Here is a 142,642-nt window from a genome sequence, read left to right on the forward strand (position 1 = left end):
GCTAATCGATGCCATAATTCATGGCTATGTGGTTCCACTTCTATTGTGAAAGTCTCTAATAGGTATAATTGTATAAGGTTGCCAAAGTGGCACCTTCACGTGTTAACACGTTAAACATCCTTCTACGAATGATGCCATCTCTCGCTTCTTATTCTCATATCAAAGCGTCGTTTCAGTCTTGGCACGTATTCATACTTTCCGCCTGTGCGGTGTAAAAGGTATCATGAGCTTTGCTCGAAATTTCGTTTTTCAGCTCTTCTTTATCAGGCACACACAGTCGCACTCTTAAAACTAAAATGGCATTATCTGCCGCCTCTTGATAATTCTCTATTTTCTCGATTCGAATCTTCATTCGCAATCTTTCCATCTTCTCATCCTCTCTTTGAGCTGTGACTATTCTCGATCGTAAGTCAGGTGTAATGCTCAGTGCAGAAATTATTATTTCTGTCGTTGGTGGTGGTATCTCTACCTCCTAATTCATCTTCTCGAATTCCTTGATTGGGTTCACTTCTCGTGTAAGGAGAAATCCTAACTCTCCCTGATTCTTTCTGCTCAATGCGTCGGTTACAACGTTAGCTTTTTCCAGGGTGATAATTTGCTCCTCGATCGTAATCCTGCACTAACTTTCATCATCTTCTTTATCGCATGTTCAGATCTTTTTGCTCAAGAATTATTTGAGACTTTTATGATCGGTGTATATCTCACACAGTGCTATGTAGAGACGGTGTCTCCAGATCTTCAAAGCAAGCACTACGGCTGCTAATTCTAAATCATGCGTTAGATAACTCATCTCGTGTGGTCTATGTTGTCGCGAAGCATACGCTATAACTTTTCCCTCTCGCATCAGTATAACTGCATACTCTCTATCCGCTTTCGGAACAGCTAAGCTGGGGTAATAGTAAGTCTCTTCTTTAACTCTGAAAACTTCGCTCGCATTTGTTCGTTCAAACGAACTTGACTTCTTTCTTCAGCAGGTACGTCAATGGCTTAGCGATTTTTGAAAAGCCCTCAATAAAACGTCGATAGTATCCTGCTAATCCCAGGAAAAAAAAAAAAAAAAACTGCGAATCTCGTGCGGTGTGGTTAGCGGTCTCCGCTCCTATACCGCTTGAACTTTCGCTGGGTCTACTTCAATTTCTTTTGCAAAACAATATGGCTGAGAAAATTGACTTCTTCAAGTCAAAACTTACATTTGCTAACTTCGCATAAAGCTTTTCAGCTCGAAATCTCTCTAACGCGATCCTTAATGCTCTTCGTGTTCTCGTTTATTCTTCGAGTAAATCAGGATATGGTCTATGAAGACTAACACGAACTTGTCTAGGTATTCGCGAAAAATACGGTTCATGTGATCCATGAATACTGTCGGGACGTTCGTCAATCTGAAAGGCATTTCTTCCAAACATCTTTGAGTTTATAGTAATGCTATATTGCATATGCGATACCGTCTTCGAAAATATCTTCCGATCGTATTTTCAGCTGATGGTATCCCGTTCTCATGTCAAACTTTGAAAAAGTGCTCGCTCCTTGTAGTTGATCGAACAGATCATCGATCCGTGGTAACGGATATTTATTCTTTAACGTCACTTTGTTCAACTTTCGATAAACGAAACACAACCTCAAGCTTCCATCCTTCTTTTAACAAAAAGAACTGGTGCTCTCCACGGGAAAACACTGGGTCGAATGAAACCCATATCTAGAAGTTCTTGTACTATTACTTTAAACTGTAATATCCTGATCTCAATGCTTAGACAATTTCATAAAAAAATATATATCGAATCACTTTTTATAATATCGAAAAGTTGATTTGGTATGTCGTTAAGAAGGAAGTGATAGGTGAAATGAGATTATCTATCTCAATGTGATCAATTTGTTTCTTGAGATAGGTTACAAGATTATTAGAGACCAAACAATACAACTCGATACATTTTTGTAACATTATCCAAATGTTGAGATCAAACTATTACTGTTTAAATGTATGTATTATTATTATTATTATTATTATTATTATTATTATTATTATTATTATTATTATTATTATTATTATTATTATCATACTATGTTGGAGCAATATCATATTTTCTTGATTTTGTGTACCAAATGAAAGGTGTGACATCATTCACATTTTATTGAGTTTTAGTGTACAACTTTGTTCACTGTAGTATTAAATTTGATATTTCAGTTATGTGTGACGAATATATTTTTTTTCTTTTTTCTTTTTGAGTAGGGGAAATAAGACGAATGGTGGAGATTGAACCATTCACCTTACTCATTGCATAGATGAGTCTATTCTCACATATTATTGGATGTGCTAGCTAATTGATACTATCATGTACTATTTTTATTGCATTATATATAATGAATTATTAATTAATCATTAAGTCTTAATACTCGTTTGTTTTTGTTTCAATTGAGATATTTATGATCTCATTAAATTTGTCATTGAACTATTATTTAGCTTACATAGTTAATAATGCTCTACCCCATAATGATACTATTAATTTTAAATGTTGTGTCGTACCAGTTCGTGTACAAACATTAACATTAGATGCGTTTGATGTAATTATTGGATCATGCCCTCACATGTGAAGCAGAGATGCGTAATCATGCGACAGTTGAAAAGTATACGGAAAATGTAATAAAACTTAAAAACCAAAAATAATTTGTGCATGCGTAAATTAATTTAATTGATAAAGAGCTCTAATCATTTTTTATGTATATATTTTTCTCCTTCTAGAAACAGAAATGAATACGATTTCAAAGAGAACAAATACTACTATACTAGAGCTCTAATAATTCTTTAACATGGCGCTTTATGGTACATTGAACATCATTTTTTAAGCTAGAGTAAAAAGTCTTATTACTAGTGTTGCTTTTGCCTAATTTATACGTAATTGTGTTAGTGATATGGACGGGCACAATAAATTGCACAATTAAAAATTAATAGTAGTTTCATTTATTGACAAATTAAAAAGTATACAAAATTTGTCAACTTGTTTAGGCTAAAAGTATATTACTATTTTGACCTAAGCCTACCATGTGTCCATGAGTGAGAATGTGCCTCAATGTAGCTAATGTGGTTTCTCATGAACAAAAAATTATTTATAATGGGTGCATGTGTTGGTTAAGCGGTAAAATAGTCAATGTTTAAGGTCAAAGGTTTTAAGTTCGAGTTCATCATAATATGATTTTTAATTTTTTTAATTTATTCTGTTAAGTTCTAAAAAAAATATTCTTGTAGTAATATTTTCTCTACTAGTTGTAAAAATTTGAATTTCGAATTGTTGTGGTGGATATTGGACATTTAATTTTATATGAATTTATACGTAATTAGTATGTTGGTATAACTATCCTTAATGAATTTGTGTTTTTATTGTTAAACCTCTTGGCCGTTATATTCAATTTCATTATGGGGTGGTTTCCTGTGAAATTGGTTTTATGGTGAAACCGACTTGAAAATGACACTACCTCAACATGCAAATGATGCTTTAAAATGTTAAAGTATTATTCGTGATATGATCCTTGCCGATCAATCAATCGAACACGCAAAACGAAAGACTGTTGAAAACGAACGAACGGATGGAAAATCCCAAAACCTCTTAATCTAACCCACGGAATGATATAGGCGAATGAATTCCCTATACCCCAACGTGTTGTTGACGCAGCAACTCGGGGATGATGAATGACACCCGACGAGGATTGGTTGACTCGCCGTTACGTCGATAAATTGAATTCGTCTTGAAAAAGTCAAGAAGAATTCGAAAACTCTCAAAAGAGAATAAAACTCACAATTTGATTAATGAATAAGCTGAGAAATTCGGCCAACACATAAGCCTTATATATAGGCAAAGACTAAACATAATCTAATAAGGAAACAACTTAAGTAAAACCCAAAGTAGCCAAATAAGCCCCTTATAAATTCGAAAATAACAAAAGCCCTTAAACTAATGAGATGTGAAAATTAACAAGGCTGAAATAAATAAATGAAGTCTTCAAAATAAATAAAAATCTTCAAGCTTCGGTCCACTCGCTCGTAATGAGATTAATTAAGCTTGGGCCGACTCCACCATCTCCGATGGGCCTCTTCATCAACTCTTGAGCCCACACTTCTTGGACTAAGCTCATCAAGCTCTCCTTGAACTTCTTGGCTCGTACTCTTGTAATCGGACCAGTAGGAACATGTACCGGGTCAGGAACCAACGAACATTGGACTGCATCAATTTGTATGTTGAAGTAGTGTTATTATGAAACCGATTTCATCATAAAACCAGTTTCAAAGGAGTTTTTGTGTTCCATTATTATTCATGCCATAAGAAGCATGCAAGTGGTTTCTATGCAAAACCTTAAAACAAAAGGTGATGGTTGTTTAAGTGATCTTTTTGAATTTGTGGTGCCTCGTTTACTACTTTCCTAAAAGTCATTATACAATCTTGAAACTTCATACCTAATAAATCATACGTGGATTGCTACTACTTGATGCTCTCATAATTTATTTTGATAGTGCACGGACTCCCAATCGATACTGCGTATAATGATGACAATATGTTACGTAATTTACATTTTCTTTTATACAATCTACTTCAACATATAATTTTTTGCATCACCACAATTTAACATTACCTTTCAAGTTTCAATTTGGATGCAAATTAAACATGTCTAATGTTTTTAGACGACCATGCACATTCTTATGTGTTCCGTTCTATCCTCTCATTCATGTGTTTTTTTTTTTTTTTTTTTTTTTTTTTTTTTTTGTAAATGAAAATTTTATTTCATTCATGTTTTCTCCTCTCATTCATCTAACACATTCTTTTTGTAAAGAATTCCAAAAGTGTGATCGATCATATATAATATATACCAACAAGTTGTTACATATTAAAATTTATTGAAAAGAAATAGGTATACCGTATACAATTGGGTGAAACAAGCTAAGAGATTATCATTAGAATTGAGAAGTCTAACATCTATACTATCTCAAAAGGTCAATGTTTAATTTTAAATTAACTCAGTATTAATTTTTGTGATCATAATCGATGTAATATTCAAAATCAATTTCAATTTTAAAATACATGATATCAAATTAACGTCCACTAAAATACATGATATCAAATATTCATATCTTATGGTTGATATTAATTTATTCAAATTTATTGTATAAGAGATATATCTACGAATAAGCTAATATATATATATATATATATATATATATATATGAATAAACTGTTTGTAATGCATTAATAGTCGTTCAAACCTAAGTTCGAATCCTAGATAAATCGAAAATTTCACCATATTAACTGAATACGTTAGTCATGCATTAAAAACAACTTATTCGTTATTATCATTTCTCACGAAAATAGTCATTCTCATTGTGTGTATATATATATATATATATATATATATATATATATATATATATATATATATATATATATATATATATATATATATTATATGTGTGTGGGGGGGAGGGGGGTTTATAGCGAGAACTATTTTTTTCGTGAGAACAATGCATTAATTCACTGTTAAATGTAATGCATTAACTGTTAAAATAAATGCACTAAAAAATATTCGCTTGCTCCCTTCCTAATGATGAATCCACCATAGATCTTGATGATCGAATGACTAAAAATGATTCCGTTCTTATTTTATTTAGTAATTTTAATAAAAATTATATTTTTTTTGTAAGACATTCTTATTGGATCGTCTATCTCTCTGTGTATATAAATATAGGGAGTGATTTTAATGAAAACTGCAAAAAAAAATTTGTAAAAACATGAGAATAATACGTTTTCCTATAAAATTAATCAATTCCTATATATGTATAAAGATAAAGATTTGAGTTTGAATTTTATTAACCACTACGCTCCAAAACCTATCGCTTTCTTGCAATCGTTTGCAAACATTTGAAGCTACTCTATATTTAATGTACAACGCATACATTAGGAAAGTTGTTATGTACGTTTCCCTCATCATTGGCCTCTTGAATTTTTCTTTAGATTCTACAATAATCATTATTCTACATATCTATTATATGCACAATATTTTTACGTCACACCAATATATCCCATGCATCTGTTCACCTAAAAGTTTATTTGAGATGATTATATGTTGTCCACGTATTTGAAAGGAAATATTATTTTTTTATCCACATTTTAAAAAACACATACCTATTTAAATGGATTTTTTATTTATGCGATTCAATTTGATTTAAATTAACATAATGGAGTAACATAGATGCATGTTAAATTTTCCCACTTTGCAATTCCTTTCTATTATGAGTCATGACGATGCTACAATTATCGCTTATTTTGTGAATTCGGTAAATCATATGAAGTAACAAAAACTCATTAAAAATACTTAGAACAACGAATTCGACTTAGAGATAATATATAGCAAATCTGAAAACTTCTCCATTTGACTACAAATTTATTCACCCCACAATTAAGGGTGACATAATAAAATATCCAAACAGAGATAACAAATATATATAAAAAAATTACTAATATAAAAAAGTAACCTAAGTTCCTATTTTATCCATATTGCATACACAATTGGCGATAATTCACAATTTAATTTTAGATAACTACTGAATGAAAGTTAAAACCATATCATACACAGTTTAACCGTTGCAAGTTGTAAATAAAATAAGAATAATGCATAATTTACGGTGATATGGTTGCGAATTTGCCTTATTTTATCACAATTTACAACCAATCAATAACTATGTCGTCGTGAATGATACAAATACGATTCTAGTTCTTCATTCACGAATGACCTAGATTTGAATTGTGAATTAGTTACGAATTTACAACTAATTGTGTATATATATAAGAATATTACAACACAGAACTCATCATCGTGGTGAATATTACAACTTTGTTTACTCCTCGTGAGTCGCGACTCTTCTATTTTTGCTATATCAGAATTGACATTTTCATATATTAGCTCCCCAACTAACATTCATCCTATGAGAATCGACATTTTCATACATTTAAATTATAGCGTATAGAGACCCTACCAACATATATAGTTTAACTCAAAAGAACAATCTATATACTTATTATATTTGTATACGCGCGTAGAATGTTATTCTATTTCAAATCACTGTATTTGAATACAATTATAATCTTCACATTCGACGTATTGTTTTTACATGTTGCGATTTGTAATTACCCTCAAACCTTAAGCTCAACTTTCTTTTTCTATCATTTATTCCACCAAGATTTTCATCCATCATAATATATACTCCCTCCGTCCCACTAGATTTGGCACTTTTGAGTTGAGCACGAAGAATAAGAATAAAGGGTTAAGAATGTAAAGTAGGTAGCGTCCACTTATTTTATGTGAGTAAAGAAAGTAGAGACCACATACTATTTTAGGAAAGTGTCAATTCTAGTGGGACAAACAAAAAAGACAAGTGTGTCAATTCTAGTGGGACGGAGAGAGTACTATTCATAGACTTGGTTACGTAAGAATCATTTAATTATGAAAATTCAAAATCTATATAAAAAATGATATACTCCCTCCGTCTACGAAATGAGTACCCATATTTTTTTTTTTCGTTCGTCAATTAAATGAATACCCATTTATCTTTTTGCCAAGTGTACCCCACACATCTCTTTAATTAATACACTCAAAAAGTGGGGTCCTTAAACTATTCACGCTACACTCCATATATTTCTTAAAATCCGTGCCGTCCACAAATGGGTACTCTTTTCGTAGACGAAGGGAGTATATAATTTCAAAATATTTTATAATATTTTGAATTTGAACCATAACCCATCGATAGATTTCGACACGTAAAATAATCTGTGGTAAAACTCCCTGAATATCACTATCTGGAATCCGGACTATTATATTTATTGGTTTTGTATTTTGTTGTACAGAATGAAGCAACGATGAACTATATAGCATGTATTCCATATAATCACGAGAGAGAGAGAGAGAGAGAGAGGAGTGTGAATGGGCCAACTTTATCCCAAAAAACAAGAAACGTGTCACTATCGTCACGCGATGTTGCCTAAAGTCGCCCCCACCTTGAAAGCACTACCTAAGTTTATTTAAACGCAAAGATTGCCCCAATTTGCTGCCTCGCTCAAAAATAACTGTCTCATTCCAATTTCAAACTGCCCGCTGATTTTTGTTTTTTTTGTTTTATAAAAACATAATTTTTACGTTTACAATACTAAAAGTCTAAAACTTACAAACATCAATATATATTTGCTGTACATGAGCTGTGGAGGAACAAGAATACGGCCCCACACGGTAGTTTGGCATATGTTTGGCACTAAAAAAGTTCAAGTGTATTGGATATAATAGTTTTTCTATCCACCCTAAACACAAACTAACAAAATAGTAGTATTTCACGATTTGATAGTGTTGCATGAGTGTTCAAAGATTTACTTAGAGCATCAGCATACAGCAATGGAGATGACCTGATAGGTGACCTGATCTTTTTAGTTTTGATTTTTGTATTTTTCACTTAATTTTAATTGCATAAATTTAAATAACACAATTTACTTCAACTTTAAATTGCATTAATTTTAAAATCTTAAAAATTACATAAAACTTAGAGATAATTTTTTTGTGTGATTGAAGAAGTGAATGAGAGGTATTTATAGAAGGGAAATTATAAAAAAAAAATGAAGAAAAACGGTTTGGAGAGAGAGAGCAGTTGATTTCATTTTTTTTTTTTTTTAATTAGGCACGTGCACCGCACACGCCTCAAATTTTGTCTATCGAGACTCACTTGAGTCACAGGACACTGCAGTGGGTGACCCGATAGGGTGGGTGACTCGAGACCCCCCTATCGGGGCACCACTGCGGGTGCTCTTATTGTTCAACCTTTACTATTTACTACTTCTTTCGTCTCAATTAAGTTGATCAACTTCTTTTCAGCACAAGATTTAAAATTTAAAAAACTCGTGTTTTAAATGTATTTAGTAATAAAGTGAATAAGTGATTAGATGTTTACTTGTTTATATTTATTCCATATAAAAAAATTGATCAATTTAATTGGGATGGTCCAAAAAGAAATATTGATCAAGTTAATTATGACGAATGGAGTAATAATTTAGGATGTGGAATTTAGAACTTAAGCTTTTGTACTTACACTTTAATCTTTTAGGTGACTCGAACCTCTAACCTATTAATTCGAGGGGAAGCATTGTACCTTTGTCATTTGACGATATCACATTACTCGTGGATAGATTAATCAGATTTATAGATTAATTTAGAATTTGGAATTGAAAGCTACGGGCCTATTTTTCGACACCTGACCTCTATTCAAATTCAAGATTCAAGACAAGGTATACCAAATTTCAAACTTAGAATTTATTTGTTTAACATAAAAAAAATATTGGACTTGTACTTGTGTACCGATATTATTATTGAGTCGCTCATGTAACAATATTATAAAGTCAAAAAAGCTACAAATTAGTGGGTAGTAGAGAGCATGATAGACCGTTGGGATTGATATAGGTATGGGTCCATGGAATTCAGCCCAACCCAGCCTTATTAGGATCCATGTGGGTCGGGTATATGGGCCATTATTATTGGGCTGCGGTTCAAAACTGTATCTTGCCTAAACCCAAAAGCATACTTTTCGGAGGCCATTGTTGTTTATTTGGATCATAATGTAAACCCAAGCTCATTGCAGTTTATTATTTTAGGCGGAAAGCTGGAAAGTTTATTGTTGTAACATGTATTATTATTATTTTGCTAGAATATTGCAGTTTTTAGCAACTTCGTGAACTTAAAAATAAAAATAGAGGTGATTTTACTCCTCTAAAGATAATTAAATAAAAAGATAAAAAAGAGTTGTGATCTTTTGTGGTTGAACTTATCCTCGGACCAAGCTCAACTAATCTTTGCTAATTGAACGATTATCCAGTTAAGTATAAGGAAGAGCTTCATATAATATAGATAAAATAAAAAATACAAATAAATTGTAAATAGATAAATCCCCCAACATTTAATACTAAAATGATGGGCATTTCTTGGAAAATGAAGCAGCAGTATAAAATAGTAGAAGAAAGGCAATGTAGTAAGCAAATCAGCATGGGCTGAACCTAAAGTGGGCCCTACCCAACTCATCACAACTACATGTCTATTGCTTTTAATATATCTAGACGCAAAATCTAACTCATGACTCAAATTCAGTTTAGATTAGACTCAAACTCTAACTCATGACTTATATTTAATGCTTAATCTAAATTTGATTCATGATTTATTTGGATTGAGTCGGCCTCGACCCGAATTTTATACAATTTCTAATTTAAATTTATATTAGAATTAAGTTGAATTGAAATTTGAATTGAATCCGATCCAGACGTATGTATATGAAAGGAGAGTGCAGCTCATACTATTTTCTTATATCGAAAGCTAAATTTTGAGACTTTGTAATGCCACTATAAATATATATAATTTTTTTTATTATTTTAACATGGGTAAATATTTACCTTTTTAAACTTATTAAAAGGGTAAATATTTACACTTTTAATATTGCCGCGTGTATCTTAATCTTTTTTTCTTCTGTAAAAGTTCTATAAAAAAGGTGCAGCATCTGCAAAGTTGAGGTGGTAATATGTTACCAACAATAAAAGATCATACGGCAAAGTGCAAAGGACTTATAGAATTTGGATGGATTATCACATTTACCCTTATTCTCAGAGTTAAATTTTGATTTCTTTTTTCTTGAAGTACTAGTTCAATTCTTAATGATCACCTTTACGAATAATGATATAAGACGGCACGATAATCATGCATGTTCTCTTTTTATTTGAATTATAATAATTTAGTGAAACAAGAGTAGTGATATTTGTTTAAGAGAAATCTCCATCAATGAGCTCATTATGCGGTATATAAAGAAGTCAATTACCCATAAAAATAAAATTCTATGTTTCTTTTAAGTCAAAGGAACAATTTTATTTAATACAAACACATGAAATATGAAGAAGACCTTCTACATGAAACAAAGATTCATCTCAAATATACATATTTAAAAAAATATATGAAATTTTAGCTAATCCAGGAGCCCCACCAATGAAACTAAGCCTAACATATTAATACAATATATATATATATAGGGGCGCGCTCCAGTGAGACCCCCTATTTTTCGTGTAACATGAGTACAATGAATAAGACATATAATACTAATGAACAAAACGTATATCTAATGAACAAGATGTATATACTGATGAAAAATAAAATTTAAAAAATTCGTGATGAATAAGACATATATACTGATGAACAGGGCCGTATATACTGATGAACAATGCAGTACATATTGATGAATAACAAAATTTAAAATATTCTGCTCCCTCAAGGATTCGAACCCTGCGAAAAAAAATCACCCTCCAGATACAATATCAGCCATAGGATTGATAAAATAAACGCACCAGATCGTGCCCTAGATCTCACTAAAATTAGGGGGTCTCATTGGAGCGGCCCCCTATATATATATATATATATATATATATATATATATATATATATATATATATATATATATATATATATATATATAGGGAAGCGCTCCAATGAGACCCTCTATTTTTAGTGAGACCTGAGATACGATCTCGTGCGTTTATTTCATCAATTTTATGGTTGATATTGTATTTAGATGGAGAATTTTTTTTCTCAGGGTTCGAATCCTGGAGGGAGCGAAATATTTTAAATTTCGTTATTCATCAGTATATACTATATTGTTCATCGGTATATACTGCCTTGTTCATCAGTTTATACGTCTTATTTATTATCAATTTTTTAAATTTCGTTATTTATCAATATATACTGCCTTATGGCCCTTGTTCATCAGTATATACGTTTTATTCATTGTACTTAGTGTCTCATGAAAAATAGGGAGTCTCATTGGAGCGCGCCCCTATATATATATAATATAAATAAATTGTATGCAAAGTATGTATTGTTCGTATTAATTAGTAATGGATTTGTACCCGACTAGTGACTCATAATGCGTTGATTACTGAAGCACATGCCTAAGATTCTTAATGCTGATGTGCTGATAATTAGTGCTAAGAAATTTCGAGGCAAATATTCAAACTTTGTCACTTTTTAATGTGCCCAAAAAGAATTTGTCACGGTTTCAATAGTCGAACCTAATTATTGAAGCATGACACCATTATTTAATACATTTAAGTGCAATTAATGTGGACGACAAATTCATACCTTTGTCTCAGGGGGCGTGTACGTACCACCAGCTGCACATATACTTGTATCTATAAATTATAGATTTATGGAGTATTTTTATAATTTCGTAAATTATAATTTTAGCTCAAAATAAATTATTAATTTATAGAATATTTAAATTAAATAAATTCATGCATGTTTAATTCAATAAAATCATGTTTGATAAAAAAAAATCAATAAAATCATGTACTATCTATCAATTCATTGGAACTAATTAATTAAATATCTCCATTACTCCATCCATATACTAATTCATGGTATCTAATTAAATATTTGCATGCGTCTATAGATTCAATGTAACTAATCAAATATATACTCTTGTATCAACTAATACATTATATATATATATATATATATATATATATGGAGAAGATCAAATGAGAATGGTCAAATATGATGAGAATGGAGAATGATTGCATAAGTCATTATATATATTGCATAAAATGCTTGTAATTTGCATAAGCGGCTTATAATGACTGCATAACGAAATTCAATTAATTAGATAAAATTTCAGCTCTCTCCAAGATTCGAACCCAGGTAAAACTTTTATGCAGTATTATACTACAGTTTATGCAACACTCAATACTGATTTATGCAATCATTTTCATTTCTCGCTAAAGATAACATTCTCTCTCTCTATATATAATGGAATTACTATATAAGACTCAATATAAAAAAAAAAAGTTAAAGATCGCACAAAAGTTGGAGTTGAAATTCATCTAAATTTTAAAGCGTTAATACTTTTTCGTGGAGGATGAGAGTTTATTTTATCTATATTGCTCCATTTATTTACTATCTTGAAATTACATATTATAGGAATACTAACTTTCACTTTTTTGGATCTAAAAAACTACTTATTTGTAATTTTAACATGATATTTTGAATGTTGTAAAAACATTACAATTTCTCAAATTTTTGCCAAATAATAAATTCCAAAATATTTTTATGATAGCTGGATAACTGACGTGTCATGAATTTATTAGAATATGCATCACTAATCGATATTTTTCAATTCGATAAAAAAATTTTGAAGGCATTAATTTTGCAACAAATGAGAAGATGATGGCTTTATTGCAACGTTTTAAATAGTGTTAAAATTATAGAATAAGTAAAAATTCGTGCATTAATTGATAATTAACTGTATTTTTTTGATAAATTGACAATTAACTTTTTGTATATATTTGGAGGGTGTATGGCTGAGCTTATTTTAAAAAGTTTATAAGCTCTAAAAGCTTTATAACATGTACTCCCTCCGTCTATGAAAAAGAGTCTCATTTGAGGTTCACTCGGGTTTTAAGAAAATTGTTAAAGTAGGTGTAAGTGAGATAAATGTATAATTTGTAGGGGTATTATTAGTACAAAAAAGTAAAATAAAAGTATACTTTTAGTTAAAAAGTGGAATAAAAGTACAATTTATAGTTACACATGTAAGAGAAAAAGTATAATGTGATGGTTCAAAAAGTTAAATGAGACTCTTTTTCATAGACAAAAAAATGGGGTAAGTATGACTCTTTTTCATGGACGGAGGGAGTAACTTTTAAGAGCTTATAAGTTGTCAAAGTGTTTGGATAATTGAGCTTATAAGCTAGGGAGAGAATTTTTTTGATAGAGAGAGAAAATATTTTTTTAGAGAGAAAATCGAAAAAAATGAACTTAAATTATATATGATGAAAATAATAAATTATAGTTGAAAAATATTTGTAAAATGATTGTTGCATATGAGATTATAAAAAAATAAGCTAGGGTAGATGAACTTATTTTTTGAGGAGCTTATTTTTTTAAGCTTATAAGCTGTTTAGGAGTTTATTTTATCAAATACATTGAAGGAGCTTATAAACTCCTAAATAGCTTATAAGGTGTTTTGAGAAGCTTATAAGCTCAGCCAAACACCTTCTTGGTCTTCGATTTAAGATCAAATATTAGGCGCGTCGATCATATAATTCGAAAGAACGTTTTATAGATTTACAAAATGAAGGAAAAAATCAATTTGACGATATGTAAAATTGATTATGCGTATCAAATAATGTGAACTTCAATGTAAATATTTCAAACTAACTAGTATAAGACAATTATAACTTGTTAGATTTCGCTAATATATATTGTTAGCATCCTAAACTTGGATTAACCTTAATTAAACAGTTATGATCAACGTCCACTTAAATGTGCCTAACTGATGTTCCCACCACATACTAAATTAATATAATTATAGAAATGTGTTTTTTTGAACTCTACTAAGAAATTCATCTAATATTCAATCGGCCACAGATTCACAAGGTAGCACGATAGTGAAATATTAAAAAAAATGAAATTCCAAACTCTACGAAGAAGCATAAAAGGAAAATCAATCCAGAAAATTATGATTCCCACCAACATCTTTATCGCAGCGTGGATGTTTATTAATTATTATTACAGCCAGTTACATATACTTGTAGTATCAGTTACTGCAAAACAATTTTACAATTAAAAATAAAATTTTAGGAATATTTGAAATGAAGAAAACTGTAGAAAAAGTAACCGTAATATATATGATCCGGCATCCGGAAAAGCCGTAAAAAGTTAAAACCCTCTCCCTTCCACCATTGTCGCCGAGCTAAAAAGTGAGCAAATCTCCATTTTCTCTCTCCTCCAACACACTCTCTCTCTCATGGAGAATTCCTCTAACCAGACCATGACCCGGACCAGCTATTCCAACCACGCGCCAGCTCAAATTTAGCTCTCGCTCCGTTGACTCCAACCTCACAATTTCTTCTCAATTTCAGCGATTCTTTTTCGCGAATTCGTCCCCCATTTTTCGGCTCAGATCTCCCGGCGGCGGCGATGGACGAGGACGACAAGGCCGCGCTGTCTCGGAAATTGATCGATCTGATTGGCGAAATCTCGGCGTTTTCTGACTACAGAACTACCGTGAAGAGGCAGTACACCAATCTAGCTCGGCGGCTGAAGCTGTTGACCCCAATGTTCGAAGAGATTCGCGATAGCAAAGAGCCGCTGCCCGAGGACTCCATCAGAGGGCTGGAGGCGCTCGCGAGCGCGCTGGAGTCGGCCAAGGAGTTGCTCCGCTTCGGCAGCGAGGGCAGCAAGATTTATCTGGTCGGTATGGCGTGGTTTTCGGTTTGCTCTTTTTATGTTGGTTTTGAGGCATTTTCTTGTTCCTTATTTATATTTGGTTTTGGGTCAGTGAGTGATTGTTTCAGGTGATTCTTTGTTTTATTTTTTGCTTGATCTGCTTGATTTTGTGCTTGAGCTACAATTGTTCATAGGGTTTATCTGAAGTTGATTGCCTGAGTTTTTAGAAACAATTATTTCGTTAATAAGTACACATAAGGATTGATTGGTAACAGCTCTTAGGATCCGATGAGGAGTTTTTCTAGGTACAGATTTTGGATCTCATACATGCTAGTTTCAGTGGCCGGGGAAGCTGTTGCGCAACTTGTTTATGTACAGGATTGCCTGGCATTAGTTGGAGAATATGAAGAAAGCAAATTGATAAAAGTTAATTTCATATTGGAGATTGGAGTTCATGCAAGATTTGTTTCCATTGGTGGTATCTTCTTTGCATTAAAAGCTTTAAAGCGTAGTTACTACCGCAATTTCTGGGATTGACTTGAAGGTCTGGTGAAGAATTAGGAATATGCTTTGGCCGGATTATTTGGTCCGAAACATTGAATGCCCCTATGTTTTCAGCTTCATTGTCATGATCTTTTTGCAGCTAGTTTTCCAATCCTTTTTTACTCTTGTTTTTCAGTTTGATCTTTTAAACTTAAATCTGTAGCCCAAAATGACAATACCATGGTGAAGGAAATGATGCTGGATTCTCTATGATGAAACACTAATTGCAATAGAAATCCAGACTGCAGTAGTCTGAATCTGAAAGGTTGAAAGTCGGTCGAAATTCTACAGTCAGATGTGAAGTGCTAATGGTGCTTCTTCATTTGTTGTGAAGACAGCCACAATTTGTTTCTGGAATAATGGAAGACGTCACATTTTTTGGAATATTCTCTTTTCCAGATTAAAATTCTTCATCCAATGTAGAAATCCTGAGGGCTTTACTTGCTTTTTATTAACCCTATTCTCGTTGTTTTGTACTGAATCAGCTTTCAGAATCCGCCATCAGGCTCTCGATATACTAGATTTAATGGGCTATGCTCCAATTCTCAAGTCAAAAAGTTGAGGAAAATCTGTTGAACTATTTTGCAAGAGAGATTAGGGTGGTTACAGACTTACAGTCTTACGCAACCTTGGAGCTTGAATGCAAGGCGGAATGAGTCAACATGAGAGATCATGCTAATTATTAATATTTTTCACATGGGAAGTTCACACTAGTTGATTCTTAGTCAACATTAGAGTCCAAATCTGTATTACTTAACAAAAAGCCCTTGAAGCGGAGAAGGAAACATAATTGGAATCAAGAATATTTTGACGTGTCCTTTTTCATTGATTGACAACTTTAGCTGCAGTTATTATGTTATGTGGAAAAGGAAATTATTTCGTTTGTCCTGAAGTAAAGTCGTGCTGTTCACACGATCCCTATATGATTTCATGTATTGTATTTACACGATTCCCATAAAATTTCATGTATCTACATAATAATGCCTCTTGGGGTCAGTTATACGCGATCTATTTAATCTTTTCCTCTTCTAGATCCATGCCCCATGGTGCTAGGCATGATTAAGAATTCCAAAATCTCTCTATCTATATATGTATAATTTATTGCACATAAGCCTATTTATTATTTCATACGTTACGTAGATTAAGTAAACTTTGGGATCCAGTAGGGACATCTGTTCAGTCTGCCTGTTCCCCCTAAGATTCAGGGAGATTATATGCTTAAGAATGTCATACTTTCCTGCTCCATTTTTCATCTACTTTTCTTGGAGTAGTTGATATAAAAGCATAACATTCCTTTCCCAGGAATGTAACTTTCATTTGGAGTTCTTGATACTTGTTAAGCAATAAATTCTTTGTACTTAGCATAAACCAAATCACTTCTTCATCGAAGTATGGTTCTAAATAATTGTATTTAACATCAACTTTTTGTCTGTTGTTCGTTTTTTCTTGCGGAAAGGCTGATTGAAAAACGATTTCATTTAACCATTTCAACCATGAATTTACTGCCCCCACTCCAGCTGTTTAAAAAGTGTCACTAAACGCCAAGCTTTACGACAATTAGATAAAATTCGCAAATTAGTGACAAAAACATTGGTTTTGTTTGTTTGCTTGTTGGTTCTTTTTTACCAAGTTTTATCCACTTATTATTGCTCATAAGAGGACCTTAGGAGAATTCCAATGGATCAGGAGAAAGTTATTCTCGGTGCATGAGATGGGAGATAATAAGGGGAAGAAACTGGTGAATACTTGAAGGACTTGATGCACCCCTTGATCCAGGGCAATAATTCAATTGCTAGTGATGAAACTTACCTATTTTTTTTAATGTTAATTTAGCTCGATAAATTTTGCTGCATGTTTTCCTCCAGAAGGCTGTGCCTAGTGTTCTTTATTTGATTTCCTTCCTCAAAACTTCAATACGGGTGCCGTTTGGTACAAACAAGATCTTTGGTTCATCCAGATGCAATCAAATCTCAAGTGTATCTCTGCATGCAGGTCTTAGAGAGAGATCAAATCATGAATAGATTTCAAGAAGTGACAGCTGAGTTGGAGCAAGCTCTGAGTGGCATTTCCTTTGAGAAACTCGACATATCAGATGAAGTGAAGGAACAGGTAAGATATTATCCTTCAGATAATTGCTTGCCATTTTTTTTATTTACTGCAAACTCCGTATTCTGTTTTTTCAGCTCCGATGCCCAATTATGGGATGATTTTATGACTTCACTCTTGTTGTCTAAAGTGTGATGTTACTTTGACTTACAAAACTATCTCAAATCACTTAGTGTATCTTTAAATATTTCCAGGTTGAGCTTGTTCTTGCTCAGTTCAGAAGAGCCAAGGGGAGGATAGATGCACCGGATGTTGAACTGTATGAGGATCTTATGTGTATTTACAACAAGAATAATGATGCTGAAGAAGATATAGATGTATTAAGGAGATTGGTTGATAGGCTACAGCTTAGTGGTATTGCTGACTTAACTCAAGAATCATTAGCTTTGCATGAGATGGTAGGAGCCACTGGTGGAGACCCAGAGGAGAGCATAGAGAAGATGTCAATGCTGTTAAAGAAAGTTAAGGAATTTGTGCAGACAACAAATCCAAATATTGATTCTGCCGCAGCCGAGAATTCTTCCCCTACAAGTAGTGGTGGAAAAGCACTGACTGAAGCAAATCAGAAAAACCTTGTTATACCGGATGACTTTCGATGTCCTATCTCCTTAGAGCTGATGAAGGATCCTGTCATTGTCTCAACAGGACAGGTACCTTCTTAGATTCTCTTCCTTCGCGAACAAAGCTGTGCCCTAACTTCAGCAAGTTTCTTGCTATTTTGTAATGCTCACTGTTTAATTCCTGAATGATGCCTGGTAATATCATTTATCTCTCTGCTGCTAATTACTTTCAATGCATTAGGGCTACAGGCAATGTTGACTGCCTTGCACCCAGAGTATCATATTCCTTGATTTTTGAATCGATAAATCTAAATAATGGAATTGTATTACGATGCTTAACTTCTTAGATAAGCTTTGCTTTTGAGTAACAGCAAGATGACAGCGTCTTGGAGTCAGCTCCTATAGTGGTTTTAGTGGCAATTGGCTATAAGGAAAACTGGTCTATAAGGGTCCTTTTTTGTTTCAATCGAAGTCATGCGTCTGTTAATGTTTTGTGGCCTCTCTCTACTTCAAATCCCCATCCCTCCAATTTCCTGTCTAATTTTTCGTGTGCTTATAGCCACTGCAGTATTCCATGTTGATTTTTTTATGCTTCACTGTCACACACGAAACACCAAGACACATCCTCTATTAAAACTTATCTCTGGAAAAACTCTGAGCTGCAAACTCAGAGTAGTTTTCCCCATCTTCTACTGATGGTCTATCATTTATTTCTACTTCCCCCATCTTCTACTGATGGTGTAAGTTTTCCTATTTCCCCCCTTCTTCCACTGATGGTATAAGTTTTCCTATTTTCGCCTATGTGGAAGTAGTTTTCTTCCGACATCTTGAGTGGAAGTATCTTCCAGTAAATTTAGAGATTATGGCGTGCCCTTCTGAAGTTTACGTTTAGATCCTCATCAGATTTGCGAATCTATAAGGAAGTTGTATAATGTATTTATGATCAATTGCTCACTTTTGGAAGTGTGACCAGTCGCTTATAGGATGTAGACATATAAAGATTTTATAGAATTTCTTTTGTTTTCTTTTAGTATTTTTTCCCTCTTTGTGTTGGTATGTTCTAATTGAGAAGATTGCATGCACGAAAATCTTTGCATTGCTCTGCATTTCATTATGAAAGATACACTTTCTTCAGATAACATGCTCACGCTCACACACGTGCACTTGCTTTCCCTCATACACGAACATATGCACTGCTTTAAGTGTCTGTGTAACTAACATGCTTCATGAACCGTCAACTTTGTAAAATCTGCTGAAGTTGTATAATGATTGAATGACTAGATTTTTACTCGTGTATTCCCTCTTCTGCAGACTTACGAAAGGTTGTGTATCGAGAAATGGCTGGAAGCAGGGCATAGTACCTGTCCTAAGACACAGCAAGCTCTCACTAGCACTGCTCTAACACCAAATTACGTTCTTCGAAGTCTCATAGCACAATGGTGCGAGGCAAATGGCATCGAACCACCCAAGAGACCAGGCAGCTCTCGCCCCTCTAAGCCTGGATCTGCATGCTCCCCAGCGGAGCGATCCAAGATAGGAGCCCTTCTCTGTAAGCTTACATCCGGCAACCCTGAAGATCAACGGTCGGCAGCAGGTGAAATCCGCCTCCTTGCAAAGCGTAATGCTGACAACCGTGTGGCTATAGCTGAAGCCGGCGCCATCCCTCTGCTCGTCCAGCTTTTATCGACTCCTGATTTTCGCACACAGGAGCATGCCGTTACTGCGCTTCTCAACCTTTCCATATGCGAAGATAACAAGGGAAGCATAATATCTTCTGGTGCAGTGCCTGGTATAGTTCACGTGCTCAAGAAAGGGAGCATGGAAGCACGGGAAAATGCTGCAGCCACGCTGTTCAGCCTCTCGGTAATAGACGAGAACAAGGTAACCATCGGCTCTTCAGGGGCGATTCCGCCATTGGTGACACTTCTGAGCGAGGGCACCCAACGGGGAAAGAAAGATGCCGCGACGGCGCTCTTCAACTTGTGCATATACCAAGGAAACAAGGGTAAGGCTGTGAGGGCGCGCGTCATTCCAACGCTGATGCGATTGCTCACCGAACCTCAAGGCACCATGGTGGACGAAGCGCTCGCGATTCTGGCAATACTGTCCAGCCATCCCGAAGGAAAGGCAGCCATAGGAGCTGCCGACGCAGTACCCGTTTTGGTGGACGTAATCGGCAACGGCTCACCTAGGAACAAAGAAAACGCGGCAGCCGTGCTGGTGCACCTCTGCTCCGGCGATCAGCACCACCTTGCCGATGCACAGGAGCTAGGCGTGATGGGGCCGCTGCTCGATTTGGCGCAGCACGGCACGGATAGGGGCAAGCGGAAAGCTGCCCAGCTGCTGGAGCGGATGAACAGATTTGTGGAGACGCAGAAGGCAGCGCGGGCGGCGCAGGCGGAAAATCAGATGGCGTCGCAAGCGCCGTCGGCAGGCAATGCTGAGAATAGTTGATGATTCTTGTTTTTGTGTTGATTGCTATTTGGGGTTTGTTGGTTTGAGTTATAGCTTGGTTAGAAGGGCGAAGGTGGAAGATCACCTGCCCCATCCTAATTAAAGTAATTTATTGGTTTTAAGTAGAGAGCAGGGAGCAGAAAGTAAAAGTGGCCAAGCTATGACATTGTGAATGCTAATTGAACCATGTATAATACAAGTGTAATCATCCCAACCTTTTATTTTACAACATTGCTGTCTTCATACCTTCCTCAACTATATAAATCCTTGCAATTGCAACAACCACCTTTATCTTTTTTTCTTCTTATCTTTGATGGAAAAACGTAGAAAATATATATTTTTACTATTCTTTTACTTTCGTTACATATTTTGTAGGCTAGAAATTTTTCCTCATACAGAATGGAAAAAAAATTATAGCAGAATCTTTTTCCAATTTTTCACTTCTAATATATTCATGATAATATATAAAATGGGGATAATATATTTTTTTTTCACGTGGTGTAATAACTTTTTTTTTTTTCATATTTTTTAGTCATTTTTTTCTCATAGTTAATTTACAACCAAAGAGAACGAAATCGTTGACTCTCAAAAAAAAAAAGAGAGAGAACGAAACCGTTATGAAATGCTTGATTCATCATAATAAATCGCGATCAATCGACTCAGGACTGGAAGAGCTCCAAATTATAGATAATTTATGGATTCAATTTTATATTTTTATTTTTTGCTTGAAATTGTAGACACTATTTTAATTACTTGAGATTTAGTGTACCATATTTGATGTTTCATTTTCTTTTTCTATCTCTTTTTATCAATTTTAATTTTGTGTGATTTAGTTTAATTTATTATTATTAACTAGGGTTAAATTATTTTTATCATTTATTTTCACTTTTATTAGTTAACTATTCATTGATAAATCCAAAGTTAGGGTATAATTCATAATATTATACTTCATCTGTCCACAAATTCGTGTCATAATTTGTCATTTTGGTCCGACCATCAATTTGTGTTTTATCCATTTTTAATAATTATTTTCTTAACAAATAAATCATTTTTTCTTAAAAGTCGTGTCCATATTCCATTCAACAAATAAATAATACACTTATTCTTAAAACTCGTCCCCCTTCTCCTAGGACACGAATTGATGGACGGAGGGAGTAATAAAATTTATTTTAATAAAAATATTATTAAAATAATAAATATAATAGTGGGATATGATGGCACACACAAAATTATGGGACATCATACGTATTTTAATACTATATATGGTTAGCTAATTATCATAAATAGGGTCGTGTGACTAGTATGCTAAAATTGTTTAGATTATGAACCGTTTGTATATGGACGATGAAACCCTACGCCGCAGCCACCCCCAAGGTTTCCTGCCGTTGACCTCTTTCGCCGGGATCTGTGGTCGCTCGGTAGCCTCTCTTCATGGAGTTTTCAAAGAATCGTGATTTCCCTGTTGTCTCGAATAATTTCTCCCGACCATCGCCGAGTTCTGAAGCTCTGATAGACCCCCTGCCCATTAACGGAAAATCGGGAAATCGTTCTTCAGCCATCTCCTCGGAAAAGATCGCCATGACTGATAAATTGGTGACTGATAACAAACGTCCTACTCCGCCAACAAATCCTATCACGCCTAGGGTTTCCTACTCCTCCAAACTCAAGGATGATACTGCCAAACCCTCGGATGTTTTGGCACAAGACTTTTGTTCTCTCCATCCGGTAAAGAAAAATAATGTTCTCATGTTTGACATTCCAGATGATCTATATCAAGAACAATTACAGAGCTTTAAATTTGCTCTTCATGCAAGAATCATTCTGCAAAAAGGAGATACTCCAAGAGTTGCTAAAGATATTCAAACAGAACTACAATCCATCTGGTCCATCGCTGAATCTTGGCAGGTGATACCTATTGGAAAAGGGTACTTTACCCTCCGATTCTCTGGCGAACGTGATTTGGCCCTGGCTAAATCCAAAGCGTTCTGGAAGTTAAAGACCGGAATTCTAAAAATTAGAGAATGGACACCTCTCTTCAATCCATACAAGGAATCGTCTTCTTTATCTCAAGTATGGATGAGGATTTATTATCTTCCCCACGAAATATGGCATCCGGAGGTTATCTCGGGCATAGCACGATCGGTTGGATCACCGATCAAAATTGACGGCTCTACTTTTTTGGGATCGGTGGGTCACTTTGCTAGGGTTCTCATGGAGATTGACATGACGAAAGAAATCATCTACTCTCTGAGGGTGAATAGGGGATCAGCTTCGTTTGATATTGAATTTGTTTATGAAAATTTGCCATATTTTTGCGGTGTGTGCAGAAAGGTGGGACACTCTTCTGATAAATGCAGAAATAATAAGGATCATAAAGAGACTCAAGGCTCGGAAGAGAAGTAGAAAGATCTTCCGAGGAAGGAGGGCAACAACACGGGCGAAAAGGAGAAGCACAAAGAGAATAAAGCAAATGGAAATACTTGGCAGCGTGCTAAGGATAAGGAGGTGATGACACAAAATTCCTTCGAGGCGCTCAATGTGATAGAAACAGAGAACCCTTTGCAGGAAGACCTGCCGAAGAAACACGCTCAAGACAAAGAGCGGGTGCAAGAAGTGAACACTATGGATGCTGATATGTCTTCTAGGAACGTTAAGGATGTCGATACATCCCCAGGTGTGGATAACGAAAAACAAGACTTGGTTGAGGGTCTGGTGACGAGTGACGAAGAGGAGGAAGAGCAACCACAACCAGTTTTGGAGACAGGAAAGAACATGACAGAAGCTCAGTTTATTGAAAATGTCACTAATATTGTTAATGAGGAAATGGAATGGGTCAAGGAGAAAGAAAAACTTTCTGCAGCAAAAAAAATGGAAGCCGCAAAGTTTCAAACTAAGATGGACACGGTGATTGGTAAGAATACGGAGCAGGTCCCGATGAAACGAATCTTGCGTTCGAATGCAAAACCTCCTGCCTTAAGCAAGGATTGTAACAAGGCTAAGAAGACTCGAGCTGTGGACTCTAGTAAAGGACGATCCAAACAAGACTCGAAGAATGGTATTGAGATAGTAAATGAACAGTTGAGTATCGCCCATGCTGCCGGAAGGCAACCTCGAGATTTTGTGATAGATTCTTCTAATAGCTCGCACATGCGCACTATGTCTAACGTTGCTAGTCAAAGTTGGGCAGATGAAGTCGAGAATGAGGATATTTCCTCAGCAACGGACTTCAATAATCAATGAATATCATATCTTGGAATGTTAGGGGCTTCAATGATGAAACTCGTCGAGCCCTGCACGACCATTGTAAGAGATTCTCTCCTATTCTTATGGGTATTTATGAACCTAAGAATGACTTTATAAAAATTCCAACTGCTTTCTGGAATTCTATCGGTCTTTTTCCGGCTTTCCAGAATTTCAGGCACGGACGGAGTCCGAATATTTGGGTTTGCGCGGCTCCGCATGTTACCGTTTCTTTGGTCTTCTCTTCCAACCAAACTATTATTGTTGATTGCACTTGGAAGAACTTCTCGTTCCGGGCTGCGTTTATTCATGGAGATAATTCTCCTTCAGAGCGTCGACGGCTGTGGATCGATCTGCTGACCTTTATTGTGGGGAAAGTGGTTTGCATCGGGGACTTTAATGCGGTGAAAGGAGCACATGAAAGAAAGAGCACTTGTCTCCCCAATGCTACGTCTTGTACAGAGTTTGGCGATTTTATCTCGGCCTCGGGAATGATTGAATCGAACACTACGGGCCTTTTCTTCACATGGTACGGAAGACGTAATATGCCTTCTCATGTTGAGTCTGTCCTGGATCGCTGTTTGTTTTCCAATGATTTTGCGGATTTGTGGGACTCCCTTAACACTCATGTTCTGCCAAGATTTACTTCGGACCATTCGCCTCTTATTTTTCAGTGTTTTGAGAGAGCTGCGATAAAACATCGGCCGTTCAAATTTCTTAATATGTGGCTGGTGCATCAGGATTTTCGGGATTTTGTGAAAAACTCTTGGAAGGAGCCTATTGGCGTGAGCTGCCCTTTACTGAAGATTATGGTGAAGCTGAAAAGGCTGAGAACGAGTCTCAAACGTTGGAACAAAGAAGTTTTTGGCCATGTGGATGTGGGTATTAACCAATTTCAGGCTGCGTTAGAGAGGGTTCAACAGCGTATTGCGGTGGAAGGTTACTCGGCCCCGCTTTTTGATAAAGAAGTGGAGATCCAGGCTCGTTTGGGCACGATGCTCTTACGGAAAGATCTGTTGCTTAAGCAGAAAAGTCGAATTCGTTGGCTAAATGATGGGGATAGAAACACTAATTTCTTCCACAATTCGATTAAAGTTCGTAGAAAGCAACTGCACCTCCCGCAATTAAATATTGATGGGACAGACTCCTTTGATCAAGATGAGATTGCTGCGCATATTGTTAGTTATTTCTCCACCTTATTCTCTGATTCGGTTGCTACGCATGTCACGACTGATGATGTGAGAAATCTGGTGAATAATTCTGTTTCTCAGACACATAATTCCCTCCTTACTAGCACTCCGCTGGATGAAGAGATAAAAGCTGCGGTTTTTGATTTAGGGGGTGATAGTGCGGCTGGCCCTGATGGTTTCACTGGGATTTTCTTTCAACACTGCTGGGAAATCATTAAAGCCGATATTTGTCTGGCTGTCAGGACGTTCTTCATCAAGAACTATCTGCCTCAAGGTCTTAATTCAAACACGTTGATTCTTATTCCGAAAAAGGAAGTGGTTACCACGGTGGCGGACTTACGTCCTATTGTTCTTTCAAACTTCTTTTTTAAAATTCTCTCGAAGATTCTGGCCTCTAGACTCAGCTCTGTGGCTGCGGATTGCGTCTCGCAGAATCAATTTGGGTTTATACGTGGTCGCTTGATTCACGATTGCATTATGATCGGCTCCGAAGGTGTTAACTGCATGAATCGTTCTTGCAATGGCAAGAACATGGCTTGTAAAGTGGATATAAAAAAGGCTTTTGATACGTTGAGCTGGCGTTTTATCTTGTGTGCTATGGAGGCAATGGGTTTTGATCAACGGTTCTTGAATTGGATTTCTACTATCTTTGGTTCGGCCCGTATTTCTATCTTGTACAACGGCCAACTTTGTGGTTACTTCTCTTGCTCTCGTGGGGTAAGACAAGGTGACCCGCTTTCGCCTATTATTTTTGGTATTGCTGAGGACGTGCTTAGTTGTATGTTTATGAAGGCGGTCAAAGATGGTTGTCTGACGCCTATGAGTATGAGTCGTGCTAATAACTTTCCTACTCACCTGTTATATGCCGACGACATTCTCTTGTTCTGTAAGGCTTCTACCAAGAATGCTCGTACTATTCGCAACATATTACAGCGATATGGGGAACTCTCGGGTCAAATTTGCAGCAGAGAAAAATCGCACATTTATTTTGCCAAAGGTGTTTCTTTAAGTTATCAAAGGCAAATTGGCAGGATCCTCCATTTTCGTGTGGGGCTGATGCCTATGACTTATCTGGGAGCCCCTCTCTTTGTCGGAAGACCCAAAGCTATTCACCTTGCCGCGATAAAAGATAGAATTATCCACAAGTTCTCTCGTTGGAATGGCTCTCAACTCTCTATTGCGGGACGTATTTGTCTCATTCGCTCTGTCATTCAGAGCTCCTTAGTTCACACGATGATGGTCTATAAATGGCCTAATTCTCTTCTTAAGGAGTTGGATAGATCTTGTAGAAACTTCATTTGGACAGGGAATGTTAATAAAAGGCCGACTTGTGCTGTGAGCTGGGACCGTGCCTGTGCAATCAAGGAGGAAGGAGGTTTAGGGATTAGATCGTTTGAAACGATGAACGATTCCTTTCTGATGAAGCTTGCTTGGAAAGTGATTGGGAGGCGTCAGTTTGGATTTGATATGATGAGATGCAGATACTTGAATGAGGCGAGTAGGCCTCGATCGGCGCTTCTAACTTCCTCGATCTGGATTGGCATTAGAAAGTTGATTCCTGATCTGCTTGAGGATTCTTATTGCCTTTTAGGGAAAGGAGCTTCGGTGTACTTTTGGCATGATGATTGGTTAGGCTACTCTATTGCTGATAAGATTAATCTGCCAAATTTCATGCGCTCTAGATTAAATCAAACGGTGTCTAACTACTTCTACGATGGGGTTTGGCATTTTTCTCAAGAGTTTATTGATGAATTTCCTTACATTATTTGTGACATTTTGCTGTTGCCGATTGGTGAGGAGGAAGATGTGAGATTATGGAAACCGTCTGTTCATGGGGAGGTTACGTCCGCCCTTGCCTTTGCCTCGAAATGCCACCGTTTTCCAACTGTTAATTGGGGTCGTTGGCTGTGGGAAAATTACATTCCTGTTCGTCGTTCCATTACTTGTTGGAGAGTTATTCTAAATCGACTGCCAACACGTGATAAACTTATTAGACAGGGTCTGATTTCTCCCAACTATTGCTCTCTTTGCTTTCACGAGGCTGAGGATCTAAATCATATCTTTTGGTCGTGTGATAAAATCCAACCTGTCTGGACGGAATTTTTGGGGTGGTTCAATCAGATGGATGGAAGACTTTGTGCTGACATCCACAGCTTTCTTATTTTTTCTTGGTCGATAAAGGTGAGCTCTCAAATTAATGCTCTTTGGAAACTTGGGGTGATTTCTGTGATTTGGGCGATTTGGAATGCACGTAATAAAAGTCATTTCGATGGTGTTGCTTTTCATGGCCGTGCTATTCTTTGCTTCATCAAGTCGACGTTCATGGAGGTGGATATTTCTTTTCCCAAGTTGGGATGTATTGACAATACTTGGACGGATTACTTAACGGTCAGGCAATTAGGTGTCAGTGTACATCAACGACCTCCACCGGATTTCACTTCGGTCTATTGGTCGCCACCTGCTTATTCTTGGATTAAAGCCAATACTGACGGTTCGGCGGTAGGGGCGCCAGGTCGGATATGTGCGGGAGGCGTCTTCAGAGATTGGAGAGGCTTTGTTAGAGGTTGCTTTCATGTGGAAGGAGGAACGGGTTTTGCTTTTGAGGCGGAACTGTTAGGCATCATTACGGCTATTGATTTTGCTCACCAATGCGGTTGGTTTAAGATTTGGATTGAAGCGGATTCTACTTATGTTGTTTCCATTCTGTCGACTAAATCAGATAGAGTACCATGGCGGTTTAAAGCTCTGTGGAGAAGAACTCTTTCGCTGCTTGATAATATGGAGTTTAGGATTACGCATATTTTTAGAGAAGGAAATGTTCCTGCTGACATTATGGCCAGTCCACATACTCCTGAGGGACGTTGGAACCATAACATTCAGCTGATCCATGACGCGGTCATTCGCGATTTGTCGGTGCATAGTTATGTACGTCAAAAATAATTTCTTGGTTAGGGTTTTTTCTCAAACACTTGGCGGATCCTTTGCCGATCTGCCTTGGCGTTGGTTTCACGTTTGGTTCATGCATGGTTGGTGCTATCTGGTTTCGTGCATGGTTGGTGCTTTCTGGTTTGGCGTGGTCTCTTGCAGTCGGCTCGGTTTTTTGCTTGGGACCGTTAGTTTTGATTTTATTCGAACACTTGGCGGTCGTTCTGTAGCGGCTTTGGAAGAACTGCTGCGTTTGGATGCTGGAGACGGTCGAACGTGGGAACAAATAGCGGTGAACTTCTGGCTCTGTTTTTTGGATGGTGGCGCTTGGGAGCTGCGAGCTCCGGACTGGTGTGCAGCGATAACCAGTTTTTTTTTTTTTTTTTTCGATGAATAGTTTGTTTCGGTCCTTGGGTTTTTTTGCGGTGTTTTGGTGGTTGACGTGCAGCGCTTTTTGCTCTTTCTGTGCTTTGCTTTCTGTGGTCAGTTGGTGTCGGCGTCTTACCGGCCTCCTGTCTGCGACTTCTTTTCGGTTTCGGTTTGGTTTGTCTGAGCCGGGTTGGTTTGGGGGCGATGGTTAGGCTGGAGCTCCTGAAACCTTCCCTTCCGCTCTTTTTTCTTCTCTTTTCTTTTCTTAGACGGGTACTCTTTTTCCTTCTTACAGTTTTTCCCTTGGGGTTTTCTGTAGGAAGGTTTTAATGAGGCTCGGCCCTTAGTCTGCTTGTCTGTGCTTTCAAGGGTTTAGGTTTTTCTTGTTTGTTTTTCGTTTTTTTTCTCCTTCTTTTATAAAATCGCATTTTAATAATGAACCGTTTGTATATTAAAACTCACTTAGTTATTAACTGAAACTTCCCAAAATAGAAAAAAGGGGAAAAAAAGAAAGAAAACAAAAAAGAGACATGAGTCACATGACTATCAGAAACATGCACCTTGTAAGATAGAGATGTGATGAAAGTCCAAATTTAAATGATTTTTTTTTTTTTTTGAGAATCCAAATTTAAATGAATTAAAAGATAAAACTAACAAGATCTGAAATATAGGATATATGCCGGGTATCCCATCAAAACATTCTTGAAACTAATTACAAGCCCAAGAATTAAAATGCAACAGGTCTCAAATTTAACTCTAGCCTGAGCATCCCACTCTTTCACCCATTCAAGAATATTCAAATGAATACATGGCTAGATATATATATAGTCTATATATATATATATATGTATGTTGGTAACAATGAAAATAGATCGTGAAACACTACTTAAAATTGAGAAATTAAGCTGTCACGTCTCCATCCAACTCTTTCTAATAACAACTAACAAATATTTTTTCTTACTTCACACGCGCATATATATCATATACGTACAGACATGAATAAAATTTGCAATTTCCATTGAGATTTATATTAATAATTAGCAATTCACAGGAATATAAATAATATTATGAAGGGAAAAAATAATACGTAATAACATCATGCATGAATATAAGTAACTTGCATTTTCTCAACACAGTATATATAATTCTTAATTTCTACTAAAATCTGCTTCCGCCAAGAAAGAAAGAAAGAAAAAAAAACATCTCATCCTCTCCTAATTTTCTTGATCTTACCACACATAAAATCCCTGAGAATATTGGAAGGAAACATGGCGTCAATTTCATTTGAGAAATCTAGCAAAACCCTCTGCGCCTTTCTCTTGTGCAACGCCACTGATTTAGGTTTTCTCGGCGGCGGAGGGCATTTCAGTAAAACCACCTCTCCGCGATCCTCTGCTTTCGGCGTAGTGCATCCTCCATCTTCATCAACTCCTCTCGTCGTCGAAACCGAGCTTTTCTCGACAAGGGTTTCTTCTGTATAGACTTCCCGTTTTGTCGTTACATGCAAATCTTTGTCGGAAGAGGCCGTCTTGTTGGGCAGTCCCATTAGGGAAAATGGCTTCAAATTTGCGTGCATGAAGAAGATTTAAATGATGAAGTAATCTTTTAATATGTAGAGTTTTTGTGGTAGTATGTGTGTGTGTGTTTTGTACGTAGTGATTTCTTGGGAGCAAGAGATAGCAAATGGGAAGGAATTGAAGAAATATGTGTTTGATATTTGGTGATTGAGTTTGAAAATGTGGATGCTTTAATATAATGAGGGGTGAGGGATTTTCAACAAATATAATCATCGATTTTCATGACACCCTCTCTTGATTATTTTAGTTGACTTCTTTTTCTGATATTGCCTTTGTTCCAATGTTTTTTTGTTTAAGTGAGTGTGTGTGTGTGTGAGAGAGAGAGAGAGAAAGATAGAGAGGGTATGGATATATAATTGAATAAGAAAAGGTCCTTTTTGGTGAGGAATCCAATGCAATGAAACCCTTCCAAGTTCCAAATTCCCTAAATCACATTAAAAAGTAGTGTGATTTTTCGCAATCCCTTTTGTGATTCTCTACTAACTTTGATGGTTGCTAGTTGCTATGGAGAAGATGCCTATCAATATAGCCATATCTGTATATACCTATTTTTGTTTTTTCTGCATGTAAGTATCATAAGTTTGAAAATTTTCTTTTCTTTAAATTTAATTTGGCCATTGTCAACATATTCTATTGATCAACGAAATGTGTGCGTCATCATTTACATTATGCACTAATTAATATAGTAATAGAAGTTGCGAAATAGAAATGAAATATTAATATAACTTTGTACATTTTTCATCTTGTGTGTGAGGAAAAAATAAAAGAATATTCAAGTGAACACACATCTCTGACTCTCATTACATTGACATATTAATTCATTATAGTCAGAACTAAACGAATTAAACGAATCAAAGAAATCTCATAGGATACTCCTCAACCAACGAAAAGGAATAATTAAAGCTGAAATAGTATATATGTATGTGTATGCATAAAAACTAAGATGCCTTATCTTAGTTATCTACAAACAAAAAAAAGTTGGTTATTTCCCATGTGAAATTGGGATAATACACCAAACCTAATGGATTAGTTGCCACCCCAATCCCTTGACACCCCATCACTTCCTGGCCCCTTGCATTTATCTTCCAACTCCCAACTCTATGTTAGAAGACCATCGCAATATTTTTCAACGCTTACATTTTTCTATTTCCATAGCAAATAAATTGACCAAAACAATTATTCTACTCCCATGGGAATATTATTCCTCTATGTGCCTTAAATATCAATCCCACTTATAATATTCATTCCTCTAGAAGCTAACAATCTCAGTACTCCACCTAACATTTTAATTTTTTTTCAGAACACAACTCGTACCTTTAATTACTTTTAATTTTAAACCTATTTGTGTTCTTGTATGTTGGATTTCATTAATTAATTTTCTTGTCATAACAAAATTAATATAGTTATCGAATCCTAAATCTTTGTATTAACCTAGCTAGCTAGAATTAATGTAGAATTTGATGATGCATGTGGCTTGTTGAGATGGGCCCACGAGGAAGAAGCATGCTGTGTTGTTGTTCAAGTGTACATTATATTGAGTGGCAACATGCATTATTTCTTAGCACGGCTCACCTTTCATATCATCTTAGGATTCCCACTTGGAATTTGGGCTAATCAGTTTTCTTTTTTTCTTTTTTGCCCCCAATTTTAGTGGAGGGGACATTAATTTTTTTCTGAATTCATAATGTTGGAGCAGGAAAGGAAGGGGTCATGATGCCAATCATCATGAAAAAGGAAGATAAAATGATGAAATTATGGAAATGGAAATAATATATAGAGTAAGAAAAAATCGTAAAAAAACATATGTCGTCGCAAATTGTTAACTCCGCTTGTTTGAAACGATTTTTTCCTACTTAAGATCTAGTGTACTATATTTAGTGTCCCATTTTATATCTTAATTTTAATTTGTTTTATTATACTATTTTGTTGCATTTTGTGTAATAGTACATTGTTTCCCTGCCATGTGGCTGTAAAAGATTGCTATTTTAAATTTCCCATGATTTTATAAAAATAATCTTTTCTCAAGACAAACAAACATATATCACCGCACATAAAACTCTACTATTTATATGAAAATTTAAAGACTACTACTATCACTACAAAAAAACGCGCATTTACCGGCGAAAACTACCGGCGGCTATTTTGCCGTCGGTAGCTAACGGCGGCACGGCGGCGGCAGTCTAAGCGACCCGTACTTTCGAAATTACCGGCCAGCTACCGACGGCAAATTCGCCGCCGTTAGCTAGCGGCGGCGACGCCGCCGTTAATGTTAAAATACGCATAAATTAATTTATTTTATAGAATTAACGGCGGCAAAATTGCCGCCGCTAGCTAGCGGCGGCATTTGCCGTCGGTAACCGATAAAATATAGGGCAACGGTTCTCCTTCTTTTTTCAGTTTCTGCGCCGCACACACACGCGAACAGAACATAAAATCCACCCCCCCCCCCCTCCCCTGCTGCTGCTTCGCCGCCGCCGCCCTAGCAGGTAACTCTCTCTCTCTCTCTCTCTAGATCTATATATATATATATCTCTCATTAATTTTAATTATATATATATAATTATATAATTTTCATTTATATTATTTATTGTAGTTCGACGACCTCGTTTCACCGCCTTCTTCACGACACCCACCGAAAACCACCACCGTACGCTCTCTTATTTATTTATTTAATTATTTAATTATGAATTTATTTATGTATTTAATTATATATTAATTAAATAGATTTATTTGTTATATATAGTTAATTAATTTATAATTGATTTTGTTTATAACTAAATTATTATGAAGCATGATTAATTTTAAATTATATTAATCCATTTAATATATGTTGTTAGTTTAATTTTAAATTATGAAGCATGATTAATTTTAAATTATATTAATTTTAATCAATTAGTTTAAGTTGTTTGTTAGAATAATTTATATATGTTGGATAATTTTGTTAAATTAAATGTTATGTGCTATGTGTTTATGAAATGTTATATTATTATTATTATATATATATATATATATATATATATATTGTGGGGTAGATTTAATCAATTTCTTAAGGATCTTCTCCCTTTGGGATAGAAATTGATTATTTCTTAAGGATCTTCTCCCAACAAATGATTGTTTTTAATTTAATTACCATGATTTTTATTGCTTTTATTTGTATTGTATTATTGCTTCGACATTGGGGGGCCGGGTAGACCTAGTATAGGCTTAGTAAATTAGGACTACTATGGTCACTATAGTTGCTGGTAGAGTCGAGCACTTGGTAGTTAGGATAGTGGGGTTATGCTGTCGAAATTTTGTTAGATTTCAAGTAATTTATTACTCCCTCCGTCCATGAAAGAACTTCCTAGGAGGGAGTGGCACGGGTTTTAATAAAATGTTGTATAGTGTATTGAGAGTGGAGAAAAGATTGTAAAGTGTATTGGGAATTGTGAAAAAGTATTAATAATTTATTGTGTTGTTTTAATTAATGTTAACATTAATTAAAACAACACAGAGTGGTGGGAATTGTCTTTGGTGGGGTATTGTCCCAAAATAGGAAAAAGTAGGAAGTTCTTTCGTGGACGTCCCGAAATAGAAAAATAGGAAGTTCTTTCGTGGACGGAGGGAGTATATTTTATTTGTTTTTTTCAATTAGAATTTGCAAGAATGAGTGATAATCGTATGTGGATGTACGCGAGATACAATGATCGTACTGCATTTGAAACGGGGCTTGAGGTTTTCCTTGAGTGGGCGTTCAATCAAACGACGTACACAGATGGACAAGGTAACATTAGGTGCCCGTGTAAGAAGTGCAAGAATCAAGCGTATTTAGATGTACCTACGGTCAGAAAACATGCTAGTAGGCATGGATTTGTCCTGAATTACAAAGTTTGGGTTTGTCACAGGGAAGCACCGCTGTATATGCCGAGAGAACATGCTATAATGAATGAGGATGATGGATTATACAATAAATAAATAAATAAATAAAATAAAATAAAATAAAAAAAATAAAATTAAAAACATTACCGTGGGCAAAACGCCGTCGGTAGTTACCGACGGCGTTTTGCCCTCGGTAAATACCCGGCCCTCCTCCGGCAAAGACCCACCGGACGGCGGTAGCCTGTTACCGACGGCGTTTTGCCGCCGCTACGTAGCGGCGGTAATAGTCGTCGCTAGTTTTCCGGCAGGGTCTGCCGGACTCCGGTGGCTCTCTACCGACGGCAAAATCGTCCTCGGTAACTAGCGGCGGTGGCTGCCGCCGCTAATTCTCCGGCTAGGCTCCGCCGTTTAACGGCGACAATTCCGGCGGCATCGCCGCCGTTAACTGCCGACGGCGGATGTTCGTCGCCGACGAACCGTTTAGCGGCGGGATCTTGCCGCCGTTATCGCCGCCGGTAACACTATTTACCGGCGGCCGTCTTTTGTTACCGACGGCATTTCGCCGTCGGTAATCAACGATTTTTTTGTAGTGTATCAAATACTTACACATTTGCACCTCCATAGGCGGCGGTTTATAATTTATTTCGATCGCCATTATGCCTAAAACCACTTTGTATTTTTTCTTTTCTTTTTTTTAAAAAAGATAATAATGATTCTTAATTTTTCCTTTCGTGCGACACAAACCTTCAATTTATTGGTTGGAGGGGAAACGTCTTATCAATTGAGCTGCGCTTCATAGTCAAAACTATTTTGTATATGTAGAGTACTTTATCATTTTCTTCAAGATTACTTGTGATAGAATGATAAGGTTGATGGCAAATACAGCATTCCCCAACAAGAAAAAGATATATATACATGTATCGAACTATTTATGCAATAAATCCAAAATTTGTAACGTCTAACCTTTACAACCTCCAAAAGCAAAGCTAGTTTAATTAATGCATTTCCTAAGGAAATATTGATAACTTGATAATCGATAATGTCATGATAATGTGGGGCATTAGGGTTACAAAGCAAAGTGCACACACTCTCATGCCACATAATTACAATCATGAACTATTTCCCATGTCCCCATCATCAAATTCATCTCTCCCTCTCCCTCTCCCTCTCCCTCTCTACACTTTTCTTTATACACCTAATTAAAATTACCATATTTTATATATTATCATATACCTATATTTAAATATACATTTACCCATCGAGTTTTTATTAAAAAGATTTTAGTGAGACCTGGTCCTTAAATTGCAACTTATTCTTTCAAAAGTTCTTTGTAAGGTTTCTTCTTCCTCTTTCTTCTTTGTTCTCTTTTTTTTCTCCTTCAATATATCTGCATTTTAATAATATATTTAAATGTAGATTCGAATATTATATATATATATATATATATATATAATAATTACATATTTAAATATCAGTACTCTGCACTGCATAGTTGAAGAATTAATTAAGAAAGATCCTCAGTCTCTCAGTCTTCATAATTATCAAGGATTCTTATTTAAACCCTTTTCCTATATATACACATATGTAATGATGTAAAATAGATTTTGTGGTTCAGCCATTTACTCTACGTACATGCTCCTAATTATTTAGTTTTAAATTAGTGCATCTAATATCCACTCTTAATAAAATAAAACTAATTTTATTCATAATGGTCTAAATTTGGGGATCCTCGAGTGACAAATTAAATTAATTACTTTCTCCGTTCACAAAATAACGTCTTATTTTTGTTTTTTGGGACGTCCACAAAAGAACTTCCTACTTATTTTTGGATTATATCTCACCACTTACTTTTCATCTTTTCACTACTTCTAATATTAATTAAAATATTTTTTCACCATTTTCAATACACCCAACAACCTTTTCTCCACTTTTAATACACCTAATAATATTTTTCTTAAAACTCGTGTCACTCCATCTTAGGAAGTTTTTTTGTAGACGGATGGAGTATATTATAAAAAAAATATATAATGAATTAGAATATACACAAAAAATCGTGTAAATTTAGCGAACAATTGCGTGCTTAAGTATTTGTAAATAATTAATTTATCCTCTTGGAAATATTCCTGTTTGCATAGTTTCGCATTACCGAAGAACTCGTTAATTTGGGGTTTCTACTTCTAGCGAGCACCATCAATCGGTATTCTCATTGAAAATTAATTCATAAAATGGTCCTTTCTTCTTCTTCTTCTTCTACATTTCCATTCTTCATACAAATTATAACTGCAATTGTCACTCGTTTAATTAGCATTCAAATTCAGATATATGAAATGAATTTGTGGGGGGTTTTGGATGATTATATTAATTTGAATTTTTTATAGAATGACATCGTGGCGGCGGTTTGTAGGTGGAGCAATGCATGGTAGAAGAAAAGAAAGAAGAAGTAAGAAGCAAAGTGTTTGAAAAAAAAAGATTTAATAAAGTAATTTTGAGAAAATGACTTCTTGTTCTAACACAAAATCTTCTGTACACCCGGATGTATTGTACCCGATCCAGATCTTGACCTGAATCTGACTCAATTGGACTATCCTACCCGAATGTCAAGTGTTAGTGTTATTTATATGTAGTGTTAGTGTCATTTTACACGTAGTGTTAATGTCATTTGTAAAACAAAATAATTTTAGTGTTATCTTCGAAATAGTGTCATTTGTAAAACAAAATAGTGTTAGTGTTAGTGTCAGTGTCATTTCAAAAAAAAAATGAGTCAGGATAATTCAACTAGATCAGGATCGATCCGGGTCGGGTAGTACACCCGAATGTACATGAGACCACCTATTGTTCTAAAAAGTTAGAAATGATGACATTAGTATTTAATCAAAAAATGATGACATTAGTATAATTCATATTGTTTAACTGTAAATGCTCGAAGGCTAATTCTATTCATAGTTTCCGTTTATTTAGTATAGCCTTCATCTAAAATAATAATAATAAATAATTATAAATTTATTAATTTACTTTATAGTTTATAGTCCTCAAATGAAATACTCTTTTCACACGCACTATTAACTTAAAATGTTCAAATCCTCGTTCGTAGATTCTGCTCTCCGAAATTGCTTCTAAAATTAATATGCATGCGCAACTCTGTCTTCGATTGTCAATCGATTTTTGATGTGAATATGAAGTTAATTGATCCTCCTATTTTTAATTTATGTCTTGACTATTCGTAACTGCATAGATGATGTTGGCTTTTTACAATTGTAGAAAATCGAATTCAATACATGATCCGATTTGAGAGAGAGAGAGAGAGAGCCTTCATTAAGCTCCACTATTTCGATGTTGATCTGATTTTTCAACTTTGTAAACATTCAATTCTTTTTTAGTTTATCGAGTCGTGATGTGGCTATACCTTTCTGTCAATAACTATATTAGCCTTTATTTGTTTGCGAGTTTAGCTCCATGGAGCAGGAACTGTAAACTATAGAAAATCATAATTACTCCATGGAGCAGGAGTATTTATTATTATTATTTTAAATGGGGACTATATGGAGATTATGAATAGTTATCTATACTCAAGATATACTCAAATTCCAGTTTTTTATATTTTTTAAGGGAATTCCATTTTTTATATAGTTATGCGCGCATATGTATATCATAATTTGAAATATATATATATATATATATATATATATATATATATATATATATATATATATAAGTTCAACCACTTATATAAATAGTAAGTTATGTTTTTCCGCCAAAAATCACTTTACTATGTTTAGAAATTTTTTTTATTTGTTCTTTAATTTCGTATACTTCAGATTATATGAATATTTTTTTGTTGTAATTTTTCATATTGCCCCAATTAAAGTATTAGTTAATTTTTATCTTTTAAATATTTTATATTTGTTATCATACAGATAAAATGTAAACAAACTGTTCAATAAAAAAATGATCACGCATGTTCACTAAATGTAAATAATTTTTTTAGTAAATATAGGTATTAGAGATGTAACAAATGGTGGTGATAATAATGATGATTATGCATCTATCATTCTCCTTGATGATATACTATTACTTAAATCATCTGATGTTCCAATACAAGACATCATTTCAAACACTTGCTCGTCCTCTAACAACATCAATGATATATAATTTTTATTTGAAAGAACGAGCAATATTTATTCCTACTCATATATTATGTGCATTCATAATTTTTTAACATTAATAAATAATTAAATTTTAAATATACAAAATATATTAAAATAATATTTTATTATTAAAAAAATAATGTTTCTCGTGCATCGCAATGGAGCCAAACTAGTTTAGTGTTATGACCGTGTATCGGATTTAAAAATTTATTGAACATAATAATATGCAATGGAATGATGGAGCAAAGTCCGTTTGGGCAGCTATTGGACCACTCCATTTGGGCCCGTAATAGTAATAAATTATTGGGCTACTGTTTTTATTTGATAATTGATTAGGCAGGCCTTTGGGCTCAGAATTTTAAGTTTATTCCCAATGTTTGGATAACAAAAACTCTTATAACTAAAATATTTCAAAAGGATATATACTAGTACTATTTTCTAACTAGGATTCCCAAAATTTGGATACTGGCCCAGTTCATATTTTTTGTTTTACAAGAAAAAAGACTACAGCACGAATATTTATTAGGCTATAATAGAATAATTAAACAATTATTAATTTCGGCAGTTTCGAATAGGTGCACGAATCATACTTATTCGTGGAATACTCTTCTGATTCCTTCTTGATGTTTTCTTTAATTAATTGCCTTTTTCACTGAAGAGAGTATTCAACACAATCATTTTTACTATCCATGACTTGATATATTGGAAAAGCACGATTCTATTTGTTCAAACTTTTTCCTATGATATTTCAATGAAGTGAACTATTGAATATTGATGCTATTTTACATCCATAGCAGAGGATTGCGTGTTCCATTTTTTTGTAGAGTAATTAATCTTCATCGTAGGATTGTATTATTGAATTTTCAAGATTTGTCAAATGATTGTCCATTCTTATCATCTTTATACCCATTCCAAATTTGTATTTATCTAATTTTTGTTACATAAATTGACTACTTTAGAATCTTGATGCGTGAAACCACCGTTGATTGACAAATTGCTTATTGCTTCCGTGATTAAGCAAAGACAAATTCGATTGTGATATATACAAATTCGATCCCCACGTATATAAATATGTTTATATTGTATAATATTAAAAAAAAAAATATTAGAGATTGCTTTTAAGGATTCTTATCGGCATGCATAAATTGATATTGTTATGATTGTATAACTGAAAATAAGTCAAAATCACGTCGTTGAGTGTGAACCGACATCATATTATTACACTAAATTCCTATTAACACTATATATTACTCCAAGTATGCGATTTGTATGAAAGTTAAGGAATATTCAATTATTTATTTCTAATGATTCATCGAATTATATAGTAAAAAATATTGAACCCTATATTTGATCAAAGAGATTGATATCTAAATTCTGTCACCATCCGAAATCGATCACTACCTTATGATGTCGGAGAATTTTGATTGGATCCCCTTTGTTTATCATGTCGGCGAAAGAGCTTTAATAAGGCAAATACTTTTGTATTTTGATAATTACAATTTACACCAACTCTAATTATAAGCATTATTAAGCCATATAGCCAAGTAGTATTGGTCGTTTTCGTTTGGTATCATATCAAATTAAGACAGGTGATCAAGTGGGAGTCAACTTAATACTGCTTTATGTATATAATTGCCTTCACCATAATCAAATGTGTCTTTAATTTCTTAGTTACCTATCTACTTATTGACCTATCTATATACCTTGACTTGGTCTAAGTCTTGGTTGATTTTAGTTGGATATTGCTGTGGATTCATTTTAATTTTTCTCTTCAATTTAGTTTTGCTTACCTATTTTTAATCGTACTTCCCTAACATTTAAAAGTATAATTCATTAAAATAACTTTATATCCAAACACTTTTATATAGCTAATTTAAAGTCCTTATTATGAGATATGCCAAGCGGGCTAGCTTAAAATTTGTACCCCCGATTAAATTGGTCAAATTTACGTATGTATTTTTTATTCATTTTACTTCATCCGTGGTGGAATAGATGTCCTATTTAAATAAAATGTATCTTCAAATGAATGTTCTAATATGTCTTTTTATAGAAAAATGATGTCACGCTTTGAACTTTGCCCTTGTGTAAGCCATATAATAGCTCGTTTCTTTCATGTAATAATAGGGGTAAAAAAATAATATATTTGCCCCTTTAAATAATAAATAATTTTACCTAATTTCTTAATGAGGATGTATCATGTGCAGATGTCCGCATGGTGTGGACCACTCACATACTCTAATAAAATACTTACAAGTGTCATATATTTGCAATATGTGAATGATCAATACAAGTATTATATTGAAATCTGTGAGTGGTCCGCACCGTGTGAACGTTAAAATAAGAGAATTTGTATTTCTTTATATTTGATTTACAATAAGGGATACTCCGGGGCGAAGATCGTGTGATGGATCAAGAACAAGACCCAAATCTATATATTTTAATGGCATATATATTTATTTGAGTGCAAAACTTGATCCATCTAATAATGAGACAATCTCAACTCTAGACAATCTCTAATGCAAAATATCTCAAAAACATCATGAAAATAATGCTAACAACATTGTAAAATGAAAATGAATAATGAAAAAGAGTAGTTAATTGTAAACTTAATGCAAAATTTCTCTTTTTGACCAATGCCAGGCACTTATTCTTTATGATCCCATAATCCTTTAAATAAGTAAAATTAACCCCATGAGCAAGATTGCACATTACATACTTTGAGAATTTTATCGTGGGCCCCCACTTAACATCTTTTTTGAATAACTTGGCCCAATTAACATACTTTGCGTGCATATATTTGGTGATTGTTTGAATATTAATACCATGAAATGTATCTTGTTCATTGCATATAGTTTGCAGCATAATTAACTTCTTTCTAGTTAGTTGCGACACAAATTAGGTATTTCCGATTCGATTATCGCTTTCATTTAATTGGCGTTCAACAACCGCAATCAACTCATTTCAACTCTAACATTCTTGTAACTAATCATATTAAAATGAAAATTTGACACAATTACTTTAAATTATTCATTTTTTGGGTTATTAATCTGCTGGGTTTGGTTGGAACTAATTGATAGCCGTTTGATATTTTCTTTTATATTTTTCATTTGTTGGCTATTTTGCGAATAAGTAGGATTGACGCAGAAAATTATTTTGATATGGGCTGTATTTTTTAAATTTTCAGTGCAAGAGGCTTTTGCATAAAAATTTCACGCAAAAATTCGATCATTTATAGATTTTATAAGAAAAGAAATAAAAAGTAAATAAAAATTACTTGGTGCAAGCTGAAGCCCCTCACTTGTGTCTGCCATTGCAAATAAGAAAACGTATTGCTATTTTAATAAAAATGGGAAATTGATTTTAAACTTCGTTGTAAATATATACAATCTACATAAACATATAATTTTTGAGTAAACACACTTGATACTCTCAATCCTTATTAGAAAATTTAGAAAATGAGATGAAAAATAAAACAAAACAAATTGCAAAATACTTCCCCCCAAAAAAGAACACACACACGCACTAAGAGTTGTTGCTTCAAGAAACAATCAAATCAAACGTATTAAAATATGAGGTGGTCTCATGTACACCCGGGTGTATCATACACTCAGATGTAAATGATACTAACACTAACACTATTTTAGAATGATATTAACACTATTTTGTTTTACAAATGACATTATTATGTTATATAAATAACACTATATTGAAATAACACTAATACTAAATGACATTATCACTATATCGAAATGGCACTAATACCCCGTGTGTACTGTACATTCGAGTGTACAAGAGATTTTGTGTTAAAATTTAAAAGAGTTATGTGAAGTAGCTACATTGTAGTTGCCCACATACTAGTTAAATAGAAAAAAAAATTATTTAATTTTTTTAATTAAAAAAATTAGTTATTTTACTTTATTGTTTTTAATATAGTTTTTTTTTGTATTTTTTTTTAAAAATTAAAAATTACATAAAAATATAAAAACATATCTATAATATAAACAATATAGTTACATAATTGAATTCCTTTTTTATTTAAAAAATATTTTTTTAAAAAAAGACATACAAGTAGCCACTTTACTAAATCCAAAATTGCGATGCCAAAGTTGTTATACAGGAATTAATAAAGTACACCAAGTTGGGCAAAGAAAACCAAGAAACCCAATGTTGAAAAAAGTGATGTCAATTTTCAAAAAATGATGTGAAAACTTACCATAAAACATTGACGCTTAAACTTTTAGATTTGAAAAATCTTCCAAAAAAGAACTGTACACTATTTCAGTAGTATATATTAGTATTATGATTAAATAATGCATCTGCCCGCAAAATATCTGAGTGCTGCCCGTTCTCACACGCCCCTCTCTCTCCGACACGGTCAGCTTTTCTCTCTCTCTCCTGAGTTCTGCCTTCCCGGGCAGCTCCATACAAATAAATATGTGAGACGCGCTTTATTTCCTCTCTTCAGCCACCACCACCAACTTTCCCGGTGGTGCAGGAGATGCGCCGCCGCAGCCGCTGCTCCAACTTCTGCATATCTATCTTGAGAGAGAGAGGGAGAAATGGGTCAGGGGATGAGCTGCAGTAGTAGTGAGGAGCAGGGGCTGTTCGGTGCAGTGCAGTTCGGGGATTTGGAGATGTTTGAAGCCATTTTGAAAAGGGATTCATCTCTCATTTATCATTCTACTGTTTATGATCGTAACTCTCCTCTGCATATCGCTGCCGCTAACGGCCAGATCGAGGTGGGAATCTTGAAAAAATGTCTTACTTTATTTTGCTCAATTTTAGTTTTAGTTGTTCTGTTTTCCCTCCCTTTTTGGGTTCTTGGTGTCTGTTTTGTGAATTTGGGATTCTTGATTTGTGGGTTTCAGATTCTCTCATTGCTTCTCGACCGATCCGTGAAGCCGGATGTGTTGAATCGGCATAAACAGGTCTGCTTCTGCTTCTTCATCTCCCTTTCGTGTGTGGAGAGATTGATTTTTTTGGATAGTTCATTTTGATGAAAAATGTTTGATCTTGACTGTTGATTATTTGTAGAATTGTGTGATTGTTTGATCTTGACCGCTCATTAATTGAAAAATGTGTGTAGACTCCATTGATGCTGGCTGCAATGCATGGAAAGATCTCTTGTGTTAAGAAGCTAATTGAGTCCGGTGCCAATGTGTGTATTCCTCGCAAATGTCTCTTTATTTACTGAATCAATCAAAAATAGGCATCTTTGCTCATACCTAATCTTGATTCTATCTTGTTAGATTTTGATGTTTGATACGCTTAATGGAAGAACCTGCTTGCACTATTCGGCTTACTATGGCCATTTCGATTGCCTCGAAGCCATTCTATCCGCTGCTCGAACCTCCCACGTCTCAGCTTCATGGTAGCTTCTTGTTCACAAGTGACCTTTTTGTTGTAGGAAAAAAGTGACACGTCTCTTAAGTTTGAATGATCTGTGAACAATTTTGTAGGGGGTACTCTCGTTTCGTGAACATTAGAGATAGCAAAGGGGCAACACCGTTGCACTTGGCAGCGCGTCAAAGACGCCCTCAATGTGTTCATATATTGTTGGATAATGGAGCCCTTGTCTGTGCTTCGACTGGTGGATATAGGTATATGTTTCATAGGCAGCGCGTTTATGCTTTTGGTTCATGTTTATGTGATTGTTTTGTGCTTGATGATTTTTACTCTGCAGCTTTCCTGGTAGTACTCCTCTTCATTTGGCTGCAAGAGGTGGTTCTCTTGATTGCATCAGAGAATTGCTGGCTTGGGGCGCTGATCGACTCCAAAGAGACGCCTCAGGGTATGTGATCTTGTGCTTCACTTAAATATGCTATGATGGATATGATATTTCATGACTAGTTTTGCTATTATGCAAGAATTCAGAATCTTTTTTCTTTCCCTTTATGTCTTATTGTAATATATAGTAAGTTTAGTTGTTTCTACATAATGCGTAGTTGAGGAGTAGGGTTTAGAGGATATCTTTTTGAGTCCTTGTTTATATTAGTGAAGTGTGAAGTCTCGCTCATCTCTTGCTGCGTAATAGCTTAAACGTGTGATATTTTGGGTATGACTCAGGCGAATACCATATGTGGTAGCTTCAAGGCATCGCCATGGTGCATGTGCCGCCCTTCTGAACCCTTCGTCAGCAGAGCCTCTTGTTTGGCCGTCGCCTTTGAAATTCATCAGTGAACTCAATCAGGAAGCAAAAGCTCTATTAGAACAAGCCTTGATGGAGGCCAACAGAGAAAGAGAAAAAACTATCTTGAAGGGAACTGTTTACTATCTCCCGTCTCCATCAGCATCCGACTCTGGAATTGATGACAATATATCTGAGGTAATCTATCTATCTATTCTTTTTCCAAAAATGACTCTATAATCATGAAGAGAATTCAATAGAAATATGGATCTTGACTATGTCAATTGTGTAGGCAAGCGATACAGATCTCTGCTGCATATGCTTCGATCAAGTTTGCACGATTGAGGTTCAAGAATGTGGCCACCAAATGTGTGCACAATGCACGCTTGCCTTGTGCTGCCACAATAAGCCCAAACCAACAACTTCTTGCCCTACTGTGCCGGTTTGCCCCTTCTGCAGGAGCAACATAGTCAAGCTTGTCGTGATTAAGCTCAGAGTCGAGAATGATATTGAGCGTGACCTCAACTCCTCAAAGCCACGCAAGTCTTGGAGGTCGCGCAATTTGAGTGAGGGAAGCAGCAGCTTCAAGAGCCTATCAGCAGCTGGCTCGTTTGGCAAGATGAGCCGTGGATCAGGCAGGTTTGCTGCTGAGGACGAGCTTCTTGATAAGCCATTGAGCCTTGAGACGTAGATACGGGGATCAAGAACTTCGACTGGGCAAAACAAGCTTCGAATCCGAGGGCCAGGGGTTCCAAAACTGCCATGAAGGCAGGTATACATAGCTTTCTCTGCATCTGCTTTGTAGATTTCAAGAAAATAAGCAAATGCAAGTTTGCAACTTTGCATGTTTTTGAGTTTGGGGTTTATTTGTTGCTGCTTTGCTACTGTAGTCATTGGCTTTACTTCCAAATTCAGTTTTAGGAAGATATTCTTTTAAAATCTTGATGATAATATTCAAGAATTGTGATTCATTTTGCTGCTGCTATCCTCTGTAAAATTCCTTGTTATTATAGAATGCAAGACTTTGTAATGAGCTGATGCTGTATATGTTGATGTTTGTAGGAAGTCAATGGGAAACCAAAAAGAAAAAAAATGAAATTGAATTTTGGGATATTAATAATTGTGATGGTTGTCTTGTGATGAATTGTCCCAGCTTTGGTAAATTATTTTTGTACTTGCATCACTCTGTAATATTCTGGTTATGCTTATTTTGAGAGATGAGACATCGAGATAAGGTTATTTATCATGGGACCCAACTAAAATTATTATCTTCTTTGAATGCTGATGCTTTTGCCTATTTCTTTATTTTGATCTATTTTTATTTTATTTTTTGGGGGGTAGTAAATTATTCCTTGGAGACAGCCTCACGTGGTGCATGGCATCGCACACGATAGTTTAAATCTTTTGGTAGCAATACATGTAATTTGTAGTGATTTATGATAAATTGATTTATAATTTCATTATGATTCGTAACCCTTTAATACTACATTTTTCTTTATTTAATATTGTAAATTTATCAAAAAAAAACCCCTACATTTTTCTACTTTTTATTTATCCACAACGAATAATATTTTGACCGCACACAAAGAAACTGTGATATACTCCCTCCGTCCCACTAAAAGTGGCCACATTTTCATTTTGGTTTGTCCCACTAAAAGTGGCCACTTTCCTAAAATGGAAATATTTAGTATTTAATTAAATTTAATTAATCAATTTAATTAAATTTCTAATTAAACTTAAACCCTCATTAACTTAACAAACACACACACAAAACACACACATTCATCTTCTCTCTCTCTACTCCCCCCCCACACACAGCCCCTTCCCTCGCCCATCTCTCTTCTTCTCCAGCGAGAAGCGGACGACACCAACGCCGGCGTCGGTCGCCGCCCCCGACCTCCCTCTCCCTGGCCTCTGCTCTCTCTCCCTCGCCCGTCGGTCGCCGCCCCCGACCTCCCTCTCCCTGGCCTCTGCTCTCCCCCCTCGCCCCACCCCTGAACTCCCTGTCCCTCGCCTCTACTCCCTCCCTCTCGCCACCCCCATGGCCGCCGCCGCCTAGAACACACACACCGCCGCTCGTTTCCCCAGGCGCCGCCCTTCTCTCACAAACCCTAGATCTACCGCATCAGCTTCGATTTCCGGCGACCATAGCAGCAGCTTCAATTTTGGGGGCTAGGGCTCCGGTTGGCGATTTTGGGGGTTAGGGCTCCGACGACGTTCCCTACAATCTCTGATTTGGGTGTCTGATTTTGGGGGCTAGGCCACTCCGTCCGTCCGTCCGGCTATGCCACGGCTCTGCTCCGGTAATTTCTGAATTTGAAGCAAATCATTTTTTAAACACATATGGGAGAATTTGAAGGTAATTTCTGGATTTGAAGATTTTTGGATTATGCGATTGATGGGTTTGAAGAATTTTTGGAATGGAAGAATTTCTTGGAGAATTGGTTTTGAGTTTGAAGAATTTCTGGCTATGCGATTTGATGAATCTGGTTTGGGTGTTGGATTTGCGGTTTGATAGAGGGGCATGGGGCCACCGTCGCCGGCGCGGCGCCGGCGATCGGCATCGCCGTCGTCGGAACAGATGCAGTGAGAATGTGACCAAACTTAATTAGTCATTTGATTTTGGTGAACCATATTAATTAAAACATAATAACTATTTTCTTAATCTCCGTGCCGAAAAGAACGTGGCCGCTTTTAGCGGGACGGAGGGAGTATATACTTTGATCGGAACAATTGATTTCTTATTTTATCTTACTATATAAAAATTGATTTTTTTTTTCTTTTTGACTTGGGGGAATTGGGGAGGGGGAGCAGTGGGGTTTGAACCCACAATCTCACTGTTCACACACATGAGGTCGCAGCGCTTGGTGTCCCGACACTATATAAAAATTGGTTATACACATAATATGTGTATTTATATTATAGACGTGAACAATAAAATATGAATAAAGGTGTATGGGTTAGGGTTACACCATATATAAAAATCACTATTGCTTTGGAGTGTGGAGAAAGTGATAAATGAATTAATATTCCTTCGATTCAAATGTACTACTGTGACAGATTTGAATTAGGTGTGAAATAAGTGGCAGTTCATGGTCAAGAATTGCGTGCATAATAATAATAATAATAAAGATCCAAATTAATAATAATAATAATAATAATAATAATAATAATAATAAAGATCCAAATTAACTTTAGCTCTCTTCAAATTAACTTTTTGTGTCCGCTCCTACCTATATATATGGTGGATCGTGAGTCGGACTAGGATTTTTTTCACAGTGAAATATATATATATTTCACCATGAAGAAAAAAATAAATTATCATTATTAAACACAATATATATTATCAAGTGTTTGGTCTTTCTTGTCCTTTTGCACACCGCGCACTTAATATTTCAAAAAAATATAGTAATATTAATTGTATGATAGGTGGTGGTGGTTTGATTTCGTCAATTATGTCCTACCCAAACAGTAGATCTTAGGGTGGTTTTATAATTATTAAATTGATGACTTCACATGTTAACTATTTATGTTCATATTTCACTAGTCAACCGCCTACTTAGATTTGTTTCTTTTTTAATTTTGACAAAAATTTCTATGTGTTCATCTTATGAGTGTAGATTCTAATCCAACTTCCAACCTGGCGTATATGTATAAATGACTTGTGTTTTGAGTAAAAGTATAGTTTTTATAAATAAATAAAAGTATTATTTATATGAATCAAAGTGTCATTTTTAACAAAAATCTCAAGTTTGAATCCATCGTCCCACTATCTTTTAAATTATTTATTTATTTTTTAAAAAGTAATAACAATTCAAATAAAAGTGATAATTATTTTAAATTTATTTAGTATGTGGTGCTTATAAATAAAAATAAATGAATCAAATTACAGTCTTAGAAAAGATCTGTGTATGTGAGTGCACCTCTTTATTTTAACTATTCATCTATAACTCGATAGTGTTCATTCCCTTTATAAGGGTGAATGAGCACAATTACAAAATATACCCAACCTGCACCTCAATAGCAACTACTCCCTCCGTCCACAAAATGAATACTCATTTATGGATGATACGAATTTTAAGAAATACTATATTGAGTGTAGTGTGAATTGAATAAAAGTTCCATCTTTTTTAGTGTATTGATTAAAAGATTTTGTGAGATACACTTGTCAAAAAAGGAAATGAGTACTCATTTCGTGGACGGACGAAAAAGAAAATATGAGTACTCATTTCGTAAACGAAGGGAGTATGAATTTTCCTCGCCATCAAAAAAGGGGAAAATAAGGAGTATGAATTTTGTGAGAGCATTTCCAGCGGGGCTTGAACCGCGCCCACTGTTGCGCCCTCGGCTCGATAGGAGGCTTGTGAGAATGAGACGAGCTCAAATGTTATTATGTGACACGCGCTAGCTTTTAAAAAAAAATACTACTCCCTCCATCTCACGAATCTTGACACGTTTTCCTTTTTGGGCCGTCCCACTAATCTTGACATGTTTCCATTTTGGGTAATAATTATTACCTTCTCTCTCCTACTTTATCACTTTTATTACCTTTTCTCTCATATTTTATCACTTTTATATTTTATTAACTACCCACTTAAAACACTAATCTACAATTCCTTAATTCCCGTGCCGAATCCAAACGTGTCAAAACTCGTGGGACGGAGGGAGTATTAGATTAACGTCTAATTATTTATTTATTTTTTTATAAAAAGATTATCCAAATCCTCCTATAGAAATATCTTACTTTCACTTATTTTTTACACCAAATCTATATCTATATTTCTACTTTTCTTCTTCTTCTCCAATTTTAAATTATGTGCTTGTATTTGCCATTAAAAAAAATTGATCATAATTTTCAAAATTGGTATGCCGATCAAACGAGGCAATCGTCATCGACCCCAAATTTCATTTTTAATGTGTTTTTTTTAAGATTATTGTGATTTCTAAATTTAAATTTAATAAAAGTTTCTAATTTTAAATTTTATTTAAAATTCATTTTTAAAAAAAAATAAGATGAAAAATCTATAAAGCCACACCATATAGAAGGGTGGCTCTTACTATGCTGAAAATCAACGATATCGAAACAAAGTCACAAAAGACAATAAAATCAGAAGTGGTGAAAAACTGAAATATCTAGAGCGCTATGAGTATTTCTCGTAAATAGCTTGTGATAGTTTACAATGATTACATGTGTGTATTCATAAGCTAAAAAACTAGTAATTCTAATAGGAATAAAACTACTTCAAGCTAATTCGTTGGGGACAAGATTCTTCAATTCAATCTCCTCCCCGAACTAATCTTCTTATTCTCATATAACACCCAAACCTTGGGCAACCGATTCAATCAAATCCCGAACTAATTCTATCCACCATTTTCTTAAAACTCGTGTCGTCCAAAAAGTGGTAACGACATTATGGATGGAGTACAGTATAATACTTCCTCCATTCATAATTTTTTTTTCATAATTTTCTTTTCGATTCGTTCACAACAAAAAATTGTCATTTTCATTTATAGCGTAGCTCACAAAGTGAAAAGTACAAAAATCTAAAGAAGTAAAATTTAACAATAGAATCTTATTTTGCAAAAACCATGGTATTTGTTGTCATCACAAAAATATCTAAAGCAAAACCATCTTGAAAAGTAGAAAATCAAAAAAATTGAGGTGATGAAAGAGAAGTGAGTTTTATTGCATACCACATCGTTTGTTTCTTGTACGCTGAAAAGACAGCACCACGTCAACTACTTGTGAATTTTTTGGTGTGAGATTTCTGGTGGTTGGGAGAAAACATAAATAAAGATTGAGGAATCACTATCAGCTGCGTATAATAACTAGATTTGAATCTTTGATAATTAATTAGACAACCAAATGAGAAAATACTGAAAGTTACAATTTATGTAAATTATTACTAATAATTATACACAACAAAATTTATCTAAATACTAAAAATATCTCATTATTTGATTTCCAACAAGTTCCTCCAAGCTGCTCCTCATTTACTTTACAATAAAGGTTACTTAAAAAATACTATAGCTTAAAAATTAATTAAATTATTCTAAAAAAAATTAAATTAAATTAAAATTCCGCATATCGAATAAAACAGAGTATTTTTGTTAGTTCTCAGTGTTTTTATTATAGTTATCAATAGTTGAGTGTATTTTTGTTAAATGAGCAATAGTATAGGATATAAAGTGGAATTTTCCGAAAAAGATATCTTCGAAAATACACTTGTTCTTTAAAACTCGTTGCTGTTACAATTTGCAACACGCAAAACAAATAAAACTCTTCCACAAATTGCAGCCTGTCAGCGTCTCCATGTCGCCATGGGGCTTACCTGTGCAAGAAATGATAGGAAAAAAACAAGACTCGTAAAGATTCAATAAATGCCAATTCTTGAATGATTCATTCAAGGGGACTACAAAAGTATGTGTTGTTTTGAAGGCATTGCACCTTTGATTCGATTCATAACTGACTTATTTGTCCGCATTGGATCGAGCATCGGCCTACGAGTCCGTCCAACGATGTCCGCCTCAACGGTGAAAAACATCCAACCCCCTGTAAAAATGACGCGATAATTGATGACGACGACGTGTTGATGCGACAAAATATCTAAGATAAAATTTCTAGACAGAATTAGTGGCCTGACCGTACGATGCATCACATGTGGACTGACTTCTTTTTTTTATCATGCAACTGACAGTTAAAAAGGAAGCAGGTTTTTTTACCAGTTTCATGGATTTACGAACCTCATCACGATCGGGCATCATCCGTTCCTGAAGTTTGAAGGGTCGGTCTCCATGACAAGTGTGACGGGCTTTCCCGTTTTAGCTTTATGCACTACGTAAAAGATCGATATGCTAAGAGCTTTCGATGGATGATGATCCCAATCTGCAAGCAAGCTATCCATTTGCTGTAAAGAACTCCTTCAGATTTCCTATAATTCCTTTGTCGTAAGGGTTAATGAATTGTACGTCGGGCTGGGGCTGGCCTGTACGATATAACAACACGACTATGATCTTGCAAATGGTGTACTAAGTAAGTTCAATTAAAGCATATCTGCATTTAGCAAGAGAAAGAAACGAAGGGGGAAAAAAACAATAAGTTGCAGTAACTTACCCTCATGGGGTACGACTTTACTCTGGAATTCTGGATATTTTTTCCAATTGATCTGCAATAATTTGTCCAAATTAACTATTTCTGTGCACGTTTTATTCTTATCAATTTCCAGCATCATGCATGTTACTTCTGTTATAATGCAGACAACTTAAGTAATAATGATTCTCATGTGACAAGAAAGAAAGCAAATAATACCAACTGCAAAACACTTCAGCAATTCATAGATCATCTTGGCCTTTTGCCATAGGACCCTTCAGTTTTTGAACTGCTGTATAAAATCAAAAACCCAAATCGAAGAGCCTTTCCCGGGCATCATATAATTTTTCAAAATTACTATAAAAATGGAAAGCATGCATGTGCTCCATTTGTTGCAAGTTTATCAATCTAGAACCCAAAAGATAGTTTATGTATCTAATTAAGATTTAAAAAAACAGATCTAGTAATTTATGGTCTAAATTATTGAACTATCAATCTAAGGCTAAAATAATGATATATTCATTATTCCGTATCTTTTATTACTAAGTATTATATAATAAATTCTTTACTGAATTGAGATGAATAATTCATTTTTAATTAAATCCCCTATATTAATACTGTCTTTCTTTCAGGCCCTAGATTGCTAAAATTGAAGCAAAAACATATTTCCAAAAAAAATGCTCTAGCGCCAAGCTCTACTCAAAAGTTGCATTTTGTGGTTCACTTATAATAGGCTGAACACAAGCACAATTCAATTCAGCTGCCCCCTTTTAGTTGGGTGGGGAATACAGTAAACTAGCCTAAATGTATTCCTCTTTCTGTCTGTCAGAGTCAAAAGCCGTTTTCAACCCCAAGGGTATCCCAACATCAAAGTACACAATACCAAGATTCACATATAGTTTGAATGATCAAGCATAACAGTTCATAGAAGCCTAATCTCTTTGCTCTAACATGTTAATACAGCTTACCCATTCGTCGGTTTTGATGTTAAAACATGCGCAATAGACGTGCCAAATTATGAATACCACCTAAGAGACGAAGAAGTTATCTGTTAGACGAAAACATGGACTATCATGCAAAGATTTTGACTGGATTTGACACATAAAAATCACAACAGTACTAGCACAACCTAACAGGGGAGGGGTTACCTGCCAAAGCACTTGAATCACGCAAAACAATGATGTACCAACAACCAAATTTCTGGATGTAAGAGCCTGGAAGAATTAAATCATGTTTGACAACAAAAGTTAATATTTAGCAATAGACAGAAAACTAGTTTCCAATCAATGCAGCACACATAAAATAATGATAACAAGTGCATCAACTGGCAGGAGCTGGAGAAATATGACTTACCTTCTCTCCAACATCTTTTGAGGTCTCAGACTTGGTTGTAACTGTAGCCCAGAGGATTAAATAAAGACGTAAGATTAGATTGTGAAGAAAATGCAGAGGGAAATGCCGAAATAGACAAATAAGATTAAAACTATACACTTGCATACCAGTTGAGGTTCTCCTAAACAAGTAATCCAATATTTCTATAACTAGGAAGTACTGTAATATTCTTTTCATGGTTCACACAACTCACAAGAAAAATACAGTGCATGTGTTAGATTAAAACGCGTCTGATTTTTATTAAAACCTCAATTACACGAAAAAAGGAGTTTCCTGATTACCCTCACAAATATAATTAAATTTCTTTGCTCTGCTAAATCCTAATTCTTAAGGAATATAAATATTCTGCATAAGAAAAAGTAAAAGTGAGGTACATGGGTTTTAACTCACACTGAGAAGCACATACTACAAAAGAAGCCTCAGATATCGCAAAACCAACAATGAGCACTATAAAAAGAGCATGATTTCTTTTACCTGCACAGCAACCGTAAATTTCCAAAATCTCTTCAATAAATAGACAAATATATGAATAGTTGAACTATAATAGATGAAGCACGAAACAATTACCTATACAGTTTCCAAATGCTGGACAATGATGGTCGAATCCCATAACATAATTCTTGCAGTACCTGCAATATCTTACCCTCCTGTATCTTGTAAATGCCTGGAACAAAAATATAGTTTTAACTCTGAAGTGCATAACGAAAATCATGCAGAACCTTGTTTATCCCGAGTAAACGAGCTTTTCTTGAACCAAGATTCGAGCAACTTGGCTCATATGTAACCCTTGTCTAGGCTTCTCCACTGCTTGGTGAAGCTTTGTACCGAAGCAAGGTAGCCAACATCACATTTAAATTTTATCCAATTGTTCAAATTTAGGCCATTGTTTAGAAAATTCTATCCATAAATTGGTTGACTCAAGGGAAATGCAATGAGAATGATTTGAAATTTTATAGATGAACTAAAGAGAACAAAGAAATAAAATGACCTAAGGTCTAAATTATTCACTAATTTTCGTTGTTTGATACTCCCTCCGTCCCATCGAAAGTGTTGCGTATTCCTTTTCGGGCTGTCCCACCGAAACTGGTGCATTTCCTTTTTTGGTAATAATTTTACACTACAAACAATGTGACCTCACACACATTTACACACCTTTACACTACAATCTTATTCTCCTTAAATCCCGTGCCCAAAAGAAGTGCACCACTTTATTATTAATAAAAAACATGAACCAACTATGGTTGTGTAGGGCTATTGACTACTCTAGAAGAAAATCTTTAACACAATTTGTAGTGTAGATTAAAGCATTATAATTTCTTTAAAAGCCATTTTCTTCGGTTAGACAATTGCTAAAGAGCAACAGAAAAGCATAAGCTCTTAGCTCTGTAACTGAATCAACAAAGTAGAAATTCAGAGTCAAGGGTCTCTCCATTTTTTGTTCTTCTTTCTTTTGCGACGGGGGTTGGATGGGTGTTTAAGATAAGTAGTACCCAATCAGCATTCTTAATAGCAATAAAAAAGTTGTATTACAAGTCAGGATAACATAAAAACTGCCCAAGAAAATTATACCTAGTAAACTTCCAATGATATCATGCTTTAACCATATTTCATGTGATGCCCCAAAATGTTAATTCTTGTTTTAATGAAGTCTGAAGAACAAAACTAAAAGCAAGTAGAGCCGAGTATGGACACTGCATGCAAAATTTGCTGCGTGTAGATGGTAAAACGGCGTTATAGTTATCTCTTCAGATAAGGATAAGAGAGAAGAAACATCATACTTCTTCAGCTTGGGACTCTTGATGTGCAACAGAAGGTGAAACTTTCAACTCCTATACAAAAACAATATTACCTTTAAGTTATGATGGTAATACCAAGCATAATAAAACGACTAATCAAACTCGTACTACCTCTCCCTGGGATTCAATTTCGTCAATAGAATTCTGGACATATAGGTGAGCGCGAGAATGATGGGCTAAAAAGCCAGGGTCCAATAACATAATACTGCAACCAATAGTATGATGTCAGTCAGGTCCGGCCCTGAGGGTAGGCCAGAAGTGCAACCGCCTCAGGCCCAGGGCTGGAAGGCCCCAAAAAAATGTCCATTGTTATATTGGGATAGAATTGCTAGGCTATTTTATGTATTTTCCTTTAACTGTGGACTAGTGTCTTTATCTTTTGAAGTTTGAAAATTTAACGGAAAGTCAAGTGTTCAATGCAAATGACAGGGTCTTTAGTTTTTTATTTTGCCTAGAACCCATAAAATGTCAGGAATGGGGCTGTGTCAGAATACAATTAGTATGAAAGAATGAGCACAAGATATAAGAAACACACAGATGCACACATGCTGAGATACACAAAATTCAAATTTCTGTTACATCTCAAGCGGGAATATATGCAAGAATCCTTTCACTAGAAAATAAGAAACTTACCGGCATAGGCCGATTAACACCATGATGATTTCCATGTTCATTACAATGTCCAAGAAAGATGAAATAACTGCATTAAACAAAGAAGTAGCATTACTGATATGTAAACACAAAATCAAACAAGTAACTGCATTTGGTAGGAAACGAAGCAAATGCTATATAAGCATCTTCCAACTACTGCTAATATAAAGATGACTCAGTAATATATGCTGAACTGAAAATTTCCAACCTCAAATTTGCATTACTAGATATGCAGATAACTCAAAATTTGCATTCTTCAGTAAAGATCATGCAATTTTGTAACGTAAAGGCGACTACTAAGATAATACAACCCAAATTCCAACTATGCTAGCACTTTAACTTTCACACATTTTTAGAAGAACTTGAGCTACCGCAGTTAAGTTGAAGAATCAAAACAGGACCTCGGCGAACCACATATATGTAAATAGCCCAGACGAAAAGAATGCTGAAGAAGACAAAAGCCGGCGCCGAAGCCCTCACTCCAGTAACCCTCTTGCACAATCTCACCATCCCCATCACAACTACGAGCAATACAGCTGCAAAATTTGGTGAAGAGGAACACAAATTTCAAAATTATTCCCTACAAAACTGTAGAAGTTCGAAGAAACTCGATGCCCATGAATAAGAAGAATTCTACACAATCAGAATAAGAATTATAACCTGAGAGAATTATAACCTGAGAGAGGAAGAAGAGAGAGAAAGGATGAAGTAGGGAGGAAGAGAGAGAGCAAAGAAAAGGAGAATTGTGTGAAAGAAACTGAGATGAAGGAAACCAAAAAACTAATTATGGAAGGTTTCTTCCATTTTGGATTGTGGCGCAGGATAATTTCTTCTTCTGCTTCTAACATTTCGTCAAAATTAGAGTTCTGATTGAGAAATTCAATTTCGTTGCTCTTCGATACTACAGTATTTTGTTAAGGTGAAATTACAATTACAAAGAGAGGTTTTTCCAATTTAATTTTTTTTGTTTCAAAAGTTAGAAACTCGATCACTCACCTCATAAAGTTGCTGTTCATTATTTTGAACTTGAATGAGGAATCGCTTTTAACTTTTTGTACTCAATTCAAGATAATTTTTTTATATATGGCGTATTCTCTTTGATTGTAAATTTATCATGAGAAAAGAAATGATATATAAAATTTCATCCTTAAAATTTTTCATTTCCTTTTCCTCATTTCCTATTTCACCCTTACGCATTCATCCTTTTTACTATAAAGGAATGATAATATTATCCCTCCATTGGTGTGATAATATTATCTCTCATTTGTAGTGAAAATGAGGAATGAATGAGGGGAAAAAATGAAGAATTTAAATTATGCAATTTTGTTTATCCTTCATTTTTCTATGATAAATTTACAACCAAAGAGAACTCACTCATAGTATTCACTTACAAGGTTTGGTAGGACTAACTTTGGAAGAATTGATCAGTCATAATTAGGGGTGAGCAGCGGGTCGAATCCGGACCGACTCGTCGGATTTGTTGGATCGAAATTTTTGAAATGTTGGACCGATCCGGACCGATTCCTATGTGTGGACCGATTCAGGACCGGACCGAACCCGAGCAACGGGTCCGATTTGGTCCGGGTCCGACCCTCCGATAATTTAATTTTTTTTTCTCCCATTATTATTAGTCGATTCTAATTGTCACTTATAAATTAATAATGAGTAATTGTATAGAGTTAATGTTAATAGTTGAGTACAGAGTTAATCCGTAATTGTATCAAGAACTTTTAAAGCATTAAGTTATCAACGTCATTCATCAACATCGAATTTCGTCATCTCAATTGCATGCATGATTCAAATTTTATGAATGAAGCTTAATTTTGGTGTTTGCATTATATTGATTAGTTACAGTACTATTAATTCATATATATATATATATATATATATAGACACACACATAACTCATGAACTTAATTTAAATTTCTTTCAACGAAAATCTGTGAAAAAATTGTTATATTTTGGCATATTATTGCGGATTTATATTTCATCAACTCAATTATTTCCTGAGTTTCTCTGTACTTGGGTTAGTGATTGGGGATACTGCTACTGCACAAAAAATTATTCAGTTTGGAGTTTAAGCTGCTAACTAAAATCATTATTAATTTATAAGCGTCAGTTATAATTGACTAATAAAGACAGCACCAATTCATCTACGTAAAAATCATTATTAATTTATAAGTGTACGGGTTCGGCGGGTTCGATCGGGTTTCGACCCGAACCGACCCAGAAATAATTCAGTCCTACAAATTTGACCCGGACCGGACCGTACATGTGTATTGAGTCGGTCCGGTCTGGACCTGGTGAATCGTGAATGAACGGGGAAAGGTTTAATCGGTGAATTATTATTGAATTATGAATTATACCTAGTTTTTGATCGGGAAAAGTGAGAGAGAATAGTTGAATTGCTGAAAACACGAGTGAAGTTGTTGTTGTATTTGAAAAGTAGTGAGAGCGTATCCTTACAAAGCACGAGTGCATGAGTATTTATAGATTACATGCTAGGGGTAAAATAGTAATTTCGCTTCTAAAAACATGCTCCCCGCGTGGTCGAGGGCATAGTAGTAAATTCGCTCACAGGCGGACAATTCCTCTGCTCTGGCGCATGGGCAAATCGCCTATATGTTCTTTAGTGACTTCTCTGGCGAGAGCCATTCCTCTGGCTAGGATCATTTCTCTGGTGAGGTCCGTTCCTCTGACAAGGATCATTCCTCTGCTCTGCATATATTTCTCCTCATCAGGACCGAATCCGTCGGTCCGGGTGGATTCGGCGGGTTCGATTTGGATCTACTCACCCCTAGTCATAATAATAATAATAATAATAATAATAATAATAATAATAATAATATAGGATAGAAAAATATTTTATTTTGAAACTCCTAATTTATACTCTCTCCGTCCATGAAAAAATATTGTTAAGTGTATTGAGAATGAATTAAAGGTAGTTGAGTGTATTGAGAGTAGTGAAAATGTGTTACTATAATTAATATTGAGAGTTGTGAAAAGTAAAAAGTAAGAGTAATTATAAGTGGTGGACATCCCAAAAAGGAAAGATAGGAAGTTCTTTCATGGACAGATGAAGTATACTTTTTTTACTTTAAATCTATTATTTAAATATTATATATCAAATTAAAGTTGTTGTCATGATCTTTAATTTGATATGTATATTGAATGTTTTATTATTAACTAAAAAGTATACTCCCTCCGTTCCATTGGGCTTGTCCCATTTGGTTTCGGCACGATTATTAAGAAGAGTATTATTAGTATTTTAAGTGTGTATGTAATAAAGTAGTATAAAATTGATAAAGTAGGAGATGGAAGGTAGGAGAGTGAATGTAATAAAGTGATAAAGTAGGAGAGTGAATGTAATAAAGTGATAACATATGAAAGAAAATATAATAAAGTGATAAAGTAGGAGATAGAAGGTAATTAAGAATTCTGATTGTTTAGTTAATTGTTACTATTTATAGAAATGAGACAATATCAATGGGACAAACAAAAAAGGAATATGAGACAAGATCAATGAAACGGAGGGAGTATTTTTTAAGAAAAAAGAAAAAGTAAGAATTAAAAGAAAATATATTAAAAATATTAATTTATGAAATAATTTCATGTTTAGTTTGAGATTTCGATATTGAGAGATATTTCCATGTTGACATTTTTGCAAAGAGATGTAAGATTGCTGGAAAATAAAATAAAAATCTCACTTTTATCCACACAGGACCATATAAATTAAGGAGAGGCCAATGTTCACTAATCGTACTATATAATGATCTTATTTATTATAATTATAAATTTGAAAATAAAATTAAACATTTTATCTATTATAATAAGGAACTAATTGATATTTCCCTTTTTAATATACTAGCAAAATAAATTTGAAATACTATGTCTTATTGTGATTTTATATATTAGAAATATTAATACATAAATAATAGAATGTACTTTGAAAATGATCACTTTTCTATAGTAAAATTAAAATTTTTCCATTAAAATAAAAAACTTAAACATTAGCTTCATTTACCATTTTACCATTCATGTAAAACTTAAAAATTATCCACTAATCTTTAATTAAGTTGTGAATTTTAGTTTTTGAACTCGAATTCACAACCAAGACTATTCTTAGCTGTGAATTCTAGTTTTAAAACTCGAATTTACAATTAGTATTAATTCTAGTCGTGAATTTAAGCTTTAAAACTCGAATTCACAATTAATACTAGCTATTTAGTTGCAAATTCCAATTTTAAAGTTTGACTTCACAACTAGAAATAAGTGTTGGTTGTAAATCCAAGCTTTATATCTCAAATTCACAACCAATACTAGCGATTCAATTGTGAATTCATCAAGTTAGGTGTGAAATTAACAACACAAACCTTTTTTTTTTTGGAATGGAACAACACAAACTCACTTTACATCGATTTAAGATCATTAATTAATAACACAACTAACACTAGTAATTTAGTTATGAATTCATCGAGTTGATTATATTCATCTAATAATCCAAATGTAGATTTTCTTGATTCTGAGTGTGTGGTTGTTTTGTGTTCATTCTAATACTTGATTTGTGACTTTAGTGATGATTTTAATTCTTTCCTTATCACACCATATATCCAACATCAAATTGTAAGGCAAGTGTGTATGTGTTGGTATAATAATAGTATGGTTAATGCTTGAAGCCAAAGATTTCAAGTTTGAATCATTTATCGTACAACTTTCAAACATATTTGTTCATTCACAAAAAAAAAAAAAAAAAAAAAAAAAAAAAACACTAAAAAAGTAGTTAGACAAGTTTGATTTTCAAGGAATATTTAGGTAGTTGTCTACAACAAAGTGTCCAATTTCCAAAACAATTGAGTTTCACAAAGCAAATAAGATATACTACATCACAAATATCATACATTGTATTTCATTATCAATCTATCATGTTTCCCTTTAAATAAATAATAAAAAAAAATCTATATATCATGTTTCATTTCATGCCATCCACACCCTTAACTACTTTCACGGCTTGAAATAAATGTTCGAAGAATGTCTATTAGATTGAAAGCTACTTCACCAGCTTCTTTTTCCTCAAAAGATAGAAATGAAAAACAATGCTCAAGAAACATGACGTTTGTAGTTTGCATTCTCAAAAAGCTACAGGAAAAGAACACCAAAGCAAGATCGATGAAGAAAGCAACTCTGCAAATGGACAATCATTAATCTATAGCTTCAATTTCTGTAGCGGAAGCATCAACTCAACACTGCTGAAGTTCTGAACAATACAACACAGAATAATAGTTAATATGAAATCAATATATTATGATAGCACACGCTATTATATACAGGGCTATATTCTAGTACATGTGATCAAAGTAAAAATATTGAATTTAAACAATATATATTATAGAAAGAAAATAGACAAATCTTATTACAATTATTTGATTAATTACAATTATTTGATTAATCTTAAGATTTAAAATAAGTAAGGATATTATAAATAAAAAAAAATTGATAAGAAAATACATTTTTATAAGACTAGGAGACTGAGATGACGTGCGTAAAAAAGAATTATTTTAATAAAAAAATTTATGAGTATAAATTTATATTTTATTACATTTCACATAACATTTATTACTTTAATATATTTTTTGAACCAATTATTGGATAATACTTGAAAAATTATAAAATTATAGTTCAATATTAATCAATCATCTAAATTTAATATAAATAATTAATATTAATTAATTAAGCATCACCAAATTTTTCCATCATTACGAAAAATACAAAAAAAAGAAGATTAATATGAAATTCATATTTATTTTCTAAATTTCATTTTTACATAATTAATTTTAAATTCCACGGATTCTAGCAAAATTGAACTTTTAAGAAAAAAATAACCTAAAACAACGAAAGAGAAATGAAACTTACTTGCTTCTAGGTTTAATCAATCAGGTTGCGGCCGTCAACCCAGACGGTGAGATTGGGAAAGTTGTTGTGCCACTCTGCAGGAATAGGATCAATGCCTAATTCCCCACAATCTCTAATACTTAAATACTTCAATGCATCCCCCCAGCAAGATGGCAGACGCCTCAACTTGTTGCAACTAATTAGATATAAGCGCTCTAGAGATGGAAGGTTCCCCAACCATTCAGGCAATTCTTCTACCCCTAAATTCTCTAACTCTAACCTATAAAGAGCTGTGAGATGTTGAATTGATTCTGGTAACCACTCCCAATTTTCCACCCCTCTTAAGACCAAGTAAGTAAGTGAGTTGCAGCATCCTTGCAATAAGGCATCCACAGTCTGTTTAATGCCAACACTACTCTCCATTGACCACTCCCAACTCACATCTATCACTAAGCTCCATAAGCAGCCTAAACCCCAACTCTTGACACTATCAGTACACATGAAGAATTTAGGAACACCACCAATTGTCAAAGCTGTGAGACGAGCTGCTTTAGCGAGGCAGTCAATTACCATCGGCATATTCTGTAGGCTGCTTAATTTCCACAATACGAGATTCTCGATTGTTGGCGCCCATGACTCTAGCATTTGACGTGGCAAAACCATCAACCCTTCGCAACTTTGAATCCTGAGTTCGCGTAGGATTCCTTGTGATTGTCCTTCTCTGCCACTTGGATTCCCTATTGACTTCACATTTCCACAATCACATATACTCAACTCCACCAGAGAATTGAGGGTGTCCAGTCCATCTGGTAATTCTCTCAACCTGGGGCATCCACTTATCTCCAACTCTGATAGATTCTGATTCTTATAGAATAACCAATCTGGCAGACATTCCAATCCCTCCAACTCTTCTATTTTGAGGGACATTAATTTAGAAAATGAAGAATTTATGAACCTCAACTTCTTCAATGCTTTCAAAGAAAGAGATTTGAGATTTGGCAAGTGCTCCAGCTGTGGGATTTCCTCACATTCTGAGCACCTCTTGAGTGTTATCTGAATCAAGTTTTCAAGTGGTAGCCAAGAGGCTTGAGGCCCATCCCGTACTGCCATCTTCTCAATCCATTCTGGAAATCTTTTGCCTTTGAATCCTTTAATCTCTAACTTCTTCAGATTGGCATTTGCATGAGGTTGGAGGCCTTCCAACACATTCTGGTCATCATTTCTTTCACCTTCTCTCTCCTCATCCCATACAAACCCCAAATCAAATAAGTTTGACTTCTCAAATATCTTTGCTTTCTCTGCCTCTTCTTTGCCCTGCACCTTTTCCAAACCACTAATCACTAGTTGTCCTTTGAGATTCTTCAAACTTCCCAGCTCTTCAATTCGATACCCCTTGTTGTCACCCACTCTAAAGTGCCTTAGTGTTTGGAGACAAGTTAATCTCCCAATCTCCGCAGGCAACTTCACATCATCGTGGATATAGAGATGCCTTAAATTAATCAAGTACTTTAACGTACTTGGCAGAAACACTGTATTCAACCAATTCTCAACTCTTAACGTTTGCAAGTGATGGAATTCACTAATCCAGTCTGGCAAATTCTCAATTCGTGTATTTGAAATATCAAGATTTCTCAAATGTATCAACTTCCTAACTGAATTGGGCAACTCTTTAACTCCACGACTCTGAAGAGTAAGAACATGCAAACTTTCCAAGTTGGAGAACATGTTACCCGGAATTTCTTCACCTTCCAAGAACAATGTACGCAAATGTTTTGCCACTTGTTTTGGCACAGGCTTTGACCCTTGAAGAGTGATGTATCTGATTTGGTTGCAGCCATCTGCATTATTAGAACCACCCAAAACAGAAGATGCCAGATCATGCACAAGATCGTGCATCACACAACTCTCCACATTTCCAATATCATCTCTCTTCGCAACTTGCAACAAAGAGTTTTGTAGAAGCATATTAAAGAACATGTCGCCCACACACTCCATATCATCTCTTCCATTTGGCTGAAGAAAACCTTCTGCCATCCATTGTTCAATCAGCTCCTGCTTCACAATTTTGCCACCTTTTGGGAAAATTGAACAGTATGTGAAGCACTTCTTGAGTGACGGTGAAGACAAATTATCAAAGCTCAATCTCAAAATTTTCGAGATGTTATCTCCATCAACATCCGTTAGCCATCTCTGTTCGACATCGAGCCACTCTTTTTGAGATTTACGGCGAAGCACTCCGCCGACAACATTGGCAGCTAAGGGCAGACCTTTACATCTTTCAGCAATCTTTTTTCCAATCATCTCCAATCCTGATGGTACTTGATCTCCATTTTCAACAAAAGTTTTAGCTTTGATTATGGACCAGCAATCTTCATCTGATAAGCCTTTTAACATATGAATGTCAAGTGGGTTCGCAATTGAAGCAACCTTCTCATTCCTGGTAGTGATGATGATGCCATTTCCTTTAGTAGAAGTTACTCCCGATATGGAATTTATAAAGTTTTCCCATTTCGGAACATCTTCATTCCATACATCATCAAGAATAAGAAGATAAGTTTTAGCCTTCAAAGCTTCTTGAAGCTTTTGCTGAAGAACTTCCCTACTTTCAACTCTCACATCAGTATTTGAAGTCAATGTTGAAAAGATTTTGTTCAAAATAATGATCGGATCAAAAGTTTGAGAAACATGAACCCAAATATGTGATCCAAATCGAGTCTTCATCTTTTCATGATTGAAGACTTTTCTAGTCAACGTAGTTTTCCCCATACCTCCCATTCCAACAAGAGCAATGATGGAGAAGATCCGTTCCTCTGAGTGGGTGTGGGTGAGCATCTCAACTAGTTTAGGCACATCATCATCTCTTCCAATAAAGATTGGATCAAGAGACAATGAATCAGTCTCAAAGGAAGCATTCAGAGAAGCAGCAGCAGGTGCATTCACAACTATGCTTTGAAGGTCAAGATCTGATGCCCTCTTGTTCATAGACTCGAAAGTGGCATTGATTTGTTTGATTCTAAGAGCCATGTTACGCCGAAGTGAGATATGATTTAAGGATGAGAAGCATGATAGTACCTTATCCTTCGCCTTGGGATTGGGTGTCTTCAATTTCTTCACTTTTTTGTGGAGATGATGATAGTTGAGTTCATCCAAGACATTATCAGCATCGAAAGCCACAGCTTCAAGCTCCCTCAACCAGATCTTGACTGCATCTTGGGTGATGGATTTCTTCTCAGCGTCATTCAAGTAGGCTTGAATCATGCCCAGAGTCCTCTGCAGCTGTTGGGCATCTCCTTCGAGACCTCGAAGAAGAGAATACTCTTCCTTGATAAAGTTGATCAGGTTTTGAAGCAGAACTTCAATGGCTGCAGAAGACACACCTCCTCCATCCATGATTTTGCAGAGAGAGAATGCTTTGTGAACTTTGTGTGTGTGTGTGTGTGTGTGAAGATGAATGATTGTAAAGTTGTGGATGACCATTCAAACATTATCTCTCTTCAATTATGTACTCACTGGTCACTATCTATGTGGAAAAGGAAAAAGTCATTAATGATCCATCTCTACCTTGAAAAGGATGTTTCATTATTCATTTCCAGCGAGCATGTGCAGCGGGGCTCCACCGAGCGGCTCGAGCCTGAGCTCCCGCCGCCTATTGCCGCGCTTGGGGACTCAAAAGGGGCATGATGGGTAGAGCTCGCGAGCACCGCCCCACTCAGTCAGCTATATATCTCATTGCAAATAGTGCAGCTCAGGTTTTACTTTTCTTCTTCAGTTATCAGTAGAAGGCTTATATGACCTTGTTTACTTTCTCTGTAGATTAAAAAAGATTGCTATCTTGAACTTTTATTTTTATAGGTGAATGATTTTGTAATGAAGATAGATAGCAGGGATATAGAAGTGTCAAATGCCTTTACCATGTGGAGATATCTTTGGTGTTGATTGCACTAATATATGGTTTTCAGAATTTGTGATGCATTTTGTCTTTGTGGCTGTAACACAGAGAATTAGGTTTATTGGCCCACTAACATCTCTCAATCTCCCCCTCTCTGTGGGATAAATTTTATTATTAAGCTCTAATTATGTAAGAAACTTCTGATCATTGTAATTGATAAATTTTTTAATGGAGACAGGATGTTTTTGGTGCAGTTCCTGGTGAGACAGACTACAGAATTTATTATTACCACACCTCATATGACACAGTGGATAGACTATTGTATGCATCAATTGGTATTAATTTTGGTAGAGATTACCGAATTTATTTTCCGTCACATTACTTTTTTATTTATTTTTGTTTCTGCCTAATTTGCACATCTTTTTCTGTTGATTAGACTAGGAAGCATGCAAGCACGTCTGTTTTTCTATCCTTGGGTTACTATTCTCTGAACATTCTTTTTTTGGGTTTATTAGAGGTTTGCAAATCCATTTTTGGCATTTCTAATGTTCGTGCCATTGCCACGCTCAATTGTTTCAATTCTTTCCATATAGCAAGGAAACGATGCACCAAAAAGGGTTGTTTTTCAGCAGACAATAGGTACATTTGGATCAACCCATATTAATTATCAGTCGCACACTGAGTTGGTCGTGTGGTTATTCAGTGGCATCAAAGTGTTATATATGTGCATGTTGTATAGCTCTCTGTTCATCGCGTGAAATGGCAGGCAATTCAGTTAGGAGTTGTGATAAATTAAATTCATGAAAACTGCTTGCAATATTTGAATGATGCTAATGTAGTAGTGGACTATAGGTCTGGTCATTCAAGTAGCTATGATTTTATTCACAGAGGAATGTTAGCATACACACCATCATGTGCATCTCCATCAACACCTAGACCTAGTGTATTGGATTGGATCATTATTTCAAAATGAATATACTCATGCATCTCCAGCTCCGGTTCCAACGGTCGTTGGGTTGCTCCAGTTCCAGTGGTAGCTGGGCTCCAGCCGGCGCTGGATTGCTGCCTTCCTAATTCCTATCAAGTCGGTAAAAATCCATGAAAATTAATATAAAAAAAGTCACCGAAACTCTGCATAAAGTCTATTGATTTCCTAAACCCACAAAAATCAATAAACTTTTTAAAATCCAAAAAAATCTAACATAATCCCAAACCAATACACCCCTAAGAGTTTCTGTTATTACAATCATGGATTTCACACCTCATTGGAACAAATACTACTGTTTGTGATGCAATCCATACTTGGTCAAGCCAGTTAAACATTTAGCATCAAAATTTAACATTAGCCTCACGCTGCTCTGCCACCATAGAGGAAAGCAATAAATAATTGCTGCTTATCTTTTGTCGCATATTATTCAAATTAGCAATTCCGTAGTGATGATTTTAATTCGTTCCTTATAACACCATACATCCAACGTCAAATTTTAAGGCAAGTTTGCGTGTGTTGGTATAATAATAGTATGGTTAATGTTTGAAGCCAAAATTTTTAAGTTCGAGTCATTTGTCGTACAACTTTTAAACTTATTTGTTCATTCACAAAAAAATAAAAAAAAAAATAGTTAGACAAGTTTGATTTTCAAGTAATATTTAGGTAGCTGTCTACAAAGTGTCCAATAAATGAGTTTCATAAAACAAATAAGATATATATATACATCACAAATTTCTTACATTCTATTTCATCATCAATCTATCATGTTTTCCTTTAAATAAATAAATAAATCTATCATATTTCATTTCATGCCATCCGTGTTCTTAACTACTTTCATGGCTTGAATTAAAGCTACTTCAACAGCTTATGTGTCCTCAAAAGATTGATATGAAATTCATATTAATTTTCTAAATTTTATTTCTACATAATTAATTTTGAATTATAGCAAAATTAAACTTTTAAGAAAAAAACCAACTCAAAAAAGAAAGAAAAATGAAACTTACTTGCTGCAAGGTTTAATCTGGCGGCCGTCAACCCAGATGGTGAGATTGGGAGAGTTGTTGTGCCACTCTGCAGGATCAATGTGTAATTCTCCACAATCTTCGATATATAAAACCTCCAATGCATCCCAGCAAGAGGGCAGATGCCTCAACTTGTTGCAACTATTTAGAGTTAAGCTCCGTAGGGATGGAAGGTTCCCCAACCATTCTGGCAATTCTTCTACCCCTAAATTATGCAAGTTTAACACATTAAGAGCTGTGAGATGTTGAATTGATTCTGGTAACCACTCCCAATTTTGCACCCCTCTTAAGGTGAAATTAGTAAGTGAGTTGCAGCATCCTTGCAATAAGGCATCCACAGGCTCTTTCATGCCAACACTACTCTCCATTGACAACTCCTCACTCACATCTATCACTAATTCTCTTGAGCGGCCTAAAGCCCAACTCTTGACACTAGCAATCGGAACACCAACAATTTTCAAATTTGTGAGATGAGCTGCCTTAGCGAGGCAGCCAATTACCATCGGCAGATTCTTTAGGCTGCTTAATCCCTTCAATTCGAGACACTCGATTGTTGGCGCCCATGACTCTAGCATTTGACGTGGCAAAACCATCAACCCTTCGCACCTTTCAATCACGAGTTCGCGTAGGATTCCTTGTGATTGTCCTTCTCTGCCACTTGGATTCCCTATTGACTTCAGATTTGGACAATCATGTATAACCAACTTCTCCAGAGAATTGAGGGTGTCCAGTCCATCTGGTAATTCTCTCAACTTGGGGCATTGCCTTATCTCCAACTTTGAGAGATTCTGATTCTTATAAAACAACCAATCTGGCAGACATTCCAATCCCTCTAAGCAATCTATATTGAGGGACATTAATTTAGAAAATGAAGAATTTATGAACCTCACCTTCTCCAATCCTATCAAAGAAAGAGATTTGAGATTTGGCAAGTGCTCCAGCTGTGGGATTTCCTCACATTCTGAGCACCTCTCGAGTGTTATCTGAATCAAGTTTTCAAGTGCTACCCAAGAGGCTTGAGGTCCATCCCGTACTGCCATCTTCTCAATCCACTCTGGAAATCTTTTGCCTTTGAATCCATAAATCTCTAACTTCTTCAGATTGGCATTTGCATGAGGCTGGAGGCCTTCCAACACACTCTCCTCATCATTTCTTTCACCTTCTCTGACAGAACCACATTGGAACATTAAATCAAATAACTTTGGCATCCCAAAATAACCCCATTGAAACCTCAAATCAAATAAGTTGGCTTCTCAAATATCTTTGCTTTCTCTGCTTCTTCTTTGCCATGCACCTTTTCCAAACTACTAATCACTAGTTTTCCTTTGAGATTCTTCAAACTTCCAAGCTCTTCAATTCGATGGCCCTTCTTGTCACCAACTCTAAAGTGCCTTAGTGTTTGGAGACAAGTTAATCTCCCAATCTCCGCTGGCAAATCTATACTGTCGTTGATATAGAGATGCCTTAAGTTAATCAAGTACTTTAACGTACTTGGCAGAAGAATCGATCTATTCCACCTCAACCTTCTCTCGGCTCTCTCGGCTCTTAATGTTTGCAAATGATGGAATTCACTAATCCAGTCTGGCAAATTCTCAATTTCTGTATTTGAAATATCAAGATTTCTCAAATGTATCAACTTCCTTACTGAATTGGGCAACTCTTTAACCCCATCACTCTTAAGAGTAAGAACATGCAGACTTTCCAAGTTGGACAAAATGTTACCCGAAATTTCTTCACCTTCCGAGAACAATGTACGCAAATGCTTTGGGGTAGGTTCTGATCCATCTTTGTTATTAGAATAACCCAAAACAGAAGATGCCAGATCATGCACAAGATCGTGCATCACACAACTCTCCACATTTCCAATATCATCTCTCCCTGCAACTTGCAACAAAGAGTTTTGTAAAAGCATATTAAAGAACATGTCGCCCACGGACTCCATATCATCTCTTCGATTTGGCTGAAGAAAACCTTCTGCCATCCATTGTTCAATCAGCTCCTGCTTCACAATTTTGCCACCTTTTGGGAAAATTGAACAGTATGTGAAGCACTTCTTGAGTGACGGTGAAGACAGATTATCAAAGCTCAATCTCAAAATTTTTGAGATGTTATCTCCGTCAACATCTGTAAGCCATCTCTGTTTGACTTCGACCCACTCTTCTTGAGATTTACAGCGAAGCACTCCCCCGACCACATTGGCAGCTAAGGGCAAACCTTTACATCTTTTTGCAATCTTTCTTCCAATCATTTCCAAGCCTGATGGAACTTCTCTATTTTCATCAAAAGTTTTAACTTTGATTATGGACCAGCAATCTTCATCTGATAAGCCTTTTAACATATGAATGTCAAGTGGGTTCACAATTGAAGCAACCTTCTCATTCCTGGTAGTGATGATGATGCCATTTCCTTTAGTAGAAGTTACTCCCAACAAAGAATTTATAAAGCCTTCCCATGTCGGAACATCTTGATTCCATATATCATCAAGAACAAGAAGATAAGTTTTAGCTTTCAAAGCTTCTTGAAGCTTTTCAAGAATATCTTCTCTGGTCTCAACTCCATCAGTAGTCTTTCTAGTTTCCAGGATATCATCATCTCTGCTCTCAACTCCATCACTAGTGTTTTTAGCCATCTTGAAAAGTATTTTCTTGAAAAGAAGCACTGGATCAAAATTTTGAGAAACATGAACCCAAAGCCGTGATCCGAATCGAGTCTTCACCCTTTGATGATTGAAGATTTTCCTGGTCAACGTAGTCTTCCCCATACCTCCCATTCCGACAATTGCAAGGGTGGAGAATCTCCGTTCCTCTGGGCTGATCTGGATCAGCATCTCAACTAGTTTAGGCACATCATCATCTCTTCCAATAAAGATTGGATCAATAGAGAATGAATCAGTCTCAAAGGAAGCATTCAGAGCAGCAGCAGGTGCATTCACCACTATGCTCTGAAGGCCGAGCTCGGTTGCCCTTTTGTTCATATTCTCAAAACTCGTATTGATTTGTTTGATTCTAAGAGCCATATTTCGTGGGCGTGAGATGTGATTCAAGGATGAGAAGCATGATAGTACCTTATCCTTGGGTGTCTTCATTTTGTTGACTCTTTTGTGGAGAAGATGATAGCTGAGTTCATCCACAACATTATCAGCATCGAAAGCCACAGCTTCAAGCTCCCTCAACCAGATCTTGACTGCATCTTGGGTGATTGATTTCTTCTCAGCGTCATTCAAGTAAGCTTGAATCATGGCCAGAGTCCTCTGCAGCTGTTGGGTATCTCCATCGAGACCTCGAAGTAGAGACCGCTCTTCTTTGAAAACGTTGATGACGTTTTGAACAAGAACTTCGATGGCGGCGGCAGACACACCTCCTCCATCCATGGTTTCGCAGAGAGAGATTGCTTGTGATTTTTTATTTTTTTGGAATTAATTTTTGTGTGTGTGAAGATGAATTTTTGTAAAGTTGAGGATGACCATTCCATTCAAACATTCTCTCTATCTACATGGAATGGAATCAAAGCTCGAAGATTTGGGGAACGAAGAGTAGTCTGTGTGTGGTAGAGGAAATTGGATTTGGGCCAAAGTTTTCGTTGGGCTCGTCAAGTGGTTATATAAAATAGGGAAAATAGGGAAAGGGTTGCAGTTTTGGCAATTTTTGCAGAAGGCAGCTGGGTTGCATTTGCGAGATATTGCATGGGCTTTAAAGTGTGAACTCAACACTTATGAATTATGATTATGAGATATGAGGTTTTATGCTATGGCAAATATGGTTGGTCTGTTGCCATCTTAAACATGAAGGGCCTGACAAGAGTCATGTAATTTCCAAAGCTGAGTGCATTGTTATGTGAAAAAGAAAATGGGGGCTAAGAAGAATGATTGTAGATTTGATAGATGGGAGCTACGAATTGCGATACTCAAACTGTAGAGAAAATCAAATCAAAACCTTGCAACTATAAGTGAAACGAAGAGATGTTTCACACACTTCACATGCTATATATGATCACGTGTTCATAATGCCTAGAAAACACAATCTTGGAAAGGAAATATGCCCTCTAATTAGCTCAATCAAGAAGGCATATATGGAACTCAACAACTATTAAAATATTATAGCACATTCACTTCACCAATGAAATCATCTCAAAATCCACCGTTTTCAGTTGTTTGTGCAGTTGGAAGCAGCGACAGACATGTTAGACATTAAGTTTCATCAAATGGATGATGATCTATCTCAATTGAGGTGAGTGTGAAAACATCTCATTGAACTGAGAATTGCATCTTTCAAATGTATTTGACGATGATTCTTGATTAATTTCTTGAGTTGATGAAGCTCTAAGGCAGAAGCTACCAAATCCTTCTTGAGATCTTTCTAGCCTTGTCTCTCTCATCTTTGAGAAGAGGGTCTTTCTCAAGCAACCTCAATATTCTCTCACACTTTCAAACCACAATTAAATCTACACCAAAAACGATAATCATGTATGAAGTTGTATTAAATAGAGATGATGCATCAAATCAAACAAAAATCATAAACATTGAGTACCCCTTTTCATCAATATGTTGAAATCGTCCCATTTCTGTTTGGTTTTGAAAGTCTTGAGCAACACTCTGAGGGCCACAGAGCCGGTTCGCAGAACCTCACAGGCCTCATTTCCAGCTGCTGTGAGCTCGGAATCAAGACTCTAACACCCTTCATTTTCTCCACGGAAAACTGAAAACGATCACAAGTCAGTATTCATCGTCTCTCAAGTAGTTCGTTTCCTCCAGATTTTCTCGCTTGTATGGAAAATGTAGTAGCCCCCTATGTTATTATTTATATATACAATTAATTTGAGATATTAGATTTCAATATAGATATTTATTGAATAGACAATTTTAGCAAGTCAATTACTATATGAGATTAATTGATTAGGTAAAATATGTAGAGATTTTTTTTTTATGTTTATAAAGCCCAATACTATTTGGGCCAGTGATTTTAGTAATATAAAGTACCAAAGCCCAATTTATGAATATTGATCCAGTATACAACATTAAAATCACATTTTTTTATTTATTTTTATTAAAATTCGTGTCCTCCACTCGACCTCACACTCTTTGTGGATGGAGGGAGTATTCAATTAAAATTTAGTAAAGCTCATTAGTCCATAGACTGATGACTTTGATAAGATGATTGACTAGTTAATATTGATATTGAAAGAGTTGACCAGTCAAGACTGATTTTAGAGCATCTAGCGCTGGAGAGTCGGGTCGTGCTGAAGAAGGAGACGCACCTCACGCTGGAGTGCCACGACGGTGCATGCTCGGTGGTTTGGGGAGAATAAGATGTTTTGGGTGTTTTAGCAGAAAGCGTGGTGTAGGCAAATAAAATTTATGGCCAATTAAATCGTGCCATGTGGAGATTATAAATTAAAGATTAAATTATATATTTTATTTTATATTTTTGAATTAAAATAAATATAATTACAAGATTAAATAGATATATAATTGATATTTAATTATGTGAATTTATTGACCAATTAGAAGCTGTCATGTGTCAAAATCTGCATAAAAGGAAATAAATCAAGAGGATCCAATCATATTGTTCCACCTCAGCCCTAGGCCCAAGATTTACGGGCTAAGGCTTTGAAGCCCAACCTTAATCTTCCTTAATTAGCTTTTCCTACAACTATAAATATGAGATGTAGGAAGCTCATACAGACATAAATCATTTGAGAAGTCAAGCATTGAATGAGTAATTCACTACAACAAAGTCATTTCCAACAATCAAGGCGTTCTACAAGGAAGTCAACGTTTAATTCAGAAATAAGGTGGAAGACCTCTGGATTGACGTCATCAAAGCCAAATTTAAGTCATCAAATCAAATACAAATCAAAGGAGATCAAGAAGGCATACTTCCTTACAAAGATTTCAAGTAACATTTGAAGAGGATAATCAGAGAATCAAGTAGAGATTCGCAACCCACAACAAATTCATCTCAATTTATATATTTTGGATTTGTACACATTTTGGTATTTCATTAAATTGAATACATTAAAATTTATGTTTACACGTGGTGTCAACGCACAAAAGTTTAAAAATAAAATAAAAAATAGATCAGTTGCAGGAGAAAGAAAGAGAGAGAGAAGGAGGAGAAAAATTGGGGAAGAAAGAAAATAGTGGGGCGGCGGGGTGTTGGGTTACTTCACTAGCTATTTAGTTGCAAATTCCAATTTTAAAGTTTGAATTCATAATTGAAAATAGTGTTGGTTGTAAATTCAAGTTTTATATCTTAAATTCACAACCAACACTAGCAATTCAATTGTGAATTTATCAAGTTAGTTGTGAAATTAACAACACAAACTCACTTTACATTGATTTAAGATCATTAATAACACAACTAACACTAGCGATTTAATTGTGAATTTATTGAGTTGGTTCTCTTCATACAATATTCCAAATGTAGATTTTCTTTATTTTGAATGTGTGGTTGTTTTGTATCCATTATGTTACTTTATTTGTGACCTTAATGATGATTTTAATTCGTTCCTTATAATACCATATATTCAACATCAAATTGTAAGGTAAGCGTGCATGTGTTAGTATAATAGTAGTGTGGTTAGACTGTGGTTAATGTTTGAAGCCAAAAATTTCAAGTTCGAATCATTTGTTGTACAACTTTCAATCTTATTTATTTTCATTCACAATAAAAATAAAAATAAAGTTAGACGAGTTTGACTTTCAAGAAATGTTTAAGTAGCTATCTACAAAGTGTCCAATTTCCAAAATAAATGAGTTTCATAAAGCAAATAAGATATATATACATCACAAATTTCGTACATTATCAATTTATCCTGTTTTCCTTTAAATAAAAAAATATAAAAAAAATCTATAATGCCATCCACACACCTTAACTACTTTCATGTCTTGAAATGAATGTTCGAAATGAATGTCTATTAAAATGAAAGCTACTTCAACACCTTCTATTTCCTCAAAAGACAGAAAAGAAAAACAATTAATGCTCAAGAAACATGATATCTGTAGTTTGCATTCTTAAAATCTACAGGAAAAAAACAACCAAGCATAAAAAAATTGACAAATAGTAAAACAAAAATGTGTAGATGAAGAAAGCAACTCTATAAATGGACAATCATTATCTATAGCTCCAATTTCTCTAGCGGAAGCATCGACTCAACATTGTTGAAGACTTGAAGTCCTGAACAATACAATACAGAATCTTAGTTAATATCATAAGTATCAATCAATATCAATATATTATGATAGCGCACTATTATATACAAGGCTATATTCTAGTACATGCTACCTAAGTAAAAATATTGGATTTAAATAATATATATATATATATATATATATATATATATATATATAGAGAATGGATCAATAGAGAAGCTAAATATTCGAGAGAAACAGAGAAGATGAATAAGTCAATAATTGTACTGAATACGCCAACAATTTTACTGAACGGAATAAATGTGCGTGTTTATTGACTTATTCCGCACATTTATTCCGTTCAGTAAAATTGTTGGCATATTCAGTACAATTATTGACTTATTCATCTTCTCTGTTTCTCTCGAATATTTAGCTTCTCTATTGAACCTAACCCTATATATATATATATATATATATATATATATATATATATTATAGAAAGAAAATAGATAAATCTTATTACAATTTTTTTTATTAATCTTAAGATTTAAAATAAGTAAGGATATTATAAATAAACAAATTTGAGAAGAAAACACATTTTTATAAGACTAGCAAAGGAGATGACGTGTGTAAAAAAAAATTATGTTAATAAAAAAAATTATGAGTGTAAATTTATATTTTATTTCATTTCATAGTAACGTTTATTACTATAATATATTTTTTGAACTAATTATTGGATAATATTTGAAAATTATAAAATTATAGTAAAATATTAAGCAATCATCTAAATTTAATATAAATAATAGATACTTAATTAATTAAGCATCACCTAATTTTGACATCATTAAGAAAAACACGACAAAAAAAAGGGTAAATATCACTTTAAACCCTAAACTATTTTCGCTCTATCAATTATATCTTGAACTATTGAAAATAATTTTTTAAACCTTGTACTATCAATTTTGTATCAATTGTACCATTCGTCATTTTCTTAGTTTTAAAAATTTGACGTGGCTCACCGGATACTTCAATGTATTTAGAATCATTCTTTTTTTGACCTATATTATATAAAACGACGTGATTATATGCTTTACTCATTAAAAATTCAAAGGATGAAAAATAGATAAAGGGTACAATTGATACAAAATTGATAGTTCAAGGTTTAAAAAATTATTTTCAGTAGTTCAGGTTATAATTGATAATGCAAAAATAGTTTGGGGTTTAAAGTGATATTTACCAAAAAAAAAAAAAAGATTCATATGAAATTCATATTTATTTTCTAAGTTCCATTTTTACATAATTAATTTGAAATTCCACGGATTCTAGCAAAATTAAACTTATAAGAAAAACAACCTAAACAACGAAAGAAAAATGAAACTTACTTGCTGCAAGGTTTAATTTTGCGGCCGTCAACCCAGACGGTGAGATTGGGAAAGTTGTTGTGCCACTCTGCAGGAATATGATCAATGCGTAATTCCCCACAATCTTCGATATGTAATTCCTTCAATGCATCCCCCCAGCAAGAGGGCAGACGCCTCAACTTGTTGCAACTATTTAGACGTAAGAACCGTAGAGATGGAAGGTTCCCCAACCATTCAGGCAATTCTTCTACCCCTAAATTATGTAACACTAACCTATCAAGAGCTGTGAGATGTTGAATTGATTCTGGTAACCACTCCCAATTTTCCACCCCTCTTAAGTACAACCAAGTGAGTGAGTTGCAGCATCCATACAATAAGGCATCCACAGTCTGTTTAATGCCAACACTACTCTCCATTGACCACTCCTCACTCACATCTATCTCTAACCACTCTAAACACCCTAAACCCCAACAACTCTCGACACTATCAGTAGACATGAAGAATTTAGGAACACCAACAATTGTCGAAACTCTGAGACTCGCTGCTTTAGCGAGGCAGTCAATTACCATCGGCAGATTCTTTAGGCTGCTTAATCCCCTCAATTCCAGAGACTCGATTGTTGGCGCCCATGACTCTAGCATTTGACGTGGCAAAACCATCAACCCTTGGCACCTTTCAATCATGAGCTGACGAAGGATTCCTTGTGATTGTCCTTCTCTGCCACTTGGATTCCCTATTGACTTCAGATTTGGACAATCATGTATAACCAACTTCTCCAGAGAATTGAGGGTGTCCAGTCCATCTAGTAATTCTCTCAACCTGGGGCATTTCCTTATCTCCAACTCTGATAGATTCTGATTCTTATAGAATAACCAATCTGGCAGACATTCCAATCCCTCCAACTCTTCTATTTTGAGGGACATTAATTTAGAAAATGAAGAATTTATGAACCTCACCTTCTCCAATCCTATCAAAGAAAGAGATTTGAGATTTGGCAAGTGCTCCAGCTGTGGGATTTCCTCACATTCTGAGCACCTCCTGAGTGTTATCTCAATCAAGTTTTCAAGTGGTAGCCAAGAGGCTTGAGGCCCATCCCGTACTGCCATCTTCTCAATCCATTCTGGAAATCTTTTGCCTTTGAATCCATCAATCTCTAACTTCTTTAGATTGGCATTTGCATGAGGTTGGAGGCCTTCCAACACACTCTCATCAACATTTCTTTCACCTTCTCTGGAATAATCCCATTCAAACCCCAAATCAAATAAGTTTGGCTTCTCAAATATCTTTGCTTTCTCTGCCTCTTCTTTGCTATGCACCTTTTCCAAACTACTAATCTTTAGTTTTCCTTTGAGATTCTTCAAACTTCCCAGCTCTTCAATTCGATGGCCCTTGTTGTCACCCACTCTAAAGTGCCTTAGGGTTTGGAGACAAGTTAATCTCCCAATCTCCGCAGGCAACTTCACACGATAATCGATATAGAGATGCCTTAAGTTAATCAAGTACTTTAACGTACTTGGCAGCAGAAACCGTCTATTCCACAACCACTTGGCTCTTAATGTTTGCAAGTGATGGAATTCACTAATCCAGTCTGGCAAATTCTCAATTTGTGTATTTGAAATATCAAGATTTCTCAAATGTATCAACTTCCTTACTGAATTGGGCAACTCTTTAACTCCACGACTCTTAAGAGTAAGAACATGCAAACTTTCCAAGTTGGAGAACATGTTACCCGGAATTTCTTCACCTACCAAAAACAATGTACGCAAATATTTTGCCACTTGTTTTGACACAGGCTTTGACCCTTGAAGAGTGATGTATCTGATTTGGTTGCAGCCATCTGCATTATTAGAACCCAAAACAGAAGATGCCAGATCATGCACAAGATCGTGCATCGCACAACTCTCCACATTTCCAATATCATCTCTCCCTGCAACTTGCAACAAAGAGTTTTGTAAAAGCATATTAAAGAACATGTCGCCCACGGACTCCATATCATCTCTTCGATTTGGCTGAAGAAAACCTTCTGCCATCCATTGTTCAATCAGCTCCTGCTTCACAATTTTGCCACCTTTTGGAAAAATTGAACAGTATGTGAAGCACTTCTTGAGTGACGGTGAAGACAAATTATCAAAGCTCAATCTCAAAATTTTAGAGATGTTATCTCCATCAACATCTGTAAGCCATCTCTGTTCGACTTCGAGCCACTCTTCTTGAGATTTACAGCGAAGCACTCCCCCGACCACATTGGCAGCTAAGGGCAGACCTTGACATCTTTCGGCAATCTTTTTCCCAATCATCTCCAATCCTGATGGTACTTGATCTCCATTTTCATCAAAAGTTTTAGCCTTGATAATGGACCAGCAATCTTCATCTGATAAGCCTTTTAACATATGAATGTCAAATGGCTTCACAATTGAAGCAACCTTCTCATTCCTGGTAGTGATGATGATGCCATTTCCTTTAGTAGAAGTTACTCCCGACAAAGAATTTATAAAGCCTTCCCATGTCGGAACATCTTGATTCCATATATCATCAAGAACAAGAAGATAAGTTTTAGCTTTCAAAGCTTCTTGAAGCTTTTGCAGGAGAACTTCCCTACTCTCAACTCCCACACCAGTATGTGAAGTCAATGTTGAAAGGATTTTGTTGAAAATAATGATCGGATCAAAGCTTTGAGAAACATGAACCCAAATATGTGATCCAAATCGAGTCTTCATCTTTTCATGATTGAAGACTTTTCTAGTCAACGTAGTTTTCCCCATACCTCCCATTCCAACAAGAGCAATGATGGAGAAGATCCGTTCCTCTGAGTGGGTGTGGGTGAGCATCTCAACTAGTTTAGGCACATCATCATCTCTTCCAATAAAGATTGGATCAAGAGACAATGAATCAGTCTCAAAGGAAGCATTCAGAGCAGCAGCAGCAGGTGCATTCACAACTATGCTTTGAAGGTCAAGATCTGTTGCCCTCTTGTTCATAGACTCGAAAGTGGCATTGATTTGTTTGATTCTAAGAGCCATGTTACGCCGAAGTGAGATATGATTCAAGGATGAGAAGCATGATAGTACCTTATCCTTGCGTGTCTTCATTTTGTTGACTTTTTTGTGGAGAAGATGATAGCTGAGTTCATCCACAACATTATCAGCATCGAAAGCCACAGCTTCAAGCTCCGTCAACCAGATCTTGACGGCATCTTGGGTGATGGATTTCTTCTCAGCGTCATTCAAGTAGGCTTGAATCATCACCAAAGTCCTCTGCAGCTGTTGGGCATCTCCATCGAGACCTCGAAGTAGAGACCGCTCTTCTTTGAACACGTTGATGAGGTTTTGAACAAGAACTTCAATGGCTGCAGAAGACACACCTCCTCCATCCATGGTTTTGCAGAGAGAGAAAGCTTGTGAACTTTGTGTGTGTGTGTGTGTGTGTGAAGGTGAATTATTGTAAAGTTGAGGATGACCACTTGAAACATTCTCTCTTCAATTATGTACTCACTGCTGACTATGTACATGGAAAAAAGAAAAAGTCATTAATGATCCATCTTAAATTATCGTTTTTTTTTTTGTCTTTAATGTGTGTTTATTTTCTTTTTAATAATTAATTTCTATTTTAATAACCAATTATGTTAAGAGTGAAACTAAACTCTGAAAAGCTTGAGAGAGAATATGATGTTAAGAGTACACATTACATTAATTTAAAAAAAAAAAAAAAAGAGTACACATTACATCATTTATGCTATTAAGAATATTACGAAGTTGTCAAATACCTTACAATAAATCTATGCAGCCACATTGTGGTCACTGGCCACCCACACACTAATAGGCCACCCACACACTAATATAATAAGGAAAATTTTGATTTATTTAATTTATTTTTTAAAATAAAAATAATATTTAGTTATTTTACTATATTCTCTACATTGTACTTATTTTTTAATTTTTTTTGTATTTTTTATTTTTAATTTATTTTTTAATAAAAATAAAAAAGTTACCAAAAAATTACAAAAAAATAATTACAATGTAGAGAATATGATAAAATAGCTAAATCTTATTTTTATTTTAAAAAATAAGTTAAATAAATTAAATTATTTTTTATTTAGGTAAATTATGGGTGGTTACAATGTGGCTGTTTAGCATTACTCAATACCTTAATCGAATTGAACACTCATAAATTCAAAAATTAAATAAGACATTCAACTAAAAGCACTCATGCGAAATTCACATCATTATTTATGATTCTTGTGCATATTTTTTTGAAAATATTTGGTGGTATATATATAGCTTTGAGTAAGCTGCTACATCAGCTTTGATTATGAAATTCCTGGTTCTCAAAAGTTGCTACATTAGCGATCATATTGCTTTGCTTTTATGTCGTCAATTTATTTAAGAACAAAGAAATCAATCAAAAAACAATTAAGAATATCTATATATTATTGGAAAGATGGGAACTATAGAGATTAAACTCTAGACCTTGTCTTGTACATGGAATTCCATTGCCTAAGCATCTACAAAGGGGCAGGCGACTTATTAAAAAAATCACATGCATACATGTGATGAAGCTTAATAAGTTCTGCTGATTATCAAATATAATCACAAATTTTGACCATATTATCATATCTTCAAAAAAATATGCACAAGAATCTTAAATAAGTATGTGAATTTCGCATGAGTGCTTTTAGTTGAATATCTTATTTAATTTTTGAATTCATGAGTGTTCAATTCGATTAATTAATGTACAGAGAGAATATGATGTCTATTACAATGTGTGTTTAACTAACCAATTAAATGTACATTAAAAATCTATCACCAATTTTACATTAACCATGAAAATAAGTTTTTCAATTTTTTTTATATGAACTAGTATTATATATTACTTCATCCGTCCACGAAAGAACTTTCTATCTTTCTTTTTTGAGGCGTCCACAAAAAAACTTCCTACTTATTTTTGGATTATACCCCACCACTTATAATTACTCTTACTTTTCACTTTTCACAACTCTCAATATTAATTATACTCCCAATACACTCAACTACATTTTCTTCACTCTCAATACACTCAACAATTTTTTTTCTTAAAACTTGTGTCACTCTCTTCTAGGAAGTTCTTTCATGGACGGAGGGAGTTTAATTTTTGAAATTTAATACAAGTATTAGTCTTGATAGATAAAAATAGCAGAGTTGATCCCTTATTTACTTTGTTAGATTGAGACTTTGAGATATCCCAAGGCTCTTGATTATTTTTATCATTTAAGATAGTTTTGCTTGATTCTTATCCCATCAAAATGGTAGGATTGGAGTAATCCTACTCTTGAAGATAAAAGTATTCAATCATCTATTTTATCAAGCATGCAAAGTAAACACACCCAAATAGTAATTTATTAATGTGAAGTTCATGGATGTGTGTACAATACATGCGCTCTATACTTAAAAAAATAATGTATTTCAATTAAGCCGACATTCAATCAAGGGCGGATCCAGGAATTGTTGTTATAGTATGATTAAAATTATTTGTACGAGGGTTTGGGGTTGGAGCCCCCGTGGCAAAAAATTTTAACCATTCCGTAGAGTTTATTTTTATGTTAATTATTAATATTAATGGACTTAGGATTAGAACTTATTCACTTACTATAATAAATAGTTGTTCACATTCCACTACTTCAACAATAAGTACATCAAAAGCATATAAAAATCTACTTCTATGTGTGTTTTTTTTTTAAATATTGTTTCGTCTTCTAAAAAATAAACTAATTTTCATTATTAATAATTGATAATTTTACTTTAATTTGAAGATATTGACTCAAATTCAACATCGATAATTTAACATTAAAACTTTAATATTATCAAACTAAATTCAATAAAATAAAATAAAATTAGGGTTTTTGAACTACATACCTTGAATACAATAATAAGAACTTGTGCCATGCTGATTTTTGCTCAAAAACTTGCATACCGACTCACCTTAATTCTATATGTTGAGAAGTACTCTTTTTGTTTTAGGTTGGCCTGGACTATGGGCTTAAATATGGGCTGGATTATATAATATATATAGGAGAAAATATTGGGCTTTCACAGTGCAGCTATGCAGTAGATCCGCCCATGCATTCAATAATATGTACAATGTACGTTTTTTCTGCTAGTATGATTTCAATTATTGAATCACTATTGTTGCAACAAACCGCGACACTCAAACTGGAGAGAAAATCAAATCAAAACCTTGCAACTAAATATGAAATGAAGAGATGTTTCACACACTTCACATGGCACATGATCATGTGTTCACAATGCCTAGAAAACACAATCTTGGTATGTCCTCTATTTAGCTCAATCAAGAAGACATATATGGAACTCAACAACTATTAAAATATTATAGCACATTCACTTCACCAACTAAATCATCTCAAAATCCACATTTTTCAGTTGTTTGTGCAGTTGGAAGCAGCGACAGACATGTTAGACATTCAGTTTCATCAAATGGATGATGATCTCCGTCGACCGTCGTCGCCATATCTATCTCATACGACTTGTTTCTCTGTTCATTCAACATAGGCTTGGATGTCTCGTCGGAAATAATATTTTGTTCAGTATATAATTGAGTTCTCATACTGATCTCCATTATTGGAGATGGCTTGTCTACACATGCGTTGACGAAGTCGTTCTCAATTGAGGTGAATGTGAAAACATCTTGATTGGAGCGATCGTTGAACTGAGAGTTACATCTTTCAAATGTTTTTGACGATGATTCTTGATTAATTTCTTAAGTTGATGAAGTTCTAAGGCAGAAGCTACCAAATCCTTCAATCCCTCTTGAGATCTTAATTTCTAGCCTTCTCTCTCTCCTCTTTGAGAAGAGGGCCTTTCTCAAGCAAACTCAAGATTCTCTCACATTTCCTCCTCACATTCAAACCCCAATTAAATCTACACAAAAAACGATAATCTTGTATGAAGTTGAATTAAATAGAGATGATGCATCAGATCAAACAGAAATCAGGTACCCCTTTTCATCAATATGTTGAAATCGTCCCATTTCCGCGATAACATCTGTTTGGTTTTGAAACTCTTGAGCAACACTCTGAGGCCCATGGTCAACAAATGTTCAAGTACAATCAGAGCGTTGTAAGAAGCCCTCCACTTTCTCTTATCAAAACTTACCAATCTGAAAAAGGACAAAAAATAAAAACATGAAAAAAGTCAACCATCAAAATTGAAGATGAATAAGAAAATCCGAATACACCTTTTGTGCAAAATTTGGACAATTCTCCAATAATCGTCAACTTCGAAAGCGGCTTTGGATATGAGCTTCAGAGCCCGGGCATCCGGGCAGCCCGGATTCCCGTCCGTGGCTTCTTCGGTAAATCTTCACACAAATTAATTTGAGATGATGAATTAATGTTTGAAAATATTTTTGTGTAGAGATAGAGATAGAGATGAGTTACAGTTGTGCTGGTGTGACATCGGTGAGGGCCAATCGTGCAGTTTTGATCTTCTCCTTGAGGAAAAATGAAGCTTGTTTCTTCAATTCATGAAATGTAGGTGTAGGTGTTGGATTCATGTTGAGTACTGCTTCTTACCATTGACATTTTTGTTCATATCATCCTACCTATATATTTTCTTAATAAAACTGGTACAGTCTATTTATTACTATATATTAAAACATGAATTTTTTATTTGAAATCAATTTTAAAGAGACGCACTCATGTACCTCCATCTCATTGTGCGCGGATTGGACCTGGGTTCGACCCGAAACACTATTCGGATTTGACTCATTTGGTTTTTTATTCACGAGTTCTCACTTTTACTTTTATTTATTTTATGAATTGACACTTTTAAGTATAAGAAGTGTTACTTTGATTTGATATACATAAGATTGCTTTTATTTACTGTATGATATTTGTCACTTTTATACAATGGGCCGTGAAAACACACAAAGTTTGGATTAGAGTTCTGATGGGGTTCGGGCCGACCCAATCCCTGCGCACTGTGAGATCGAGTGTATTGGACTATTCAATTTCAAATTAGTTGTAAAATTAAGTGACAATTTTGTGAATATAATAACATGTGTGTTTTTTATCAACAAAAAGTAAATAATACATGTATGTTATATTTTCTCTATTTTTCTTTATTTTTTTCTCTTTTCTATAATTTTATTCTTTTGTACAATTATGTTATTCTGATAATGAAAATATGTTCAATATACATCTAAATTTAAAGATCATGACAAGAACTTTAATTTGATATAGTAGGTAAAAATAAAAAAGGTTTAAATGAACAAATTATAATCATTTGACTAATATATTAAAAGTTCATCTTGCAAAAAAAACGTTCATCTTGCAAAGTGTAACTTCTAATAATTTTGGATCGCAAATTGTGTATGTATAGTAACGCAAAAAACTTATCTATATCTAAATGTAAGATGCATCTACCCCAACTAAGATTTATCTATTCCAGTTAGGATTTACCTGTCCCACGAATCTTGATGCATTTATAAATATAATAACAATTAGCTAAAAAATAAAGGTTCTTAATTATACTTAATTATGATTTTTCAACCTTATTATCTACACACTTCTACTTTATCACTTTTCTACTTTATTACCTAAACACTTAAAATACTAATCTACAATTCCTTAATTCCCGTACCGAAAACAAATGCATCAAGATTCGTGGGACGGAGGGAGTATTAATTTTCAATTATAATTTATCAATACATAATCATAGTTAAGGATGCAAACTATATAAATGTGTACCGTCCAAACTGTAATTATAAAAAAGAGTTAATATTAAACAAGTTAATATTGTACATCAAAAGCGTCTATGTTCTAAAATTAAAATAAAATGAAAACTAATGATGAGAAAAGTTGGGAAGCAGTAGAGGTAAAAGAGATTATCACATCACAGCTTTTATGCTTTTGCAGAAAAACAAAGGAGAAAAGTACAAGAAATTGAAAATTTAGGCATTAAAACCTAAGATATTGTACATCAAAATCTAGCCTACAAAATTCTCCAATAAACTCACCTTCTTTACATCATCACCAACACTGCAAATACTCAACAAAATTGCTCACCAAAATTTGGATCAAATTCCCCTTTACAACGATATCACGACCTAAAATGGTGGAATTTGGAGCCCCCATCAATGATTCTCCTTCTCCGTGTTAAAATTTTCTTTTCTTTCAATAATTATACAATTTCAACGGATGAATTTAATTACAGTTACAAATACGAAAATAAAATATTCCTGTACACCAAAAAACCCCAAAATATCCACAAAATCCCCACTCCTCCACCCGCCGCCGCCGACAAATGATACGCCGGGCCGTAATTCTCCGGCGATGGCGCAATATCCGGAGGCGGAGCTCCACCGTTATTAGGCTTGTAGAGCTCAATCGGATCTCTCCCGAAAAATTCCCGCGGCAACAGCACTCTGGAAACCCCGAAAATGGCGACGGGGTTCTGATCGAAAACCGTCTGCGTCACCGACGCCTGCACGATGCCGGTGTCGATTCCTACCGATCCGTTAACCCGGGAGATGTTGAGGGTGAAGCTACCCGCCCCGTTCTGCTCCGTGGCGAGCGTTGGCTGGACCGGGTTCACGATCGACTCGAGCGAGCCGAGCGGGTAGTAGGAGTGGAGCACGTGGAACCGAAGCACAGCCGCCTTCCGATCGGCCGGCAGCGACTGGAATTTCGCCGACGCCGGGAGGTCGGCGAAGGCCTCGTCGGTGGGGACGAACATCGTGATCCCGGCGCCGCCTTCGTCCGCCTCGAATTCCGAAATCACCCCCGACGCGGCGAGCATCGCCGCCGCGACGTTGAAATCGTGGCCGTTGATGAGCGTGCTGGTGATGTTGAGCCCTAGCGGGGGGCGCGTCTCCGAGGCGGCGAGATCGGGATCGGGGGGGATGAGGAGCGAATTGAGGGAGAGGATCGAGATGTTGTAAGGTAGGGTTTTGATTGGGGAGAGGAGGGTGGCGTTGGAGGCCGGGGAGTGGAATGTGATTGTGGCGGAGGAGTCGACGGTGATGTTGACGGCGCCGGAGTCGGCGGCGGCGCGGCCGGTGGTCTGTAGGAGGGTTGCGACGAGCTTGCCGGCTGGGGGGATGCGGCGGAGGTCGGGGAGGGAGAGGTACTCGAGGAGGACGTGGTAGCGGAGGACGTCAGGGAGGTTGGGGGCGGAGGAGGAGTGGAGGAGGGAGTTGGGGACGGCGAGGATGGTGAGGGAGGAGCGGGAGGCGAGATCGGCGGCGATGCCGGTGGCGGAGAGGAGGGAGTTGAAGGTGGAGAAGGAGGGATAGGAAGAGAGGAGGAGGGTGATGTTGAGGGAGGAAATGGGGGAGGGTAGGAGGAGGAAATAGAGGAGGGTTAGAGGGGCAAAATTGGGAATGAAGATTGAGATAGCCATTTTCTGTGGAGTGAAGAAGGGGTGTGGAGGTGATGACTGATGAGTGAATGGGAAATGATGGAGGGGTGGGGGTGGGGGTGGGGGTGGGGTGGTTGGGCTGCCTCTGCTTTATTTCTTTATTATTATTGGTATTTATGTTTTTTTGTGACAAGTATGTTTCTGTGATGTTGGATTTGGAATAATGTTAGTATTTCAAATGCAGATTCTTCTACCACTCTATGTAATACACTCATTTAATATTTTACTATTATGACTAGGAATTTGGTTCATTTTCACTGAGCTGTAATATGGATATAGAATAGTATAATGGTGTATTGTTTATTTATTTATTTATTTTGGGGGTTAAACAGCTGGATGTGAAGTTGAGGTGAGGAATAGGATACCCGATCACAAGACACGACACCGCTATTACGGTTGAGGAATGTATAACCAGACTTGTTATAGAGAACGAATGGTAAATTGATCTTTTGGTTTTCCGAGTACTTAATTTTTCCCGACTTTGTCATGTGATTGAAGTTCTAATTTTTATTTTTATTTTTGTTATCAGTTACTTTTCTCATCTTCCAAATAACGTCTGTTATCAGATACATATTTTACAAGGGATGAGCATGAATTTTAAAATAAAAATATGATAATAAATGAAGAGGCGATCTTGGGTACAATTGGTTACATCCTACAATTGGATTGCACTTTCACTTAAATTCTAATTCGAACCCTTATTTTGATCTAAACCTTATAAATAATACTATTTTGGATGCAGGTGAGGTCAACCCGATTATACAATACATTTGGTTGCACCCAAGTTTTTGTGATAAATGAAATATTATTGTATTGGGAATGCTGAAGAGATGAAAAATAAAGATAAATATAGATATGGTACTCATAAAATTTGGATGACTTATATGGGATCCCATCTTTTTTTTTGTTCTTGTTTAAACCTAACAGTGTATTATACTTCATTTGTTCCATAACAAGTGTCTACTATACTTCATTCGTTCCGTTCCACCACTTTTTATCTTTTTACTTTTCAATCACATTCACCTAAATTTATGTGCCTAAAAATAAAATGGACACTTAGAGCATCTTCAGCCCCGAACATTGGAGCTGGACCGACCTGGCATGGAGGAGAAATGGAGGGTTGGCGGTATAGGTTGGCTCGAGGGAGGCATGAGCCTTCATGCCTCGACATGAAGAGAAATTGAGAAGGCGCGTGAATGCCACGAGTGATTTAAAAAAAATAAAAAATAAAAATAAATTTAGATTTGGAACCGTTGCAGATCACCAAACGGTCAATTTTTTTTTTCTTTTTTCTTCTATAAATATTACACTTTCTCTTCTTCTTTTTCACATATTCTACAATCTCTCTATAATTCTCTACTCTCTCTAAATTTCATATCAATTTCAAGTAATGGAGGAAGATTTTGATGAATTTTTCAAGAAGTATTCTCAAGATGCGGCCATTCCAACTACCAACCCGATGATGGGGTTCGCTCATTTTTCCCAAGTGTCCAACGCGTTAGAGGTGGGCAACGTTCCACCCCCGGCGAACCCATCCCCCATTGTCGACGAAGTGAAGCCGAAGGCTGCAAAGGGATCATGTTGTGGCTACACCTCTGTCGAGTCGGATCTCATATGCATGTTGTGGGTGGAGACTACCCACAACTCCATATTGGGAGATAGTCAAAGGGCTCTCGAATATTGGGGTAGCATCATAGAAAAATATAACGCGAGACAAAGTCCAAAAAGGCTGACTTGCAAGCCAAAGAAATCGAGGCAAGGCTGTGAGAAGCCGAAGTACGAAGGGAGAAGCTCGATTACAAAATTCTCAACACAGACACTTCGGGTATGTTGAAGGCTCAATTGGCATTGCACAATAGCATGCTCCAGAACGTGATGAGGCGTAGAGGATTGATTCAAATCTATGTAATTTTTATTTTATTTTAATTATTTAAATTTATGTAATCTTTATTTTATTTTAATTAATGAAATGAATGTTTAATTTAAATGAAAAGTTGAAATTTAAATTACAAGAGTAAAAAATGGGATTAATTCGAAATTGAGATTTTAGCGCCACTTTAAGCGCCAATGCACTGGAGAGGGATAGCGCCAAGGTGGGAACAACCAATTAGCGCCACTCCTAAGCGTCAAGGGCTGAAGATGCTCTTATTATGAGACAAATGGAGTAGTTTGTGTTTAGTATCAATTGATGAGATTAAATCGAACATCATTTTATAATTTAGACATTATAACTTTTCCGTCAACAAGCTATTTTTGTCCTGCAAGTATGTTAATTGAGGCATTAAAGGCAATTTAGTCAGTTTGGACATAAGTACAATAATTTTATAAAAATGGACATTTTTCATTAAAACTTAACAAAAATGGGCATTTTAATTTTTTACTCTAATTTTCATATATTAACCTTTTTCACTTTTGTCTATTTTCCTATTTTTCTTTATCTCTCTCTCTCTATTTCAGTTTCAAATACGTGTGATTTTGTTTAGGAAATACATGTAATATACATCTTAATTAAAAATCACATCATAAGCTTTAGATGTTAATTTAGTTCGAAATCGACAAGTCGATTCAAATAGATGATAAAATAGTTATTTGTGTGAAATTTATAATCAGCCCTTGTCTCTAACAAAGCTACTTAATTATCAGTTATATTTGTATATTGTGTTGAAATAACATTATTTTTGTATTTAAAATAAGGTAAAATGTCTTGATTAATAAAATCCAATCTATTTTTTCTTACAAGAATATGGTTATCAAGAAAAAGACATATAAATTATTTTTCATCAACTTACTAGCTCAACGAGCTAACCTAAAAATAGAAGATGTTAAGGCCGAAAATTTATAGTCTGAAATATAAAAGCCCGATTAGCCTAAATTGAATATAGTATGGGAGACGAATAAGTTCAACCGAATTGATTGACATCGCTAATCAAATATAAATTTAAAATGAACAAATAGAGATCATTTAAAAATTGTATATAAATTATAGTATACATATATGTGAATTATTTATACTACCATTTAAAATGAACAAATATTGATTGAAATAAATTATATGAATTTGAACAAGTAGTATAAAATATTTATTTGTATATGTACTTGCCATAGCCATTCCTACGAATATGATGGAACTCTAAAATAATATGCTACTTTTTAACATGCATGATTTGCGTAAAACTCATTACAAAAGAAATTCATACCTTCATACTCTTCATAAAAGACATGCATAACCAAGCTAGAAGTCCGAATACACCACAATCGAACCTCTTTTTTTTTAGAGAGAAACAAATACAATTTCATTACTCAATCAGAAAAGAGTTATAATGGAACTCTAAAACAATATGCTACTTTTTAACATGCATAATTTGCGTAAAACTCATTACAAAAGAAATTCATACTGTAATACTCCTCATAAACGACATGCATAACCAAGCTAGAAGTTCGAATACACCACAATCGAACCTCTCTTTTTTTTGAGAAAAAGAAAGACAATTTCATTATTCAATCAGAAAAGAGTTCAACATAGGAGGTACAGAATCAAGGAAAGAAGGAACCGAACAAGCCCAAATTTTGCAAGACGATGAGCAATGGCATTTCCTTCAGGAGAAGTCCAGCTAAAAGCACAACATATTTTGGTATAATTTGATAATGATTGTAACGCCCATCCGATTATTAAAAATTAATTGATCGGACAATTAAAAAGAATCAGAATTTAACTACTAATGTTTTGCCTTATCAAAAAAAAAAAAACTACTAATGTTTTGGATATACAACCAATTAAAAATCCAATTTTAGACGATAAAATATGGAGGTTTTACTTCAGCGTTTCATTTTTAGTTGGAAAATCAAGTCCCTCAATTCTTTAGCCTTTTGGCAGGGGACGGCGCCGTACTGGTTAAACCCTTAAAACCTAAACCCTAACTTGTGTGCCAATTCTTGAGCTATATAAACGAAGCGCAATTTCCATTTTAGAAACAATATATTCAGGTCCATCTATTCAAGCTTCAATTAATGGATAAGAACTTCCTAGCAACGGATCTCTCATCTCTCTCCGAGTCGGATCAAGCCCGAATTTCTTCGATTATCGACCAGATGCAAACGCGCGACAGGTGTATATACATTAACGAAAACCAGAAATTATAACTGCATTTTTTATATATATATTTTTAAAATATTTACTATTTGGAACTCTGGATTTGTATTCATATGCCTTGTTAATTTGTGGATGTACTTGCGCTCTTCATTTGATTTTGTGTTTTTCCCTTCTTTTTGTCTTAGAATTTGTGGGCGATTTGGGAATAGTCTTAAGAGCAGTGTTATACGAGTAGAGATGAGCTAACTTGTCGATTGATTATGCTTAATTCCTGAAAGCGAATTTCTGGAGCACGAAATAGATGTTTTGGAGTGTGTGTGTGTGTGTTTGTTTGTTTTTGATAGCTTCAGATTTTATAGGTTGCATAATTGGTTTTGAACTTATGCAACTTTGTACATGAAGCGAAATCAAATATTCTCCTTAATACCAGTGCATTTCTCGACTTTGGTGCATTTGGACGTTAAGGGAATAACATCTTTATTGAAAACGTAATTTTCACCATTTGATGTTCTCAGTGAACTGAAATATTTGACATGGATTGATTTGGGTATTTTGATTTCTCTAATATTTGTGGATTTTGGCAATATCAGCTTGATGCTTAGTTTTGCCAATTGAATATTTTGTGGATTTAGAACGAGTCTATCCATTTCTATTGGAATGTCTTTTGTGAATGATCATCCCTGAATTATATCCTGCCATGGATGTACCACCTTATAGGAAGGTCTGTGATTTGCAGATCAAGTGTTAGAAAATGCCTCAAGTCATAGTCGAATATATTTTTCTGCCCCGTTGCCCTTCTTAGGACTTAGAAGAGGGTGATGAAGATATTTGAAATGTTGCTCTTGTTTATTTTGGTTCTGTTGTCTTACTTGATTCTTCATGTGTTTGTGACCCTGTTAAATCTAAATTATGCTGCTATGTATGATAAAAGTATCAACATTTTCAAGCCCATGTTTAATTTGTTTGCTTGATTTTCCCTTAGGTTTCTAGCTTTTAGGTTAGAATGGTGATTTTAGAAAGTACTCTCAAGTAATAACCACCTTAAACTACATTCTCTTTGTCCCTCATCTTTAGATTATAATGAACTTTTGAAAGATCTATATGTGATTACTTTGGGGTCATATTACAGTAGCTACTAACAAATGTCTGTTTGAACAAGAGATATTTTGGCCTTTTTATTATCATAATTGGAACTACAAGCGTGATTGGAAAATTTTGTGATTTTTGTAATTTGCTGCAGCCATTGTAGATAAATACATGAATAATAAATAGTCCCGAACAGTTCTGCAAACTTCATCACCTGGAAATTCCTGAAGAGTTTGTGTAAATAAACTGCTGAAGTTAATTAACTTCGTTTGTGATGGCTCTACTACAAGTTACTTGAGCTTTGTTTTGCTTTTCATAACAGACTTCCTCTTAAAATTTCCCCTACATTATTAATGCTAGCTGAAAACATGATAATTCTTAGTAACTGTGTTGCTTTAATGGTTATTTGAATTTTTCACCTGAACTTTTCAGCTGATGAAATCCTTTCTTTGCTTCTGCAGCCTTAGTTTGTATAACAAGCTTTCACAAAGATGCTTCGATGACTGTGTAACAACCTTCTACCGTAAAGCACTAGGTAAGCAAGAAGAAATTTGTGTGAGGAGATGCACAGAGAAGTTCTTGAGGCTCTCAACAAGGGTGGCGATGAGGTTTGCTGAACTCAACCAAGATGGTTCGCCACAATAGTAAAATAAAATGTCTCTAGGTAAGCAAGAAGAAATTTGTGCAAGGAGAATGCAAAGAAATTCTTGAGGCTCTCAACGAGGGTGGCGGCATCAACGAGGTTTGCTGAACTAATTGATGCTCATTCTTTTTCTTGGTACTCTTTTAGGAACTAACATAATGCCATGTAACACATCCTTGGAGGAGTACAAATATTATTGACTAGAGAAACGAGTTCAATAGCGTAGAAAGGCTCACTCTTATTTTTGTGTATATAATTGCAGTTGAGAAAAGTATTTGTATGGATTATTATGTTCATTGATAAAATAAAACACTTGGTTCATTTTTAATATTGGATTTTTGCGTGTATATGTCTACATGATCTAAATTGTATTTTTTATCTGGAAAAAAAAGAAGAAAGAAATTAATTTGTATTTTTGTGTAGGTTTCAAGATTTTTGTGAATTATTGTATCCAAGTTGAATAGGAAGATGACTATATTTGGGAAATCCCTAAAAGAAACTAACGAACTTAACTAGGAAAATTAGGGATGTCAATGCAGCCCGAAACCCGTGGGCCGACCCGAATAACCCGACAAAATTAGAGGGTTAGGGTTGAAAAATCGCAACCCGAAAAAACCTCCAGCCCGATTAGCCCGCACCTGACTAACCCGGAACCCGATAGGGCTAGCCCGAAAACTTGATGGGCTGGCCCGGTGGGCTGACGGAATTGTGACTGATGCATCCAGTTACAACTTCTGTTATGTTTAAATCTATGGTATTTGCTTAAATATATATATGTAGCCTCATTAAAAAAGTGAAATTAATTAGTTAGAATATATATGTGTGTGTGTGTGCAATCTCATTAAAAAAAGTGAAATTAATTACGGATTTTTTTGCAGAAATTGATTATTAGTATCTCATTAGTTAGAAATTAATTATTAGTATCTCATTTTAAAGTGATACCAATTTTTTTTTTTTGTCAATGAGACGTGCATGGCAAATCCACTAATTATTCAGTAATAATCCAGATTGATTCTAGTGCATTGATACATGTTAAATTTTACTATCTCATTTTAATATAATTTTGTTTATGTAATCTTGAATATCTTATATTTTTACATTTCATGCTTTGCTATATAATTTATATATTTAATATCTATGTATATTTTATACAGTATACATTAGATCATTATGAATAATAAAATACAAATGATAATTTTATTTTTACGCCTTTAATCTGATTAGCCCGATGGGCTAGCCCGAAACCCGAAAGTTTAGGGTTAGGGTTGAAGATTTACAACCCGAAAAAATCTCCAACCCGATTAGCCCGCACCCGACTAACCCGGAACCCGATAGGGCTAGCCCGAAAACCCGGTGGGCTGGCCCGATTGACATCCCTAAGGAAAATGGTGCTCTCCTTGAACAGTGGAATACAACAAGTATATTATTGTTGAGTATTCAATCGTCTCTTCTTTGCAATTGATAACATAGTACTCCCTCCGACCCACGAAGTATGATACAGTTTCTTTTTTGGTCTGTCTCACAAAGCATGACACGTTTCTAAAAATGACAAAAAATTACCCTTTATTCACATTTTCACCTACCACACTTACACACAAAATACCAATTTCTTAATTCTCATGCCGAAAAAAACTGTGTCATGCTTTATGGGACGAAATGAGTATTTTTTATTTATTTTTTATTGTTTGATTTAGGGAAGAAAGAGCGGTGGGGTTTGAAATCCTTGATTTTGTTGTTCACATATAGGAGTTCGCACCGGTGGGGTTTGAAATCCTTGACTTTGTTGTTCACATATAGGAGTTTGCACCGCTAGGTGTCCGCTTGATAATATTTTATTTTGAATAGACAATAACAATATTCCATATATATATATATATATATATATTGTGTTTTCGATCACAATCATTTTACTATTTTTTCTAATTTTTTTAAAAAAAATTGTTTGCTTGTTCATTTCATCTATTCTTTAAAAAAAAATATTATCACCTAAATAAATAAAAAAACACTCACACTCTAGCTATCTAGATAATTCGAACCCTCGATTTATTGATTGGTTTTAGACCACTATATATTTGGGGTTAAACTAATTTTTAGATTTTTATGTTTTAAATTTATGTCATTTAAGTTTATGTAATTTACATTCATATAATTTAAATTAAAATTATGTAATATTGACTTATTTAAATTTGTGTTATTATCTTAATATAATTTTTAAATTTAAATTAAATCAAAATTTCAAAAAATTAAACCTAATTCTAATGAGTCAGTCTAACGAGCCAAACCAATGCAAAAGTTAATTCATAAGTGGACCCAAAGTATGAAACACTCGAGGATTGGGTCAATCAATATTGATGCTCTAAAAGTTTAACAGCCAAGTGAATTTTACTTTTGCCTTAATAAGTGCATTTTCCTAATATGAATGAAAATACAAAGAAGACCATATTTGTTGGATGGCGTATTATTTGATAATTAAGACTAAGTTTTTTTTTTTGAAGAGAAAGAACATAAAATTTGATGGATGTGTTAACTAAGGTTTAGATAAATACGTTTCATTAAATTTAAATATCATGTTAGTCCACATAAATTTATATTGGGCATCCATTTAAATATCTAAAAAACCTAACTTATTGATTTTAGGCTTTCAACATTTGATATGAGCCCAATCGCAATAAATTGTCGTGTACTACTATTTTTCAGTTAAATATTAATCTCAATAATCCAGTGTTTAATTAGGCAATTAAATCTAAAATTATGTCCAAAGAATTAGCTAGCTTGCGGATTATATTAGCGATGGTGGTGGGATTATGGCTTCTCCACACACTTCTATGCCGCTATATAGTCCCTTGCATAATCCGCTGGTACGATGACTGCGACGTCGTTCCGACGACCGCTCTACTCGCCGCCGCCGCAATCGACGGCGGCGACGATGTGAAGATAGTGTACAGTACTAACGGCGGGGGCGGCGGCGATTGCGCCGTCTGCCTAGAGGAGTATAGAGATGACGAGAGATGCGCCACCATTGTTGCGTGTAACCATAAGTTTCACTCCGTCTGCGTACTGCCGTGGTTGATTTGGCATCACACATGTCCACTCTGTAGAACTACTGTTTGATGTAAAACCTCTCTGTCTCTTTCTCTCTAGATTGGTCTTTGATTTATTTTTATTTTTTTTCTGTGTGCTTAATTTCGATCTGCGTTTGTATCATGAAACGATCGGATCTGTATAAAGTCACATTTGCTTTTAGAAATCCTGTTTGTTTTTGTGTTTGAAGATTATATTGAACTCTGCTAATAACAATATACCATCTCTTATGATCTCATCTTCGAGATAAAAAATTGAATCATTTAGAGTATGTGTTCATTCTAGTATGTTAGATTGCTTAGTTTTATTTTCTTTCTTGATAATTTTAAATTTGTACATAATATTTTGGAGAGAACTTCAATATGGAATTTATAGATAGCTCTGATAAGAAGATAGAAACTACAGTCACTCACAAGCAAGGAATCTAACTCAAAATTGGGGATTTTTTTGGCAATGTCAGCTTGATATATTGTTTTTAAGTTCACATTTATAGTGGATTTTAAATGACTCATATCCATACATTTCAATTGGTTTCTCCATTGGAAGGTATGAGAATTGCTGAGGAAGTGTTGGAAAATGTTGAAATTATAATCCAACACTCTATTTCCCTAATCTTAACTTTCTTCTCTTTGCACATTTCTTTAGATTATGATGTAGTTTTAGAAGATGAATATTTGAATTCAAAATGAGTCTCATCTTATTTGTTGAACAAGAAATATTTCATTTCTTAATAGAATCATAACTCTTGAAATGAGAAGGGTGATGATGGAAGCCATCAAACCCATGTGCCATATTTATGTTGGATTTGTACAGAAAGAAACAAGATCAAGATCAATGGATATGATTTCTATAAACGTGAGGGGAGATGACATTTGTGGCTGTTTCTTATGTTATGGTGTTTTTGGTTACTTACTCTTATAAAGATGTAAAAATACATACAAGGAATTTGTTGTTTTAGGATGTTTTAGTGTGCTTTTCATGACAGCTGAAATATTATTTTTTTTTTGTCAATGTTGAGGCTGGTGCAGTTGTTCTCTATCCTGCTATCCTGTCTAAGGCTGGTGCAGTTGTTTTTCTATCCTTCTATCCTGTTTTCTGTTTTGTAAGATTAATGTAACAAGTACAAAGTACTCCATCCTATTTATGTTGCAAGTCTTTTTTAACTTTTGTACTTTTATTAATAAAATTATAAATATATTCAAGTTAATCTTAATTAATGATACAATTGCTATCTAGTGGGAAATATAAAAAAAAAGATACTTCCTCCATCTCATAAAAACATGAATATTTTGTTATTTTGAGTCGTCTCATAAAAATATTAACATTTCTATTTTGGCACACTACTCCACCACAATCCTTGTATACTTTTTTATAAAGTGAGACATTTTTTTCCACTCACAATATACACTTTTATCTAACATTTCTTACTATTTACAAATTGGACGTTTTCAACAACACATTACGAAAACAAGATATCTTGATATAATGTTCCTTATTCTAAGATGGTTTCTAATCATATGTCAAATGTCACAAACTATAAGTATAGAAAACAATAAAATGGCTTCTAATCATATGTCAAATGTTACGAATAAATTTCTATAGAGCCAGACGCTTTGACAGAAAAAACATTTTGGGTCCCAGACCTTCATCTTTATGATTGCTTCTGTAAATGAATATAAACCTCTTCCAAAAAAGCTATTTCATCTAAGCCGGAAAAAGAATAAAGAAGTAAAGAATTTATCCAAGATCTCCTCCATCTATTCCTAGTTTATTCATACTCCCTTCCTCTCGTAATATCAGACCGAACCACGGACTTAAGTCGCTGTAGTAGAGCAATGCAGTGGAGATGAGACAAAGACGAGGGGGCAGCGTGAGGACGAGGAGGAGGAGGTCTAACTATTCTTTGACAGGGCGATTCCCATTTCGCCTCCAAGTAAGGCAAGGACCTCCATGGAGGAAGAGGCATTGAGTTCTGCTCGAGAGAATACCTAGCAGCTTCGACCATGATTTGAAGAAGCTGCTTGAGCTTTGCCACGGTGCCTACATAGATGACTGGAAGAGAGCTCAGAACTACATCGTATGGTTTTATGGCTCTTGCTATTTGGAAGTGACTTCGGAAGTCAATATCAATGATGTATCTTTCAGCTCCTCCACCTTTGTTGTGAGCTATCACATCTATGAATTCATGTTCACCTGCATTTCCAGAGATTGAATGGAACAGTAATTAGAAACATTTTACTACATCTTAATTCATTACACTTTGGACATATTTCAAAGTAACTCAGCTGATTCTATGTCAAACATTGATATAAATGCTTAAAATCTACATGTAGATAAACATATATATATATATACCTCCAGGAACTTTGCCATCATTTTGCCATTTGGTTTCACATAATGCTGCATCATAACCAGAAGATTGTAGAAGTTTCACCAGAGAGTAAGGAATGCAGCTAGCATTGCATGCATCTGGCTTCTCAACTTGATAAGTTTGAGATATTGAGAGAATTAAGGATTTGACAACCATCAAAAAGTCGCTCTCATACTGATCAACTGAGTGATTATAGAACTGCAAAAATGAATCTGTTAAAAGGACGAACACAATGCTCTAATGAAATGGCTAATTGCAGGAAAAAGAGACTCATTTCTCACTTTCAACAAGTCAACTTCGAGTTGAATAGATGTGCAATTATAAAAAATCATAGGAAGGAGACATCAATTCCCACCATTTACATTGTGATCAAGTTACTAATTGCAATATTTCAATCAGATATTGACCACTTTAGGGATATAGTACTTATTATTTGGTTATTCACAAGTAATACCACATTAATCCAACTTAGACAGATCCAGGTCCCTTGCAATTGAAATCCATAAGAGTAGAACAGGTAGAAAAGGTTCAAATCAAAAATCACTTCCTCGACTAGCCAAATCTTAATGAAAAAGTGTCTAGTGTCAAGGCTAAGGGGTTAAACACACAATTGTATCATAAATCTAAGCACTTTATATGGATATGTAAGTCCTGACCTATGAAACCGTTTGCAAGCCAATATATATATTTTTTTCCCTTCGTTTGCAAGTCAATATTGAGTGTGTGCTAACATAACAATTAACCTCTTTGGACGTTTGTGCTTTCTCTCATTATGGCACTCCAAATATCATAAACTCAACACAAACTGATGCCTACTGGCAGTGGCGGAGCCAGGATTTTTTTTGGGGGGGGGCTGAACTGTAATGGGGGTTCGGGGGCGGTAGCCCCCGAAAATTTTTTTTTGGGGCCATTCAATACATTTTAGACATTTTTTACTAAAATACAAATATAATAATAATAATAACAACATTTTCATAGATAATATAGTTCAAAACATTTACTATAATTTTTTTTGGGGGCATTCAATACATTTTAGACATTTTTTACTAAAATACAAATATAATAATAATAATAACAACATTTTCATAGATAATATAGTTCAAAACATTTACTAAAATTTTTTTTGGAGGCATTCAATACATTTTAGACATTTTTTACTAAAATACAAATATAATAATAATAATAATAACAACATTTTCATAGATAATATAGTTCAAAACATTTACTAAAAAATTTTTTGGGGGCATTCAATACATTTTAGACATTTTTTACTAAAATACAAATATAATAATAATAATAATAATAACAACAACATTTTCATAGATAATATAGTTCAAAACATTTGCTAAAAATTTTTTTGGGGGCATTCAATACATTTTAGACATTTTTTTATTAAAATACAAATATAATAATAATAATAATAATAACAACATTTTTAGACATATTATTAAAAAAAAAAAATTTTTTTTTTTTTTTTCAAAATTTGGGGGGGGGGGGCTCTAGCCCCCCCGGGCACCCCCCTGGCTCCGCCCCTGCCTACTGGTAAACGATGTAAGAAATATTCAATGTTGCATATGGAACGATGGGTGCAATTAACGAATTTGAATTCCACCGGTATGACATGAAAAATGAGAGGCATGGAATTGAACACATAAGAGAATTCAAACAACTATATTTACTTCTATGAATGGATTTTTAATATCCATTTTACATGTGAAAGCTATGTTAAGTCACCACTATTACTCAAAAAACATGGAAAAATTAAGTCTTCTCGCCATGTTTTGAAGAATATCTAAAATCTTGTCTGCATTGTGGTTACATATAATGGCAACTGGCAAGTAATACCATCTAGAGACCTATACATGTTGTAATATCAATTCAAATTTCAATTGCAACGAATCGACGTTCAATTCGTATCAATCGAGCACTTTTGCAAGTAGAGCTACTAATTCCATCTCCCAATTTAAATAAATTAGTCGTCCAATTCATCACAATCATCTAAACCAAGCCTCTTTCACATTCAATAACGTACCATCACATACACACGCACCGCAAAACACGAATAAATAATTCACAATCGGCAAACCAGAAAACACACTACTCACCGAAATCCGGTCGGCCATATAAGCCAAGTCTGATAAGCCGGAATCGCTGTCGCTGCTGCACCACGACTCAGCTCCGGCGCTTCCGATCTCGAAAAAGTCGCTGACCATAACCGCCAAGTCAAGCTCGCTTCCGGCACTCCGGGACGAGAACTCGCCGCCGCTGCCGGAGCGCTGCAGCCAATTGTTGGCCAACAAATTCATTCCGCTGCCGTCGATCGCCACGGGTGCTTGGCTCCACATTAAGATCCACGCCTTCTGAAGAGAAATTTGAGTGAGTTTCGTAGAATTTGCTGAGGTTTTAGCCGTTCAAGTTGATCAGGAAATGAGGAATGAAAAGATTTCTCAACAGTTGGAGAAGCAGCTTTTATTGGCGGGCTTTGCGCGTTTTTTAATGAAGGAATAAAGTAATAGTGTGAACTAATATCGAAGATTCAAAGCCCCACGTGTTTTGACTTTATTGCCCCTTTCTAAGCTCTAGCATTTCATCTTTCACCTGTTTGCGAACATTCGTTTACAAACATCGTTTAGAAAGAAATATACTAGTAACTTTAAATCCCATTCATCTTGAATATTTATAAAAATCTAAATCTTTAATACATTAAAATTTTATGGATCACTTCTCCACTTTATACACATCTTTTAAACTATTTTTTTAGTTTGTTCCCCTAAACCACATTACAATTTTCATTGTCGAAAAGAATATAAATACCCACATTTTCGTTTTCCAAAAACAAAACCCCACATTTTCCCGAATGCATAATAATCAAGTCGAATAGTAGTATTAATTATTTATGCCTCTTGTGAATATTGAATTTCAACGATTTTATATTATAGTCGACCCCTTGCATATAAATCTTATTTACTACTCCCTCCGTCCCACTGTAAGTGAGACTCTTTCTATTTTTGGCGTCCCACTGTAAGTGAGACCTTTCCATTTTTGGCAATAATTAACTTAAAATTAGGGGACCTTAATTAACACTTAAAAATTATTTGAAGTCCTAAATTTCGATACCTATTCCAGCCTATTCTCGATTCTTCTCTCCACAAACCCTATTCTCTTCATTTTTGCCTCTCTCCCCTCTGAATCTACGCCGCCGCCCTCTCTCCTATCTAAATCTATGGCTGATAATCTTTCCGGCGACGATGATGGCGGCGAAAATGGATGGATAAACCCTCGCCGCCTCACCACCCCTCTGTATAACCCTCGTCGCCCCCCCACCCATCTGTATAACCCTCGCCGCTCCCCCACCCCTCTGTATAACCCTCGATTCCCTCCAAACACAGATGGTTTCGAGGAAGCTTGTGGGCTCGCCGGCGGCGGGGAAAGCCTCACTAAGCCGTGGAGATACGGTAATTTGAGGAACCCTCGTCTCCCTACACCTTATATCCCGCGTCCGTCTCTCCTTCCTAAACCTTCCCCTGTGATGACGGACGTGAGCGATGGGAGGGTAGAGGTTCCAGAGGTGGCTTCATTGGACAGTGAGGAAGAGGTTACTGCGGATGGTGGGCTCGCTGGCGGCGAGGGTGATGGCGGAACACTTGGATCCGAATTAGAAGAGGAATCTCCTTCTGATTTCGCCCCTGTTTACTTCCCGTGGAAGCCATCGACGGAAGAGTGGGCGAAGTGCGATGCTATTGCTGAAAAACAATGTGATGAGCTCCTAAAATTCCTTGATAAAAATCAATGATGAGGTGATATTCAATTAAACCTGAGATTTGCTCATTCATACTTGATCTGAAATTTACAAAAGATTGGGGTTTGTAACCCTAAGGTGATTTGTGCATTTGTGCTTTACAAAAGATTGGGGTTTGTAACCCTAAGGTGATTTGTGCATATGTGCTTTACAAAAGATTGGGGTTTATAACCCTAATGTGATTTGTGCATTTGTGCTTTACAAAAGATTGGGGTTTGTAACCCTTCTGTGATCTGTGCTTTACATTTCTAAGCACTCTCGATTATGTCTAGGCCCAGATTCTGCACTATATCTGTCATTCCATCACTGCTTCCACTTTCATTGAGATGATTTATGCATGCTTCAATAAGCTCCACTGGCACTTCTAGGTTAACTGGCAAGCGATCTGCCCTTCTTAGTGCTTCCTTGCCCATATGAGGTACTCGATAACTGTTGTGGCCTCTAAACTTCATTATCTCTATCAAGCATGATTGAAGACTAAGGAAAACTTTGTTTAGTGTGTGAGGTGAAAGTCTATTGAATGAATCAGTCACTGCATGTAGTAATTCATCCACGGTGTTGCATGCTGTCTCCACTTGCAATGATTGTATTGCTCGAAACCACCCTAGGTCGTTCACGTTGCAATCTGGACTGTTTGGTGGCTGTTGTTTGAGTCTTATGTCGAATCCATTTTTACTTGCGGCAGCCCTGAAATCCGGATCATTGTCTAGAATGTGGGGTCTTGCATTGTCCTGCTGAATGTCAATTCGTTTGCTTGCTCCCTCTGGCCACTTGGTCATTACTGCTGGTACTACCTGTGTAATGTGTATTTAGTGCCTTGTTTATGCATGATATATGCTGTGTGCAGTGGTGTGTGCCCTGTTTATGCATGATATATGATGTGTGCAGTGGTGTGTGCCCTGTTTATGCATGATATATGCTGTTAACAGTGGTGTGTGCCCTGTTTATGCATGATATATGATGTGTGTAGTGGTGTGTGCCCTGTTTATGCAGGATATATGTTGTGTGACAGTGGTGGGTGCCCTGTTTATGCATGAACATCATTCAATGAATACAAATGCAAAGGTAAAACTTGATCAATGATGATGAGTAATTCTCATTCTGAGATCATAACAAACATTGAACTGCTCTTCGTGGCAGTACCTCATTGATTAGCCAAGCTTTATACACCTCCCGGGTGATTGATTCTATTGGCTTCGTCTCCAACGTGCCTGCATTTCTGTTTCTACTGTTTCTCTTTGCTGGCACCCTTTCTATGAATGGAAAGATCCCTATCTTTCCATCAAACAGAACTTCACCATTTTCTGCAATCAATGGTCTAGTGACAGCACATATGAACATGATCTTTCCAATGAATGTCTTACTTTTGCATGATCTATATGGCTCGGGCTCTCCCGGAGCCAAGTAGTACCGATGTGTGCCCTTAGTAATATAAAACCATTTCTCATCAATGTGCACGGTGTTATGCATATCCTTGAACTTTATGACGTTGAGTATTCTATCCAATTCTAAGGATTGGAGTGAAAATCTCAACCTCAAAAGTTTATTTGTGGCTGTTAAATCGGGTTTGATGGCACTTGTATGTGCTCTGATTTTTCCACTTTTCACCCATCTCCCGACAGTGCTTTTACTAGCCCCTAACCCTTGTGCTAGCCTTCTAATGCTTCCCCTCTTAGTGCATTCCATATTCACAAGCAAGGTAAGATCAAGTTCAATGTGCTTCGCATGAAGTCTAGTTGTTTTACCACTTACAAGATGTATTACATCACCATTCTTTTGTTGTTTTTTTGCAGCAGCCCATAGTCGAAAGACGGTTGCTCGAGAGATGTTGAACTTCAATTGTGCTTCCTTGTACCTGCCTTTACTTGGCTTACCATCCTTGCTGCCTTCAAGGATAAATTGTGCAACTTGATTCCTCTTCTGGACTGTTAGATTTGTGCTCATTTTGTAGTGGCGTTGATCTGTGTAAGTGCATTTATTAGAGAGAGGCTGAACTCAAAAGTGCATTTATAAGCACTGTTTTAGGCGAAAATGGTGGAAACCCCAATCTGTAAAGTGGCGCCACTTTCCAAATTTTAATTAATGAAATTGTTTGTTTCCAATTGCTTTTGTCGTGAGTTGCAACTCACTTTATGCATTTAATTAAATAGCCTGAACTCTTTATGATGTATCCAAAGGAGCGTTTTTTTTTAACATTATTAATATTCGAAATTTTAATATTTTAATTAAAATAATTTAATTAAAATAATGCAATTAAAATTATTCAGAATTTAATTAAAGTCCATCTACAAAAAAAAGTAAGAATAAAACAAATAGAATAACAAACTAATCACTTTTCACTTTATTACCTACTACACTTAAACAACTAAACACACTTTTCTTAATTCCCGTGCCCAAAAAAAAGGTCTCACATACCACGGGACGGAGGGAGTATTTTAAAACATCGACACCCTTACATATTAATCTTATAGTCGAAAAAAGTATTCAAGAATTAAATGTTCTTACAAATAATAATAATAATTATTATTATTATAATAATAAAATCATTTTTTTTGCTTCCAATGAAAAAAAAAATTCACTGATCTCTAACGTTGTAATTAAGTGGTATTGCATTTTTTTTTGAGAGAATCAAATACTTAACTTTTAAAGTGAAAATCATACAAAGGGTATGATCGTCAATTCAGCGGCCTACGAAATACCTGGGATTTTTATTTTTTATTTTTGAAAAGAAAAATTAAAGGCAGCGTCAAAATTATGAAAGCCTCCGAGTCCAAATGGCAATAAACAAAAAATAAATAAAAATTGGCGTTCCATTCAAAAATGGAGGACGCGGTATGGATTAGGTGGACCACGACCCGCCCCACCCAATTTGCTTTGAATATGGCTGCAGCCTGCAGTTAGGGATGACTAATAACCGAATGGATTCAGATCTAAATTTTAAAATATGATTCGATTTTTTTCGATTTTTTAATTAAATTTGATTATTTTTTATAAAAATTCAGATTTTCGGTTCGAATTTTTAAAAATTGAATAACATCGAAAATCGAATTATATTTATATTATATATATATATATAATATTTTAATTATAACTTTCTAATATCTAACTTTCAATCTAATTTTAATATATTTTAATTATATGTTCTTAAAATGAATGATGGATGATGATAAAATATACTCTCTCCGTCCACGAAAGAACGTCCTATTTTTCTATTTCGGGACGTCCACGAAAGAACGTCCTACTTTTTTCAATTTTGGGACAATACCCCTTTTACCCTTACTTTTTCATTTTATTTACACTAAAACCTAATATGGCCCACACATTAAACTTACTTTATTAACAAAGTAATTAAATTTGGGAATCAATCTCAAATTAAATCTCTCTCTCTCTCGAATTAAAATCTGTGAATCACTCGAATTAAATCTCTCTCTCTCTCTTTCTCATTAAATCTCTCAAAATCGATAAAGTCTCACTCTCTCGATTTTCACAGTTCACATTGAACTCAAACCCTAATTCCTCTCACTCGCCGTCTTCCTCTCTTCCCACTTCTCAAACCCTAACCCTTTCCTTCGCCGCCGCCGATGTCTCAGTCACCCCCTCATTCCCCTGCCTCCGATACTCTTACAGGCGAGGAGTGTTGGGTGGATTTGGGGGATGATACCGTTGTTCCAGAAACGGAGATGGGAGATGATACCGTTGTTCCAGAAACGGAAATGGGGGAGCCCGGTGGTGCAACCGATGTCCATGGCCCGGCGGCGCCACCCACGGCCGTTAACTCATCGCCTTCGGAGAATTTCAACAATCGGCGTTCTACTGAGACGCCGCCGCCGACCGTTGACTCAAAAAAACCTGAGGAATCTGTCCGTGCTCTGGAGGCGCCGCCGCCGGCCGTTGAAGGTCCCACTGAGGAAATCTATCCATTTGACCATGCACTATCCCCATGGCAGGATCTGGTTCGGTACCCCATTGTCACCCGCGGGCCTTGGGCCTCTAAAAAGGACATGCTCGATTACATTCGAGATCTGTAACATTGGTGAGATCTTTAATGTATTTGCCTGATCTGTGATGAATCTATGTTGGTTTTGCTGAGATATGTGATGATATATGTTGTGATGAAATATCTGTTGGTTTTTCTGAGATCTGTGATCATATCTGTTGTTCTGAATATGATCTGTTGATTTTCTGAGATCTGTGATGAATCCATATGGATTTCTGAGATCCGTGATGAATCTATGTTGGTGTTGTGACGATATCTTGTGGCATTTGTCATGATATGTTGGTGTTGTGAGTATATCTTGTGGCATTTGTGCTTCACTAGGTTATAATGTTCTTAGATGGATGGTTTTAAATATGCAGAGTAGTCTATGATGAATCATTTAATGATTTCTGAGACTTAATTAGCTCTGTCATATTAGTAGCAACCTCTATGAACTTATGGCCAATGTCAACACTGTAATAAACCATGAAGATATGCATTTACATGAGGAAAATGTGGCACAAAAAACAAAAGTTCAACAACATAGTTCAAATACAAAAATTCAGTGAACTATTATGAACTAATGTTGTAACCTTCCTTACTTAGTAGCCATAATGAGTTGTGAGTCTACTGAGGTCATAGTTATTACCTGTTTCATTCTCTGGCAGCATAAGGTACTCCAAACTCTCCTTAACTAGCACTTCAGGAACTTCAATGCATTCTGGCAGTAGCCCCATTCTTGAGAGTCTTCCCTTCTTCATATGTGGAATTTTATAATCATTCCCACCTTTTACCTTGAGGATTTCTATGTAACAGCCTTGTAGGGTTAGAAAGACATTGTTTAGAGTGTGTGCTGTTAACTCTTGATATGATGAGAGCACATTCTTCAATAGATCATCCACTGTGTTTGCCATCTTGTCATCTTGTAAGCTCTGTATGGCTCTAAAGAACCCTAAGTCGTTGATATTTGTATCTGGACTGTTTGGTGGTTGACAAATCAAACTAATCTTGAACCCATCTGTGTTTGCTGCTTCAATGAAGTCTTTGTCAGTTGCTAAGATGTGTGGTCTTGCGTTGTCCTGTTGTATGATGATTTCCTTAGGCTCGGTAGTTGGCCACTTAGCCTTGATGGCAGGAATAATCTGTAATGCTAGATGATGAATCAACAAATTCTGATAGCTCTTGTATGAAAAAAGTAAACTTCACTGATAACATGTACCTGATTGATTAAACAAGCTTTTATCACTTCTTTAGTGATTGATTGAATGGCCTTTGTCTCTAATGTGCCTTTGCTCCTGTTTTTTGACTTTCTCTTTGCTGGCTCCTGCGTTGTGAATGGGAAAATGCCATATTTCCCATCAAAAAGGCATTCCCCTTCACTAGAAAAGTGTGGCCTGCCAACCACGGACATGAACATAACTTTCTGAATGAACCTCTTACTTTGACATGATCTGTGTGGCTCTATCTCATTAGGTAAGAGATAATATCTGTCGGTAGTTTTTGTCATGAAAAACCATTTTTCATCTATGTGGATTACATTCCTCATAGATTGAAATTTCAAAGTATCATCATCAAATCTCAAGTGACTCAAGGCAAACTTGAGTCTAGCAAGCTTGTTTACCTTACTAAGTGCTGGTTTTATAGCACTAGTGTGAGGCCTAATTAGCTTCTCTTTTATCCAAATGCCCAGCAAACTCTTACTTACATTCAGTTTTTTTGCCATCTTCCTGATAGTAGACCTCTCTAAAACAGATAAGTTTCTAATTTTCTCTTCATCAATTTTCCACTTATCTTTATGTATGATGCCTCTGCTTCTCTGCTGAAAATGCACTGGAATACCTTGAGATTGTTGATGCTTTACTTCCATCCAAATTCTTCTAACTGACCTTGTGGTTAATCCATACATTTGTGCAGCCTCTTTTTGAGCTTTGTGACGTATAGTTCCATCAAGCTGCTGATTTTGGAGTAGGAATTGTGCTAGACAGTTTTTTTGATCCATGGACAACTTCTTCTTCCTGTTTGCTGGTACCATCTTGAAGATTGGTTGCTGTTGTTGTACTGCTTGGATATGTATCTTCCCTTTTTTCTCGTAGGCTTTTTTTGATTGCAGTAGTAATCTGTAAATTTTTTGCTCATGTTTGTAGTTATATAGTGTTAGGAGTGAATAGTAGCTTGGAAATATGGTGGGAAACTCTGCACGTTCCCAAATGTAAACTTTTCCCTCTATCTATGAAAGTGGATGCGTGCCATTATTTTATTCTCAAAAGTCATTTACTGATTCTTTAATTTATTGCATTCTGATAGTTAGTGAATTTGTAATAAACATAAATTAAAAACCCTTTTTAATTGGAGGTTAATAAAACGATAATTAGTTAATAATTTAACCTTGCATATGCAGCATCAATTTTCTCTTTAAATAACATTAATTAAAACAACACAATAAATTATTAATACTTTTTCACAATTCCCAATACACTTTACAACCTTTTTTCCACTCTCAATACACTATACAACATTTTATTAAAACCCGTGCCACTCCCTCCTAGGACATTCTTTCATGGACGGAGGGAGTATAATCTAATTTTAAGCATGAGAAAATACTTAGGCTGCGTTTATTTTGATGAATAAATTTATCCATTGAAAATAATCGATAACACAAATTTATGCATTCAAATGTATCTTTCTTTTTCAAACATTTGGCACAAAAGAGATGCTCACAATTTTTCTTTCTTTATTTTCACTTCAAAAATGGATAATACTATCCCTCCATTTTTGGTATGATAATATTATACATCATTGAAGTGAAAATAATGAAGGAAAAATTGTGAGCATCTCTTTTGTGTCAAATGTTGGAAAAGAAAAGAGACATTTAAAGCCATAAATTTGTGTTATCCATCTTTTTTCATAGATAAATTTATCCATCAAAGTAAACGCAACCAAGTAAACCAGTGACTAGGTTTTAATGCATGTGAAAATGTAGAAATTTTTTCTTCAATAAAAGAATGTAGAAATTAAACTTTACAAACCAATGAGCAAATTACGATGAGAAAAATTAACTAACTCAACCCCACCTCCAAGCCCAAAAATTTGCTTTCTGGGCCTGTCTCATAGTCATCCACATAGTTGAAAATAGGAAGAAAATTATTTTGAGTTAATATATTTATTTATTTTGTTACGTAAAGTTAATTTGTTCTGTTCCGGCTTGCAGTCCTTGATCATCACATTTGAATCATACAATAAGTTAGGGTGCAAAATCGAACACAATAAAAATCACAAGTCAGCCGATCAATTTAGTGCATGTGTAAAAATATAATATCAGAATTTCGGAAGTCACATATATATCAACGGCACAACCAAAAAACAGAGTACTACCCCACAATCCACCAGTATAAACATCAGATCTGTAAGGAAAACCCCAATTCTACAAAGAAAACCCTGCGTTCGCATACAATTAAACCGATCAATCAGTAAATAAACACAAATCCTCCAAATTCACGATTTACGACTTTCACCACCTTTCCCTATGCACCAAAAATCATAAATAAACACAGATCGCAGAAGCTTAAAGGCAAATCAGCCCGAAAAACGTGATAACCGACTCGAATTCATCTGGGTGACCGAATTATCGGCCCGATCGGTGCCTACGCACGCAAATCCGAACACAATTTCGGATCTGCATGCGCCGGCGAACGGAGACTCACATCCTAGCTCAGTTACTTCCCACAGACGGCGCCAGTTGGTGAAACAAGGAACCAACACCTAAACTAGACAGCAGTAAACGACGCGGATTATACCTAGTTTGATCGATCGGAGAAGAACAAAGACGTAATTGGAATGCTAGAACACGAGAGAAAACTGTTGTTGTATTGAGAATTAGAGATAACGTAGGTTACAAAGCACGAGCTCATGACTTATTTATAGATTACATAGGAGGGCAAAATAGTAAAATCAGCGCCCACGCATGCGCCTTGCGTGGTCGAGGGTATGATAGTAAATTCATCTTTACGCGGGAGATTTCCCCGCGCTTCTGGTGATTCTTCTGGCAAAAGTGGTTCCTCTGGCGAGCGAGACTCCTCTGGCGAGTGTGATTCCTCTAGCGAGTGTGATTCCTCTGGCGATGATGGTTCCTCTAACGGGTGCGCTTCCTCTGGCGAGGATGATTCTTCTAGCGGGTACGATTTCTCTAATGAAAGCCACTTCGCTGCTCCCCATGATTCCACTGGTAAAGAGATTCCTCTGCTCTACATATATTACTCCTCATCACCTTGTATTTTATTTATTAAATATTGTTTTATATTCATTTAGAAATTGTTTTATTCATTGAAAAAATGTGATTGTTCATTACATATTCTATTTTATGTATAATATTATTCAACATTTTTATTATTAATATTGTATGAGTAAATATCGTGTTCTGATCATTGAAAATTAAATTATTTCATGTAATTTTGTTAATTGATATTTGACTGAGAATTTTCAATATTTAATGTAAAACTTTTCGATTAAGCTTAACAAAATTAGGAATATTAAAAAAAAAATCGAATTTGTTGATATCTGATTGAGAATTGTAAAAATATTTAACGTCAAACATTTGGAACTAGCGTAAAAAAGTTACGAACAAACATAAAAAAAATAACGAACATCTAAATTAAATAATTGAGTTTTTTTTTTTCTGGAAATAATTGAGATTATACGTTACATAATATAATTGATGTTTGATTGAGAATTGTACAAAATATTAGATTTTTTTCTACTGATATAAAATAAAATAATTAACATGAAATATTTTGAATAAACGTACAAAAATTACGAAGTAAATGATTTTTTTAATGAATGTCATTCAAAAGATATGTTAATTATGTGAAATTTATACCGTAAAAAAATAAATAGAAGATTTATAAATTAATTCAGTGAAATCTGTACAGATTCATTTAATATTCGTTAATTCAAATTTTAAAATTGAAGTAGTTTAATGAAAAAAAGAACGGTTTCATAAGAAAAGAAAAGAAAAGAAAAGAAAAGAGAGAGGAATGATTAAGTAATAAATAAATAAAATTAATTATGGTATCTTCATAACTAAATCCAAAAAACAATATTGAGATTCGGTCAACCTAAAGGTATGAGAGACAGTTAATTAAAAAAACAAAATTACACAATTAGCCTTAATTAAAAAAACGGATGACACTTAAAAGATTTGATATGGACGGTTAGATTCAATTAATCTAAAGGCTTAGATGTATTCTTCTTTCTCAAAATACTGAGAGAGAGAGGATAGAAGAGAAGAGAATAAAAGAGAAGAGAGAGGAGGGCCCCAAAGAGGATACAATTGTCTTTTCATATCAAATTGGTTATTTTTGTTATAGTTTTATACTTGTGGCTTTATATGTTATACTATTTATTTTATAGGCTAATTATGCATTTTCCCCTATATACTACTGCCTCAAACTCTTCAAAATGAATATTATTATATTAAAAGAGTAAAATTGCGTCTATTAAATTTTGTTATCTAAATATGGATTTGTTCATCCTATATAATTTGAATCTATTACATTCGATCTATTAAAAATCATCAGAAACCTCTAAATTATAAAAAAATTATAATAAATTTATCATTTTATTAAATGAATTCATAATTATAGAATTAATTGATTAATTGATTATATAGGCCCGATTTGCTAATGGGCAGATCGATATATAAGCCAGGCCATCTTCAAATATCTACGTAGATATTAAAATTAAATATAAAAATAATATTTTTATTTTATGAGAGGTCTTGTGAAAATTAGTCGCACGCAGGCCAAATTGTTATTTTGGATTGAATCCAAAACCTTTGTAAAAGTGGAGTTTAGGCCTCATTGGCCCTACCCATGCTGTTAAGTGCTACCCTTTTCACAATAAATAATTTTTGTAACATCAAACTCTATTAGCATAAAAAACAAATCAAATATAAAACGTGACACGTAGTTTGGTGCGGTAGAGAGGATTTGATTTCCAACAGAAGGGATAAGCTCACAATTAAGATGGAGTAGTAAATAAATAATGAATAAAAAAAGCTTCTTTCCCAAATCGTTGTTATCCACCCCACTAATCCCACCAAATCTCTCATTTGCGACCCACGAGAAGCAGTTGCTTGATCGGCGATTAATCGGCCGCCGGGATGAAGAAGGAAGATACAGTCATGCTGATCAGCGCCGAGGGGTTTGAATTTGTCATCGACAAGAAAGCGGCTATGGTTTCTCAGACGATCCGCAACATGCTCACTTCTCCAGGTCTGCCGTTTCTGAAATTCTGAAATTGAAAACTACTTGTGTTGCTGAACTATGTAATCCGTGCCTATCAATGCGTTTTATGTCGTTTTTGGAGGAGTTTTCGTGATGCTAGGGTGAATATGAAGATATTGAGATTAGTGTTCAAAGTTGGAAGTTGATTGGTAGTTTTTGCATTTTTTTTTGTGAGTTTATGTATATTTCTTGTTTTGCAACTGAGAGAGGAGTCGTATCCATCTAATAGATTGATAACAAAATCATGAATTCTTGAGATTTTCTTCGATTTGGGGGTTTCAAATTGTCTGGATTTCTTGTCTTTGTTTGCGTGTTTATAGGTGGTTTTTCCGAAACGGAGCACGGAAAGGTGACTTTTCCGGAGATAAGCACCACCATTCTGGAGAAGATCTGCCAGTATTTTTACTGGTCTCTTCAATATGCTAGGTTTGCCCCCTTCCTATATTATCAATGTATTCAATTTTAAGGATATTCAAAAGTTCCAGTCATACCTGCAAATTAAAATTACTGGTTGTAGTTTGGCAGAGTGAAATTATGAGCGTTGTTAAATTTAACTTGCTAGTATAATAATAATGTGTTAAATCTGAGAAGACATTATTTTTCTTTTTCAATTTATGTCTTCTGATATGATTGCACGTGATGTTTCATATATGACTTCATATATGACGAACTAGTTAGGTGGAGATTCTGTTTGTTTGTGAGGCAAGGGAAGGGGGATGCATAGTAACTCAATACTGATGATCTTTTAGCTACTATTATGTTGATGGTGACAGTTGCTGTAGTATGAGCTTTAATTCTGCCTTTGCTCTAATACGATCATATTAGGTCTAAGAAAAGAGTGTATGTTTTTGAATTTATGACTTGTTGGATGATTTCAAGTGATGCTTCATGTATGATAATGTAGTCAGGCGGAGAGTTTGTTTTTTATTGAGGCAAGGAAAAGGGGATTCTTAGTAACCTAATCCTGATGAGTTTTTATCTAATATTGTATTGGTGGCGACAGTTGTGGTTGAGCAGTGGCAGTCACATGGAGTCTAGATATTGTTTATGCTTGGCAGATGCTGGGTAGAAGCGTAGGTACTAAAGGATGTCAATTTGTTCTTGTGATAAATTGTTGGATGTAGATCATATGTGCGTGCATACATATATTATACACTATATCAACCTAACGGGAAAATCTATTGGATGGAATTAGAAGATTGTGATGATGTTCTTTAGAGCAGAGATGTCATTTCTCTGGGACATTGGGTGGAGATGATGAAAACCTGAGAAAGAAACAATATAGTTGATGGGGCTTAAAATTTCCAGTCTAACTGTAGTAGCAAATTCTGAGTACTAATTACTCATTGTATTCTGGTTTCTTTGATGATGGAGTGTGAGCACTCGCACCAATTGGTAGAATAATAGTTTCTATTCCTTAATCCATGGATTTTTGTATGATTAGTGATGATGACAATTTGGCCTTTGGTTTGTAGTGGCAAGGAGACTGAGTTCCACATTGAACCTGAGCTCACGCTGGAACTTATGATGGCCGCTAATTACCTACACACCTGAGCGTTCCAAATACTTCATCGCAACATCTCTAATACTAACCCTTGTAAGTGCTGCTCATCATGCTTCATCTTAAAGCGAAGTTTTCTTGACCGTGTCCTGTCTTTATTTTTGGTTGTCTGCGAAAGTGGAAAAAGAGCTATTCTTTTGATAATTATTTCCCTTCAAATATTCTGAAGTTCTTCAACCCCTTTCAAATTTTATCATATCTATTTGCCAACAATTCTATCTGTTTACCTAATGTCAGGGAAGATTGACGAGGTGTTGCTGTTCATGTTCTGACATTTGACGGCCCTTATAGTATTTTGTAGTTCCAGTCTTTCTACTATGCATAGCTACAGCCGGAATGCAGTAAGGTGTTGGTCATATTCTCTTAGCTATAGTTATCTGAGAATATGGCACCTCTACTGTTCTAGTTGTAGATTAAACAAACCCGTGACAAGATATTTTAGACAAAGTGACTGCATATATTAAAATCGTATGTAAATTCATGTTTGTATGTTTTTCTGCTCTTGATTTAGAACTTCACTTTCTTCATCACAGGCAGCACGCCCCTTTCTCTCATTCATCGATCTGTATTACTGTATATATTTGAAGAGGACTAACTATGAGCATTGCTATGTGCTTTCTTTTAGTTTTGGTGAAACTGAAAATTATAGGAAATGAATGTTTCCAACATACTAGTTTTTCCATTGATATGGTTACATAAGATGTGAATTTCGTCAATCTTTGCTGGGGAAAAGGGTATTTTGTGTTCCTATTTGTAGTTGAAATGTTATGAGTTCGAATTCCATAGTGATTGCACCTAAGTTAGGTGAAGTGCGAGTAGATGTGAAACTACTATCAACATTGGTTAAATTTCAAATTTAAGGCCGCCTAATTATGATTTATGTGTAGCAAAATTTGATATTTCTCCTCTTGGGAATGAAGTAACCATGATCTCAGGGTGGAATGGAACCTTATATACATAATACATGTACGCACTTTTATAGCTAGTCGACCAAAAACGACCAATGCATGGAAAGTCAAACAAGTGGAATTCCAGCTGAAGCCTGAAGTATAATTAGTTACTCCCTCCGTCCACGATAAGTGTGGTGTGGATGAGAGGACACGAGTTTTAAAAAAATATTGGAAGATGTGTATAAAGTAGAGAAAGGTCCCGTCAAGATTGAATTGTTAGGTAATTAATAAATGGTTGTGAGATGGGTTTTTTTATAAATAGTGTGAATATGAGTAAAACTATAAAAGTATATTTTTAAAAATGGAAATATCACACTTATTATGGACGGACGAAAATAGCAAAAACATCAAACTTATTGTGGACTGAGGGAGTACTATTTATATAATTGTGTTTATATAACAAAAATGGAAACACATGGAAATATGAAGTGAGCGTGCCGGAGTGGTTATCGGGCATGACTAGAAATCATGTGGGCTCTGCCCGCGCAGGTTCGAATCCTGCCGCTCACGTATTTTTTTTTTTATCCGATGTACATTTCAGTTTTAATTTCATTAAATTTCAACTGATTTTACAAATCTAGATCATACAATTTGTAGAAATAATATTTTTTTTTTGGGTAAGGGAAAATACCACTAGCCACAATGTTGAGATTATGATTGTGTAACTCTCAAATAAAGAGTTACACTTTATAATTAGATTCAATAAGAAAAAATTAGTACAATTTATTGACAATTTCATGTGCATCTTCTCTATTTTATTTGATTAATACCTGGATTTCCACATTAATATACGACTAAATTAAGGAACTCAACCGCGTTGTCACAGACTCACAATATGCTTCAATTTATATATAGCGCCATTATGGATTTCTGGTTAATCCGAAAGGGAAAGAAAAAGTAATCATCAGATAAGTCTAATTGATTAGATTGGTTTTATGGTATAATCATTAAATATATATGATCTTGAGTATTAATTTTCGTTGTCTAGATTATGCATATAATATTAGTACTTTGTTTTCCTAAAAATAATAATAATAAAAAAAAAGAATAGTACTTTTTAAATCGCAATTGTACTAACAAGTAGTAATAAGGTGCGTAGTACATTAAATAAAGGAGCGATATTAGAAGTGAAGAAAATTATTGGATTTGATTGTTGTGGAAGTCAACATCGACGCATACTTTTGGGACAAACTACTTTTGCTGCAGATTGCTCAAATCAATTCATCTACGTTCCTAAAACAAATGATCCATCACATCCAAAATTTGATTTAGATTTCGAATCTTCTCGCAAAATAGTTTTCAATGTCGAATGCACAATCAAAGTCCCTCATCGATTCGGTTACAGATGTAATTATAGATTTGTAAATGTGAATTAATTAAATCTCAACTAGTTGATTTTGTTTTTCATGAAGAGGCACAAGTATGACTTTTACTCATTTAGCAACAAGAATTCCAAGAATGTGTAAATAGTCATCAAAGTAGATATTTAGGTCCCTTTCCCCCAAATAAAAAAAAAGTAGATATTTAGGTAGTACAAACACAAACAACTTAGTACTACCACAATCTTGTTCTTCAACAATTCAAAACCTTCTCATTTCCTCTATAATAATCAAAACACATTAACCGCTAATTAACACTACTTCAGTTTCTTCTGTTTCCAACACTTTTCAAATATCAAAATCATGGAATCATCCCACATGACATTTTCCCTTGGACAAGGCTCAGAAAATTTATATCTAACCATAATAGATTTGGCCATAGTTTTCATGATGTCACTGCTGGTAGAGTGGATGTCACACACCACTTATTTGAGCAAATTTTCAGACCACCACAATGTTAGAGTTGGTCTGATTCAGACAGCATTTTACGGAATTCGGATGGTGGCGGCGTACGTCGTGATGCTGGCCGTGATGTCGTTCGACGCCAGAATCTTGTCGGCTGCGGTGGCCGGATACAGTCTAGGGTTTCTGGTTTTTGGGAGTAGGGTTTGTGATGAAGATGAGTTAGGTTATCAGAAGCCATCGGATCTTCCACCTTTGACCTGCTAATTAATCGCACTCTCTTTTATTTTGATAATAATTCAAGTGTCCAAGCTTTGTATATTATCTATCGTTTCATGGAGAATATGTCATTTGGCATGAACATTAATTCGATATTTTGACCTATCTAATGATATATGGATTTGAATTATTATTTTCTAGGTTACTTATTCACTCTATAATTTATAACTGTGCTATGATTGTGGAAGTAATTTGGTTGGATAGGCGAACTTGTTGATAATTTGATTTATCATTCAGAAAGAAAAAAAAAAAACTTTTTGAATTTTGACAGAAAATAATTTTACGTTGTATTTGATAATTAAAATTATAAAAATAACTCTGTACTTGTGCAGAATCTGGATCTAATTGATCTTTTCGATATTTGATAATAGTCAGAAATTCATGTGAAATTTCATTAATTGATCTAATTGGTCTCGTCTGTCTGCCGGTTACTTATTTGATTATACAAATTGCTTATATAATTGATACCTCTTATAATTTTTTTTTAAAAAAATCACGACTATTTGGGTTCCAAAAATATATCCATTCTAGATTTAAATAAAAACAATACATCCTCCCTCTCAAATAACTTCCTAGTAGGGGACGGCATAGATTTTAAGAAAAAAATAGTTAAGTGTATTGATAATGATAGTGAAGAAAAAATGTTAATTAGTACTGAGAATGATTAAAGGTTGAAAAGTATAATTAGTATTGAGAATGATAAAAAGGTTGAAAAATAAGAATAAAATAAAGTATTATTAGTGGTGGGGTAATGTTCCAAAATTGATAAATAGTTATTTGGAGGACGTCTCAAAAAGAAAATTTATGAAGTTATTCAGGAGAGGGGGGAGAGTATTGTATATACGTTTCAACTAAAAAATAATACTCATTCCATCCACAGATTAAGTACCCATTTATTTCTAAATTTTTGTTTATGAATTAAGTACCTATTATGTTTTATGGACATTTATACCCCTTACATATTTATGAATACTAAAGTCAAAAGTATGTCCTTTCATTCCACAAATAATATCCTAAAAGATTAATTGTTTATTTCCATTTCTGTACTTTATTTTGTACTGTCAACTGAATCAAAATAAAGAAAAGATATTTGGGAATTATAGTACTCCCTCCGTCTAGGGGTGGTACGGTACGGTATACCTTATTAAATCGATCATACCTTATACCTTACCTTTACCTCCGGTATGGAGAAAATTCATACCTTTACCTTACCTTTTCCTACGGTATACCTTAGTTCGGTATACCTTAAGTACGGTATGGAGAATATACAAAACCTTTACCGTACCTTTATTTCGGTATACCTTACCGAATTTCGGTATACCGTACTTTCACGGTATACCGCACTTTAACGGTATACCAAAATAATCGGTATTACCGAAATCGATAAAATTCAATACGGTAAAAAATTGATAACTTATTTATTTAAAACATGTTTAGATAATTTATAAATATTTTTAAAAATATAAACATAAAAATATATATTATATATTTTACAACTATAGATTTTGATACGATATATACGCGATTTTCAGTATACCAATATATACGGACAACTGCGGTATATCAGAATAAGGTATTGTACCATATTATCGGTATATACCGAATATTAAGGTATATCATAATAAGATATGATACCGCATCACCGGTATATACAGTAATATTAGGTATATGCCGGTATACCAGTAATATGGTATCATACCGTGTTTCGGTATATACCTTTAATACGGTATTTATTGATTTTTCCGATATATACCGCGGTAACGGTATACGCCGGTATACCCCGGTATCTGGAAAATCCATACCTTTACCTTACCTTAAATCTTCGGTACGGTATCATACCTTACCAAAAAAATCGGTATACCTTAAATTCGGTATTTTACGGTACGGTATGGCCGGTATACCGAGTTTTCGGTATATTTTTCCAGCCCTACCTCCGTCCACTAATTGTTGGCCTAGGAGGCAAAACACGGGTTTTAAGAAAAAGTGTATTTTTATTAGTTGAGTGGAGGAAGGGACCCACAATTTATTAAAGGGACCCACAAGTTTGATTAAAATATGAATATAAACTTACCCAAAATAGAGAGGACATAAATTGGTGGACGGACCAAAAAGGCAAGTAGGCCAACAATTAGTGGACGGAGGGAGTAATAAGTAAATCTAAGTTCTCTTCACTAAAAATTTCATTTTTTATTTTTGAGAATCTCAAAAATTCATAATTGACTGTAACTAATTCCAAAGTAAAAAAGCTAGCCGGGATTTGACCGTTACATACTTATTCCCAATTCTTCACTTTTCAAATATCGATTTATAGTTTTGAGTAAAAGGACAAGAATCTATAAGTTAGTCCAACAATAAATCAAGATCGTTGCTTTATTAAGATTTAGAAGTAGTACTCCCTCCGTCCGCGAATTAAAGCCCCATTTGCCTCTAAATATTTGTCCGCGAATTAAAGCCCCATTTGCCTTTTTGTACCCTTTTACCCTCCCTCTTTACTTTAAATTACTACCCTTTGCCATTAATTATCCCACCTAATTTTTTAACCTACTTAATTATAGATTTAAGTATTCATCCTTAATTAATGCAAAATAAATTTATGTCTATTAATTTAGGCTTTCTCTCTCAAATGGAAAGCAGTATGATTCCGATGCACAAGCACCGCCGGCTGCTCCTCTGGTGATCCTTCGCCACCTTGAGGCTCTTCGTCCCGTCGTCGACGTACTGCGTCGCGTTGACGACGTGGTGCTCGATGTCGTCCATCTGCTCCCCCTGCGCCTCCACCATCACCGCCATGTCCAGGAATATCTGGTGCAGCTCCAGCAGGCTCCTCTCGATCTCCTTCGCCGCGTCGTGCCGGTCATGTATCTCCGCCACCGTCTCCACCACCTTCCCCCTCCCGTGCTCCTACAACAAAAAACCATAAATTCAATCACTAATCGAGCTCCGATTTACAGATCTGGACTCATCAGCTGACTAATGCGCAATGATTCATTCATTTATTTATTTGTTTTTTTGCTTTCACTCTCGTGAGATGAATAATCTACTTTTTGCTTTCAGCCGATTAATCAGCTGATTAATTTTACCTGAATCTGGACTCATCAGCTGATTAATTGAGCTCCGGCCTGAATCGATGCGCAATGATTCATTCATTTATTTATTTGTTTTTTTGCTTTCACTCTCGTGAGATGAATCTAGTTTTTGCTTTCAGCTGATTAATCTAGTATAATTTCGTGTAATATTTGCAGGTATGAGGAATATAGTAATTGAGCTCCGATTTGCAGATCTGGAGTCATCAGCCGATTATACATCTTTCTTAAGTAAAGATTAGCAAAAAGTAAACAACTACCCTTATCTTTTACCTACAACACCTTTTTCAGCTTTCTTAGTCTCCGTGCCCAACAGTAAATGGGGCTTTAATTCACGGACGGAGGGAGTATTAGTTTTTGCAACCATTTTTTAATTTTCCATCGTGTACATTAGTTCGTTATTTGGTTAAAAAAAGTTAGTTCATTCTTAATGAAAATATCAATTTTATTATATCGTATTTGTAATTATAATCACATATAGTGTCAATGGTAAAACTAATGTTCTTTAGGTTCACGATATCGTTTTCATTTACGATATCGTTTTCATGTCCATTCACGATATCATCTACTTCCATTTATAGCAGTAGAGTCTACAAAACTTTACTTATAATAATAATGAGATCCAAACTCCACTTATAATAATACTTACTACCATCAACTATTATCCATCACTTTCTTAAAATATGTTCTCTCCACAAAATAGAAACGATATGGTAAACGGATGAAGTATAACATTACTAATAATAGTGTTCACTTTGAAATATGATGTCAATTTAGCCAATCAATTCCATTTCAAACCAATTCGATCGGATATCCATTAATTAATTAAACTAGATTTTTTCTCCGGTTAAATTTTTGAACACTCCCTCATTTTATTCGATATATTCGAGCCAACCAATTATTACTCGTTTGATTCAAGTAGATGAACTGAAAGATAAGAAATCAAATAAAAGGAGTGGTACGGTAACAATAACCATTACTTTTATATATTAAGTGTTTGGTTTAACAATCAAAAGAAATCATTAATAATGATTAACTCGTTACTCAAATCAAACAACAAGTAATGGATTGATCAATTAATTGAATCTTTTTCCAACCTCTAAAAATATCCAACCAACAGTGGGTTTAATCTTAAATAGGTTAAATTGACGTTTGAAAAATCAATCAATCCACCCAATTTGGGATAGGAAACATGTACACATAACTTATTACCTAACAAACTCACAAACAAATTTTTGTACTACCAAAAATAAATGCAGTGTACTATCACACTATTTTAATGATCACAACAACCTTAGCCCCATTCTATTTCTCAGCCACAAACAATCAATCAATCCCCACAAAAAATGAACAACGGTGGTGGGCACATGGAAGGCATGGCGCCGCCGGCACCGGCGACGCAGCGGCGGCGCATGATGATGCACATGACCTTCTTCTGGGGCAAAGAGACACCGAGATTCTGTTCGACGGGTGGCCCGGCCGCGACCATCTGGGCATGTATCTGTTGGCGCTGGCGGTCATCTTCTCCGTCGCCGTCGCCGTCGAGTGGTTCTCCCACTGCAGCGTTTTGAAGGAGAAGCGGCCGGCGGCGGGGCTGCTGCAGACGCTAATGTACTCGCTCAGGATAGGCCTCGCCTATCTGGTCATGCTGGCCATCATGTCCTTCAACGGCGGCGTTTTTGTGGTCGCCGTCGCCGGACATGCCGTCGGGTTTTTCTTCTTCGGGAGTAGGGCTTTTAGGAAGCAGACGGCGGATTCCGATCTGCCGCCGGTGAATTGCTGCTGATCGCTGTCTATTTTAGGTATAATTTAGGGTAGGTTTAATTAATTAGATTTCGCAGTTTTGTTTGATTAATGGTATGTACTTAAATACCTTTGGAATAAAATGTTTGCGACTTTAATTTTGGGGGGATTTTGTTAATTTACCTCTGTCGTCGCTCGGTTTTTAATACGTCGAATGATACTCAACTTTTGCTTGAGATTTTCTACTAAAATTATCTTGAGTATATATATGTGTGTTGGCTAATTATTTTCTTGGGCTAAGAGGCGAATCAGTATATGGATATTATGTTCGATAGTTATTTGTAATTATATACGTAATAATGTGCTATATATCTAATTAAGTAAACAATTCTATATTGAAGCTTGAGATCAAAGATATCCAATTTGAATTCTTGTGATGCGATTTTTAAACTTTTATTTATCTAACAAGAAAATACACCTCTATAACTAGTTATTTCTCATAGTTTTGGAACCTTTCTGTCGATTGACTTATATTAGTCCTATGAAATTAGTCACTCTCCAATATCAAACAAATTAGAAAATAATATAGATATAATTTATATGTATCTTTTTGTTCTTATTTACTATTTTATATATCATTTTCACAAATAATATGGATAAGATAATATTAGTAATATTTTTTTAATATAATTCTAATTAAGAAAGTTAACTATATATTGAGACATCTAAAAAAAGAATTAATTTAATAGAAGGGAGGAAATACAATGGTTTATGCGAGTTTGGGAAAATATACTAATAATTAGAAATTTCAGAAGAGCGCGACCTATAAATCAAGATATGCCTCTAGCAGCAGCAACAATTCATTCTACCAATTACAATGACTTTTAGTCAAGAGCAATATTAGTGGTGGTTCTAATTTCATTTACGGTTTCTCATGTATAATTATTTTAACCGATGTTGAATTCTCAATTAATAGCTACATATATACTTCTGTTGTGGTCAAATATACATAGTATTGTAGGGTTAATGGCATGTAAAATCATAAACTTTGAGCGAATTTTGGTTTTAAACTCTAACAAAAAATTCTGCCTGTAAAATCACGAATTTTGAAATCTTTCTAATTTTGACTACGAGATAAATTTCCAGCCAAAAATAGGCTTAGTTGGCAGCTTGAAATTCAGCGTGACTTAATCGAAGATGCCACAAAAACGACGTCGTTCTTTTAAAAATACAAAACGAAGTCGTTTAACTTAAAAATAAGAATTTTGCATCTTATTAAAAGAATTCCACTGGATGCCAAAATAATTTAGAAATAAATAGAGCTATTATAATAATAGGATGAAAGATAAGATCAAAGCAATTAGAGGAAATTGCCGAAATGATTCTTAATTACTAACGACCTGAATTTCACCGATGATTCCATCGAATAGTTGAGGATTTCTTACTTGAATGCTTCCGACTCTGGAGAAATTTTGGAAGAAATTAAATGATTAAATGAAATAGATTTTGATAATTAGGGCATTTAATTAGAAGATTTGGGGGGAAAATGACTAAAGGAAATAGATAAAAATGTCACATAAGTCGTCAGAAATTTATTCCGTAGTCAAAATCAGAAAATTTCAAAGTTCATGATTTTACAGACAGAATCTTTTGTTAGAGATTAAAACCAAAATTCGCTCAAAGTTCGTGGTCGTTTTACATGCCATTAACCCTATAATCTATCACTTAACACCACAAATGATAACATAAAATCTTGAAAAATATATGATGAGATGCAATTTTCATTCCTATAGTAAAAAAGGGATGCAAATACTTCCAAAGTAACTACAAATTGAGATTTATACAGAAATTGACATCTCATAGTCATAGTAAGGTCCCGTGACTTCTATGATGGGGTCAGATGGCATTTATATTTTGAAGAGTTTTTTATTTTTTTCATAAATTTAATTCTGTGTGTGGAAGGATTGGAAACAAAATAGGTCGTCATGTGATTCTTTACCAGCTGCTGTTTTGATGTAGTTTTGGAATAAATCAGCTGGTCTGTCTCATTGCTTTCATTTTGAACATTGTCACCAACGTGTCGTTTCGACTTCGTATCAATGATAAAAATTATGACGTAATTTTATGGAATGTTGTATAATGAGATAGTATTTTATAAAAAATACTGAATATTTGGGATTTTTTGAATTAAAGAAGAAAATTAGGAACATTTTATATACATAAAAATGCTAAAAATTGAAAACATAATGGAATAGATTTTAATTTATGGTGAGGTGGAAAAAAATTCGCTCAGTCTCTACAAACGGAATCATCTTTCCGTCAAAGAATTGTATAACAAAAAATTATATGAAAAACGTTGAAAGTTTGAAATTTTTAAATAAAAAATGAAAGTTGCATGTATTTTATAAAAATACGGCAAAAATTGGGATTACAAAACACTATTGACCACTTTGTTAATATGCGCATTTAAAAATATATTATATTTATCATTAATATATATATATATATATATATATATATATATATATATATATAGGGTGCGGTTATAGTGAGAACCACAATTATCGTGAGAACATAAGAACCAATAAAATTACTGCATCTGCTATACAAATTAATGCATCCGCTATTAAATTTAATGCATCCGAAAAAAATAATTTTTTTGCTCCCTTCAGGATTCGAACCCAGCATCTGCATCCATTCACCAAGATGATGCATCCACCGTAGATCTTGATGATCGAATGGCTTAAAATGGTTCTCCGTTCTTATTTTATTAGTGGTTCTTATTTGAACCTCTCCCTATATATATATATATATATATTCCCATTAATTATAATACGGAAAATTAATACCCACCGATAGTGCTTGGGACCTGCTGGCTGCTAACAAAAATTGATTTGCGGTATTGCCATTTGCGTATATGTACTCAGAAATTAATGAAGTCAACACTTTGTTGCTATTAATAAATGCACACTTATTTTGTTATATACTTATTCGTCATAAATTATTTCATCAATAAGTCAATGCTTGCTGTCTATATGTCAATTCCTCTATTAATGCGAATCCTATATATAAAAAAAACTCGGCTAATATATTTCGTAAAATGACTTGAATTTAATATAATTAAATATAACTTGATAGTGCCTGAATTAATTTAACTTAAATACAAATAATTAAATTTATTGTCGTTACTCATGTAAAATTGTTTTTTGTTTGAAAAATGAGTAAATTTTCGTTTAATGTTAACAGTACTAATATATAATCTATCGATCAGCCGCACTCAACTTTAAAATTAAACAAATCAAGATTAGTCAAATTTGTTATACCATTTTATAAAATTCTCCCGGATAGTTAAACTAGCATATATAATGTCTTAAACACATCATATATAATGAATTAATTAGTCTTTAAATAATTATCATATTATTTAGTTAAATTGGGTATTTAATTTGATGTGACGATGCATTTCCCCTTCTCCCTCAAAATGCATGAATCGTGAGGCTCTATAGAGGAGCTTGATCTCGTACGGCATGAAGTTTGCAGTTCGCCAAATTATTCAGTAAAATTCCAAATTAATCAATTAATTAAATATAAGCGAATAGTGTCATGACTTTCAGCACAGGTGAAAGGGTAATTAAGCAAATGTATAATAATTACAAATAATAAATTGAAATAGTCAGGCTTCATATATATAGATTAATTTGGTATGAACATATTAATTAAGACACGTGCGTACGTACACTAAGCTGGATCTTCCATTTCTAATTAATTTTGTTTTCTCTTTTATAATTTCTAGTTACATAATATACATATTGAAAATTTAGAAAATTAAGACATGTACAATTCTCTAATGCCATGAAATAGTCAAAACTGAAGTACAAGCTTTGTTAAAGCATGAAGTACAACCCATATATGTAAAAGCATCTCTATTAAACCTCCATCATCTCCCCTATCAAATTTGCTCTCCACCCAATCCCTCCTCCAAACAATCAAAACGCAGCGTTTTCAACATCCGGTAAAATGGATCACGACATGCCCGGCATGATGTCGCCGCCGCCACCGGCTGCCAGCGGCATGAGCGGCCATGATCATGGTGGTGATTCCATGATGGGGTCGTCCATGACACACATGACCTTCTTCTGGGGCACGGACTCCGAGATTCTCTTCTCGGGGTGGCCCGGGACCCGGACGGGGATGTACGTGTTGGCCCTCGTCTTGGTATTTTTCCTCGCCTTTATCATCGAGTTGCTTTCTAGTGTCCTACAGAGGGCCGGGAAAGCCGGCCCTCTGCTCCGGACCCTCGTGCATGGTCTAAGGATCGGGTTGGCTTATCTTGTTATGTTGGCGTTGATGTCGTTTAACGCCGGAGTTTTCATCGTTGCGGTCGTCGGGCATAGTTTAGGGTTTTTCGTGTTTGGAAGTAGGGTTTTCAACAGATTCTTTGCTGATTCGGACAAGGTTAGTTATGATAATCGGGTCGGTTGCTGACGTGGCTCTTTCTGTCTCTCTCTTTTAAGTATTTTTTTTTTGGGTGTGAGTGGAACTTGATGAATATGTATATGTTTGTTAGTATTGTGTGTTAAATTAAGAATGTTTTCTGTAAATTCCTTTCATTATTTGAATCCGTATTGGAATTTGGAGGAGTACATGATAAATTATTGTTTGCGTTTGTTTCTAATTCAGTTTACAAAATAAAGTGAAATCATGTATATCATTTGGTCATTTGAGCTCGATTTGGAATAATAAAAGTTATTGATGTTAATTAATTCGTATTGTTCAGAATTAAGTAAACTGAACAAGCGCGTAGTGTAAACATTAGAAAATAATTTGGGTAGAGAGAGAGAGAGAGAGAGAGAGTTTTTCTCACACATGACATGCATAAACACAGTGAAAATGATGACCTTAATTATATATTGACTTAATGAAAATCACATCAAATTAAAATTACTTTTGTAATAGTTATCAATGATATCACTTTGTGGCGACGTGGGGCGATTATAACCAACAAGTTTGCTAAGTAGGTTTGTGGCGTTTTTTCTTAAATCAACATATTACTTTGTGGGTTTCTTTTGTATTTCCAAAAGGTAAGTTCTAGATTTGCGTAAATTGACTTAGTGGTAAAACGATTACACTATGAGATCAAAAACTTTAGATTTAAAATTATAATAAAAATTTATTTATTCATAATTTAGATTTCAAATTACCATCGCCTGATCTCAAGAAAAAAAGTACTCCCTCCGTTCCAATTGTATATACACAAAATCTTGAATATACCTGGGTGTATCGTACAACCGGATTGACCCATACTCAAAATAGTATTATTTATATAGGTTGAATCAGAATATAGGTTCAAATTAATTAGAGTGCGGATCAAAATTTAAATGAATGCATAACCTGATTTTACGGTTCACCCAAATGTACCCAAGACCACCTCTTGTATATATCATAGGGAGAGGCGAATTAGGACCCCTATCGAATGGCGAAAATTATAGTGGTGTTTTAGTAATGTCATCATTATTTATTAAACACCAGTCGGACTTTTCGTCTTGGTTACTAGATATCGTTCATTCGATTATTAAAAATATTGTTCGGATTCCGCCTAAAAAAATAAAAGCTGTTAATTTTGTGTCATCATTAATTATTATGGTGTTAGCTAGATATTGGTGTGTGTATGGCTAAGCTATCAAATATCAATATCATTATATTAGACAATAAAATATCCTTTGTGACCACTATTTTTTCACTTAATTTGATATTTATGCAACATTAATTGATTCAGTGATATATGACGTGGCAATCATTTTTGAAAATCTTTTCGATGCCTTGGGAGAGAAAGCAAAAAATCACTAAATTTTTTAAAGCAAAGCTTAATCTTATGATACATAATTATATAAAAAGAAATGCTATATATGGTTTAATTAAAGTGATGCAATTATTGGATTAGATATGACATCGTACAATCAAAAGTGCTATTGCGAAAGTCTTTACTTTTACAAAAGAGCTAGCAAATTGTTGCATAAAGAGTCGTGATATGTCAACATATAGTAGTAATATTTAAAGTTACACTTCTACAAAATATAAAGTTATCAAAAATGTTATTTAGGGGCCGAGCGTTTATTTTGAATAACACTCCCTCCGTTCCACTGTAAGTGAGACCTTTTTTTTTGGCACAGAAATTAAGAAATGTGTATTTTGTGTGTAGGTGAAAAAGTGAAAAGATATTTTAAAGAGAAAAACTTTTATCCAAAAATGAAAAAGTCTCACTTACAGTGAGACGTCCAAAATAGAAAAAGTCTCAGATACAGTGAGACGGAGGGAGTATATGTTTTCTCGTTGCACATAAAATAGGTGAGTACTCTTTTTTTTTTATGATGTTTTTTTCTTTGAATACAATGAGACGGAGGGAGTGTATGTATTCATACATTAATTACTTCTATACAAAAAATAATACTCCGAGTACAATTGCTAAGATTCAGTGCCGAGCCGAATCTCGTGTTTTCTCAATTGGGCTTTTTTATTATGGGCCAATGTATCATAAAATCTTACTGAAATGATTTTTAGTTGGGCCTTTAATTGAGTCTCAAAAATTATAAGTACTATTGAGCATTTTTTTAGTTCCGCCAAAAAAGTTTTACTCCTTTAATTAGGGTTTTATTGTTAGCTTAACTATAACTTTCAAACAAATATTTTGTAATTTACTACTCCCTTCATTCTAGTTGATTTGGCAAGTTTCTTTCCAGCATGATTATTAAAGAGAGTAAAATTATAATGTCAAATGATTAAGTGAAACAATCCGAAAAAGAATACATGCTAAATTAAAATGAGACGGAGGGAGGGAGTATAATTTTGCAAACTTATCTTTTATCTCTTTTTTATTTAATTATGTTTCTATTGAAATCATATACTCCTAAATGTAAATGATAAGTACGTCATCAGTTACACCAGAGGTATAACTACTTCCATTTGAACAAATATTCCCAAACGTCATAATCAACTGTCATATACAAAGAATCAATCTCACATTCACACTTGCCTATTCAAGCTTCTTCAATAGGTACTTTCTTTGCCACAAATATCTTGCTTGTACTAATAGATTTTCGAAAGTGCACAAATCATTGTTAACTAAACAACAACATACAGGAAATTATCCATATTAATTGTGTAGGATATATAACATTATTATCGATCTATAAATATATAAACTAAAATACCATTTTACAATTCAAGAAACGACAATACTAACAAATGATATTTTAATTCCCACTAATTCAAAGCAACGAATGCGACCTATCTCCAAACAAATACAGCTAACTTTTGTAACATGAATAAGCAACACATACCCTACATAATTTACAAATCAATGCAACTTGCAACTATTTTATTCATATCCAATAGGAAGCTCGACATCATTTTCATACTAAATTTACAGATAGAGAATGAGAGCCATGTTATTATTTCCCAACCTCATTTATTAATTATTATCTCTTGAAGATTCATTTTCCAACCTGTCCAAATTTATCTTTTTATTTTTCTTCCTGTGCCCCTTAGGAGACTGAACAATTTGGACTAACCCTACATTATTAATCGGGTGTGGGACGAGATAGGATAGCTAGTACGTCCATTCATGCGGCAGTTGCATCTCGTCGGCATCTGGAGGTTGGATCTCCAACTCTGGTGATTCGACCTCGGGCCCACTTGATATTGTAGGTTCATCTTCATCTGTAAAATTAGAAAATATTAGATATTTTTAAATGGCATCAAATATTTGTTGAATTGTCACTATGTCCATTAGCGGAATTATGATAAAATAAAAATGGAAAATATTTGAAGAAGAGAAACAAACGATGTAATAACTTGATGATTCTAATGATTGCTGTGTTCAAGGAAAGAAAGAACAAAACAATTGTTTTCTTTCTTAATTTTTCTGACAGTTCGAAACAATATAATATGCTTAAATTATCTCTTAGCACGAATATTTATATAAATTATTTACAGATTATATCATTATATAGTTAGTGAGTGTTGACTAAATTTGACATTCTATGACGAGAAGGCTTAAAAAAAATACTTGGAATTCCAAATAATAATGATGATGACGGAGACAATTTATTTAACTAAATTAATTGTTATAAGCTTCAGAAATAGATAACCCCACATTTTGGTCCCTACAGGAAATACGATCCCCAAAGTTCAATTATATCAATCATACATTACTGGCTTCAACTGTTGATAAGTCAACTTAAGTTTCATTGTTTTTGCATTTATTTCGAATAAAAAAGGTTAGGACCATTCTAATATGAAGGTTAAGAAAAAAGAATCCATTTACGTGAAAGAGAAAGAATAAGGTACCTTTGGGGGACCCACCACTCGGTGGTGGGGCAATGGAATCTTGTTGAATTCTGCTAAAATGTTTCTCCAGAACTTGAAGCACTCTTGTTGGCATCAACACCATAGAGCAACCTGACGTCATAATTTATTATAATTATAATTATAATTAATGGATGATCACGGTAACAGAGTCTTTTAGACTTCAAATCAAAAGCGACGAGGCAAAATAATTGTCCATTACCCATGTCAAAAGCACAAGATATTATGAGATCTATTATATTTAAAGTAAGTTGTTTCTTATTTATAAGCAACAAAATTATTTAAGATGAGTTTGATGGTCATCTTGTTCTTCTCTTGTCAACATCGAATATGATTGTTTACTAGTATTTGTTGTGTATCGTGTAAATGACAACTATAGATCATATGATAAATAAATTTTAGCTTTTCATAATACTTAAAATAGTATTGGTGTAATTATACAAGGACTCATTTGTTACGCATTATCGAATAAGGTATGATAATTTTTTATTGGGATAATTTTTAATATATGTTACTCCCCCGTCCCACTCCAATAGGCTCATTTTTCTTTTTGGAATGTCCCACTCCAATAGGCTCATTTTCTTTTTTGGGTAAAAAAGTTGTACTTAATTGGTGTGAACCACACCACTTTACTACCACTTTCTTTTTCTTAATCTACGTGCCCAAAAGAAGTGAGCCTATTGTGACGGAGAGAGTATATTAATATCATATTTGATAAAATGCATTAAAATATCTGTAAAATATAATATATTGTTGATATGATTTTAAGATTATATAATTATAATCTACTCCATATACCACATCCGTAAGTGATATACATAATCCATCAAATCAATATAATATTTTCGGAAAGATTTATAAAGGGTTGTGTATTTTTATATTATTTCTTACCAAACAAGATATTAGAGTGTCATACGCATATTATACATTCTAATCACTCATACTATACGAATATTTCATATTATTTCTTATCAAATAAGATGTTAGTGTCATAAATATATTATATACCATATGAGTATTTCATATTATTTCTTACCAAACAAAATGTTAGAGTGTCATAAGTATATTATCACCCTAAGAGCACTCCCAGCAGATCACCTAAATGCATCACTAACTCTAAATTTAGGCTAAAACAATTGAAAATGAGATTTAAAAAAAATGCATCTAGCAGATCCCCTAAATTGGATGGGCCCACAAAAAAATTTACACCTACCTAAATTCAATTCTAAATTTACACCCACCCTAAATTTATTTTAAGCTTATAATTAGTAGGGCCCACACATAATTATTGTTTTTATGTAGAAAATAGGAGATCTGGTGTATGCATTTATAAAATCGAGATCCTAAGATTAAATAGAAAAGTTTTAGGGAGGAATATAGGAGCATAATTTTGGGATTTCTGCTGGGAGTGCTCTAATCAATTGTACCAAATAAGCCGATAAGAGTATAGATATTTTGAGCTGTAATAATTGCTAGACACCTAACTGTTCATAATTTTAATTATTTATTATTATAAAACAATATTCGTGCAAGCTTTACATCATTATATCGTTGTTAAACAAAAGTAAAAGAGATAAGGATCTAGATATCTATCACTGTCTTATTCATTTGAAAAATAAATTAATATAATCAACAAGTCTCTATCAAGAAATTAAAACATATAGGCAGAAAACAAATCATAGAAAGAGCAAAATGAGGGGTGTGTGGCCCTAATTAATTGCTTTCTGCTTTACCCAACGGAGAGAGATCCCACCACGAGAAAGATTCCAAATCAAGGTTATTGGCTGACGCATATTCCAATATATATATTATAAACAAAATAAATTTCGAATATAAGATAAAAGAAGATGCGAAATCAACGGCTGACAAAAACAATCGTGGAATCATTACCCCTCAATAATTCAAGATTCCAAATCGCTCTCACAATAATATCATTTACTTATCTTTGTTTGGAGATTCATTTAGATCCCACAAATATGTAGATCTGACAAAACCAGAAATATAGTTTAATTTTCTTAATTTAACTTAGGTTATTTACTTCGGAAGTCGGTAGTGAATTGATGTATTATCATTTTGGTATCCCATTCAAAGCAGTTAGGATTTCTCTTTTTTCTTGAATAATTTTAGATATCTTTTCAAAAATGGAAGCACAAATGTAAAATTTTATACTATTTGCAAAAAGAAACAGTAATTAAAAATTAAGAAAATTACCCGATTTGTTTTTTAGTTCAGTCGGATCACGGGGCAGGAAAACTCCGGTACCATTAGACCCGATTCTCGTTCCGGATCCGCCAAGAAAAACCGCTTGCATACCCGACCCGGAATATCCATTTATCCCAACTCCTCCCCATTCTATGCCTCTGTATTGCTTATACTGCTGCTCTGTTTTCTGCAACTGTTGCGGCTGAGCTGACTCGCTCCTCCGCCTCACTCGTCTTCCCCGAGTCGAACGCTCCTTCGTCACCGGCGGCTGGTTCTTCAACTCATAAACCTAACAAAACACACACACACAAACTATTAATTAATCGATCGTTTCGGGAAAAAAAATTATTCCGAAAGCGAAACTGCGAGTTTACCTGAATACTAGGCTGAGTCGGATCGTCGGCGCTAACAGAACTCGAGTACGACTCGGTTTTGAGACTGCTAACGGCGCCGGAGTTTTCGTAGCCACTAACCTTCAACAATTCTACCGGAAAATTAGCGGCGAAATATTGGGGAACAAAACAACACGACGTCGGCGATACTAAATTAAATGCTGAAATTACCTCATAAACGTTATCGGCGGCGGAGTGTTCATCGTCGTCGAGCATACACTCGGCCATCTGGCGAGTCAATTCGGCGATGAAATCGGCATCGTCGCCCTCCGACGAGCCGAAGTCGGAGCGGAGCGGCGTGCTGAACCCGGAGGAGGAGGAGGAGTCCCAAGACGACAGGAACTGAGTCGAACTGGAGCTAGGGCTAGAGCTGGAGGCGGATATTATCGCCGCGTCGTGCTGCTCCTTCTCCAGGGGCGCCGAGTTTCGGTGATTTTTGAATAAATCGGAAAACAGCAGCGGTTTGCGGTGATTGCTGTTGCAATCGAAAGCCATGATTAACCTTCCGCGGCAGTTCGATTGGAAAAGCTAAACCTTAAATCGTGGTTGCAGCGGGAGTTTACAGGGGAAGGGAATTTTGGAGGTAGGCTTGATTCCGAATTATGAGTAAATGAATCGGTTAGTGAGGAGAGAGAGAGAGGGGGGAGGTGGTTTTAGTGAGAGAATAGGAGGAATGATGGTGACGAGGATGGGGTTAATTTAAGGGGGTCACGTTGTATAAATTTTATTGGAGTTGGTGTATAAATTATTTCAATCTGGATCTGCTATTTCTTACCTTATGTCTTTTAATTTTCATTTTTATAAAAGTTTGGGTTCGTCTACGTTGCTGGCAATTATAGTGATAGTGTGAATATACATACAATATAGGTAGGAGTATATTAATAGTAGGGTTTATGGGAGAGATTTGTGACTTCGGAAAAGCTAAATGAACACCGAGTGTCCATGACACTCGGTCAAAACCGGAGTTTTTGCACTTAGCCAAAGTGGGCCGGTTTTTTAGTGAATTAGTTATTTACTGATTTGTCCTTACTACTATTTTATTGTTAATATAAATTCGAAATTAGTTTGTTTTCGTTTAGTTTGATTCCTTTTTTTCCGTTTAGTTTGTTTCCTTCTTTTTCTTTCATTTTGTTTCCTTTTTTTCGTTTATTTTGTTTTCTTATTTTTATGTTTTTATTTCATAAGCTTTTCTTAATTATATAAATCAAATTTGAATTTTATTTCTGGAATTCTTTTGATTATTTGTTTCTTGATAAAATAATCTTATATTTGTTTCCAGTTTTTTCTTTCCAAAATTAATATTATTTATTTTTATTCGAAAATTATGTTTTATTTATTTGTTTACTCTACAAATTTTATGAAGACCCTAAAAGTAATCCTATTTTTGTTCCTACATATTATTTTTCTATTGTTTTGAAAATATATTTTTTCTTTAATTTTTTATTTTTATATTCTAAAATTTTGTTTTTTCTTTTCCGAAGATTTATTATTTTGGTTTATCGGACATTATGTTATTTTATTTCTTTCCACTAATTTGGATATTCTTCTAAAAATAATCCTAGATTTGTTTCCATTAAGAGAATGAAATAATATAGTGTGAGTAATGAGAAAAAATAAAATAAAATGAATCGTAAGCATGAGATTTTACTTGTAAAATTATATAACATATAGTTTATTATATTAAAAGCGATACAATAATAAGAAAACGAACTAATATAGTTTGAAGTTGAATTAGTGAATTGAAATAAACTCAATAATAATAATAAGAATGATTAAACTCAATGAAATAAAGTTGAATTAATGAATTGGAATAAATTAGTGAAGTTGGAAAAATAATATTAAAAAATGAATCATACAATGGTATTTTGCTCGGAGAATCATATATATTATAAATATATTATAAATGAAGGAATATATATGTGGGCAATATGAATGTTTAAAATTTGAAAATAACATTTTCGTACGATTGGAAATCGCTCGCGAAACTATTTAACATATATTTGGATGAGAAACAATGTATTATACGATGACATTTTGCAATGTATTGAAAATAATTTGTGAATTTGAAAAAAAAAATACTAAAAAAACATGAATCATGTGATTGGATTCGGTCGCAAAACTATTTAAGGAATACTTTGTTTGAATGTATTATAATAAAGTATTAAATGTAATATAATTATAACAAAATGAATATAGTATTGTATGAGTAACGAAGTCGAAAATAATTATAGTCAATGAAGTAAAGTAGAATTAATTATTTGAAATTAATTACTGAATTTGTAAAAAAAAAAATCTTGTAATATTATGTGGACAAAAATAAATTAAAATACAAAGAAAATTGAATATAATATATATATGCATATTTTGGCTGACTGAACTGAAAAAATAGCAGCCCATTTGTCTCTTATTTTCGGTCCAAATCGCACCTCACCTACTTCCCATATCAGAAATTAATTGAGCCTCTTCAATAAACCCAAACCCCAAAACACGCCTCACCCAATCCCATTCTACTCCTCACCAAATTGTCGTCGTCTTCCTCACAATCTACCAAAAACCCTCGATCCCCCCCAAAAAAAAATATGCGAATATATGTTTGCTTATATCATAAAGATATTCATTTTATATTATTGAAATCTATTTATTATATGAAAACACAGTTTGTGGCAAAATTGTAATTAAAGAATCAATCAAAGGGTATTTATAAAACTCAACAAATCCCATATCACATATCCCATATATTTTCTCTCTCATCTCTCCTCTCTCCCTCTCTCTCTCTCTCATATTTTCTTTTTCATATTTTGATGATTCTTTTTAAAAATCAAATTTTATTTATAAAAAATATTCTATATATATCTTAAATTAAAGATGAATGCAGGATCCTTGATTTGGTATCAAATAATTATTCAACTCTTTTATTGGTATTCTAATTAATTCTAATAATATAATTTATTTTCCTACTTATCAATTGAAGCGTTCTAATAAGATGACATAGGTAATGAGCTAACTTAGAAAAAAAATAATTTTATGCATGATTAGCTTATGTTTTAAAGCTATATATTGTGATGTGAAAACTCTTTTTTGATTGTTTCTTCGTTTTTTTTTTTATTTGAATGATGTGTTTATTCTATAATTTTAAGGAAGAAAATAAAGTTTTCCATCAAATAGATGGAAAATTAAAAATGATACTTTTCAAAATTATAAAATAAAATTAAGGATCTTTACTGAGTAATTGATGTAGATTATTTTATTTTTTAAGAAAAAATAATTTATATTTACTTATATTATATTTAATATTTATTTTTTTATTTATTTGATACATCATTTAATTTATTTATTTTTTATAAATTAACATGGTTAAATAAAGAAATTTAAAGGTCGTGCCACAAGGGGCTCGAATCGAAGACCTTCGGTTTTAGACATTAACCCCTAATCGCTTAACCGATACACACGCTACATCATTTAATTTTGATGCAAAACTATGTTCGACGTGCATCGCACGGGCGAATGTACTAGTATTAGTTAAGTTGGAAGCAAAAATAAAGTATAGTCGTACGCAGTGATTTTGCTCAGAAAACTATATAACATACACTTTATTAAAAGTGATATAATAATAACAAAATGAACTACTATAGGGTGAGTAATGAAAAAGAAATTTTTTAAGTGAATCATGCGATGAGATTTTGCTCGAAAAACTATATTACATATACTTTATTGGAATATATTATAATAAAGTATTATAATTGATATGATGTTAACAAAATGAACCATTATTTGTGTGACTAACGATGTGGCCTTAGTTATTGTAAAACTATGAAATAAAGTTTAATTAATTAGTGAAGTTGTAATAAAAAATAAATTTTATAAGATATATATAATGCATGAATATTTATGTTGGGGAAACCATTGAAGTTGTACAAGCACAAAAAAAAATGCCTAGAATACATTATAAATGAATAAATATATTACAAAATGAAATTATGTGACAACTTATTATGGAGGTACAATATTAAAATTGTGAAATTGGGAAAAATTTAGATTAATATAAGCGTTATTATAATATCATAATGAATTAGTGAAGTTGAAATAAAAAGTATACTCCATTAAATAGAGTTGGATTAATTAATTGAAGTAAATTAGTGAAATTGAGAAAAATAAATAAAATAAAATAAATCATATGCAGGGATATCGCTCGGAAAACTATATAACATATACTTGAATGAAAAACAATGTATTATTGTAAATAATTAAACGTGATATGTCAATAAGACAATGAACTGCTATGGTGTATGTAACGAAGTCGATATAACTATTCGTTATAAAATTATGAGTTATTAATTATTTTAAGTTAAATTAGTGAATATAATATATAAATAAATAAAATAAAGTTAAATGATTCATACGATTGGATGTCGCTCGCGCACTATTTAACATATACTTGAATGAGAAACAAGTTTATATAGTAAAGTATTAAACACGATATATGCCCTTAATACGATGAACTGCTATAGTATACTTAACGAAGTCAATATAATTATTCGTTATAAAATTAAAATGCAGTTAGTTAATTAATTTAAATTAAATTATTGAATATAATATAAAAATACACACACACACACACACACACACACATATATATATATATATATATATATATATATATATATGGATTTTTCATTCTTTTGTGAAGATTTGATTTTTGATTTTTGATTTTTGATTTTATTCATGAAAAATAAATCATAAATATAAAAGTGGTGAATATCTAATTTTAAGGATGATAAAAATCATTCAGAATGTTATACGAAATTCGATCACACTTTTTAACAAACATCTGGCAAACATTCAAATAGTGGATTCAAGTATTAATATTACTTACTTATTAATGGAAAAAAATCATAATTTTCAAAAAAATAAAAACATAATTTCCAAAAATATAAATAATAAAAATTTCGGAAAAAATCTGGAAATATTTTATGAGAATCTCTAAAATAGTGGATTCAAATATAGGATAATTTTGTGGAGAATGAGAATATCTAAATTAGTGGAAACAAATCTATGATTAGTTTTAGAAGAATCACCAAATTATTTGAAACAAATAAAGATAACATAATTTCCAAATAAAAAAAATTGAATAAAAACTAACATAATTTTCAAATATAAAAAACATAATAACAAAATTTTCTAAAGAAATAAATAAATAATCTTAAAAAAATATTAATTAAAAAAAATAATAGCTACAAACAAATCTAGGATTTTTTTTAACAAAAAACCATGAATTATTGGTAACAAATCAATAATAAAAATTTAAAATAATAAATTAAACAATTTTCGGAATAAATAATCATATAAACTTCAAATATATGATTTACATAATTTTCAAAACTAAATAGCTGAAAAATAAGTAAAAGAAAAACCAAAAAAAAAGAGGAAACAAAAAGGAAACAAAAAGAACGTAAAAAAAGGAAACAAAAATAACCGAAAAAAAGGAAACAAAAAAAACAACAAAAAACATTAAATAATATGAGGGGTTAATTAGTAAATACAAAAATTCCTCTAAATCGGCCCATTTGGATTAAATGCAAAAAAACCGGTTTTATGCAGGTGTTCAGGACACCAGGTGTCCATTTATCATCACCCTTGTGACTTATAGTTATATGAGATGGCTATTTTGTAAAGTTTTGATTACCATCTCGTCCATTTTTGTCAATTAATCTTTTTATAAAACCTACTTCTCTTTCCCTCGACAATAATTCACAAATCAAATAATAAAAATAAGCTGTAATACTTTTTTAGAAAAAACATTAAATACGCATAAACATGAATTATTCAACTCACACTTCCAAAGCAGTTGCAATTTTTTTTTATGGATATATACTCCCTTCGTCCTATATTAATAAGATATATTTATCCAAAAAGATAAAAAAAAAAAAAGATAATTATGTATGAACTATGATAATATATAATGTAAATAATGAATTATGTGGTGATATTTATTACTCCAATATATTAGTTTTTCATTTTAGAAAGTGACCTATTAAAATGAGACGTATAAATAAAAAAATATGCTCTAATACTGTGGGACGAAGGGGGTATATTATATAAGGCATTTAATTTATTGGATGATTATAATTATATTTAACGCATAAAATAATTATACTTTTGTGGTTTGTATACTTAAACCACGAAAATGCACGGATGTTTTATATGTTTAAGTATAAATAGTTTGTATTGTCTCAAAAAAAATATTTTGTATTTATTTTTAGGTTAAATGATACTCCCTCCGTCCCAATTTTTAGTATCCAACTTTCATTTTTTGGTTGTCTCACATTTTTGTAGCTATTTCTATTTTTAGTAAAAATAGGTGGGGCCCTTACTCCACTTTAATTATTTTAACTCTCACATAAAATGTGGGACCTTTATTCCACTCACAACACATCAATCACTTTATTAAAATTCGTGCCGTTCTCAATTGGATACCAAAAGCCGGGACGGAGGGAGTATTTTTATCTTAATCATATACCATTACATACATTTTGTTAGATTTTATTAATATCAGAAAACAAAAAAGTGGCATATTTAATGAGTGTTGGGACGTTGGCGTTTAGTGGTTGGACCGTAGATTTGACTAGCAACCCAACCGCCATTTGTTTGACAGTTAGGATTCCTTCTTCCTTCATTATTATCTTTCTTCTTTTTGTTCAACCGAATAATTTCGGATGAAAGCCGTCTCTCTTTTTCTCTTTAGAAAGACTAGAGTTGTAGGTTTGGGTAAGTATCAGTCTTTAATGTGAATTTTCAAATCATTATAAAATAAATTGAAAATATAAAATTAATTTTGTAAACATAAAAGCTCTCATGTTAAAGTTCTCACCCATGTATGCAAGTCCAACTCGACCCAATTTCTGACCCCATAACCCGTTATATATATATAAATGACAACTATATTGAATAAAATTAATGGTTCTTTCTATTAATAATTGCATTATCAAATTTAAATTTTTTGTTAAATTGATAAAGTGATTAATGCTTGGGACTAAAATATCTCATATTTAAATTCATCGTCATGCTTTTTTTTAGAATTATTTATTTAGTAATAGAAAAATTAATTACTCGTATAAACAAAAGTGAATGAGTTGAATTCAGGTCGGATTCAAGTCTAATCCAAACAGGAAAGATTAATGAGTATATGACCTAAATAGATCTTTAACTAATGTACTTGAACTTACAAGCTTTTTAGTGAAATTGAAGCTATTACTCATTTGAGGGTGTACCATTTTCTTGAAGGCTTACTCTAAGATTTTAGATTTTTAAGTAATTTTTAGTGATAGCAAAATACATTTTCATATTTTAATCTAAGATTATTAGTAATTATTGAAAATAATTAATGTTATACATTTGTTTTGTGGGCAGTTTCGTAAATGTGCGTTTTTTAGGTGAGATCAATGAGGTTCGTGATGATGGGGTGATTTGTCATTTGTGTGATCAATTAATGAAGTTTGGAAATTTAATATGTAAATTTTTATGTCTTCTTTGTTTACATTTTCACTAAATACTCAACTATTATAATGTCCAATGATATATAACATACTCTTATTCCCTTTGGTTCGTAAGTTGACATGTGAAATGGTAATTTTAGTCGATGAAAAAGTCCATTCATTTTGGACATGGATATTCGAAAGTCAATAATTTAGAGCTTTGTTGATATAGGGCTAAATTCAAACATTGACACTAACTAGTTCAAGATATATATGATGTGTATGTGTGACTTGAAATATTGATATGTGTTATAATTATTTAAAATCAGGACATCTTTATTATATATTGATTTTTAAATTTTAGAAATATGAAAATCGAAAAATAGGTATAATTATATATGGAATGTACATGGATGATGCCATGATGGTTTGAATATCCCTTCCGCATCTGAAATACATTATCCTTTGTAAGCGGTACGAGTTTTAAAAATTGATTGAATGTGTGTAAATCGGAATTCTAGTTTTATTGTGAGTGGATTGTATATGGATTTATATTTACTAAAAATGAAAATATGAATACATTTTGGAGGGACAAAGGCAGTAATATATATATGACAATTAGTACCTAAGTATGACACTTAACTTTTTATTAAATAATGCGACTTTTAAAACTATAGATGACAGTTTGAAACCATCATATATTGGTTATACATGACGGTCGAGAATGAACATTTTTAATTCAATAATTGTCTTATATAAGAGTATATATACACAACTATTTAGAATTATCCATCGAAAATAGATGTATAGAACACATTATGGAAGACGAAGAGAAGGATTTATTGTCTGAGGATATTTGTAAGAGATTCTGGAGGTGGCGAGAGAATATTGCCTTGGTCATGTTTGTCGGGAAGCCAATAAGGCTGCTCGTTGTCTGGCTCAATTTGCTCGATTTTGTCCGAATGATGTATCTTGGAGAAAGGATTTTCTGGGATGACTTTTGGATTCCGCTTCAAAAAAAATTAAGATTGGATGATGATTTAATAATCAACCTAACTTTGAGGTGATAAATAATCATTAAATTATATGTGTTGAGTTATCAATCACAAGTCATTCATGCAAATCAAATATTTTATTAAATTAAATTATTTTATTAATCATATCTTATCGTTCAAATCAAACACTCCGTATCATGTTTGGCATATTTGATATATTTGGCACTTCTCTACTCGCGTATAATCACAATTATGTGTGCCTTTTTTAGTGATATTTGATCTCCGACAGGATTTAAAACATCTAAAAAAATACTTATGTAGCGCCAAAATAAATCGGGATTCTGCATTATGTTAACTTTGGACTGAAAATATATGTATATATACTCAGACATGTGTGATTTCGATATTGCACGTCTTGAGCGTCCAGAATCTTAGCCTGATGCTGATAAAAATTGAATACGTCTATCAAATCGATAATTCCAAATGTTGAAAAAAAATAATGAATCAAATGTTAAAGATTTGAATCAAATATTTAAGCATTTGTTTTTATATAGATACACGGATAATTATAACGATCGAGTCATTTATAAACAGGTGTATTTGTGAGATTTTAATCCATTGTAATGCTTACTAAAGCATTTTAAGTGGACCACCACTAATCGGGCGTTGATCATTGATGATTAATTTAAATAGATAAAAAATAGTATGGAGTACTATTAATCTATTAATTATTTATTTAATTAAAATTGATTGAAATTTTTAAGATCTTCTGAGACTCTCGATAAATACGTATATCTCCCTTTTCGTTAGTGGTTCCAATTAAGAAAAGATTGAGTTCAATAAACTGATCGTGCTCTACGAAATGCACAACTCTATTTGTTGATGTATCTAAACATGCGAAAAACATCAATATATCGCATGCCATGCCATTATAACAATTTTGTCAAATTGTAATATCAAAGTATTGAGTGAACTCAAAATAGAGCGACTAGCTATAGCTATAATTACTAGGGTTACCTATTAATTGCTTGTCAATATTGAACTTCACCGAATTTTGATTTTGCATATAAATTTTAATAGGCAGAGTGATAATAGCTGATCTTTCATTATACTCACTATGTCCCATGAAATTAGTCCCTTATTCTATTTTAGAATGTCCCAAAAAGATAGTCCACTTTTCTAATTAATACTATATAAAAATATTGTTTTTACTAAATTAACCTTATTTAATACTTCACTTAAATGTGAAGATGATGTGTGAAAATAATAAATAAGGGTACAAAAGATTAAAAAACATAAAAAATTAAATACATTATCTTAATATGTGTAAAAAGTGGGAGGGGACTAAAATGGTGGAACGGAGGAAGTATTTTAGTTTTGCATATTCACATATGTCATTTTATTCCTTCATCGATTATGTCTCATCAATTATTAAGTTAGTCATGTCATCATTAAATTTGATAGAAATTTCGATTAGTAGCAAAACTAAACTAAATTAAATTACTCCAATAATTAAGTTAAAAAAACCTAAAGATAAAGAGCAAGGCGAAAATAGAAAAACCAAAAACAAAAAAGAATTGCCACGTCAGAAAGTTATTACGTTATATTTTAAAGTTTGTATGTAAAATTAAAATGTGATGAAAGTCAGTAATTATCATGTTATCCTTTAAAATTTGTATTCAAAACAAAAATTTAATGAAAATTTAATAATTATCATGTTATCTTTTAAAATTTATTTACAAGAATTTAGCGAAAATTCAATATTTAAAGAAAAACAAAGTAGATGTCAGACACATGTTTCATAGGAAATGGATATCTATACTATATTAAAAATGGAGTTTCCAATTTGAAATTGATTTCAAATTGATTTAGGTGGCAATTTTGTGAATAATAGAAAAATTAAAGTCAAAAGTTCAAACTCAAATTAATATTGTAAATTTTCGCATGCACATTTATTTATGTGTAGGTAACTGCCATTAACTTTTTTTTTAAGAAACAACAATTAATTTTTAATATTCCATTTACATATTTCCATTAATTTTTTTTAATTGTAAAATTCGATTAATTGTAAAATATTTAATATGCATATCAAATTAAAGATCAAGATAAGAGCTTTAATTTGATATATTTTATGTGAATATATGATTTAAAATGTACAAATTAAATTTGTTTAAATATTAAAATTTTATAAATTTCTCTGTCCTCTCTCGTCTTTTTGAAAAAAAAATGTATTTTTAATTCTTTTCTATTACTCCCTCCGTCCCAGCCCAATAGGCTCAGTTTCCTTTTTGGGACGTCCCACTCCAATAGGCCCAGTCTTAAAATAGAAAGAATTAGGGCTCTAATTAAAATTATAACTACTTTAATTAAGGAGATATACACCCTAATTATACCTCTCCCTTTCTCTCTCCTTCCTCTTTCAATCGCTCTCTTTCCCTCTCAAGACCATAGCTTCCCGCTGCCGCCTCAAGACCACAGCCTCCCGCCGCCGCCTCAAGACCACAGCCTCC

The 142,642-nt window shown here is 34.2% G+C and overlaps 19 protein-coding genes and 1 non-coding gene across 36 annotated transcripts; 9 read left to right on the forward strand and 11 right to left on the reverse strand.

Moving 5' to 3' along the window:
- Positions 1-14,547: 14,547 nt before the first annotated feature.
- Positions 14,548-21,176, forward strand: LOC130991787 (U-box domain-containing protein 13). The gene is made up of 4 exons (XM_057916186.1): positions 14,548-15,294; positions 17,806-17,922; positions 18,114-18,569; positions 19,791-21,176. Exons 1-4 carry the CDS (start codon positions 15,022-15,024, stop codon positions 20,931-20,933), a joined length of 1,989 nt encoding a protein of 662 aa, XP_057772169.1. The 5' UTR covers positions 14,548-15,021; the 3' UTR covers positions 20,934-21,176.
- Positions 21,177-22,511: 1,335 nt separating this feature from the next.
- Positions 22,512-23,336, forward strand: LOC130993748 (uncharacterized). The gene has a single exon (XM_057918785.1). It carries the CDS (start codon positions 22,512-22,514, stop codon positions 23,334-23,336), a length of 825 nt encoding a protein of 274 aa, XP_057774768.1.
- An 833-nt stretch (positions 23,337-24,169) lies between these two features.
- Positions 24,170-28,869, forward strand: LOC130993749 (uncharacterized). The gene is made up of 3 exons (XM_057918786.1): positions 24,170-28,272; positions 28,451-28,639; positions 28,776-28,869. Exons 1-3 carry the CDS (start codon positions 24,170-24,172, stop codon positions 28,867-28,869), a joined length of 4,386 nt encoding a protein of 1,461 aa, XP_057774769.1.
- Positions 28,870-42,487: 13,618 nt separating this feature from the next.
- On the forward strand, positions 42,488-45,397 carry LOC130991845 (putative E3 ubiquitin-protein ligase XBAT31). Its single transcript, XM_057916258.1, has 8 exons — positions 42,488-42,976; positions 43,106-43,165; positions 43,324-43,395; positions 43,487-43,608; positions 43,697-43,837; positions 43,921-44,028; positions 44,304-44,562; positions 44,657-45,397. Exons 1-8 carry the CDS (start codon positions 42,797-42,799, stop codon positions 45,053-45,055), a joined length of 1,341 nt encoding a protein of 446 aa, XP_057772241.1. The 5' UTR covers positions 42,488-42,796; the 3' UTR covers positions 45,056-45,397.
- A 5,147-nt stretch (positions 45,398-50,544) lies between these two features.
- LOC130991868 (uncharacterized) lies at positions 50,545-56,264 on the reverse strand. 15 transcript variants are annotated; one of them, XM_057916293.1, is made up of 14 exons: positions 55,970-56,264; positions 55,695-55,829; positions 55,276-55,342; positions 54,754-54,847; positions 54,625-54,675; positions 53,414-53,510; positions 53,237-53,320; positions 52,808-52,848; positions 52,603-52,668; positions 52,423-52,482; positions 51,479-51,530; positions 51,088-51,350; positions 50,813-50,917; positions 50,545-50,696 (listed from the first exon to the last, which is right to left on the reverse strand). In XM_057916293.1, exons 1-12 carry the CDS (start codon positions 56,139-56,141, stop codon positions 51,262-51,264), a joined length of 1,008 nt encoding a protein of 335 aa, XP_057772276.1. In that variant the 5' UTR covers positions 56,142-56,264; the 3' UTR covers positions 50,545-50,696; positions 50,813-50,917; positions 51,088-51,261. The 15 variants fall into 15 exon arrangements, with proteins under 15 accessions (XP_057772276.1, XP_057772273.1, XP_057772272.1 ...); XM_057916290.1 differs by having other exon boundaries at positions 51,109-51,350; positions 55,665-55,829; positions 55,970-56,243; XM_057916289.1 differs by having other exon boundaries at positions 55,665-55,829; positions 55,970-56,243.
- Positions 56,265-61,072: 4,808 nt separating this feature from the next.
- Positions 61,073-70,645, reverse strand: LOC130993750 (uncharacterized). The gene is made up of 3 exons (XM_057918787.1): positions 68,332-70,645; positions 67,064-68,245; positions 61,073-64,660 (listed from the first exon to the last, which is right to left on the reverse strand). The coding sequence occupies exons 1-3, from the start codon at positions 70,449-70,451 to the stop codon at positions 61,216-61,218; spliced, it is 6,747 nt and encodes a 2,248-aa protein (XP_057774770.1). The 5' UTR covers positions 70,452-70,645; the 3' UTR covers positions 61,073-61,215.
- Positions 65,864-68,299, reverse strand: LOC130991853 (probable disease resistance protein RPP1). The gene is made up of 2 exons (XM_057916267.1): positions 67,064-68,299; positions 65,864-66,148 (listed from the first exon to the last, which is right to left on the reverse strand). Exons 1-2 carry the CDS (start codon positions 68,287-68,289, stop codon positions 66,142-66,144), a joined length of 1,233 nt encoding a protein of 410 aa, XP_057772250.1. The 5' UTR covers positions 68,290-68,299; the 3' UTR covers positions 65,864-66,141.
- Positions 70,646-73,996: 3,351 nt separating the features above from the next.
- LOC130991765 (putative disease resistance protein RGA1) lies at positions 73,997-79,053 on the reverse strand. Of its 2 annotated transcripts, none has more exons than XM_057916149.1 (2): positions 75,593-79,053; positions 73,997-74,247 (listed from the first exon to the last, which is right to left on the reverse strand). In XM_057916149.1, the coding sequence occupies exons 1-2, from the start codon at positions 78,943-78,945 to the stop codon at positions 74,232-74,234; spliced, it is 3,369 nt and encodes a 1,122-aa protein (XP_057772132.1). In that variant the 5' UTR covers positions 78,946-79,053; the 3' UTR covers positions 73,997-74,231. The 2 variants fall into 2 exon arrangements, with proteins under 2 accessions (XP_057772132.1, XP_057772131.1); XM_057916148.1 differs by having other exon boundaries at positions 73,997-74,256.
- Positions 79,054-81,877: 2,824 nt separating this feature from the next.
- On the reverse strand, positions 81,878-83,180 carry LOC130991966 (uncharacterized). Its single transcript, XM_057916400.1, is given in 6 exon segments — positions 81,878-82,381; positions 82,383-82,482; positions 82,560-82,650; positions 82,653-82,720; positions 82,799-82,921; positions 83,001-83,180. Coding segments are annotated over 6 exon segments (558 nt in total). The 5' UTR covers positions 83,117-83,180; the 3' UTR covers positions 81,878-82,321.
- Positions 83,181-84,621: 1,441 nt separating this feature from the next.
- On the reverse strand, positions 84,622-86,305 carry LOC130991967 (fasciclin-like arabinogalactan protein 4). The gene has a single exon (XM_057916401.1). It carries the CDS (start codon positions 85,963-85,965, stop codon positions 84,778-84,780), a length of 1,188 nt encoding a protein of 395 aa, XP_057772384.1. The 5' UTR covers positions 85,966-86,305; the 3' UTR covers positions 84,622-84,777.
- A 3,475-nt stretch (positions 86,306-89,780) lies between these two features.
- LOC130991968 (mitochondrial import inner membrane translocase subunit Tim9-like) lies at positions 89,781-92,130 on the forward strand. The gene is made up of 2 exons (XM_057916402.1): positions 89,781-90,089; positions 91,621-92,130. Exons 1-2 carry the CDS (start codon positions 89,992-89,994, stop codon positions 91,802-91,804), a joined length of 282 nt encoding a protein of 93 aa, XP_057772385.1. The 5' UTR covers positions 89,781-89,991; the 3' UTR covers positions 91,805-92,130.
- Positions 92,131-96,424: 4,294 nt separating this feature from the next.
- Positions 96,425-99,747, reverse strand: LOC130991969 (uncharacterized). Its single transcript, XM_057916403.1, has 3 exons — positions 99,360-99,747; positions 97,239-97,452; positions 96,425-97,076 (listed from the first exon to the last, which is right to left on the reverse strand). Exons 1-3 carry the CDS (start codon positions 99,597-99,599, stop codon positions 96,652-96,654), a joined length of 879 nt encoding a protein of 292 aa, XP_057772386.1. The 5' UTR covers positions 99,600-99,747; the 3' UTR covers positions 96,425-96,651.
- Positions 99,748-101,301: 1,554 nt separating this feature from the next.
- On the reverse strand, positions 101,302-102,997 carry LOC130993751 (uncharacterized). Its single transcript, XM_057918788.1, has 2 exons — positions 102,197-102,997; positions 101,302-101,847 (listed from the first exon to the last, which is right to left on the reverse strand). The coding sequence occupies exons 1-2, from the start codon at positions 102,995-102,997 to the stop codon at positions 101,302-101,304; spliced, it is 1,347 nt and encodes a 448-aa protein (XP_057774771.1).
- Positions 102,998-105,631: 2,634 nt separating this feature from the next.
- On the reverse strand, positions 105,632-107,061 carry LOC130993752 (uncharacterized). Its single transcript, XM_057918789.1, has 2 exons — positions 106,249-107,061; positions 105,632-106,171 (listed from the first exon to the last, which is right to left on the reverse strand). The coding sequence occupies exons 1-2, from the start codon at positions 107,059-107,061 to the stop codon at positions 105,632-105,634; spliced, it is 1,353 nt and encodes a 450-aa protein (XP_057774772.1).
- A 3,880-nt stretch (positions 107,062-110,941) lies between these two features.
- LOC130991970 (uncharacterized) lies at positions 110,942-113,398 on the forward strand. The gene is made up of 4 exons (XM_057916404.1): positions 110,942-111,298; positions 111,631-111,736; positions 112,786-112,907; positions 113,109-113,398. Exons 1-3 carry the CDS (start codon positions 111,187-111,189, stop codon positions 112,862-112,864), a joined length of 297 nt encoding a protein of 98 aa, XP_057772387.1. The 5' UTR covers positions 110,942-111,186; the 3' UTR covers positions 112,865-112,907; positions 113,109-113,398.
- Positions 113,399-114,249: 851 nt separating this feature from the next.
- On the forward strand, positions 114,250-114,331 carry TRNAS-AGA (transfer RNA serine (anticodon AGA)). The gene has a single exon. It is a non-coding gene; the product is annotated as a tRNA-Ser (tRNA).
- Positions 114,332-118,500: 4,169 nt separating this feature from the next.
- LOC130993753 (syntaxin-related protein KNOLLE-like) lies at positions 118,501-119,539 on the reverse strand. Its single transcript, XM_057918790.1, has 2 exons — positions 119,498-119,539; positions 118,501-118,782 (listed from the first exon to the last, which is right to left on the reverse strand). The coding sequence occupies exons 1-2, from the start codon at positions 119,537-119,539 to the stop codon at positions 118,501-118,503; spliced, it is 324 nt and encodes a 107-aa protein (XP_057774773.1).
- Positions 119,540-120,220: 681 nt separating this feature from the next.
- Positions 120,221-120,868, forward strand: LOC130991971 (copper transporter 1-like). Its single transcript, XM_057916405.1, is given in 2 exon segments — positions 120,221-120,409; positions 120,412-120,868. Coding segments are annotated over 2 exon segments (438 nt in total). The 5' UTR covers positions 120,221-120,310; the 3' UTR covers positions 120,751-120,868.
- Positions 120,869-124,601: 3,733 nt separating this feature from the next.
- Positions 124,602-125,359, forward strand: LOC130991973 (copper transporter 1-like). Its single transcript, XM_057916406.1, has one exon. It carries the CDS (start codon positions 124,725-124,727, stop codon positions 125,190-125,192), a length of 468 nt encoding a protein of 155 aa, XP_057772389.1. The 5' UTR covers positions 124,602-124,724; the 3' UTR covers positions 125,193-125,359.
- Positions 125,360-127,873: 2,514 nt separating this feature from the next.
- Positions 127,874-132,433, reverse strand: LOC130991974 (uncharacterized). Of its 2 annotated transcripts, XM_057916407.1 has the most exons (5): positions 131,837-132,433; positions 131,648-131,746; positions 131,283-131,562; positions 129,054-129,164; positions 127,874-128,423 (listed from the first exon to the last, which is right to left on the reverse strand). In XM_057916407.1, the coding sequence occupies exons 1-5, from the start codon at positions 132,158-132,160 to the stop codon at positions 128,314-128,316; spliced, it is 924 nt and encodes a 307-aa protein (XP_057772390.1). In that variant the 5' UTR covers positions 132,161-132,433; the 3' UTR covers positions 127,874-128,313. The 2 variants fall into 2 exon arrangements, with proteins under 2 accessions (XP_057772390.1, XP_057772391.1); XM_057916408.1 differs by lacking the exons at positions 127,874-128,423; positions 129,054-129,164 and adding an exon at positions 130,654-130,855 and having other exon boundaries at positions 131,837-132,372.
- Positions 132,434-142,642: the final 10,209 nt, after the last annotated feature.

Source organism: Salvia miltiorrhiza, chromosome 7 (assembly GCF_028751815.1).
Source record: "Salvia miltiorrhiza cultivar Shanhuang (shh) chromosome 7, IMPLAD_Smil_shh, whole genome shotgun sequence".
Lineage (NCBI taxonomy): Eukaryota > Viridiplantae > Streptophyta > Magnoliopsida > Lamiales > Lamiaceae > Salvia > Salvia miltiorrhiza.

Coding starts and splice junctions, on each gene's coding strand:
- LOC130991787 (XM_057916186.1), top strand. CDS start 15,022: ATGGACGAGGACGACAAGGCCGCGCTGTCTCGGAAATTGATCGATCTG. Junction 17,923..18,113: donor CAGATGAAGTGAAGGAACAG/GTAAGATATTAT, acceptor AAATATTTCCAG/GTTGAGCTTGTTCTTGCTCA. Junction 18,570..19,790: donor TCATTGTCTCAACAGGACAG/GTACCTTCTTAG, acceptor CCTCTTCTGCAG/ACTTACGAAAGGTTGTGTAT.
- LOC130993748 (XM_057918785.1), top strand. CDS start 22,512: ATGACTGATAAATTGGTGACTGATAACAAACGTCCTACTCCGCCAACA.
- LOC130993749 (XM_057918786.1), top strand. CDS start 24,170: ATGAATATCATATCTTGGAATGTTAGGGGCTTCAATGATGAAACTCGT. Junction 28,273..28,450: donor GACGCGGTCATTCGCGATTT/GTCGGTGCATAG, acceptor GGTCTCTTGCAG/TCGGCTCGGTTTTTTGCTTG. Junction 28,640..28,775: donor GAGCTGCGAGCTCCGGACTG/GTGTGCAGCGAT, acceptor TTCTGTGGTCAG/TTGGTGTCGGCGTCTTACCG.
- LOC130991845 (XM_057916258.1), top strand. CDS start 42,797: ATGGGTCAGGGGATGAGCTGCAGTAGTAGTGAGGAGCAGGGGCTGTTC. Junction 43,609..43,696: donor TCCCACGTCTCAGCTTCATG/GTAGCTTCTTGT, acceptor ACAATTTTGTAG/GGGGTACTCTCGTTTCGTGA. Junction 44,563..44,656: donor TTGATGACAATATATCTGAG/GTAATCTATCTA, acceptor TCAATTGTGTAG/GCAAGCGATACAGATCTCTG.
- LOC130991868 (XM_057916290.1), bottom strand. CDS start 56,141: ATGTTAGAAGCAGAAGAAGAAATTATCCTGCGCCACAATCCAAAATGG. Junction 53,511..54,624: donor AAGAGTCCCAAGCTGAAGAA/GTATGATGTTTC, acceptor TTTTTGTTCCAG/GCATTTACAAGATACAGGAG. Junction 51,531..52,422: donor ACATCAAAACCGACGAATGG/GTAAGCTGTATT, acceptor AAATTATTGCAG/ATCAATTGGAAAAAATATCC.
- LOC130991853 (XM_057916267.1), bottom strand. CDS start 68,289: ATGCCAAAGTTATTTGATTTAATGTTCCAATGTGGTTCTGTCAGAGAA.
- LOC130993750 (XM_057918787.1), bottom strand. CDS start 70,451: ATGGATGGAGGAGGTGTGTCTGCCGCCGCCATCGAAGTTCTTGTTCAA. Junction 68,246..68,331: donor AAAGCAAAGATATTTGAGAA/GCCAACTTATTT, acceptor TGGTTCTGTCAG/AGAAGGTGAAAGAAATGATG. Junction 64,661..67,063: donor CAGATTAAACCTTGCAGCAA/GTAAGTTTCATT, acceptor AGATAATGTTTG/AATGGTCATCCACAACTTTA.
- LOC130991765 (XM_057916148.1), bottom strand. CDS start 78,945: ATGGATGGAGGAGGTGTGTCTTCTGCAGCCATTGAAGTTCTTGTTCAA. Junction 74,257..75,592: donor AAAATTAAACCTTGCAGCAA/GTAAGTTTCATT, acceptor TGTATTGTTCAG/GACTTCAAGTCTTCAACAAT.
- LOC130991967 (XM_057916401.1), bottom strand. CDS start 85,965: ATGGCTATCTCAATCTTCATTCCCAATTTTGCCCCTCTAACCCTCCTC.
- LOC130991968 (XM_057916402.1), top strand. CDS start 89,992: ATGGATAAGAACTTCCTAGCAACGGATCTCTCATCTCTCTCCGAGTCG. Junction 90,090..91,620: donor CAGATGCAAACGCGCGACAG/GTGTATATACAT, acceptor TTGCTTCTGCAG/CCTTAGTTTGTATAACAAGC.
- LOC130991969 (XM_057916403.1), bottom strand. CDS start 99,599: ATGTGGAGCCAAGCACCCGTGGCGATCGACGGCAGCGGAATGAATTTG. Junction 97,453..99,359: donor ATATGGCCGACCGGATTTCG/GTGAGTAGTGTG, acceptor TCATTTTTGCAG/TTCTATAATCACTCAGTTGA. Junction 97,077..97,238: donor TGATGGCAAAGTTCCTGGAG/GTATATATATAT, acceptor CTGGAAATGCAG/GTGAACATGAATTCATAGAT.
- LOC130993751 (XM_057918788.1), bottom strand. CDS start 102,997: ATGAGCACAAATCTAACAGTCCAGAAGAGGAATCAAGTTGCACAATTT. Junction 101,848..102,196: donor AAGCTTGGCTAATCAATGAG/GTACTGCCACGA, acceptor CACATTACACAG/GTAGTACCAGCAGTAATGAC.
- LOC130993752 (XM_057918789.1), bottom strand. CDS start 107,061: ATGGTACCAGCAAACAGGAAGAAGAAGTTGTCCATGGATCAAAAAAAC. Junction 106,172..106,248: donor AAGCTTGTTTAATCAATCAG/GTACATGTTATC, acceptor CTAGCATTACAG/ATTATTCCTGCCATCAAGGC.
- LOC130991970 (XM_057916404.1), top strand. CDS start 111,187: ATGAAGAAGGAAGATACAGTCATGCTGATCAGCGCCGAGGGGTTTGAA. Junction 111,299..111,630: donor CAACATGCTCACTTCTCCAG/GTCTGCCGTTTC, acceptor GCGTGTTTATAG/GTGGTTTTTCCGAAACGGAG. Junction 111,737..112,785: donor TGGTCTCTTCAATATGCTAG/GTTTGCCCCCTT, acceptor TTTGGTTTGTAG/TGGCAAGGAGACTGAGTTCC.
- LOC130993753 (XM_057918790.1), bottom strand. CDS start 119,539: ATGGAAGTAGATGATATCGTGAATGGACATGAAAACGATATC. Junction 118,783..119,497: donor ATGGACATGAAAACGATATC/GTAAATGAAAAC, acceptor TTTTTGTTGTAG/GAGCACGGGAGGGGGAAGGT.
- LOC130991973 (XM_057916406.1), top strand. CDS start 124,725: ATGGATCACGACATGCCCGGCATGATGTCGCCGCCGCCACCGGCTGCC.
- LOC130991974 (XM_057916407.1), bottom strand. CDS start 132,160: ATGGCTTTCGATTGCAACAGCAATCACCGCAAACCGCTGCTGTTTTCC. Junction 131,747..131,836: donor CCGCCGATAACGTTTATGAG/GTAATTTCAGCA, acceptor GAATTGTTGAAG/GTTAGTGGCTACGAAAACTC. Junction 129,165..131,282: donor TGAACTAAAAAACAAATCGG/GTAATTTTCTTA, acceptor TTATGACGTCAG/GTTGCTCTATGGTGTTGATG.